Consider the following 121,896-nt stretch of genomic DNA (forward strand, 5'->3'; position numbering starts at 1 on the left):
TGATAGATGACATTGGGTTGCATTTCAAATGACAACCAATATTCTGTTGTGCAAAAAAAATGAAGGTTTGAGTTTCCTCAAAAATAGGAAAAAAATGCTTCTTGACTCTTAAGAATCTGGTGGATTTAAGAAAATTTTCCAGCAAATGATGCAAAAGCATGCAGATGAACTTGTGCTGACCTGCAAGCCTTTATGGTGAAATTACTCTTAAAGGATAGCTAACTGATACTCTGAGTAAGCAGAGCTATGTATTCCTTAATGAGTAGGGCTATTGGTTCCTGTAGTGATTGTAAAGGAAAGAGTGCTCCTAAAGGAAGTGTTGAAGTCCCGTCTGACATCTATTCATTTTTTTAAAAGAAAAGCGAGGGAGTTATTCAGTAGGGAAGTAAGGGAACCTCTTTCACCATAAAGGTACAGTGCCAATAAGTGTTATAAGATGGGAAGTGCAATCACCTCCCCAGTTCCCAAATCACTACATCTCAGTACTTGGAAAAATTTAATACTTTCCGGTTGTCTGCCTACCATGCAGCTGTTAAAAGCAGTTTGGGGGGGGGAGGTGGTTTCACTTTTCTCCCAGAGAAATTTAAGTATGGGGGGTGTCGTCCCCCCTCCAAAAGTTTACTGACCATAGTTAAAGTTGGTTATTTTCTCATCAGTTTAATCCTAAACAACATTGGTTTATACCACACCAGCTAAACTGAGGTCCTAGGTTGATAGCAAGGGCAGCAATCTCTATTTGCTCTTTATGCATTGAAGAACAAGGTACCGGTACCTATCTGAATCAACACTAACTCCCTGTATTGCATCCTGGTACTAAGTCAAGCTTCCATATTGTCATGCCTCTCTTAAGTCGTACAGGAAATGATTGAAGAACAGAAGTTCAGGTTTCTTCTGTACATTACTATTAAATCAAATACTCAGCTTTGCCTAGTTTGTGGACTGAAGTTTTTGCCAGGTTGCACTAAATAAAAACCAGTGCTCATATATTAAAAGTGTAAAAACTTGGGACCATTTTGCGCAGAACAGTAAACTATATTTTAGTGTTGTAAGGACAAGACTCAGTGATTCCAAACCAGCTGCAAGGAGGAGTTCAGAAGCAGTTGAAGGTTTTGATGCAACACTTTAACTATAGTTAATCTTTACTGGTTTGTGGAAACAAAGCATTGTTGAAAACTACTTTTTAGGAGGTAGCTTGTTTCTACTAATCATAATTAAGACTAACAACAATTTGTCTGGTTTCAGATGCCATGACAAGCTATGGTTAGGTCAAAATGGAAGCAAAAGCTTCTGAACCCTTCAAGGTAACACCAGAGGAAGAAACAAGGAGGAGTACAAGAAGCGCAGAGCTGCTGGAGTTCATCACTATGATAATCTATAGCAATGGTTCCCAGTGGGTGGTCTGCTGACCACAAAGGGTCTATGTAACCCACCCAGGGGTTCTGTGGCACCATTCACATAACAAAAACTACCATAGAGATAAACAGGTTTTCTAAAGTAGGGGGTCCATGGCTTGGCTTTTTAAAAACTGGAGGGCCACAGTACTTAGCTAATTGGGAACCGCTGATCTATAGTGTTGCATGCAAATGCAGCCACTGTATTTATGTGCAAGGTAACAGGTTAAGGTAGCTAGTTGAATATAGTTCTTATGGGGGTTATTTACAAAGTTTCAACAAAGCTAATTTTAGTTTCCGACCTACACACGAGCGAAGAAAACAGTGCTTTAGAGGGCAAGGCATTGACTTCTAATTTTACTAGAGTAAAACGAGTATGTAGCTGGGTGGTGAACATCAAAACTAGTTCTAGTGTGTTTACACACCATTTCCTATAAAGCACCTATATGTCTTGTTCTTAAGTCTGCAGTTCTAAGCATGCATCTCTAGAAGTCCCATTGAACATGATAGGATTTAATTCTATGCAGAGATTGTCCTACACACATGGATTTCAAAATTTCCAGTTATTGCCACTGTTGCTAATTAAGTGCGTAACAGTATTTTAGACAATGTAGAATTTATAGGTCCCCTATCATAATGGCTGACAGTTTAATCCAAAATGGGTAGAGTGAAGGAAGAGGGGGACATGAGCAAATCCAGGTGCTAATTGCAGGAAACAGTTGCAGTAATGGAGCAAGTCTCAACTCTCCTTCGAATGCAATCAAGTGCAGTGGGATGGTAGAACCCTAAAATATGAATGCTTCAATATTATGCAGCCTTTGAAGAGCAGTTTCCCTGTTACAGTTAATCAGTGAATCTGAATCTCTCTTTGCTTATTTTGAAATCCAGTGGAAGTGAGTACTGAGAACTAGAACAAGCAGAGAAGCAGGATCTCTGAGGTACTGGTTAATTTAGCTATCTTATCCTATGAGGAAATGGAGAAAATGCTATCGTGCGCACTGCTCCATCCTTTATCGGTGCCAACAGTACAACACCTCATTTCTTGGTGAAAAGCACTGGTTGGCTTACACTGTAAACGGTAGCAGCTCCTCCAAAATTAGCAAAGAACATATGCTGTTTTCTGCTTCAGGCTTCTGAATTGCAGTAACAATGGGAGGGATCTGCTTTACAGAGACAAGCAACAATCAACATTCACAGCTTGTTTATGAAAATATGAGGTGGTTGGTTTTTTTAAAAAAGTTCCTTGGATGCATGTAATGGATTCTCCCAGCAGTGAAGAAATCATCCAAGGGACATCCCAGTGGTGGTTTGACTACATTTGTATCATATAATGGATCCTGCTAGATTTCTTTTTGGAATTGTCAGCTCCAGTTATCCAGACCCTGAAGTGGTTTGCAGTGACAGTAGAGACGTCAGCCATGTCCATAATCTTGTTCTGAGCTTTTGATCCCTTTTGTGGCCTATTTCACCCTCTGAACCATTCTCTACTGCCCTTCGGGACGGGTTGCAATGTGTATCTAATCAACACATCCACTGTACTTGGAGCAAGAGGAGAATTCTCTAACCATCAGGGTTAGCCCGACTCCACCTTTGCACACACACAAAGAAACCTTGCCGTCTCCAACACTCTGTTCCTTACACTTCTGAGGTTGCTTAATGGATTAAACTGGAGTGGAGAATAATCATTATCCCACTCATGCACACCCACTTGCCTTTACTTTTATAATAACTTGACTCACCCTTCCCCCAACTTTGTGCCCTCCAGACACTTAATCCATGCTGCCTGGGAGCAAAATATCTGAAGGGCACCAGGCTGAGAATAGTTGCTCTGAGGTTCTAGCAGAGGGCCAGAGGCTTACAGAAACAGCTAGCCAGTACAGATGCCAAAATACCATTAAGAAGCCATGAGGCTGAAGGAAGGATTGGGAAACCTCTGTTCCCCCCCCTCCCCCGATGCTGAACTTGGTTGGCCATGCTAAAGGGAGGTGTGCAGGTTCTCTATCCTTGTGTTCAAGCACCAGCCATTAAAACAAATTTCTAGCAACGTTAAGTTAAAATGCATAGTACTCACATCGCCGTAGGCTTTGCAGGTGACTTTCCACCAAGGTATCATTTTAACTCGCCGCTGTAAAGAGTCTTATCACCCCACGAGGAATTATGTTGCTACTGTCCAAACAGTTGGGGGTGGATGGCTTGCCTTTCCTTCTAACAGTTTGTCCCAACTGCCATGGAACAATTTAAGTCCAAAATTCCATTCTCCTTTCCCCCTCCCTTAAAAGGCTGTTTGCTATTATGGATGTAGTCGAGCTTAATTCCTTTATGTACGGTATTTCATGCAAATTCATCATGAACTACAAAATGCTGATTTTGACCACTGAAAGGAGGGTAAAGATGGTTGGTTTATCTACCGTCGCTATGAGGAATGAAGTTAACCTCCAGAGAGCCAAACAGTACTTCAGAAAAGACACACTGGGCAACCTGTCTAGATCTCTTATCGTAGAGGAAGACATAAAATAGTTAATATGGGGCATGAGTTGTCTGAAGGAATATGGTTAACAGATTAATCTCTTCGTGCAAAAGGAATTAAAGTGTACCTTGTCCTTTTGGGATAGAATAGTTGGCTGAAAGTCTCTTTGGAAATAAGCTTCTTTTGAACTAATGACATTTCAAGGAAGTTGTGGTTTTTATATGCCCCTTTTTATGTAACATGTTTCATCAATCCTGTGATCCTGGAAGAGGTGAAGATGAGAAATGCTTGCTTTACTTGCCAGTACTTTCATAAAGACCTGTGTATTAGGGAAACTTGTCTTCATCCTTTTTAAAAATTTCATTTACAAGTAGATTTAAGTCTTTGTAAGGGTTTCGAGTCTTTGAATCTAAGGGTAGTTTATTCAGGATTCAAAGGCAGTTCTTCTAACAAAGTTCCATTTAATTTCATGGGATAATATGTTTAGAGTTGGTTTTTCAGTTTGTGACCTTTAGATATGCACATCTTGTACAAGTCTTCAGAATAAAATTCTATTTTATTATTGGATCTTGCTCCTAAAAGAAATCTCAAATGACAGTACAGTGGTACCTCGGTTTAAGAACAGTCCTGTTTATGAACGATTCAGTTTATGAACTCCGCAAAACCGGAAGTAGTGTACCGGTTTGTGAACTTTACCTCTGTCTAAACGGAATCCGAAGGGCACCAACGGCAGCAGGCCTCATTAGGGAAAGCATGCCTCGGTTTAAGAACAGACTTCCAGAATGGATTAAGTTCGTAAACCAAGGTACCACTGTACCATACAACAACTGTTGTTGTTGTTTTCCGTATTTATAGTCCATTCTTCATCAATTTTTTTCAGTTCCAGAATGGGGAACAAAGTAATAAAAATAAAGAGAGAAAAACTATACAAAAACTACAAAATCATATAAACAGGACCAACAAACAGCTAAACAATTATAACATAAACAAGCAAAACTACAGCAATCTAAATTAATATTTCCAGTTTAATGAAATACGGACCTCAAGAGTCAGCAAAGCGGCAGGTAGGGATGTTCAGATGGATTTGTTTGCCTCTGCCATCTTTCTTTTCCTGACCAGTCTTTTCCTGACCATTTAGAGATGAGGGAACCCTGGACTTAATGTTAAGTGGTTTCCAGGACCTGGTGTGAGATGAAGAGTTATTAAATTCAACATAAATGTAAGTGAACATTTGACAAGGAAGTCTAACACAGTTGTACTGTATTTAACTTCAAGGTGGAAACTTCTATAAAAAAAATGGGGGTGAGGAATTGGTAAAAAGAAAAGTAACGGCCAGATCTCTCAAGAATTCTTGGAGGTTTCTCAGGTACAACAGTAGAAGCTTAGCTTAGCTAGAATATATTTTGCAAATTGGGAAAAGTACTGCTAAGGCCGCGAGGATGCAAAAAAAGAGAGACGAATATCACAGAGAACATTAAGACCAACAACAGTCTTTACAAAGAAGTCAGTGGTATGCTAAATGAGATTGCAGACAAGCTCAGTTATTTCATCTTTTGATGAAGGCGCAGCGAGTTCCATTTTTTAGAACTTTATTTCTCAGGCAAGCAGGGCATTAGAAATGGAAGCAAGTTGTGTTGGCAAGCGACAAAGTTCTATGCCTTGCTGACAAGTTTAAAACTCCCAAATCACGGGGTTGGGATGGTATCCACCTGAGAGTTCTTGAACTTCAATGTGACTGCAGATTTTCTGACAAATCTGTATGTTGTCTCCATGGTTGAGAACTGGAAAGTGGCCAATGTAGCACACTAGGAGGGTTCTACTTGTGCTCTATAGCAGGGGTGGGATACCTGTGACTCTCCAGATGTTGATGAAGAACAGGTTCCTGCCTGGGCCATTCTGGCTAGGATTGATGGGAGTTGGGAATCCCCAAAACACCCAGAGGTCTACAGGTTCTAGTTGAAACCTCTGTATCTTTAAATGCTAGGGAGTGACGACAAAAGGACAGAAATCTGCCTGACCAGCTGGTTACTTTCAAAGGAACTAAAGCATGCTAAACAATAAGATAGCATTTTTAGTGTTGTCATCTCTAGGAACTGAGCTGCAGCTTGTGCAGCAGTTCACAACACCATATTTCAAGTCGGATCAAAGGCAGTTCTGAATAATTGGACGTGAGCTGACAGAAGAATGTAGGTTCTTTGTCAACTGTCAGGATTGCCTCAAGTTACGTGGCTGGTTGTATACTTAATCTACAGAAAATCCAGGGACTCATCTTCCTATCCCCTAATTAGTATTAATAATTTGGTCTGCAGTTTATTAATATACAGCAGATTACGTATCCTCGTGATATATTTTCTTCCCTTTCAATGCTGTTAAGCAGATTTATGTGAGGTTAGTGCAAAGTGGCAATGAAGAGCATTTCTGTTTGAAGTAACTTAATTATTTAAAGGTTATGTGAGAATTGAAGTCACATCCTTGAAGTACGGAACATGTACTGCATTTATCGTCTAAAATAATATTGGTTTGGTATTCTAAAAGTTGGTGCTTTTGTCATCACTGGCACGAGCAATAGGTGAGTTTGGATGTGTCTCACTCAAGTGGTCTCTCTTATGTTTGGATGATAGGACATGTTGACCTGCCTCTGATGAGAAAGTGGGAGAGGAGGTTTGAAGAACTAGCTCTTAATCTAGAGTTAACTGTAAGCTGAATAACTTAGCTGATTTTCAGCAAACAGATTCTACTGGTTTGTGACAATGAAACATTTCCCAGTGAGGCAGTGTGGTGTAGTGGTTAGAGTGTTGGGATTCAAATAATTAACTGTTGTAGCTTGTCTTCACTTACCCTACTCCACTGCCCTGCTCACAGTTGTGAAGGATATGAATGGGCCATGTTACCTTTAAGAAAATGGGGTAAAGGGGTAGGATAGGCCAATATATATGTGGACTGTCCCTGGATTAAGTGACATTTCTTCCTTAAGTTCTCAAACCTAGCTCAAGGTAGTCATCTAAGCTAGCCAGATGTTGAACTGATAATCACAGTCGGTCCATCATTAGAAAAACAAGACTGTAAAGCTGTCTTACCCCAAAATGGCAACTAGACATTCCATTTTGGAGACTGTAATCTTCATTTAAGGGACACGGGTGGCACTGTGGGTTAAACCACAGAGCCTAGGATTTGCCGATCAGAAGGTCGGCGGTTCGAATCCCCGCGACGGGGTGAGCTCCTGTTGCTCGGTCCCTGCTCCTGCCAACCTAGCAGTTCGAAAGCACGCCAGTGCAAGTAGATAAATAGGTACCACTACGGCGGGAAGGTAAACGGTGTTTCTGTGCGCTGCTCAGGTTCGCCAGAAGCGGCTTAGTCATGCTGGTCATATGACTCGGAAGCTGTATGCTGGCTCCCTCGGCCAATAAAGCGAGATGAGCGCCGCAACCCCAGAGTCGGCCACGACTGGACTTAATGGTCAGGGGTCCCTTTACCTTTAACCTTCATCTAAGAAGCCGTTTAGCACCTAGCTTATACATCTTGAGTTTCTAACACTGCCTACCTCACAAGGTTGTTGTAAGAAGAAAAGAGGGAGATGGATGTAAGCCACCTTGGGCTCCTTGGACGAAAGGTGGAATTAGAAATGTAATATAAGCATGCAGTCCTACATATGTTTACTCAGAAATAAGCCCCATAAACTTCAGCAGGACTAACTCCCAGGCAAATGTGTGTGTAGAACTGCAGCATCAATGAATTTGCGGAATAGGAATAGCCTAGTGGATACAGTATTAGGTGTGGTCTGTCCACCTTGGTCTCATTCAGGCCTCTGTGAGTTTCACAGCAGTGCTGTTTATGGGCACCTATCAGCCTTGGTCCCAAATGTCATACATCGTGCTTTAAAACATCGTGTCAAGTTTTTCTAATATCGCTTGCAACAAATCAGAATATTCATGTCCAAGACAGCTATGACCCCCTCTTTGTATCTCCAGGAAAAAGTATTTCAGGCAGACATGGTAGAGTGATGCTAAATCAGATGATGTCTGGCCAGAGCAGAGAGAACTGTGCTTGTGGTCAGAGGATTCCATCTAGTAAGCAACTCTGATTTATATTGACTCTAGCTCTCTAAAGAGAGGTGAGGGGACTCCAGTGGACAAGGATAGTCTGTGGGAGGAAATGGGCTAGTCCTCATACTTGGAAGTGCTGAATTAATGATGAAATGGGGAGGGGGGAGCAACTTTCTTCACTTTGCAGTATTTGGTGATAAAAATGTTTTAAGTAGATGTAAATGCTTATTTATTTATGACAGGCCATGAGGTTTATTAAACATGGTAAAGTTAAGTTGGATCTGTAAAGCCCATGTAGAAACACCATGACGGGGTGAGCTCCTGTTGCTCGGTCCCTGATCCTGCCCACCTAGCAGTTTGAAAGCACATCAAAGTGGAAGTAGATAAATAGGTACCACTCCAGCAGGAAGGTAAACGGCATTTCCGTGCACTGCTCTGGTTCGCCAGAAGTGGCTTAGTCATGCTGGCCACATGATCCAGAAGCTGTCTGTGGACAAACGCCAGCTCCCTCGGCCTATAGAGTGAGATGAGTCGTCCGCGACTGGACCTAGCGGTCAGGGTACCTTTACCTTTACCTTTAGAAACAAATGCAGTGGTCTCTTGCATACGAAGGTTCATGCCACAATAACTAGCCAACCATTGGCACAACACTTTTGATTTGGTGAACATTTTGTCACATTTAATATTGAAACATCCATAATTTATATTCAGGGCATATTCTGTAGAAAGGAGCCCCCCCCCTTAATTCAAGGGTTTAAAACAGAACTTTAATAACTACTACTACAGTCATACCTTGGGTTGCAGATGCTTCAGGTTGTGTTTTTTTGGGTTACGTACCGCCGAAACCCAGAATTACTGGAACGGGTTACTTCTGGGTTTCGGCGGTCGTGCATGCATAGAAGCACTAAATCACGCTTTGCGCAGCAGCGCAGAAGTGCTGAATTGCAACCCACACACCGCTGCGGGTTGCGAACGTGCATCCCGCACGGATCATGTTCACAACCTGAGTGTCCACTGTACTATTACTGCATTAGGAAGTTGCTAATATTCTAGGATGATAACAACGTGACCTTTAGGTATGTGCTATGATCTGTGCCACAAAGTCTCATTCAGGTATTTCCTAGAGTTTAATCAGATGATTCCAAGGAAGCTCATGTACAGATCTTGAGAGGTAGCTGCTGCTTTTTAATCCACCAGTGAAAATCTTTTGGGGAAAGTAAAAAAAAAGACATTAATGGGATTGGCTTTTATGGAAAGGTTCTGAAGGGAGAAATCTTGGAATGAAAAACAGCCATTAAATAAGTGATCTTTTAAGTCAGGAATTCCCCTTGTTTGCAGGAGGAAGGACTGCATTGTGAAGTTGGCATTGCTGATCATTGTCAATGCAGGCCAGAGATTCAAGCAATACAGTCATTGTGGTTTGAGAAATGGTACAATATCCTAAATCAGGCATAGGCAAACTCGGCCCTCCTAGCTAACAGGACCAGTGGTCAGGGATGATGGGAATTGTAGTTCCAAAACAACTGGAGGGCTGAGTTTGCCTATGCCTGTCCTAAATAGTCAAGGTTTCACATTGGCTGAAATGCTGCAGCTGTGCAAATAAGGAAGGGGTTGCTATTTTAGGTTGAGCCTATATATGAACTCCCCCCCCAAAAAAAACCCCAAAAAATACTTGGGGGCGAGCCACAAATATGAATTTACAACATATTATAAACCTATAATACTGTTTTTAAACCAACTAGCGTAGTTTTGTTAATGCAGTGAGCTAATTTAAATGTGTGACATCAGTGCATTCTTATAATAATATTGTCCTTACTTCAATCTTTCTTGGAAATTCCCCTTTTATATTCTCTGTCCAATGTTTCTAACCACATGAATAATTTTTGTAGAGCTTTATTATTTTTTACACAGTTACAACTGCTGCTCTTGTTATTGAGGACAGATTGTTCTGTATTGCCTTTCATGTTTTGTGGAAGGTTTTTTAATGTTACTTTTAGATTTCTTCCATTATTTCTAATATGACATTATTAATGTGGAATAACCTGTTGGGGGTGAATATTGGAGCCTCCATTAGGTTAACACTGAACATTGTGTTTTAACTGTATTGTGTTTTAATTTGTTGGAAGCTGCCTAAGGTGGCTGGGGTAACCCAGTCAGATGGGCAGCATATAAACAATAAAGTGTTGTTGTTATAAATACCTACAATTCTACGACTCTTCTGCAGTTTTCTTGTATTATGACAGAATAATTATTTCATTAATATTTTTTCCATTAAAATATAGAATTACGGACATTCCTCAAGGATAATATGGTGTACTGTAAAGATCCGATCCTCAATGAAATATAGAAACTCATGTGCTTTGGTTTGCATTTCAAGATATAGATGTATGTATAAGTTGGCTAATACTGTCTTTTAATGGTATATCTAGGCACATTCTGAATACAGTGGTACCTCGGTTTAAGAACAGTCCGGTGTAAGAATGATTTGGTTTACAAAATCCACAAAACCGGAAATAGTGTCCCGGTTTGTGAACTTTACCTCGGTCTAAGAACGGAAGCCGAACAGTGGAAGGGCACCAGCGGCAGGAGGCCTCATTAGGGAAAGCGCGCCTCGGTTTAAGAACTGTTTCAGTTTAAGAATGGACTTACGGAACGGATTAAGTTCGTAAACCGAGGTACCACTGTAGTATGGATAGGACGTATATTTCTTTGTAGTGATGGCTAAAATGACCAGGATGGTTGCAACAACAAATAAACTTTGACAGCCAGCTATATAGAATGACACATTTTCATTTTACATAATTTGTGCTTGTTGAAGACCACTCTGTGAATTTTCTAGAGATACTGAAGTGGACAAATATGAAAAACAAGGGATCTTGTAATGTATTGGGATGTGTGCATAATACAACCCAGTTCCTTGTTTGTCATCTTTCACCAATAGCATCTAGTACACGAGGAAACAACAGGTCCAGAAAGGAATGGCTAGCATCCAAAGAAAGCATCTTTTGTAAACACCCAAGTGTTGAATACCTGAAAAATACTGATCTCTAAGAGGCACAGCTGGCACAAAATCACAGCAACAATATGTCTCATGATTGCCATGAGCCTAGTTAAGTATCGGTTTGCTTTTTTGCTGCTTTCATAATGTATTCACAAATTGGCTTTCCAGATGATATTTTGCAAACCAGTTCTATATACAGTTAGCAAACAGGTTTCATTTTTAATCTAGGCAGATCAATCTTAACTTTGCAGCAGAGCCAGTTATTTAAAACCACAATCTCTTTATATCCCTCTCAGCACTGAGGGTTCTTTGAATATTTAAATGTAGTGTACCCACCTGGCATAACTCTGCTATTTCAGAATGCTTGTTAACAGAATCTGAAAATCTGTTTAATATATGCAGGTACTGTTAACAAGCTCATTGTGTAATAGTCAGTAACATTTAGATCTAAATCTGTGGCCAGATTCAGACACCTACTGAGGTGGAGCAAATGTACCGTATTTTTCGCTCTATAGGACGCACCGGACCACAAGACGCACCTAGTTCTTAGAGGGGGAAATCAAGAAAAAAAATATTATTTCCCCCCCCCCCCAGCCCCAAAGAGCAAAGAAGCCAAGACAGTGAGCAGGATCCATCCCGCTTGCTGCCTTGGCTTCTTTAGCCTTGCGCAGCCTCCCCGGCTGGAGAGGCTGCGCGCGGCTATGGCAATTCCCCCACCTCCGGCAAAAGCCCATAGGAGCCGCACACCCTTTAAGGCTTTTCTACGCGTCAGTCCCTTCTCCCTCCTGGGGAAAAGCCCGCAAGAGCCGCACAAACTTGTGTGCGGCTCTTGGGGGCTTTTCCTGCCTGTCTCCCCCCTGCATTCGCTCCATAGGACGTGCAGACTTTTCCCCTTAGTTTTTAAGAGGGAAAAAGTGCGTCCTATGGAGCGAAAAATATGGTACGTCAGTTCCCTTCACCACATAGTCTGTATGGACTCATTGACACACATCTTTATCCTTAAAAAAGAAAAAGTAAGATGATGACCCATACAGTGTGTTTGGGCCAATGTGCATGGAGTCTGCATCTAATACTACTTTGTGTTTGGACTGCACACTTTCATCACCACTGTGAGAGTTGCAGAAGCAGTTTGGTTAGTTTCTGAACCAGGCTATTGAATATCACTACCTGATAAGACTGCACCTCTTTTTCTATTATAACCACCACAAAATCCCCTATCAATCAATGCTTGGGGTTATGGGTAGTTTTTATTTTTAAGCTTGTTATCTCAGGATTTTGTTTCTCTCCTCCATTCAGTAAATATTTCAGTTGAGTGACCTTTTTAGCATGGGGTATGATTTCTAAAGATTCCCCCCCCCCCATTAAGGAAAGCTGGGGGCGAGGAGTATACCATTCAGTGCAGTCTGGTGAAATTATTTTTGAAATTCACAGTATGCAAATAATACACAAGTAGTCAAGGAGACTGCTTCTGTTTCCATAAATTCTTCAGCCTCATTGCATTTTTATGTATATCTAATCTTGGGCCACACATATTTGAAGTGTAATAGCTGTGTTGCACACAACTTAATTTTGACAGTGCTTAGTCCAATATCAGTTTGTCAACAATGGTTAAAAGCAGGGCTTTTTTTCATCTGGAACTCAGTTCCAGTTCCTCTCAGGTGGACACCATTGCTATTATAAGAGAACAAGGGAGGTGTTCATTGTGAGTTCCAGCACTCTTTCTAGAAAAATTGCACTGGAAAGGAAGAGTCTTATGGCTATTTAGAGCAAGAGTGGGGATGGTGTTGGATTGCAGCGGCTATCATCCCTGACCATTGGTCATTCCGGGTGAAGCTGATAGGAATTGGACTCTATCTTTATCTTGCAAGCCACATGTTTGTGCCTTAAAGACAACTTTATTTTGGCATTAAGCTTGCATAGATGAGAGTTCATCAGATGATAGAATACCACCCCTCAACTGCATACTTTTGGTGAAGTGGCATATGCCATAATTATTTTTCTTAGTCTATAAGGTGCTACAAGACTCTTCGTTGTCTTTGTTGCAGCAGATTAGCATGGTTACCCCTTGGTGGGGTTGCCATATCTTGAGCAAAAAAGAGGACAATCCTGAAACCCAGACATTTCCTTTAAAGCGAAGCGTGAACCTCCCCCCCCCCCCAAAAAAAAAAGAGAACATGTCCGGGATTACCTGGATGTATGGCAACCCTACCCCTTTGGAAATGGTCACAATTGAAGCAGGCTACAATGGTTTCTTTCTTTTCAGATGTTTTATGTTGCCCAAAATTGCACCAATTGCTGCCCTTATTAAGGCCTAGCTTAAATTAGTGGTGACATCTAGCAACTCTGGTGGGGTTTGTTTTTTTTTATTTCCCCCCCCCCCCACTGCAAAAATAGAGTCCCTGAAGCTGCTATTACCATTTAAAGGCAAGCTGATATTGGTACTAATATTAACTTACCATGGGAGTGCATGTTGGGAGTGTAGTGCAAAGCCCCAACACTGGTTAATACTCTGGTCCTGATTCTATTAGACTCATCAGTCACAGTTGTTGTAAAAGTGTATGAGAGAAAGAGATTTAAAATGCATGATTGCCCTGAGCTTTGGTGTGGTGCATGTAGGGTAGAATCCTTGTGAAACAGCAAAATCAAAGCCAACATAATTTAGGATTCGTTGACTGAATTTAATAAAATGGATCCAGTAATTACATAATTTTAATAATGCTTGTTTTTTAAATTTTTGTTTAGACTCCCACAGAGTTAAAAATATGAACATCTCAAGGGGGAAGAGGGAGTTAAAATACTGATAATGGTACGTTAGACCTTATTCTGGCAGCAAGCAAAAGGCTCTTGTTCTGTCCCTTGCAACTGCCAAATAATGAATTTGAACAGAACTTCTAAGGAATTAAAAAATCCTGCATGATTTCTCCACTCCCCTTCCTGCAAGTACTCACTGGAAACAGGAGCAACAAAAGTCTAAACCAGAAAAACCAGCACCAAAATTAGGGCAGAATCCAAAAGGTGAATGGGCTTCTGTATACACCATTGCTTTTTAGGAAAATCACATAGGAGCATGGTGAAGCACAAGGCAAAGGAGTCTGGAAAGTTCTTTCAATGGGAAATGCTACCAGGCTAACCCTTGGCTAAAGGCTTTATGGACTGGATAAGGCAGAAGTCAAATAAGTATTCTTATGTGATCAACTAACTAAAAACACTTAACTTTTGTGGGCGATGACACAGGAAATGGTCCAAGGTCACATGAGACAGTTCTTGCTGAAGCTAATCCATTCTTCGGACCTTGTAAGTGGCCTAAATTTAGTGAGACCACTTTGAGTTAATTTAAGTTATACTGACATTTACGGAAGAACAGCATTACAATAGTGAATACTGTAGAAACATATCCCCTCACTAATTCGGAACTGGAAAGCCTGGTGGAGATGTGCTCATCTGGCCATTGGTTTTGCACACTCGGCCATTATAGGTGCTTTGTCTGTACAGTGACTAAGCAACTCTCAGCCAGTGCTGCCTTGTGCCCACTGATACCGCTAGGCTGGAAGATGGGAAGACCAACAGTAGATGGAACCAGAGCCAATGACGGGCAGAGTCAACAATTCTAGTTTGAGCCTCATCAACACTAAGCTTGGAACAACAACAAAATCAGGTCTGAATCCAGTCTAAAACCAGTTTATATGCTGGGTTGTAAGTGATGTTGCAATGTTTTTTTAAATTATTATTACCACCAGGGCTTTTTTCGAGCTGGAACTCAGTTTGTGCAACTCACACATTTTCAAGTGAACTGAAATACCCTAAAAAGCAAGCAGGCAATACCAAACCCAAATCAGACCTAGGAAGATTTTAATGCTCATTAGCAACAGAATGTTGACTTGGGACATGGAAATGGGGGGAGGGATGATATTGCCACTTGAAGGTGAACATCGCTAGAAGTTGGCAGGAACTCTGTGTGGTGTGTTACTGTCAAGAGGTGTGAATACGTTCTAGCATTTTTTTGGTGTGTCTCAGTGACATGTGTAATGCATAACATTTGCCGTAGAATTAACATCTGCTAGTTCTGTTCTTTTTGAGTTATACATGTAGCCGGTTCTTAACTATGTTAAAAACTCTGGTTTTATTTTTTGTTGTTTTAGACAAGCAGGGTAGGGTATGGAAGAAAAACACTTGTCTCTCATTACACCTGCAATAATAGAAGTAGAGGGTGTATGTATTTGTGCAATCATGCCCAATCAAAGGGACATTATCAGAATGGTGGTTTAATTATCCAGATGAAAAAATGCTGTTATCTCTTGTGCACCAAACAGTTTAATAAAGTTCCAGAGACGTATTGCGTAACTATGTTGCATTGACATCCTGTAATTAAGGGGCAGATGGAAAGCAGTAAGACTGAAGGGTGAGATGCTGCTTCAATCAGAATGTGTGGAGTGAATCTGCTGAAATAGGCTAGTGGGCAGGGAGGATTAGCCGCTGTGCTCCCTGCTCCTATAATTTGGAGCTGGTGTTTTTCTAAAGTGGAATGAGTTCCACTAGCCTAGAAAAGTCACAGGAAAACAAGTACCTAGCAATGTTGTAATTGTAGCAAATAGAGTACTACATATGGTTGCATCAGAGGTCAGGTTTAGCATTTGTTCCACATAGATTTGGTACCAGCTAGATACCTTATATGGATAATACATTCAACTGGCAACCATCCCAAAAGTGCAGGTGCTTTTCTCTCATATCAAACTTAGTACTTAAGCTGCAGCCTGCCTCATGCAGCTGCCTCTTCCTCCTTCCTTCTAGCTGGAAGTTCCCTTGTTCTAATAGTGTGGTTTAATTGGTTTGTACCATTACAAAAAGCTGCACAGGCCAGAATGTACATGCTTTGTTTTCTTACATTTGTCCATCATGGAATTCAAGGTGGTACATATGTGGCTATCTAGATGTTGACTAGACCCAGACTTGCTTAGCTTCAGCAAAGCAGTGGCCTCTTGTGCCTTCAAACCGCACCCAGTTGGTTACCTCAGGTTACATACACTTCAGGTTACATACGCTTCAGGTTACAGACTCCTCTAACCCAGAAATAGTACCTCGGGTTAAGGACTTTGCTTCAGGATGAGAACAGAAATCGTGCTCTGGCGGCGCGGTGGCAGCAGGAGGCCCCATTAGCTAAAGTGGTGCTTCAGGTTAAGAACAGTTTCAGGTTCAGAACGGACCTCCGGAACGAATTAAGTACTTGATCTGAGGTACCACTGTATATTCTTTCCTGCATTAAGAACATTTGCAAGTGGTACAAAGGGCATAAGCAGTTGTTTTTTTAATATTGTGTTTGAAAATCTCCATTGTTAGAATAGCTTATAGGGTTAAGAGTGCTACAAAGCTGTCATAAATGTAAAAACATCAGCTTAAAGAAACTCTGAAGCTTCCACTCACTTTAACAGTCTTCCACCCTGTGCAATCTTGCCCTTTCCTTCTGTCACTAGACAAGGTTGGTAAAGGTTACCTTGAAAATAAAAAGGAAGCCTGCTGGTGCTCTTCAGATGTGAAGAGGCAGGAGCAACATTCTACCTGAGAAGCAGCACTTGAAAAATTCGTATGTGAAAAGGTAGAGAAGGCTATGAACTAAAGTCATCAGCGAGGGTTTTGCCAGCAAGAGCTAAGAATATTCTATTCCTTTTTAATAGTAAATGTAGAATCCAGAGAACAATGTTAGAATCCACATGTTTTACCTTCATTATGGACCTAGATTATTTTCACTGATCATGTTAGTTAATAAAGACATAATCGCTCAATGTTAATTCTAACTAACAGCTTGCAAACGAACCTGAAATGGGCAAGAGATCTATAATAACCATATATGATCATGACTACGCATCCTTGAGGGAACAATGCTCCGCATTTTTGGTGGGGGAGGACATTTTCTTTTACAATAGAGCTTCGCTTTCTTCTAAGCTAGTATTACTTCTGACTTTTTTATTGGAAGAATTAGACATGTATTTGGCAGCTCCTCAGGGCAGGTGTCATCTTTCACAGTGCAGCACTCCACAAAGAACAACTGTAATGCAAATCACTGTGGTAAAAGTGTGCCTGAATGGAATCTAAAATAATGTGGGGAGCAGTTTGAAAGTTGATGACGAAGTGGGCCCTGGTAGCAGGTTCGCTCTCCAGTACGATTTGTAGCAGAAGTAGAGGACACGGGGGCCATTCATATTTTTATCCTATACCAGGGATCTCTGAAAAGACTGCTCAAATTTTACTTGAACAACAGAGAAATGGCCAAATGTACTGGGTTCTAACCAATTTGCCAAGGTAGAAGCTTCACAGAACTCAGTAGAAGTTGTGTCTTCTGAGAAGACCTATGTGGTACTGTACATGCAGAACGTGGTTGTGGTTTTGGGTTTTTCTTAGCATCAGAACTTCTCTCTGATGAGAACGTCAAGCCCGGGAGAGTTAGGAGGCACTTCTGCAGCTAAGAAGCACTTCCACCTTTGTTTTTATTTCTTAAACCCAGCCTCCAGGTGGGTAACTTCAAACCAGCCTCCATACAGTCCAGTTTTTCATTTAATTCTTTGGTGATGCTCTCATGAACTTGAGGCCTCGTAATGGTGATGGCTTAGGTTGATGGCCAAGGAAATGGTGTGCTTTGACAAACAGCAGAGAGTTTATCCTTTTCAGAAGGAGCAAGTGTTGTTTAATGGAATGTGCCTCTTTCCAGAGGCTTTCCACTTTCCTCACTGTGTTGTGTCCCAAGAATATCACCACACTTTGTCAATACCGCTGTTTGACAGCAGTGACTTCCAACCATGCCACCCTGATAGATACAACAATCACACTTAGGGAACAGAAGTGAAGGTGGGACAATCTTACCCCTGTGACACCTTGGCCCATAGCAGGTGACCTTGTTCCTCCTCTAGGTGAATGATTGTGGTCCCTAAGTGACATATACAGAAATGGGGGTCTGTAATTGCCTGGCACTTTCAGTTTTGCTGCTTTTGCAAGCTGAAATTCCCAAAATCTGCAACACAGTAAAGTTTAATTCCACTCCCTGTTTGCTGAGGTCCTAAGCAGACTACCCTCTGCCTGTTTTTTTGTTGGTTTTTTTTTTTTTTTTTTTTTTTGAAGAAGAAGAAGACAGGAAAAATTCACATTATGTTGTATGTAGTTGGGTCATCAGTGACTAGCTGATGAATATGAATTGGTGAATATGATATCTTACAAGACACTTAACTGTAAATAAATAAGTAAATTAAATTAACAAATATCTATCTGATCTGCGTTACTGTTCTTCACTCCGTCCACTTTCAAATTATTTCTGTTTAAAATTCTATAGCCGCCTGCTAATAACTTTACTGGCACCAATTTATGTAGGCAATATATGGTGACAAGATAATTGCTGGTGCCAAGCATCCTCTTCTGTCACCTCTGAGGGTCATTCCACCTATTACTCAGGTTTGCTCTAAAAAAAGAAGCTACCGGTACTTGCCAACCAGAATTTCCTAATAAGTATGCTTGCATGATGCATATATTTGCCAACACATTTGTCACAGAGTCACACTACAATAGTGAAATGTTATGCCAGCAAAAGCTTGGCATAATCAAATTTGGACTACAGTCCTAAATTCAGTTAGCTGGGAGTAAACCCCATTGAGTTCAGTGGGAATTCTATGTAGGCATGCATAGAATTGCTCTTTTAATTTAAAGCTTCCATTTGTTTAAAAACTGTATATTGAAGTTTCCCAATGACTGTGATGCATTGGCTGCTGTTGAAGATGTTTGGAAGTTTCAGCTAAGTACAGATGACAGTAGCCAGGCTTTTGATGGTGCACCTCATTTGGATCACATCTCAGGTTCTAGAAGGAATAGTGTTGGCTGCCTGTTTATTGCCAAGCCCAATTTGAAGCACCTGTACTTAACTTCAAACCACATGGGATCCAGGCATCTGAAAAAGTTTCTCCTCACATATCAGTTTCTTCCACACTTTGAAGATATTCTGCTGGTCCTCTTTTATGGATGCCTTAACCTTCAGAGATGAAGTAGATGTGATCTACAGGAAGATCTTGGTGGGGGTTGTATTACTCCATTGATGGAATGCTTTTCCCTGGAAGACTCACTCACCTAGTCCCATGCTAGTATTATTATCTTCCAGGTAGCAGGTGGAAATCTCTTGTATTCTTTGAAGAATGTTTTAAGTATGGTGCAGCTGTAAACTTTTATCTCTTTGTTTCACAGGGTTATGGGGCTGTTATATGTGAAACATCTAGAAATAGTTTTTGATGAAGGGTAGTGTATAAATGCTTTAAATAAATACATACCCATATGTCTGCACGGCTATCTGCCCCTGTATAGATCAATATGATCACCTGGGGAAATTCTACTTGTGACCTCACCCTACAAAAGACCACATGGCGGTAACCCCAAAACAGGCATTTTCTGCTATTGCTTCTGTGTTGTGGAATGCCTTTCTATCTGTCATACCTGAATCAGCAGTCCCCAGTTGATTCAGATGCCTTGTAAATATTTATTTTGCCAAAGATTTCCCTGATTCTTCAGATAGGACCCCAATGTACAAGTTCCTTGAATTTCTGTCTTTCCTTGTTTTTATAATGTTTTATTGGTTTCAGGTTGCCTTTTTAATGGGTAATGTTTTTATATTGTACATAGTGCACACCACTTAGAGATTTTTAAAATATGAAGCACTGCTTTTAAATAGAAAATACACGATATGAGTAAAGCAGAATTGGCTATCCCTGAGTCTTGAAAGCAGTGGGTGAGAAGCAATTAATACTGAGAATGTTCATTGCTTGTTCTACAAGCCAAAAGGGCCATCCATTCTAATAGTTTTGACCATATTACTGCCACTGTGGTCTCCCTGCACTATACAAAAGTTATACTGCAGTTATACTTGGAATTGAACATATCTATTTACAAAAGGGATTTCTATACGGCTTTTCATGTGGCATACCAAAGTGTTGTGCAACATGATTAAAACATTAAGCAAAGTATACAGAGAGAGTCACAGAATAAGCATGATAAAAAGGAATTAATGAACCAGTGATCAACAATGAAGACACATATTTAACTGCTGACAAAAGCACATTATGGAGGTTGCTCACCCGATCTGTGAGGGGAGACTGTCACTGCAGAGGAAGTCATTTTCCTGTTAATGCAAGGTGGAACAGAGCAGCCATGGTGCCACCTAGAGCAGCTCCTCTACAGACCTCGGTGCACAGGTAGGTTCACGTGGGAGGAAGCATTTTCTCAGGTAATTGAGTTCTAGTTGTTCAAGGCTTTATTGGATGATAACAGAACCTTAAACTTAGCTCTGCAGCAAATTGGAAAGCAGAGCAATACCTTCAGGAGTGGTTAACATGAATGGTCTAGAATGCACTAGTAGGTAGACCTAGATCAGCATTCTGTACCAACTGCAACTTCCAAACCACGCTTAAGGGCTGATGCAACTCTCTGGGACACAAGTGACAATGATGGCTCCAAGGGCAACTACTTAACGTTTCTTAGGGGAAAGTTCAGCCCTGTCCAGAACAGACAATATCCCTGATTCCCTGATCTGGGATGCACTCACCCAAAGGGCCTCTGTCTTTATTGCCACCATATTTAATTATCCACCATCACACACACCCCAAACTTCCCAACACAAACATTTAAAAAATATTTTCAGAATTCATTCTTCAATCTGAAAGTGTTCTAGTTCTGCTTGCATTACAAAACTTTTGTGTGTGCATGTATGTGTGTGATACTAGGAGTGCAGATTTTTGTCCGCAAGACAACAAATGATTTTATTTTCATTTAAAAGACAACAAATGATTTTATTTTCATTTCAAATCTCATTGTGCTGTCTTTATTTTTAAAATGAGTACATTGTACTTAGCCAAGTCCATCTATACCTGTGAGATCATTTGACCTGTGCCATGTTTGTGTAGTATTCCGCTCCTGAAGCAACTAATGGAGTGACTCATGGGCTAAATCATGCCTGTTGCCGCAGGCATGTGGAAGAGGGAGGTAGAAGTTGAGCTCTGCATTTATTATAATATAACTTTGCCTGTCAGAGTGTCTGCACCAGGAAACTCCCTTGCTGTTTGTGAAGATGTCACAACTGAACCAAGCTAGAGAACACCATACAAATTCATTGTGCAAGTACATGAAGCAATTGTTCAGTGGAGCCTAGCAAACAATCAGAAAGCAAAAGATGTGCCAGGCAGCAATAATTTTCTTGAAGTGGCCAGCAAACACAGGTAGAAACAGGTTTTGTCTTGACACAAATACCATAATTGGAACTGTCAAAATTGTTGCTTGCTAAATTAATGGTGTGTGCGCAGTGCTTCTGTTCTATAGCAAACAAAAGGGATGACCTGTACCATAATGTACCAGTCCACTAATGCGTTCCAGAGCAACATTCTGGAGAAGCAAGTATGCAGAGTATGGTGTGTCCCCCAGTATCTCCTACTTTCTCTTCCTGCCCAGTACCTATTTGTACTGGTTTAACCTTGCCTACACTGAACAGCTTAAGCATGCCCATATTTCAGTGGAAACCAGGGCCAGACACACACACACACCCTTCTGATCTGAACAGAGGAGAGGTGCAAAGAGCAAGTATGCTTTGTGAGTGAGTATAGCAGCGGCTGGTGCAGGTGCCTTTGTTTTCCATTTGTGGGGGAGGGCTTACGGGGTGCACCATTTTACACTCCTCCCTTTCTCGGCTCTTAGATATGGTGGTCATTTGGTGTTAAGCCACACCCCCATGGCAGCCATTTTGTGGTAGGCAACGATGACCCTTTCTCAAAATGCCATGTAAGCCCAGTGGCCTGAAAAGTTTGGTAGCCACCGGTGTGAGAGTTAAAACTTACTTTGTAGCGGGAGTAAAAGCTAATGTTTTTGAACAGCCACAATCGGCAGGTACTATACAAAGAGCAATGAATGTAACATCCCTGTGATCTAAGAGACATACAGTGGTACCTTGAGTTACATACGCTTCAGGTTACATATGCTTCAGGTTACAGATTCCGCAAACCCAGAAATATTACCTTGGGTTAAGAACTTTGCTTCAGGATAAGAACAGAAATCGTGCTCTGGCGGTGCGGCAGCAGTGGGAGGCCCCATTAGCTAAAGTGGTACCTCAGGTTGAGAACAGTTTCAGGTTAAGAACGGACCTCTGAAACGAATTAAGTATGTAACTAGAGGTACCACTGTACCACAAAAATGGAAAGCGAAAGGATTGAAAATGGGAGGTGAGTCATAAAGCTGAAGGGGGGGCGGGGGAGAAGAACACACAAAGGCTGAAGCAGCCCTAAATGCATTGTTCATTAGGGCGCTGCCTCACCAACCTCGCTCTTGCCATCAACGGGCACCCCCTACATGTTTTCCTGTTTGCGTCCAGGCCAGGGAATCGGCTTCCACTTTATTCCTTACTAGAAGTCCAGTTCAGTGGGTCTATTCTGCATATGATTTAGTTGGGTGTCACCCAGAGTCTTTAAAGGGTACTGCATTTAATTTAGATAGCTGGTCCTCACTGGCCATTCCTGCTGTATATTCAGCTTTGGGAACGTTATGCACGAGATACCTTCCTGTCTGAATTTCTGTAGCATCTACAAAATGTTCACATTCCCATCCACTCACCTCTTTTGAATTGGATATGCCATACAGACAATGCATCTAGGACTTCTTTTTAATTCCCTCCCCCCCCCCCGAAGCATAAAGAATAAGTAATTTGCCACCACAGCAGCAAATTACAGACACAATGTTTGCAGAGACATCCTCATTTTCCTTTGCGAGTAAAGGAATATTTTCAAAGGCACAAGGAGCAGTGTCTGGGAGAATTATGCAGGCACTATTTCACTACCAATAAGAATTAACTTCTCTTTTTCTTCCTTTCACACTACATTGTATATAATGGTTCGCCTACAAATAAGTTGGCCAAAGAAACTCTGGCTGCTTTTCAAGAACTGCCGAGGCATCTACCAAGTATTGAGAAAATATACAGTGGTGCCCCGCAAGACAAATGCCTTGCAAGACGAAAAACCCGCTAGACGAAAGGGTTTTTCGAGGCGCTTCGCAAGACGAATTTCCCTATGGGCTTGCTTCGCAAGACGAAAACGTCTTGCGAGTCTTGCGAGTTTTTCCCCTTCCCCCCCTTTTCTAAGCCGCTAATAGCGCTAATCCGCTAATCCGCTAATAGGGATGCTTCGCAAGACGAAAAAACCGCTAGACGAAGAGACTCGCGGAACGGATTATTTTCGTCTTGCGAGGCACCACTGTAATCACTTCCACTGGTAGCAGCTCATCTACTATTAATATCTCACATTAGTTTCCTGGGTGTATGTGTGTGCCTGCATAGAAAAGGATAAACACTGGCCATAAAGTCTTAACATCAGGAGGGGGGATTCACTAGATTAAAAATATCAGTTTTTATCAGTTTTTATTTGTGTTGCTCACATGACAAAAATGGCAATTGATTCCTACTCATCCCTATCTATATCTCATACAGAGAGAGAGAATTCAGTGGGGTTTATGTGCTAGAAAGCATGGTTTAGGTTAGGCATACTCTCCAGTTAACATGAATTCTAAGATTTAAAAACGCAACAGTTCTGTTTAAGTGAGGAGTGTATTTATTATTTATAACACTTTTCACTGATGGTTTCAAAGGGCTTAAGAACAGCATGGCACAAAACAGAGTTAAAGTACTGTGAGACAATATTAGCGTGTGAACTGCTTTGGTATTACTTTTTGTGCTGAAAAGCACGGTAATCCTAATCATCTCTGCTAAGTCTCATTGAATTCACTGGGGCTTGCTCCCAGGTAAGTAGGGATAGCATTGCAAGCCTAAGCAATGAAGGCCAGAAGTGCTTTTCCTGTTTGCAGAGTATCAGAAGGGAACCCCACAGAACAACCCCCCCTACCGCCTTCAGAAATTTCCCTGGAAGGAGGAATGGAACCAGGTAAAAAAAAAGGTAAAGGACACCTGGACGGTTAAGTCTAGTCAAAGGCGACTATGGGGTTGTGGTGCTCATCTCACTTTCAAGCTGAGGGAGCCAGTGTTTGTCCACAGACAGTTTTCCAGGTCATGTGGCCAGCATGACTAAGCCACTTCTGGCACAACGGGACACCATGACAGATACTAGAGTGCATGGGAACGCCGTTTACCTTCCTGCTGCAGTGGCAACTATTTATCTACTTGCACTTGCATGCTTTAGAACTGCTAGGTTGGCAGGAGCTGGGACAGCAATGGGAGCTCACTCTGTCACGGGGATTCAAACCACTTACCTTCCGATCGGCAAGCCGAAGAGGCTCAGTGGTTTAGACCACAGCACCACCCGCATCCCTTTATAGAACCAGGACAAGGTGGTATCCCATATTTGTGTGCCACAAAGGCAGTCTGGAAGGACATGCATGACTGATGGCACTGAATCACAGATGTAGCGGAGAATCAAAAAGACAGGAAGAATTGAGGCTTTTATGAATGCACCATCGTTTCAAAAAGCATGGAAGTTGCAAGTTAAAAGCTTTTGCTATCCTTCAGAAATGGATGATGAAAGTCGGTGCAGCTACTTTGGCTCTTTACAAATTCAGATGTGATGAGAGGGATAGTATGGCATGAAGCTCTGCTCACTATTTGCAACACAGAAGGGCAGAGAGGTCCTGACTTCCTTGTACAAAGACCTTCAAAAGCATAAGTCAAAGATGGGCTTGGCTTACGGGTATGTCAAAGATTTTTCAAAGGAGAGAAATCGAGTTCACTCTGACAACACAGACAACTGAAAAACAAGAGAGATGTCGGGAACAATGACTGGTGGCTGAGAATGAAGTATTTGAGTGCATGCTGTCTCTGTCAGCCTGGCACAATTTTTATGTTGGTCTGAAATGTGTTAGAATCTTGTATCTTGGAGGAAAACCAGTATCTGCTAAAGCAGACCTTTGAGAGCAATCTCTAAGGCAATAGGTCTGTTTGGTCCCCTGGGGCATTCTGGCTTATCTATGCTATTTTTGTAGTGTAGGCAAGCAACGCTCTCAGCAGGAAAGGGATTCAAAAAGGTAAGACCAATAAAAGAGGGACTATCTCTGAGCTGCAGAATACCAAGCACACATGCATTCCTTTCCACTGATACTGGCAGTAGTTGGTGAAGATAAATAATAAGAATTATATATTATTATTATTTCCCTTTGGTGGCGATAGGTGTCCTCAGGACTAGGTACTGTACAGATGGCAAATTTCCTCCTGTGCCTCTTAATAAACTCTCATGTAAATAAAACAAATATTCTTAAGTTTCCTTATTTAATGATTATTTCCTGCAAGAGGTATTAAGAGTGACTGCTTTTTCTGGCATCCTTGTTTGTCACAGAACATTTGTGTTCTACATTCCCCTTTTCTTTTAAATATAATAACTGATAATTACCCCCCTTGGGTACACCTTGGCCGCTGCTGCCTAACACACATGGCAAGTTGTTTTCTAGAAGAATAGGCTTGAAATGGGGATACAGTCACACATGTGGAATTAAATATGAATATACCCCAATTAACGCACAAGCCCAAGCAACTGTAGGAGAAAGAACACTCAGTGTCATTTTCAGTGTCTCCTCTTTCCACATTAGCTAAAGAGACACCCATCCTAAGGATTTTCTGGCCCAGTACACTGTGAAATGGGCCCTCAAACCCACTAGGAAAAGAGGACACAACTTGCATAAAATTTGTGTATTTTTTGTTTCTCTTGTGAATTTGTGTCCTCTTTTCCTAGTGGAGTAAAGGTAAAGGTAAAGGTACCCCTGCCCGTACGGGCCAGTCTTGACAGACTCTGGGGTTGTGCGCCCATCTCACTTAAGAGGCCAGGGGCCAGCGCTGTCCGGAGACACTTCCGGGTCACATGGCCAGCGTGACATCGCTGCTCTGGCCAGAGCCAGAGCCAGAGCCGCACACGGAAACGCCGTTTACCTTCCCGCTGGTAAGCGGTCCCTATTTATCTTCTTGCACCCGGAGGTGCTTTCGAACTGCTAGGTTGGCAGGCGCTGGGACCGAGCAGCGGGAGCGTACCCCGCGGGAGGACCCCAAAATAAATCCATGGACTCATGTTAAAATGTCTGCGCAGGCAGAATGTGAAGAGATGAAGTTTGTCCCATAACTGGTGTTTCCAAACAAGAAAAGGCTTAAACTGTTGTACAGCTGTCTGTTAAAGGTCCCAAGGACCCTGCTTTTCCCCACTGCCAGCTCTAGTGCAACACTTAGACTTCAATCCTGTAATGGGAGTAAGATCCATTAAAAACAGACTTATTTCTGAGTAATATAATTAATAATAATACAGTGGTACCTCGGGTTACATATGCTTCGGGTTACAGACTCCTTTAACCCGGAAAGATTACCTTGGGTTAAGAACTTTGCTTCAGGATGAGAACAGAAATCATGCTCTGGCAGCAGCTGGAGGCCCCATTAGCTAAAGTGGTGCTTCAGGTTAAGAACAGTTTCAGGTTAAGAACAGACCTCCAGAACAAATTAAGTTCTTAACCTGAGGTACCACTGTAATTTATTATTTATACCCCGCCCATCTGGCTGGGTTTCCCTAGCCACTCTGGGCGGCTCCCAATAGAATATTAAAAACAGAATAAAACATCAAACCTTAAAAACTTCCCTAAACAGGGCTGCCTTCAGATGTCTTCTAAAAGTCAGATAGTTGTTCATTTCCTTGACATCTGATGGAAGGGCATTCTGCAATGAAGGGACCGCCAGAAGGCCCTCGGACCTGGACCTCAGTGTCCAGGCTGAACAATTGGGGTGGAGATGCTCCTTCAGGTAGTAGACTTGTATGCCATAGTGCTGTCAGTTAACTATGCACCAAATGCTTAAGTCTTTAGGTTTAACTAAGCATCCTGGCAAAGTTATCCCAGTCTCCATCTGTTCAAGAACTGTTTATAATTGTTTTTGTATATGGAATTACTTTTAGTTGTTTTATATATGGAACTGGTTCAGTTTTTGCATTTTTCTTGCTTTATGGTGTTGTAACTGTTTGATTTGCTTTTATAATTGTGTATTTTATTATTGAAAAACACCCTGATAAACGTATGGTAAAGAGCAGGTATGGAATCTAATTGAACAGACTTGTTTTCCCCACTGGGCTTTTTGCAGTATGGAAAGTGACAGGGAAAGTATGGGAGAACAAATAATAATGAATGCTCAATAAATAGCCAACACCCTGCCAGCAGATCAGAATTAATAATAAATTCTTATTATTTGTACCCCAGCCACTCCGGGATAACTGCTTCCAGCACATATAAAAACATAATAAAACCATAAACCTTAAAAAGCTTCCCTATACAGGGCTGCCTTCAGATGTTTCCTAAATGTTAGGAATGTCTTCACATCTGATGGGAGGGCATTCTACAGGGTGGGCACCAATACCAAGAAGGCCCTCTGCCCCATTCCCTGTAGCTTCACTTCTCGTAATGAGTAAACTGCCAGAAGACCCTAAATGCTGGGTCTCAATGTCTGGGCTGAACGATGGGGGCTCCTTCAGGGCTGTATACCCAATAAATGGAAGCAGCCTGAGGCCAGCGACACTTACTCCTAGGTAAATGTATATATGATTGCAATCTTCGCTTTGATCTCAAGCATCAGTGATTATTCTGCCCAGAGAATGTGTTCTGTGGTCATTTGTGCTATGTATGTATATCTCTATATATATTCCAAGAGATAATTGATTGCTCAACTGTCAGCATCAAACAAGTTCTGCCAACTGATGGGCCATTGACTGGAATGAGAGTGAATCAGCAAACATGCTCATTAACCCATGGCCTGTTTATTCTCACATTTTTGAATGCCAAAACATTTTCCGTTTTAAATAATTTTCTCCATGTGAAAAATTCCTGTGAAGATGCTCCCTGTTACCATGAGTCTATTTTAATTATTCTACAGTTGGAAAAATGATCCACATTCACAATTGTTTTTCTAAAAAAAACTTGTGTGGATTTTTCAATTTTTCGTCTATACATTGATGACCCTGGTGACTTGTATATGCTCATGTATTCTTTTCCCTTTCTTTTCTTTCACTTTGGATATTTGTGTCCTTTTCAGCTCCTTTTGTTCTATTCATTCATGGCTTTCAGAATACTCCATTATCCCGAGACTCTTCCCTTTCCCCTTAAAGCCTCCTTAAATACACTTTTTAAAGGTTGTTTCATGCAATGCTCTTCTTGTATCAGTGCTTGCCTTCTCAGCGATATCCATATAAATTACCTTAAGTAATGAGCGGGTTTTCTCCATACATGAAATTCACCTGAAAGCGCATCGTATTTCATTTCTAGAATGCTTTCCCCTCATTCTATGTTTGAACATTAACCTTAACTCCAAACAAATGTGGAAGTATGTTTTCCTTCAGTTGGCTCTTCACACAATGGTTGCAGATCTTATTAGCTGATTGGTGACACATAAGAAGTGAGGGCAGAAGACTGGCAAGGATGGATGGTCACCAGATGTATTGACCATTGCCAGAGAAACAGAAATGAAGAATAACCTCTATGCAAACGAGTAAAGGTCACTTTCATCACTCTCATAACTATGTAGGGGTGAATCTGGCAATTTCATTTCCCCCGTGTTTCTCATTTTTCCAATCAAATTCTGTCTGCAGTCTGCATTTTTTTTAATCATTATAAAATTATACCAGAATTTTAGGGCATATTTCTCATTAATATGCACATTTTTGCAAACCAATTTCTCTCAAACAATGTATGCAACATGTTTTTATGCACACACTACCCCATGTATATGTATTTTTGTACACATTACCTGGCTGGAGAATGGCATAGCAAAATTCAAAAAATATGCAAATTTCAATGGGTGGCTTGTATTTTGGTTTGCACATCACTTCAGAAAGAGCATATCAGGTAGAGTTGCCTTGAAATGCAAACAAAGTTCACCATCTTTACTCATAACAAAATTCTTGAGATGTTACTATATATCTGCACCAATCTGAAATATTACTGTTGCTCTGTTTAGCTGCCCCATGCATAATTTGCTTCAGTTAATAAATGCATGGACAGACAATGCTTGCTAAGTCTTCTCAGCTCTCTGGAAACTCATGAGATACGAGACTCCAGATAACTGAAGGAATTTTTGGTGTGTGTGTGTGTGTGTGTGTATTTTCTCATCCCTTTTACTTTACAAGTGCTTTAGGCTCTTTCCGACTCCTATGCTTTGCTGTTTTGTCTTACTTTTGGTTCTTGTTACAGAGATGATCACCATCACCAGATTATTTCTTAAAATAAAAGCTGAAAACAAAGTTGGAAGTTTCCTGTGACCTCATTCCCTGCCTCACTAACCCCAGAACTATTTTGATATCGAACTTCTGTGATGCAGTTTAATCTTTCTGACATGCACGAGTTAAAATGTGGTTTTCAGAAACCATACATAAAGTCGTTTGCCAACCTCTCCTCTTGTCCAACTGTGTTCAGCTTCAACATAGCTGCACCTGTTGCTGACACCTGCTTGTCAGCAACAGGTAATTTTAATGGTGTCAACAATGCAAGAGAAACTTTATTCCGGCTGAAGAGCTTAGTTGGAGAAGAGCCAAGTTATCCATAGCCAAAAGAGTGAGCTTCATTTACTGTATCGTTCTGAAAGCCATACTTTATGTATTTGGATAATTATGCCTACCTTTTTAATGCATGTTTCTATTGCCAATTTTTAAACATTTCATTGTATTTAACCTAAACTACTTATGATTTATATACCACCCAATTTTAAAAATATCTGTTACATAAAATAAAAATAAATTTATGATCAGATGCTAGATTAATCTAAGGCTCCATCTTGACCTGGATCAAATCCATTATGTGAAGATAGTAAGTCTGCAAAGATGTATATCCACTTTGCAAAATTTATTCTGGCTCAGCGAGTAAGAGGGAGGATTTAGATGAGAGTACAGGCCCTTTGACCAATAGGCAGACAGCCTTCTCGCATGCCACAAAGGACTGGAGACTTATATTTCACACACACAGGGATAATAAAAATAAATTAACAATCCATTAGTATTATTTCTTTAGTAAAATCCAGCTGATATAGGACTGCCTGCCACCTCAGATCATGTCTCAGGGTGAAACTACACATTACATTAATAGCATAAATTCATGTTTATTGTCTGGTTTGGGGCAGGGTGTGTGTGTGTGTGTGTGTGTGTGTGTGTGTGTGTGTTACTTTAAAAATGGTTGCTGTGTCAGTCTTGCAGAAAAGACACCCTCACCCTGAATACATTCCTCTTACATTACAAGTACTTTATGCTACTAATACTAATACAAGAAAGGAAGACTATTGAGGAGTACTAGAATTTAATTTTCAGTGGCAGTGGAATGGAGCCAAGTAAATTTATATTGCTTGTATTGTGCACGCGAAAGGTTTTATGTGGACAGAAGCCTGAGGACATGGAAAGAATTTCAACTAAAGGAGCAAACAGCACTTTGGGAGTGGGGGGGGGGATAGCACATAGGGGGCAATTTTCAGGGAAAAAACAAAATGGAGAAGAATGAACAAGACCCTCCACTGAGAAGCCCACAGTCCAAAGGCAGACGATGGACCCTAAGTAGTTACTCCCCACCCCCCTTAAAAGAGGGGCTAGCACATCTTAAAAAAAGTGCTTTACCACATAGAGTTTGGTGATCATATACTTTCTCTATTACTATTAGTACTAAGCCCCTCTAGTTTCCAAAAATTGTTTTTCTCGTCTCATCTTTATTTTCTCATTAGAACTTGCTGACTTCTTACAACTAAAAAAGCACAGCATCTCAAGATTCCAGGACACAGACCAACAACAGGACTTGAAAATTTAAACCAAGGATGGCAAACCTGTAGTCCTCTCCCAGCTACAGTTCCCACAACCCCTGACCATTAGTATGGATGTGCATTGGAATCCAACATCTGGAGGACCACAGCCTCCCCCCAACTCCTGATGTGCAGAACAGCATGCACACAAATTTCTTAATCTACAGCTCCTTGGCTGATCAGTGAACCAAAGTTGTCCAGTACTTTTAGCAAGTTCCTAGAAGTGCAGATCTTTCTTTCTTTTTAAGCCAAAACATGTCCATTTCTTGCTATTAGTAGTATCCATTCCTTTCAGATCCTGCACTACTCCTTTGCTTGTCCTACAAAATATAGCTTCACAGAAGAAGGAGGCTTTGGATCTGAGTCAGGAGATCAGCATGTCTGCTTCAGCTGCATTTAATGGGCGTGTATCACTCGCCTGAGGACTTCCTTAATCACAGGTACAGGTTGAGTAACATCAGGGTTCAATTGCACTGTATGTAACACAACCTACATTTTAAAAATAGAAACTACACATCCTGCAATTGGCCTACTTATCTCACTGATTTTCCCACCCTGCTCTTATAAATTTGTTGCTTCTGAAATTTCCCATCTTGATTCCTACTAAAAGTTTCTCAAGATAATTCCAAGGATTCAGTCTGTGAAATTATCCTTCTGACAATTTTGATCTTCGTATTGTTCATGTCTAAGCAAGGCAATCCTGGCATCCCTGGGACTTCAAGCTTACTGACATCATCATCATATTTATTTACAATCCGCCTCTTTCCCTAACAGGGACTCAAGGTGGTTTACAAGTAAGAATCACTAATAACATCGATAAAAAGCAATTAAAAAACAATTGAACATTGATAGAATTAAAATGTGTGTGTATGTTTGTTTGTGTGTGTGTGTGTGTGAGAGAGAGAGAGATTCTCTCTCTGTGTGTGTGTGTGTGTGTGTGTGAGAGAGAGAGAGAGAGAGAGAGAGAAATATACAGATAATTGCAATAAAAACAGCACTGTACCAGCCCTTTCATTAAAAGCAGTCACTTCCCAAAAGCCTGTTGGAACAAGAATTTCTTCACCTGCCAGTGGAAGGACAGCAAGCAGGGAGCAAGTCTAGTTTCTCAAGAGAGGGAGTTTCAAAGTCTGGGAGGAGCCACTGAGAAGGGCCTCTCCTATGTCCCTACCAAGGGTGCTGGTAAGGGTGGCAGGAGAAATAAAAGTTTCCCCAAATATCTCAAAACACAGACAGGTTAATATGAGATAATACAGCCATCAGATAGCTAGGACATACCGGTAAGCCACATAGATGACAAGGACACAGAAGAGAACAGCCCCGCCCAATCCATCACTTTGTCCTGAATTGTGTTGGAAGATACATCCTGGTGGCAACTGAGGGTGTCAAATGGGTTTTTTTCGCTGCCCATAATGTTTAAACTATAAAATCAATTCACCAGCTGTATGCTAGTATCTGCTCACACAGTGTTGGCTTTCCTACCACTGATACAATATCTGTGAACACTGTTATCCTTCAATTTTAGGCTGTGCTCCTATATTCACTTACCTGAGAGCAGGTCTCATTGAACTTATCTCTGAGTGGACATTGGTTGCACTGTTCTTTGAACACATAGCTTTATTCTTGTCTGCAATTTAATCTCGTTGTGTTCCGAACTTGACTTTTTCCATCTTCACACATTTCTGAAATCTGTTATTTTGGATGCTTTATTCTCTCGGTGCACAAGGTATCGGCAGAGAGAACTCCCGTTACCAGCTGCTAATGGGAATTTTGTGCTTAAGTCTCCTGGGCGTTAGAAGTGAGAACGTTCTCTTCCTCTTTGAAAGCAGCTCTCTTTTTTGAGCATTCACAGAAAGCACAAAACAAATTGATGCCCTGCCAGGCTAGAGACTTCTTTGACTAACTGAAGTGTCCGATTTTGGTCCCAAACTCTCAGATACGGAATGTCCTTTAACAGTTCAGATTAGAATGCTAATAAACTGCAACATGATGGCCTTCCAGAGCTCAATATACAGAAACCCAAATAGGGAAAAGTTGAATATTTAGAGAAATAAGCCATGGGAGTGGGGCTTTTCTGCTTCTCTATCTCAGGAAGGAACAGCTGGTTGTGAACTCTTCACTCTTCACATGCCATAGAACAGGCATCCCCAACCTGCCGCCCTCCAGATGTTTTGGCCTACAACTCCCATGATCCCTAGCTAACAGGACCAGTGGTCAGGGTTGGTGGGCATTGTAGTCCAGAACATCTGGAGGGCTGATGGTTGGGGATGCCTGCCATAGAGTGAGGTGACTGAATGCTGAGGAAGTACAGCTGGCTGTATCACCTCAGACGCCGGCTCTGGAGTTGAGTCATGTTTTTGAAAGCTCACCTGTGGAGGATGTAGAAAAACAAACTCAGGATGGAGAAACTTTTCTCTTTGATGGGCTAGTTTGCTGGTAGCTACCAGCCCATCTGGATCCTGAAAAGGTAAAATCGGGGCCACTTTGTGGCTTGAGGGGCTTCAGTTGCTTTTAGGTGGCTGAAAACCACCATTTAAATTTCCCACAATGCTCCTGGCAACAGTACAACAGGGTTGCCCTTGGAAATAAAAATGGCATCTGTTAAGTTGTGGGTTGACATAGCAGACAGCGATTTCTCCAAGTAGCTCTTTATTATGTAAGCTGGAATAGAACTGACTGCAAACAGCTCAGCCGGCCTGCTTTTATAGGCAGCCGGCTGTCAACATTGTAGCAACAACAGCCCAGCGTTTCCCGCCTAAAATAACTGACGTGGACCTGAGTGAAAACTATCTACAGACCTGAGTGAAAACTATATACAGTATCCCCCTGCTGGCCCAGGGTGAAACTTCACTACATAACACCCCTCCCCACCGAGATAAGGCGTTAGTTACAATCGTAATGGTTTCCTTATATACAGCACTACGCGTAATGGTTCAATTAGGCACAAAAGCATATCGGTTACATTTCCCATACTTAGACCAACAGTGATACATGTCCAACAACATAGTCCTTTAAATAAGTTGGGCGCTTGGAAACTCTGCCAGACCGCCGGGGACTGGTAGCCAAGTCCAGAGGGCCACACAGTTCTTGCTGAGGCTGTGGTGCGACCCTAGGTGGCGTTGGAACCAACTCCCCTGGATCCACTGCTGTGGGTGGAGCCTCCGCAAGTGGAGTGGTCTGAGTCTGTGGTAAGTCTGGCAGACCCTCTGAAGCGGCTTGGTTCGGCTCCACGCTGGCAGTTTGCGAGGGAGGTGTAGGTGGGGCCTCGCCATCTGTACGTGTCTCTTCTTGAGCCGCAAGCGCAGTTGGGGGCACCACGGTAGTGTCCAAGTCCCCAACCCTGCGCCTAAGCTGGTCTATGTGCCATCGCCACAAGCGTCCGTCTTCGAGTGCCACCTGGTACGAGCGAGGTCCAGTGACTCCCACTACTGTGGCTGGCACCCAAGGAATGTCCCCCACATAGTTCCGGGCAAAGACCTGGTTTCCTGGGACAAATGACCGTGGCGCGTTGGCACAGCCTGGGGTTTCAGCCACGGCAAAGTCCGGATGTAGCCGGTCGAGCGGTGACCTGAGGCGGCGGCCCATAAGCAGTTCAGCAGGACTCCGCCCTGTGGCCGCATGAGGGGTGATGTGTTGCACGAACAAGTATTCGGCGACCAGCTCATGCCAGTCTCCCCGGTCCAGGCGCGCCAGTGCCTCTTTTGCCGAGTGCACCATTCTTTCCGCTTGCCCGTTGCTGGATGGATGAAAGGGTGCCGTTAGGGCATGGCGGATGCCCAGTCCCAAAAGATACCGCTCAAACGTGCCTGACGTGAACTGCGGTCCGTTGTCAGAGACAAGGACATCAGGACACCCATGCATTGCAAACAGGCCTCGCAGCACCCGGATGACGGCTTCGGTAGTGGTGGAGGGCATCAGGGCGACCTCCAGCCATTTGGAATAGGCGTCCACCACTACCATAAAGGTCCGGCCGTGAAAGGGGCCAGCCAGATCGATGTGCACCCTCGACGAGGGTGTCTTTGGCGTCTCCCAGGTGTGTCCCTTAGCTGCCGGTGGTGCAGGCCTCGACTCTTGGCACACTTGACAGGCGGACACCCAGGCAGTGATGGCATCGTCCATATTAGGCCACCAGACGTAACACCAAGCCAACGCCTTCATTTTGACAATTCCCGGGTGGCCAACGTGCAGAGCCTCCAGGACGCGCTGACGGAGTCCCTGGGGAATCACGACGCGGTCTCCCCACAGCAGACAGCCGCGATGAGCTGAGAGTTCATGTTGTCTGGTTGCGAAGGGCTGGAACTCCGATGCAAAAGGCCCTTGTGGCCACCTCCTCCACACCCAGTTGAGCACCCGGCTGATGGTGCGATCCTGGGCAGACACGGAGGCCACAGTGGCAGCCGATACAGGCGCTGCCAGAAGATCCTCAATCAGAAGGAGTGATGAAGCTGGAGCCGGGTCTTCCACAAATGCTGGAAGAGGGCAACGGCTGAGGGCATCAGCATGGCCCATTGATTTCCCGGGGCGATGGATGAGCCGGTAGTGGTAGGCAGCCAGGAAAACAGTCCATCGCAGCATGCGTGGCGAGAGGACCGGTGGAGTTGGACGATCACCGGCGAGGAGGCCCAGGAGTGGCTTGTGGTCAGTGATGAGGTCAAAAGTCCTGCCATAGAGGTATTCATGGAACCTCTTCACTCCAGCCACAAGTGCCAGTGCCTCCTTGTCGAGCTGGCTGTAATTCCGTTCCGTCGGAGATAGCGTCCTGGAAAAGTAGGCGAGCGGTGCTTCTCTTCCGTCTGGAAAACGGTGACTAAGGACAGCACCGATGCCAAAAGGTGAGGCGTCGCAGGCAAGGACCAGCGGCCTGGATTCACTGTACTGTACCAGCACACTGTCTGATGAAAGGAGAGCCTTGCGAGCGTTGAAGGCCGCCGTCTCCCGATGACCCCAGGCCCAAGGCGTCTTTGTGCTAAGGAGTCGGTGAAGAGACTCAGTCACTGTGGCTTTGTGGGGCAGGAACATGTTATAAAAGTTCAGCAGCCCCAGGAACGCCTGCAACTCCGTCTTGTTCTTTGGGGTGGGGGCCTGCTGGATAGCGCGGATCTTGGATGTGGTCGGGTGAAGGCCGGAGGCATCGATAAGATAGCCCAGGAACTCTACCTGTGGAATGGCGATCTGGCACTTTTCCCTCTTTACCTTGAGCCCAGCCTCTTGGAACCTGGTCAGCACGGCACGGAGGCGCTCGAACAGCTGCTGGTGTGAGTCTGCAGACACCAAGACGTCATCAAAATATGGTACCACGCCCGGAAGCCCTTGCAGGAGACGCTTCATAAGGCTTTGGAAGATGCCAGGAGCCACACTCACCTCGAACTGCAACCGGCGGCAACGGAATGCCCCCCGGTGGGTGACGATCGTCTGGGCTTCAGCAGTGGCATCATCGACGGGCAGTTGTTGATAGGCTTGGGCAAGGTCCAGCTTAGCGAAGACCTTACCCTCACCCAGGGAATGCAGCAGGTGTTGGACAACAGGAACCGGATAAGCGTGCTGCTGAAGTGCCTTGTTGATCGTGCACTTGTAGTCAGCGCAGATTCTCACTGACCCATCTGGCTTGACAGGCGTGACGATGGGGGTTTCCCACTTGGCGTGGTCAACCAGCTCCAAAACTCCTTGGGCGATCAGTTTGTCCAGTTGTTCGTCCACCTTAGCCTTGAGAGCAAAGGGAACCCGGCGTGGCTTTAGCTTGATGGGGGCGACTTGTGGATCAAGGCTAAAGCAGATGGGCGTACCTGTATATTGCCCCAAGGTGCCGTCGAAAACCTCGGCAAAGTCTTTGACCAGACCCTCAGTCTCTGCGTTAGAGATGCAGTTGATGCCAGTGACTTCCAGGCCGAGGGCATCAAACCAGTCTAGCCCTAGGAGGCTTGGCCGCTGACCTTCGACCACCACCAACCGGAGCAGGCCCGAAAAATCCTTGAAGGCAATCCGGAACCGGCCAACCACGGGAATGTCGTTTCCCTGGTAGTCTCTCAGGTGTACGCGGTGAGAGTCGAGTTGCCTTTTGGACACTCTGGGTACTAGTCTTTTGATGGTGCTCCATGACACGATGGACAGGGCAGACCCAGTGTCGATCTCCATGTCACATGGAGCTCCTTCAATGAGCACCGTGACGTTCAGCTTGCGTCGCGTAGGCGAGTCGGTTTGGCCAATCGTGGTTCCAGACGGGCAGGGGCAGTTGGTGAGAGCGAAACAACTTTCCTTGGCAGACTGGAGTGAAGACTTGGACTTGCGAGTCGATGAAGGGGGGGTGTCAGACGGAGCCGATCGGCAGACCTTAGCGATGTGGCCCCTTCTGGAACACTTCCTACAGATGGCGTCTCTGAATCGACACTTGGCACGGGAATGGTTGCCTCCGCAGCCGGCACATTCCGGTTGGCCCTTGGACTTCTGTTGGAACTTCCTGCGCTCCCGCTTTGTCTGGTGCACGTCATCGTCTTCACTGGAGGATGCCTCATCACTGCTGGCCTCTTCATGATGCACCGGAACTGGCTCCCTAGCAAGACGCGGGCTGCTGGACTTGCGGATCTCCTGGGCGGAGCGTTCAGCAGCTTCTGAGGCCACAGCCTCCTCAATGGCTTTCTGTAGCGTGAGGTCTGGCTTGGCGAGGAGACGCCGTTGCAGATGGATGTCCCGGACCCCGCAGACGATTCGATCCATCAGGACATCGTCTAAGTCTCGGAACTCACAGTGCATTGCAGCCTGTCGCAGGGCGGTGGTGTAGTTGTTGATTGACTCCCCCTCTGCCTGGTTCCGGTGGTAGAACGCATGGCGGGCAGCAATCTTGGACGGCTTTGGTGCGTAGTGGTTGCGGAGCTTCTCTTGGATCGTGTCCCATGGTGTTGCCTGGACTGCTTCAGGCGCAACCAATGCTCGGGCCGTCTCAAGCACCTCAGGCCCACAGAGGCTGAGGAATAGGCCCCGCTTCCGATCCTTTGATACTGCTGTCAGCTCGTTGGCTTGGAGGTAGCAGTCGAACCGAGCAAGGTAGGAGTCCCATGATTCAGAGGCTGGCGCAAACGGTGGTAGAGGCACAAGTGAAGCCATGATTCCGATGCCGGCGTGAAGGGCGATGGATGGAACACAGTGCTCTTAGCCAGAACAGTCAGCTCTGAATTGGTTCTGTCCAGTGATTTCGCTCAGTGATTTCGCTCTGTGATTCAGCTCAGTGATTCAGCTCAGTTCAGAGGCTGGCCGCATCTGGCTGTGCTCTGATGTCCATCGATCCCATCCTCATCACCAGTGTTAAGTTGTGGGTTGACATAGCAGACGACACAGCGATTTCTCCAAGTAGCTCTTTATTTTGTAAGCTGGAATAGAACTGACTGCAAACAGCTCAGCCGGCCTGCTTTTATAGGCAGCTGGCTGTCAACATTGTAGCAACAACAGCCCAGCGTTTCCCGCCTAAAATAACTGACGTGGACCTGAGTGAAAACTATCTACAGACCTGAGTGAAAACTATATACAGTATCCCCCTGCTGGCCCAGGGTGAAACTTCACTACATAACAGCAGCGGTCCCTCTTGCTGTTTTAAAGCAGGGCCCAGGGCAGCTGCCTGAAAGTGCTGTGTATTGACACCCATGGTGGCCACAGAGAACAGTCCTGTGGTTGAAGGCATCTTTTGCCTTAAGTGTTGTCTGGTTCAAATCTGGGTTAAATGTAATGAGCCAAAGGAAAGTTTTCCAGTCCCAGGTTCAAATCCACACTCAATCTATGACACTCACTGGGTTAATATGGGCCAGTCACTGCCTCTCAACTTAGCCTATCACACAGGGTTGCTGTGAGGATAAAATACGTTTGTGTTTGTGGGGTGTGTGTGTGTAACCATTTACACCATGCTGAGCCCCTTGAGTTAAAGATGGGATATAAATGTAGTAATAAGTACATTCACACATATAAATTATTCTTATTCTTATTAATTAATAAAAATTTGTACACCACCCTATAACCTGCAAATCTCAGTGTGGTTCACGACATAAAAATCACAAAATAAAAACATGAAATACTTAATAAAAATGAAAGCAAGTACAACCCAACAATCCCCCCCAAAACACATTTTAAAAAGACATTTATTTTGCATAAAAGTGGTATATGTTTATATCTGAAATGATATGGACACGGACAGACACACACACACACACACACACACACACACACACACATCACTTTTCTCAAGGTAATGGTTTCCTCTTCTGATTTTTCTGCTTGCCTTTGGCTGCTAAATGAAAGAGTTGCTCCCTCTACAGGACACTGCTGAGAGTAATAATCAACTTATTTTAGGGATGAAGTGGGTATATGATTTCTATTCCACTGGAATAGAAATAGGAAATAAGTGTTGTAGCAATTTACTTTTATTTATTTATATTTTTATTTCCTTATTTCATAAAATTTCTACCCCACTTGATGAAAGTTCAATAAAGATGACTATTTACCACTACCTGTGATGTACTTCCAAATGAGTGAGGCTAATTTTCTTACCCCTTCTTCTGATCATATGCAAAAAGGTGGTAAAGATTCCCGCCCCCCTCTATTTGGCAGAATGCTTCAGATAACTGGCTTACCATTTGGCTTACCATCTTCAACTATGTAGTGAGAAATGGGCAAAGTCATCTTAATCTTTCAATCCTTAGAAGATAGGATGGGTTGGAAGCCAGTCTGCAAACCAGACTGAACAACTCTGGATTCAGAGTACATTAAAGCCTGTACAAATCATATTGAAGTAATCAGTTCTATCCCGTTTCCTCCAGAACCAGGTAGAAAATATCTTGTCTAATGTGTAAATAAACTATCACATTCACTTCACATTTAAAGGCGTACCTACCTAAATCACAATTTCTGAAGCAACATAACTGAAATCCCTCCATCCTTCGAAATTCACATTTCCCTAAATTTTGCAGTACTCAAGCTGTGTAATGCATACAGAAATGTATATCATAGGGTAAATTGTGTATAGAAACACACATATTAGGCAAAATTGCATATAAACATGGGTATAATAGGAGAAATATGCATTAACATGCTTATGAATTTTTATGAGAATTTTCAGAAAAATCACAAAATGATGTGGAAATGTAGAGAGCTGTTTTTATTTTTTTATTTTTTTTTTTGGGGGGGGGAGAAAAACTGAACAACTGACAGACTTGCCCATCCCACCGATTTCAATGGGAAGGAGTAAGTATATGTGTAACTCAACAAGGATCAATGGGACTAGGCCTCAGTTATCTACAGTACAAATGTTTATCTTTGGCTGAATCATGCCTCTAATCACCTTAAACCCCAATTTTTCATTCCTCATTTTACTGTTCACATGGGGGAACCAAATGTATTGACCTTAGGCAGCTGTATGTAAACAAACACGTATAAAGACTTGGCAGAGTAAAAACCAACTCCTGACAGAGCCTTTGTTCAGTTCCACAGGCATTGTATTCTAGCAGTAAAAAAAGGAAAGGAAAAAGCTAGCATAACCGATTAAAGTGTAAACAGAAAGTCTGCTGAACCTAAAGGACAGGAGAGAGCTATAGCTCTTTATTAACCTGGAGAGATTCATCTATCAAGATTTCACATCTGTCTCTTGCTTCTTCTTCCTCTTCAGACAAAGATTTAATGTTTGCTCTGCCCCTCCCCAAGTTTGGATTTAGAGCTTTGACCTTGGATCCCTTCCCATATGCTTTTGGTGCTGTGCTTTTTAGCTTAAAAGTACATGCTGTATGGGACGTAGGTGGCGCTGTGGGTTAAAGCCTCAGTGCCTAGGGCTTGCCGATCGAAAGGTCGGCGGTTCGAATCCCTGCGGCGGGGTGCGCTCCCGCTGCTCGGTCCCAGCGCCTGCCAACCTAGCAGTTCAAAAGCACCTCCGGGTGCAAGTAGATAAATAGGGACCGCTTACCAGCGGGAAGGTAAACGGCGTTTCCGTGTGCGGCTCTGGCTCGCCAGAGCAGCGATGTCACGCTGGCCACGTGACCCGGAAGTGTCTCCGGACAGCGCTGGCCCCTGGCCTCTTAAGTGAGATGGGCGCACAACCCCAGAGTCTGTCAAGACTGGCCCGTACGGGCAGGGGTACCTTTACCTTTACCTTTTTACATGCTGTATTTGTGTGCTTCAGAGGGTACAGTTGGACTGAAAGGCTGGAGACTTTAGGTGCAACTAGGAGCAAATATTAGAGCAACCGTCCCCCACCAAATGAAGTTGGTCTAGGACAGAGGTGGGAATGTGTACCTCTTTGAGCTATATCTGCTGGACTGCAGCTCCCTGAGCACTGGTCATGCTGACTGGGTCTAATGGGAGTTGGAGTCTTAACAACTGGAAGACCATCTTTGGTCTCAGGGGAAAAAAGACTCGTGATACATTGTTTAGATTAGGCATACATTGTGGATATTTTCCTCCCACATATGCCAACATTTGTGATCTCTCTTATGTCTCTAACTTAGATCAAGCTCTAGGAACTCGACACTGTTCTCTTTTCTTGAGTGAACGCTTTTCTCCCCCCCCCCTTTTCTCTCCTTTAATTTGTTAGATCCATTTCATTATTTTTTTTCAGGCAGACATCAAGATTTTCATTTTCTTAAGGGTGCCAGCATGTAATATCAAAATGCAGTTTCCAATACGTATGATACAAGTAAAAGCAACTGTAAAAATAAGTAAAAGCAATTGTTTAAAATATGACAGTTGTACCTTGGGTTACAAACACCTCGGGTTACAGACTCCACTAACCCGGAAGTAGTACCCTGGGTTAAGAACTTTACCTCAGGATGAGAACAGAAATCGTGCAGCGGCAGCGGGAGGCCCCATAAGCTAAAGTGGTACTGAGGCATCTAATCATAAGCCTGCATTTTTATCAAAGCTTATATTTTTGATTAAGGCCTGTATCTTAAAAAGAGCTTAAAGATTTTCAAATGTTTATGCCAGGCAGAAGACCAGCTGCCTAAGAACCTTGGCAAAATGTTTATTCTCTTGGACAAGGGGCCCCCCTCATTTATAGCAGAAAACAATTCTCAAAGTCGTAAAAAGGGAATTACAGGCTGACAGCCAAGGTTACACTGACCCTACATATTACAGAAGATAAAAAAAGAGATAAACATAATTAAGAGTGGGTAAATAGTAAAATAAAACCATGTGCCTCCCATTAAACTTGAGCCATATTTTCCTAAGGTTAAAAGGCCAAGAGCATCTGGCTGGCAGAAAGGAAGAGAGTATTTTGGGAAGTCTTTTTCTAAAGTTGTTTCTTTCTTAAACTGAGATCCTTTTAAGATTTCTTTTCCTTTTAAAAGGTTATTTATGTTATGTATTAAATATATTGGCTTAAATGTAATTATGCAAAGGATTTAGAAGCTAAGAAATGTTAAATCCTTATGCTAGATTCTTATTTCATATAGTTGGAAGAGATCACAGGGGCCATCAGCCACCAGCCCAGCCCCCCTGCCAAGCAGGAAACATCATTAGAGCACACATATGGTTGTCAGGCCTTTGTTTAAAGACCTCCAAGAGAAGGAGATCTTTCAATGATGATGTGAACTCAAGATCCTTGACATCTGTTTAAGATAAAAATTTAAGATTAACCATTTGTTTTGGAGGGCAAGGAGGGCAAGAGGTGAGCTGGTAATTAAGGTTCCTTGTTGAGACACATGTAAGATATATTACTACTTATTTGTCATTTATAGATAGAAGAATATATAGCTTTTTGTTTCCCATAAAAGGGCAAAAGGAAATGGGTGTATCTTTTGTGATTGGTTCTAGCAAACAGCCAATAGGAATTTCAACCAGGCTGATTGGACAGAGGCAGCCACAGGAGGAGCAAGGGGGCTGGATTAACCATATACCACTGTGCCTCTCATTTATTTGTCTGACAAATAAATTATTATTTTAATTTCTCTATTGCTGCGTTGAATATTTCATTCCAGCTAAGCGTTAACCACAAGCAGGGTGCTACAGTACTTCAGGTTAAGAATGGTTTCAGGTTAAGAACAGACCTCCAGAGATATGTTTGTTTTCAACCCGCTTGTGAAGATTATCAGAGATCACAAAGAAAGGAATATATGATAACAACAAGAAGATGAGGAAAATAATAAAGAGACTATCTGGACAGAACTGGACAGAACTGTGAAATTAAAGCAGCAGCAAGAGTGATGTTTGGATCCCTTTCGGAGCTCGAAGTATGGGTACCCCCAACAAAATTTTAAAAATTTGGCTGTATAATTTGGAATTAATGTGATTTGGAATTAATGTGATTTGATTGGCCTGTTAATAAAAAATATTTATTTTTTATTTTTTTAAAGAACAGACCTCCAGAACAAATTAAGTTCATAACCAGAGGTACCACTGTAACAGGAGATAAAGCTCAGTTTGTTTGTTTGTTTGTTTGTTTTAAAAAGTAAAATAATTTCTACAGCAGCCTTTCCTTTCCCTTCCCTTTCTTTTCTTAAATTACGGTTTCAGTGGGAGCCAAGATTGGGAGCACAATGAAGGGGTCATGCTACAGACCTGACAAAATAAAATAAAATAAAATAAATCACCCTCCAACCTATTCACAATCAACAGGTCTGGATGGAGACTTGATATTCCACACACACATCCTGAAACAGAAAAATCACAACTGGTGCATTGCTGCTAAATCACTCATATCTGGAGGCATCCTGGACTTTATATATGAATCATGTAGTCTACCGCTGAGTTATGAACCCAGTCCAAATAGATCCTAAAGCAATCATGTACAAGGCAAAGCGGCAAAGTATCAGACTCTTCAGGGAACTACTCAGCAAACACTGTCAAGTCAAAAGTCTGGATCTTTGAATTAGCCTTCATTTGGAATTCAAAACTCGAGACGCTTTTGCAGTTCCATCCCTTCCTCAATTTGTGCACCACTGTCAATAATAAAATAATTCACCAGACTGGCCTTAATTTTTTCATTAAAAAAACCACATACCCAGTGGACACACATAAAGCCCAATTAAAATAAAACTAAATCTGCAAAACAAGGTGGCTTAAGTGTTCTTACACGTATTTCAGACACACGTTATGGTTTGGTTTGTCTCATGAATACCTCAGCACTAATATCCCCAGAGTCTGTTTAAATGAACTGGCTGTACCCAATATGAAAGGGCATGAGTTTCAATCTAGTTCAATTCCAGACAAACTATGTGAAATCAAACAAAGGAAAGCTGGAAGAATTGCTTGCCTCAAATTACACTGTAGATATAAAAGACTTATCCTGAAATAATAGCTTATGGCAGGAATAATGGGCTTTATTAATATATTCAATTACTCATGGCAGTGCTTATACATTGAATTGTATGAATAGTTCACCATTCACACATAATCTTAGAGGGGGGGGTATTCTGCTTGAGGCTAAGATGGAAATTAATTTGTTTGTTGAAGCTTGCCCTGTTTAAAGTTTTAGCAATTGTTTCTGCAGTTGAAAGGGTTGCACTTAGTACTGCCAACAGATTTAATAAAGTCTATTCCCGATATTGAAAACCAGGAATACAACTGATTTGCAATATTTGGAGAAGGGGCAAATGAGGAGAGTGATGTTTTGACCTGCACATTAGTCTGGGAGTTGTGGATCAGCTCAGCTCATATTGGAATCCACAAGAATCACATTCCCTTTGCATCTCTAGTCCAGGGCATCTGATGGAGCGCTCTCCTCTGAGTTTTACTTGTCTCTGAGGTCAGATTTCTAAGTCTATGGGACACAGTCTCCTCCAGAATGACACTCAGATCCTTGAATTCCCTTCCTTAGGAGGTGTGTTTCTGTCACACACTTTTTCTGTTAAGTGACCGTTTTTATTCCCTGATTCTAATGTTTTGTTGCTTTTATTTTGCAACTGGGAGATTTGAATCATTTCTTTCTTGGTTGTAGTTGATTAGGTTGTTTACTTCCTTGCAAACACACCCCTTCAGGCTGGGAAGTGGCATGTAAAAATATACAACAACAATTAAGACTTATAGAATACCGTGTGGTCATGGTGCCTAGAAAATGCTGAGATCTTCTTCCATGGCCATCAGCTGACCAAGTTGCTACTATAATCCATTATCTGGCCACAGTAGGTGGGGGGAAGAGTGAACAAAATGGACCCTGGAAACTCATGGGGCTGTTGCATTTGTGATGGGCTTCTGAAGACCCGGCATGAAATAAACCTTTCACCAGACACAATGCTAATAGAGTCATCAGTCTGGCACATCAGTAATGCTGAAAAGAAAGTCTGCTAATCCCCTCTGCAGTCTCCCGCTTTATGCCCTTAGGCTGCAAAGAGACTTGCCAAGTAAAGGGAAATAACTGGCTGCAAATATCTTCTCTCAGCTGTTATCTACTCCATTAAGGATCTAGGTGAGACCAACCTCTGCTGAGGACAATGCTGTACAAAATATCTGCGATTATCCTGCTGACTTTGCTATGAGATTTATAGTCATCCTCATCCCTCTCTCTGCTCAGGTTGAGGGACTGCCCAGGGCTTTCAGATCATGCCATTTACATCTGGAGGAGAGCAGATCACCATAGAATTACTGTATTTTTTGCTCTATAAGACTCACTTTTTCCCTCCTAAAAAGTAAGGGAAAATGTGTGTGTGTCTTATGGAGCGAATGCAGGCTGCACAGCTATCCCAGAAGCCACAACAGCAAGAGGGATTGCTGCTTTCACTGAGTAGCGATTCCTCTTGCTTTTCTGGCTTCTGAGATTCAGAATATTTTTTTTCTTGTTTTTCTCCTCCAAAAACTAGGTGCGTCTTGTGGTCTGGTGCATCTTATAGAGCAAAAAATACGGTAATTCTCTTCAGTTGCAATCCTTAACTCACTTATGTGGGAGTTAGCCCCATTGAACTCCATCAGACATAATAATAATAATAATAATAATAATAATAATAATAATAATAATAATTTATTTATACCTCACCCATCTGGCTGGACTGCCCCAGCCACTCTGGGTGGCTTCCAACACATAAAATAATAATAAAACATCAAACATTAATAGTAACACTCAAACATCAAACATTAATAGTAACAATTTGATCCTATATAAAAAGTCTGGGCAGACATGGTAAGGATCATACTGTTAGTATGGTGCCAGCATCAGTATGCATGCATTATATACCAAGAAATGAATTTCTGCCTGCGAACTGGAAAAAAAAGGTTTGTAGTTTGTTTACAACTGGTTAAATGAACTGACAAATAACATGATTGGAAAAAAGAGTGCTGAGAATTCTATAGGGCAAAAAATAAAAATTGCAGCTCTTCCAGGAAACGATTGTGCAATTTCTCCCAGTAAAAGACTTCTGTGTAAAAAAGAAAAAAGTACAACATTTGTGCAAAGCAATCATTGCACATGGCAAATGCCTAGGCAAGTGTTTTGCCGTGTGTACAGTTTGGTAAACTGCTATGAATGGCAGCTTACACTATGGGCTTTGCAATACTCAGTTTTAGATACACACATGCATGATAGCCACATGCAACACATAGGTTCCATGCTTTCGCCAGTATGTAAATAATCCCAAGTGTGTAAAAAAAGTGTGAAGTGCAAAGTGGCATAAGATAGTCTCCAAAGCAGTTGCTGTTCTACCCCAATTTCTTTACAGTCACTGCAAATACAGTTAAAAGCAAGTAATAACCACAATGGATTATATCTTAGTCTATTCACTGCCACAAGATGTGGTGAATGCTGGGACAACACCTTTGTGGCATGTGGGTACCACTACTAGGTCTATGCTCATGAGTTAACCAAGGCCCACATCCCAAAATGAATTGGGCTTTGGTTAGATCAGGTAGAGACAGGCAGGTTTTAGAACCCCGATTAAGCATGTGGTTGCGAGGGTGTGTGTGTCTCATTTTGCCCCCTTCCAACCACATTTAATTAGGATTTAAAATCCTAATAAAACATTAGGGCTGGCTCCCAAATCAATTCAGGGCTTCTGTCTGGGTCAAGCCGGCCCTGGATTGTCCCATATCATATTTGTGCCAATCCAAAGTTCTGGTCCCAGATCAGTACTTGTGTGTGCACAGCCATAACTACTACACTGTACAATTGTAGCATCACATGTGTTCCAAACCCCTGGCCTACCTGGCAGCAAGTCAGTAGGCCAAGTCCGAAGTCTGAGGGTCGATTCACACAAGCGAAGTCCAAAGGTCAGGAAACGAGGCGCAGGGTCAATGCAAGTAGCCAAGTCTGAAGTTCAACAGTCAGGATTCAACCCAGAGTCAAACCCAAAGCACAGTCCCATGGCGGTCCAGGAACATCCAAGTCAAGGTCCCTCAACTAGTGAGCTAGTGAGACCCACCTGGCCAGCTAGGGAGCTGGGCTGTGGGCCTTTGCCTGCCTTGGCCTCCTAGAGCACCTCACCTGTGCTCCCTGTGCCTCAGAGGCCGCCATATTTGTGGAGACTGGGGCCCCTCTGGCTCTGGTGATAGGTCCTGCTGCTGACCCTCCTGTGCCCTGACCCTCATCCCCTCACCATCCTCCATCACCCCATGAGTATTTCCTACACCAACCTCCCCTTTCCCACCCTCACTTGTTCCAGTGTTTCCCAGTCCTGGCTATACCCCTTGCCGGGATCCTCTTCCTCCTCCCCGTTGTCCTGCCAGTTCATGACAACATGAATGGAGATGCACACACGCACATTTGGCATTGCTACTTTTGAGGTCCTGAGCATCTCTGGTAATTGCTTGCATGCTTGCTTGTTTATATGATTTCTAATCCACCCATCACCAAGAAGATGTGAGACCCAAGCCGCTAAAGGTGGCATCTTTTAATGTCTGCTATGCCTGTTCAGTTTTGAATCACAGGGTTATTATGAAGATATGCTTAGATAGAGCTATATTCTGGCATAGCCTGTGCACTTGGGACAGGGTGGGAAAGATAAATTTATCAAACACGTTCTAGTCAAGTGAAGCCATGTGTTTAGGTCATGGCAGGAGAGCATAGTACAGATTCTTTATTTTCCTCATTAAGTGTTTCTTTCTCCACCTTGCTCAGTGTCTATTCATAATGTGGATAGTCTAGAAGACTCATTCGCATAAAACAATTACTATGATAGGAGTCCTTAAATATATTTACAAAATGTTCAGGCAGACTGAGAAATACTTTCACTAGCCTCAGCTAAAATGAATCCCATTACTGCAAATAAAATGTGTTAAGTGTGTTTTAAGTGCAGTATACAATGTGACACTAGATAGTGATGGTGAGCCTTATGGAAAATTTCAGAATGGTTTTTATATGTGTGTAAAGGTAAAGGGAACCCTGACCATTAGGTCCAGTCGTGACCGACTCTGGGGTTGCGGCGCTCATCTTGCTTTACTGCTGAGGGAGCCGGCGTACAGCTTCCGGGTCATGTGGCCAGCATGACTAAGCCGCTTCTGGTGAACCAGAGCAGTGCACGGAAACGGCATTTACCTTCCCGCCGGAGCGGTACCTATTTATCTACTTGCACTTTGACGTGCTTTCAAACTGCTAGGTGGGCAGGAGCTGGGACCGAACAACAGGAGCTCACCCCGTCGCAGGGATTCGAACCACCGACCTTCTGATTGGCAAGTCCTAGGCTCTGTGGTTTAACCCACAGTGCCACCCACGTCCCTTTATATGTGTGTAGATCCCACCTTATTTAGCTTATGAACAAGTCATTGGCCAAGACCACACCCACATTCAGAGGCAGAGCTTCCTGCTCTGGCACCCAGAGCGGTGCAGGGGTGGGGCTAGCTGGCCTGGGGGTGAGCATCGGGGTGAGCGTTGGGGGGGGGCACCACTAGCCTCCCGCCATCCGCACAGCGAGCGTTGTGAGCACCGCCACTAGCATCTTGCTGCCCACGCGGCGAGTGGGGGGTGTGAAACTAGCCGCACGGTGAGTGTCAGGGTGGGGTGCCACCATCCGCCCATGCGGCAAGCGTCTCGGCGCAGCGAATGGGGGGGCACGCAGCGATGTCACCCCCCAGGGTGACCCGGGGTGGACCACCCCCACCCCCTTCCTCTGCCAGTGCCCACATCTTAAAGTTACATTTGAAGAGGGGAATACTAAAAAAAAAAGAGAGAGACTTATTTTTAACATTTAACATGGCTGAATTTTCCCAAAAAAGCTCTGCTGTTAAAGGAACATTTATTTTCCTTTACGCTGCGTTTTTCTACTGTAATAACTAGTTGCTACTAATCCATAATTCTTCCAACAGGTGTTTGGCACAATATGGCTTCAGGCACCACTGAGCTAAAAACTCCCTTGCCTGTTTTCCAGCTTTCCCAGTACAAGAAATAAAAAAGAAGATGACGGTTCTTGTGTGATTTGTCAATTCCCATGTGAGATTAGTACGGATGCGGGTGATTAAGTGCCAGCCTCTAAATCCTAGTTGTCCCCCAAGTTTTCAGGCAGGCAGGAAGTGTAAAATGTGGAAGAGAAAGAGGGGGTGGGGAGGATATTGCATGTTTGCAGCTGATGAAATATGAGTCATTCAAGCTAGGGCGGTGTTAAGCAGGCAGAATATTTTAGAAAATAACTGGTTGATTAAAGAATTCCTGGAGTGAAGTTTGTCAAAAGAAGCTCTGCTGCTAAACTGCAAGTTAAGTTGCATTCATTTACATGAAATATTTCTGGTGTAACAACCCCTTATTAATTCAGAATCCTTGCACCAGATGTTTGTAGCGGGTCGCAGTAACAGGAGCCGGTGACCACTCGGGTATAAAAACTGGATTGTGTAAAGTGGGGGCAGAGCAACCACCACTTGTACATTTGGGGAAATAAGCACACCTGCTTATTCACTCAGCCACTCTATGCGTCAAGGGAGAAGAGGAAGAAGTTGGTTCTTAATGGGCTCAGCTTGTTTAAAAACAGCTTAAAGCCACTTCCTGTGCTGTTAAGTCCCTATGCCAGTGGGGGGGGACAGTGCTGTCCCAACCCCTCCCTCCTCAGTCTCTCAATACATCTCAACAGGGTCTATTTTAAATTTTGTTCAAGTTAAACAATAAAAAAGGGAATGCACCACCCGATCACCTCAGCCCTGGAAGAACAGTTGCTGCTTGGATGAATTTAAGGTGGTAGATTCATTGCTACAATTAAATGACAATTTACTAATAGCAGTGAATCATGGCTTAGGCACAACTTCCTCTGCATCCAGCCGGTCTATGACACCTGGGCAGGGCAGAGGAGTGGTCAGGGCTTTGTGGACATTGGCCGGGGTGCTGCGTTGCCTCTTCCAGTGTGTCAAAATAGGCTCACCCTCACCACCACCTTGCCATAGCTGTCAACTTACAGATTTGAAAATAAGGGACCAGCAGCCTCAAAAATAAGGGATCAGCAGCCAAAATAAGGGATTTTAGTCAACCAGCTGAAATACGAAGTTAAAAGGGACCAGATAATTTTGGAGAGCAGCGCCGGTTTTTAGCCCTTCGTTTCCAGAGGTTGCTGCTCAAGACACTAGCCGATGAAACACTGCAATTAAATAACTACAAGCAGCAACCACTTTTCATGCAAAACGAAGTCCAAGCTATGAAAATGCTGCTGCAGTTCTGTATCTTTTCTCTCGTGCTCCATCTGCAGCTCTCAGTTCCATCAGGCGGGGCGGGAGGAAGAGGGGGGAAATAGCACCCGAAGTAAACCCGCAGATCAGACCATCTATGCTAGTCTACCACTACAAATCTATGGGAGAAGCGCTTGCGGTCCTTCCCTTGTAGCCCTTGGAACACCTGCCCACACCTTGGCCTCCTCCTCCTCCTCCTCTCTCTGAACTGCTTTCTCTATGGTTGGCCTCACTCTCCTCTCAAGGCTCCTCAGCAATTCATAGGCCACACCAGGCTGCCCATCTCATCCGGGTCCTTCGGCAGCACAGCCACAGTACGGCCTAGCGGGAGCAGCGGTGGGACTGGCAGAGGGGAAGCCCCAGGCAGAGACGCTCAGTTCGGCGGCCGTGAGGAGGATGGCGGTGGAAGGGCCCGAGGCTCCTGCCAGTCCCAGCGGTGAGGGGCTCCCGGGGGCCAAGGATGGTGAGAGGAGGCCGGAGGGGGGCAGGTCGGGCAGCCAAGCAACACAGTTGGAGCCTCCCTCCTCCCTGGCTGGCAGGGAGGGAGGGAGAGGAGCTGCTTCCTTTGAAACCCAGGAAATTTAAAGGACATCATCAATAAGGGACAGCAGCGGGACACGGCGCTGGGATAAGGGAGTTTCCCGCCAAATAAGGGACGGTTGACAGCTATGCCACCTTGCTCCCTTCTAGCACTTCTCACGTAAGTCCTACGGCTTACAGTGCCAGGAAGACGCCTCCATGGCCTTTTCCCACCACCATGACTTCAACTGGCTTTAGATCATTTATAGACTTTATGTTTCTTTCAAGAAAATTGCATTCATTTGTATGTAGAACTATGTGTTCAATGTTTCAGATAATTGAAAACTTACAGTCTGGCAAAAGTCATAAATAAACACCCTCTCAATAACACTTATCGGTAGATTATTAAGTGTTGCAGTCAGGTTTTTTTTTTTTTTTTTTTAAAAAGGCCAGTATTAAGAATGTTACATTATAAAATCAACTTTATTACAATGATAATAAATAAAAAGAAGAGGGGAAATATCAGTTCAGAACATAATAGTCAATATTACATGAAAAAGTTCGGAGAACATGTTCTTAGTAAATACTATTAAGCCAGGGGAATCCTCTGAAATATTCATTCACAGCTTGATTCCCCAAATGCTGGTCCAGCACTTCTTGCTGTGAGACGTCTGGGCTTATCGTTATCACAGTTACTGTCTGTTGTTGACAAAACAGCTTGTGTTACGGTTATAGCCAAAGTCAATATATAACTAATGAAAGTAATAATTTGCAAAACAATCTTCCAAACTTTATTCCTGTGTAAACTCTTTCTAATTTCTTTAGGTCATGTACCAAAAGTCTTGTTGGCTTTGTAATCTGATGCATAGAAGCTCTGTAAAGTGTATTAATACCACTTACTGGTCGCTCTTCTTTTTAACCTCCAATTTAAAAATTATTGTGCAGCGGTGATGTAATTAGAAAAACATTTTTTCCCATTTACATCATTATTGGGCCTACCTAAGTTTTTTGTTTTTTGTTTAAATTGTCCGACAGAGCAATCTTATATGGGTTTAAGTAAGGATCCATTGAGTTAAATGGAATTCACTCCCAGGTAAGTGTGCAGGGGATTGCAGAAAAAGTTCAAGATATAGAGCAGGATGGTTCAGATCAATAAATCTAGATTCAAAAAGCAGGACTGTAGATTGCTGGTAAAAGCTCACACCCCTTTTGTTCATGCATCTTTTGGGAATCCTGCCCCACAGTTCATGCACTAGATATAATATTGTAGATAAAGACTAATTGAGTTAATCCTAGGAAGGGGAGAAGAACCCATATGTATTATGGGAAAATATTGGATAAAATATTACTGGATGGGAAAAATGCTGCTCAGGGAAGGGTGATTTCCATGTCAGGCAATATGCCCAAAGAAAGGGTGAATCTTCATATGTGTGCTCATCACCTGATGACGATAATATTATCACGTGATGCCTTGCATGCAGTAAATACCTATCATAGAGCCAACAGCACAGGAAGTGTTTCATATCAATTCAAACAAACACCAATTTGAGCAACCCAGTCTTGAGACACAAACCTCTAGTTATTTGATGCTGAATGTAAAATTTTAGCCTGAAATCCATGAACTCAAATGATGACTTCAGTTTTCAGAATAGATGAAACAGAAAGTTTAAAATCTATGTAAAGGGGGTATACATATAAAGGGTGGGATCCAAGACATACCCAGAGTAGACCCATTGAAATTAATGGACAAGAGTAACATGAGTATAATTAGCACTGGACATCAACCAAAATATATGCATTATAGTGTAGAAATTTTAATTATCATGCCTCATGGTAAGTCTCTGCATAACACTTGGTATGATCCAGAATTTTGGGGAGGTAAAGTAGTCTGCAAATAGGAAAAAATAAGAGACAGATAAGAGACATGAAATGGGATACTAGAAACTGTCATTTCAGTTCAGGATTTGAACCTGGGATGGCTATCTAATTTTTCTTTGTTGATACCCTATCTGAAAAAAGCTATATATTCTCATCACCGTTCTACCCATGCATACTAGAAATAGGTTGTGTTGTATTCAGTGAATCTTATTCCCAGTAAATGTGCATGTGATTGCAGCCCCAGTTGCTCTCTGAGGAAAAAGACCCACTGAACACAGTGCAATGTACTTTTGAGCATAAGAGTGCATCAGGCCTCATTGGAGGTATCTGTAGAACATATTCATTATGGTGTGCGCGCATATTATACAACATAACAAATATGTCAAGTTGCATTGATGGGAGGTAAAACGAAGCAGCAGTACAGAAGATTATCTATATGCAAGCATTACATCAGTATTCTTTTCTGTTACCATGATTAAAACAAAATCAATTACTTAAAACTGCAACTCTGTATTCATAATATATAATCATATATAGGTAACACTTATGGCTCCCCTAATACATATTAAATGTAAAGTTAGCCACATTGCCTCATAGCTGATACACAATTAACACAGTGAAACAATAGATCTTTTGAGTAAGTCTCTTAATTCGAATATCAGAACAAGTTGTCAGTGGTCAGAGTTTCACAGCACACTTCATCATTATCAACACATCCATCTATTCTTGGAAAAACCACTTAATAAAGCAGTCATTACTGTCAAATATTCTAAACTGATGGTACCTCTATTTGTAATCTTTATTAGATCAATCAAAAGCTTTGCAAAATCAATTAGTACAAAGACTTTCAATGCTCTGTGAGCCAATGTACTCCCTACAATACCAGCCAGTTGTTCCTGAAACAGTGATAAACATAGGAGCCAACCCCTAGGGGCTGAGGTCCCTTTGTCCTTTTTTTTTTAATAAATTTTTTATTAGTTTTCCAATTTTTAAAAAACACAACAAGAACAACATACAAACAAACACATAAATTCATAATTTCTTAACCTTATTTTCATAAGCCTCTTTTCTCGGACTTCCCCATACCTTCCCCTTTTTGCATCCTTTTTTGTTTTTAACAATTATTCAACAACCCTTTTAACCAATTAAATTTAAATTCATTCTCCTTTTCAATTTCACCCTAAATCAAACAAAATTTACCGCTGTAATTCTACGTCTTCCTCTCCCTTAGCATTTTAGCACTCCTCATGAGGTCCCTTTGTCCCGTCCCCCCATAAAATATTTGAGCTCCTCCCCAGTTGATGGGCATTGCCATTCAAATGGAGTGCGTGCACCACATCTTGTGATCAATTTTGTGGGGCAGGGATTATCTCCACACACCCCCAAACATTTTATTCAAGTTGGCATCTCTGGTGATAAAGCACTATAAGCTGCACCCCATTCTAAACATTCCTTTGCTGGTGAAACAAGTTACACATCAGACTATTGTCTTCATTGACCTCTTTAGAATCAGGGCTAGCTCTACCATTAGGCCCAAGGAGGCAGCTGCCTCAGGTGGCAGATTATGAGGGTGAGGCTCAATGGTGAGATGTTGGAGGATAGAGTTGTGTGTGTCATGTACTTTTACTGCCAGTCTGGTCACTTTCAGCGCACAGAATACATGGGTGTACCATTTCGTCCTTCACCTCAAGCAGCAAAATGTATTAGGCCAACTCAGAATTCACACATGCTTTTGTAGATACACACACTCAGCCCACACCTACCTGAATCAAATTATTATATACACAGCCACATGGAGATATCTCTTATTCTATGTGGTTGCATATCCATATTTATGTTCACTTAAGTGAAGTGAGGGGTTAGTGTTTGTGTATTGGATCAACAGGCACAATGCTCCCATGGTCTGGAACATGGGTAGGCAAACTAAGGGCCGGGGGCTGAATCCGGCCCAATCACCTTCTAAATTCGGCCCGCGGATGGTCCAGGAATCAGTGCATTTTTACACGAGTAGAATGTACCCTTTTATTTAAAATGCATCTCTGGGTTATTTGTGGGGCCTGCCTGGTGTTTTTACATTAGTAGAATGTGTGCTTTTATTGTGGGGCATAGGAATTCGTTCATTATTTTTTCTCCAAAATATAGTCCGGCACCCCACAAGGTCTGAGGGACAGTGGACCAGCCCCCTGCTGAAAAGTTTGCTGACCCCTGGTCTGGAAGTTGGGACTTGAATATTTGTTCAGCATTCTGAATGACTGAAAAGGCTTTCTCCATCCCATTTCTTGGTGGTGCCTTTACATTGATCAGGCCTGACATGTCCATAGTCTGAACTACAAACCAGTGCAAGATTTTCCACTCTGCATATTGAAGCTCAATAGTTTAAGATGGCAGCTGAACACTCAAACATTCTCCAGAAATCAACATGAGCTTGGGATTCCAGTGAAACAGAAGAATCTATAGATCCATGAAGCAAAACAGTAATGTCTGCTAGCACTGTGAACTACTTGCCAGAGACATTCAGGTGGAAATGAGAGGTGGAAAATTAGAGAGCACAGAGCAAAAACAGAGGCAGGTCTGAAGTGTCCACTCTTCTGTGGCTCTTCTAATCAGCAGAGATGCCAGTGGCAGTACGGCTCTGACTGGGATGCAAATCCCTTCATAATATGCTGAACGCAGGAGCAGCCAGGGCAGGGCAGCAAAGCCAGGCGGCTGATTGTACAGCAGAGGTTCAGCTGCTCCTTAATGGGATGGGGCAGCATGGCAGTCAGGTTGGGCCTATGCAGGAAGGATTTGCTCTACTGCTGCCTTCACGTCACTGCCACCCAGCCCCAGCCCTGCCCCATTGAGCAGCAGCAACACTGCTGTCAGGGGAGCTGGGGCATGTCACTGCCCCACTGCACTGGCCATTCCTGGTTGAACATTACTGCGTTCCCTTCGGTATACATATCTCTTAAGGCTTTATGGAACACAAGAGTGGTTTCCCCCCTTACCTTTGGATTGTCATTTTGCTTAAATGCATTTTGTGCAGACTGTACATTTGAGCGGAGGGGGCTCGAGGCTGAGGCCAGCGTAGGCAGCCCTGTTTCCCCTCCTTGCCACAGTGTCCATTTCTACCCAGTTTGATAAACACAATCAAAGTATTCAAAACTGGTCCGAATAAGCCGTGTCACTCTTAAGACAAGTGGTTTGGTTTCTGAGGTTTGGTTTCAAATGACATACATCTGGAAGGCACACCACAAAAGTCTAGATTAGGACAGCCCCTTTATAACAGCCAACAAAAACCATGGTGAAATGCTTGCCCATTCTGTTTACGAGCATTCACTTCTTCCTTTGCAATTACGTTCTTTGGTCTAAGTCTTTGGTCCGATCCCTTTGTTTGTTTTGGAAGAAAGATTCACACACCACTGGTTAGGCACTGTCAGGCTGTCATGTCTCTATTCAGTTTTAGGCCGGAAAGTGCCGTCTGCGCCTTTTAATATTTTGTCGGCGATGCTCCCCATATTTTTCTTCATAGCTTTCACAGGATTCTCATGCAGGAGTGTCTGTATTAGATACTTCTCCCGTTTAATTTTGCTTTTGGTTTTCTTTGACACATCGGGAATTATGTGTGAAATAGCAAATGTCACCAAGTAGATGATATGCTGGATGGGGGAAGGAACACAAACAGAGTCAGCTACTCAGAATATACAACCATTATAAAAAAGAGTAATATTGCCCAGTTATTGACTTTTGCCGCAATTTGGAATTCTGTAGGCCACATCTGCAAAACACATTTAAAGTGCTGCTACACCACCTTAACTGTCATGGCTTCCCCCAAAGAATTCTGGGTATTACAGTTTCTTAAGGGTGCTGAGAATTGTCAGGTTAGAGAATTGTCCTATTCCCTTCACAGAACCGCAATTCCCAGAATTCCCCGGGAAAGGAGACTGATTGTTATACCACTCTGGCAACTGTGGCAGGGCAATAGAGGTCTCCCAACATTTCACAGCACCCTTAACAAACTGCAGTTCCCAGGATTCTTTGGGGGGGGGGAGAGGAAGCCATTACTGTTTAAAATGATACAATAGCACTTTAAATTCATAGTGCAGATATGACCTACGTGCACTCAGATAACAGACGCATGAGGATCTGCACATTCACGTTCATTTCAAAGGATCGATCTAATCTGGAGATGCAAAGAAACAACCTCTAATGCACGGCAAAGGGAAATGTTTCTTTAAGGTTTCCTGCTGGTTGCTAAGAGAGTATCTGAGAGCATGCCCAGGTGGCAATTTATTTCTCTCTCTGCTCCCTGCTAGGAAAGCGCCAGCCATGCAGCTGTTTATCTGTGCCATCCCAATGTGCTACCTACCACGGAGACCACAGAGCTATGCACTGTTTGTGCAATATGGACAGAGAAGGACCCTCATTGGAGTCCTACCTGGGGACAGACTCTGGGAGGACAGCAGCTTCCTAGCTGCCTATTTACCCCCTTTGTGAAGAAACAGTGTTTCCCCGAGCTGAAAGTTCGAATGTATTTTATGTTTTGCACCATCGCTGCCATCCTGTGCATTCAGTGTTGTGGGGCCAAGGCTGTGGGATTCCATCCCAACCGAGATTAGACAGGCCCCTTCCTTGCAGACAGATGGGCGAGGTATAAATAATAAAACCATTACTATTATAAAATTCTTAGGGATGCAGGTGGCGCTGTGGGTTAAAGCCTCAGCGCCTAGGACTTGCCGATCGAAAGGTCGGCGGTTCGAATCCCTGCGGCGGGGTGCGCTCCTGCTGCTCGGTCTCAGCGCCTGCCAACCTAGCAGTTCGAAAGCACCTCCGGGTGCAAGTAGATAAATAGGGACCGCTTACCAGCGGGAAGGTAAACGGCGTTTCCGTGTGCGGCTCTGGCTCGCCAGAGCAGCGATGTCACGCTGGCCACGTGACCCGGAAGTGTCTCCGGACAGCGCTGGCCCCTGGCCTCTTGAGTGAGATGGGCGCACAACCCCAGAGTCTGTCAAGACTGGCCCGTACGGGCAGGGGTACCTTTACCTTTACCTTTACCTTTACCTTTACCTTTACCTTTACCTTTACCTTTACCTTTACCTTTATTATAAAATTATTATTGCGGAACTTCAGGTGCCTGAATCAGACTTTCTTGTTCCAGCCGGCACTTTGAGGTAGTCCAGTTATGTGATAAACGTTTATTGCTTCATTGTCCTATTTTTTGTAGATTGTTTTGATGTAAAAGGACACTGCTTAGAAGTGTGAATAATTAAGCAAGACACAAACGTCTTTAAAAAAATAAATAGTTAACCAAGTGAAGGCGAAAATCGGGGTTTTTGTGCAATGGCTCTTTTTTTCTTTTTTTGCAGGCTTTACTTTTAACTCCCAACTAGGGTGGCAGGCAGAGATCTTAGTGGAGTTTAATATTCTTACAGACAGAGTTAAAAAACAGCTACTAATAACATAATTTTTAAAATGCATTCACAAACTTTTTGCCTTTTTGTTTTTCCCCCATCTCAGTCTCCAGAAAGGCAGTTCGTATGTTTTTCTTCCGAAATGTATGCCATTGAGGCAGGCTGCACCAAAACTGCATGACAAGTTTTGTTTCCATTGAGATCAGAAAAATCTGTTTGCTGATTCCCCACCCCCCTCAACTCCCCCACCCAAATTTATTGATTTTCATGAGGATTGTACCAGGAAATTTCTGAAAAACATGCCTGAGAAATTTTCACCCCATTGCATGGCTGGGATGGGCTTACTCAAGGTATACAAAGGGCACTACTGCAACTTTAGGGTGAAGGAATGGAAGACACATGCTGACATGGTTTTTAATACAAAATGATGAAGAATCTCCTTTTAGGAGGAAATATACTAACCTCCATGACAATGATGAATGAGAGCTTGGCTGCAATAACATGCCAGTAATAGATATTGTGTTCATATTGATGTTCGTGCCCAGGGGGGTATCGGAAATCCCGGTACCTAACAGTCAAAGACAATGAAGCAATCATTTCAGGAGACTCTGCAATATGGCACTCAGGCCAGAAGGGGGAGCAAAATCCATCCCATTCTCCTGATAAGGCAACACACAAGTTAAGCAGAATGTAATTGTAGAATTATAGACCCGGAAGGGACCCTGAGGATCATCTAGTCTAACCCCCAGCAATGCAGGAATATGCAGCTGTCCCATAATGAGAACTAAATGCAGATAAATTACATCTACTGAAATGCATTATTTTGTTGATACTAAACAATCTTATTTTTTTTATCTTCTCTTTTGGCCATTGTTTACTATTACTTTGCAATGCTGAGAGGTAAAGAAACGTGTGTATGTGTGTGTGTGTGTGTGTGTGTGTGTGTGTGAGAGAGAGAGAGAGAGAGAGAGAGAGAGTGAGTGTATACAGTCAGACGTTGGAAGTCGAACGGAATCCGTTCCAGAAGTCTGTTCGACTTCCAAGGTGCCACTTCCGATTGTCAAAGAACGTTTGCAAACTGGAACACTCACTTCCGGGTTTGCGGCGTTTGGGAGCCAAAACGTTCAACTTGCAAGGCATTACAGAACCAAGGTACAACTGTATATATCCATATATATATATGCTATTTTAAATGGTGAAATAGACTTGCCTGCATGTTGTCTGGTTAGCAAACATGGGAAGAGCGGCTGGCTTGCTTTCGTTTCTGAAGTCTGACACAGCAAAGACGGAAAGTGTGTTGTTTATGTACCCCTTCATGGAGTAAGTGCTCTGACTTCCATAGGGAGGAACGGAAAATGACCAGTAATACACCAGGCGTGGAATCATATCGGACGTAAAAGCAATTATCATTGCCTGCAGTTGAAAAGAGAGGGAAATAGGCAAGATTTAACTGCATCTAGGTAGAATATTATACAAAGAGAGAGAGAGAGAGTGTGTGCCTGTATCTGTCTGGAAATGGGAAATATATTATTGTACAAAACAGAAGCGCAACACATCCAGATCTCTCCAGTTTCTGGCTGGCAAAAAATCTCAACTCCCTTCCTGTTTCCATTATGATTGTACCCACAACAGGCTATGTGCAATGGTCTGTGTCCCTGGTGAGAGGGTGGGATAAAACATAAGCAGCTTTTCCCTGACAGACGACCACACAATGCATGCAATAAACTGTTGATGTAATACCCTGGTGGCTTCGCAGAAATGATTATAAGAATCAGGTTTATGCATGCTAGTAGGGAACACCCTCTGAGTGATCACAATATTATACCTTTCTAATACTGCCCTCGCTTCCCACTTTTCCTATGTATAAGAACACTGAGTTATTGCGAAATGCTATTTGCAATTCAGTGTAACTTATTTGCTCTTTACGCTGCCTTTCTCTCTCCCCCTCTCCAGTATTCTTTCCACATAAACTTTCACCTCTTTCAAATGATTTCCAGATGTGCAATAGCCATGATGACATACACAGGAGAATATATTATTCTGGATACTCTGTAAAAATAAACTCCCCCCACCATTTGTAGGCTGTTTTTTTTTTAAAAGAGGATCACACTAAAAAAATATCTGATTTCAATGTTCCAAGACGTGATCACTTTTCCTATTACCCCAGAACAAATGAAAACTGGGCTTATGCTTGGCAACTGAATATAGCAATGTCAGCTCTGCTGCATGATCTCTTAAGTGCCAAGGTAGCTTTGTACAATATCCACTTAAAGTTCTGCCAGTTTTGCAGAGTAATCCATAAAGTGGAAAGAAATGGAACTTGCTGTAAAAGAAGCATGGCATCAACTATTTTGGGGATTTTTATTTTTTTATTTTAGAAAGCCTCTGCTGCGGTTATGACAGTCAGGCTTCCTGGGCCACTGTGCATTTTCAGTGGCTATTGTTACTAAGGGTTGCAATCCGTGCTAGTTCTACTCAAGAGTAGACCCACTTGAAATTAATAGCCATGGCAAACTTTGATCCATTAATTTCAATAAGTCAGCTCTCAGTAAAACTTAGGAGGCAATAATTATTTGGCTGTTCTATGATCAAACCACCTGAGTCCATTCGAAAACAATTGAACTTTTTAGATGAAGAAAACATCGACTCAGGAGAAAAACCACACAAGATTTCTTTTTAAGTGACTTACTAGTTAGTGTTGCCAGAGGCATCTCAGAAGATGCATTCCCTCTTCCTGTGTGAACGAGAAAGGGGAATGCCTCTAGCATGGTGCCAGCTAGCAGTAAATTTTGGACACTAAACCTGGCACCAGCCAGTTTAATTGAGTGGAAACTCCTACCGCAGAGCCTTAGCAAAATTCATTGCAGTAGGGTTTGTTGACCCTGTCCTCAAAGGGAGAAAGAGAAAGCAAAGGGAATATGCTTATTTAATTTATAATATTTATATACCAACTGTCATCACACATTGTCTTGCAATGGGTCATAACAATTTAAAGCGCAATACAAAATAAGAACAAAATAGAATGTGCAATAAAGTACAACCCAAGATGGTCAGCTTGTATACAAACAGATATCACAAAGGCACCATGAGTCTTAATTGGTATCTCATAAAAAACCAACCAACCAACCAACCAACTAACCATTGGTACCACTGTCACTGGACTTCTCATTCCTCAAGGAAATGGAGAACATCTAACATGTCAACAATTTCACACTGTTCAAAGGTGCGAATGTGGAGAATGGACATTACAACTGATTGAAGAACACTTCCCCATGGGAAAAAACTGTTTGGCATTTCAGATCCCAAATTGTCACTACTTAAAGACTGTACTTACATTGGTCACCACAGCAAGAAGAGCTATTCCTTGCATGATGGGCTGCCATGCTCCTATGTCCTGAGCTTTCTGAGGAACTATGCGCCTGAACTGTGTGGTAATCTTCCAGGCATCTATACGTATTTCCAGTAAATTGTTCATAAGTGCCAGAAGGGGAGCCAGTGGGAACGAGGCCACAAACAAAGTGACAAATCCAAACTGTATAACTGCCAATGAGAAATGTGACAAACACTGGTGAAATATTAATTAGCATTGTGTGCGCTTTCAAAAGTCAGGCATGCCAAACCCAGTGGCTAAACAGAGCTACTCTAGATCACTTGAAAGAGCTGGGTTCTTGGATCAGAAAAGTATGGGAAAGTTACCCAAAGTCTATGGGTGATATTCAGCTAAGATTTACTCAGACTAGATCCGTTGAAACTAATGGACCCATCTTAGTCACCTTCATTAATTCACTCTGAGTAAATTACTTTGAGTAATACTTAGTTCATTTCATTCATTATCTGCACTCTGTAGCCAGCAAGAAACCAATGGCATTGTAAAAAGGAATTTATAATGCCAATCAGGACACAGGGTGTGTAGAAATCTTATATATATATATATATATATATATATATATATATATATATGCATATGCAAGAGAGCAACATTAAATAGTACAGTTAGAGAACAATCATGTGGTTGTTCACTCTGTAGTAAAGCCCCACTGTATTCAGAGGTATTTACTCTCAGGTAAGTGCAACTCTAATGTATTGTGTACAACCACAGTTAAAAACTCTGTGTTCAGATTTTTTTTAAAAGAAAGGAATAGTCCAGCCATCCAATCTAGCAGAATCCACCCATTCTGCTTTTATTAATAGAAGGTTAATTATTAAAGAGAATTATAGCAGCCAGCTTACCCATTTCAAGATACTCATAAAACAACCCAAGTTTGCCAATGGGTTGCAGGTGGTAGTCCTGTTCCCAGCGAGGGACAACTTTCTCAGACCGTGAAGCTGAACAAAATCTTCCAATCAGGTTCTTAAGCCACCTATGAATGGAGATCACCAGCTAGATTTATTCTTTATGGTAGAAATCATGCAATTTTTGTCCAGTATGGAATAGCTAAGTCTGCCTCTTTGCTTTGATAATAATGGGCTCAGTTTTGCCTTTTCTGGCAGATACAGGCAAGGTCAAGCTACATGTTACACTGGGAGATCCATTCATTATTTCATCTGTATAGGTTCTGATGGATTTGGCCTGTTTGGATCCTCATTTTTCTACCTTTTTTAAAAAAATGGAGACAAAACAATAGAGAATAGGGATTCCATTCATGACCTCTTCATGGTCAAAAGCATATGTTGCTGTGTTTTCCATTGATGGAGACTAATGTTTCTGGACCTTGCTTTAATCCACTGCCAATTGTTTCTTAAAATTTCCAAGATTCTGAGAAGTAACTCAGTGTCATAGTTTGAACCAGTCCTATGTTTCAGAAAGTAAAATAAGGCACAACTATCTCATTGTTCATTATTATTTCCCAAATCTGTAGGACTGGATGAGGCTGTTTCTCACTTCCTATGGAGTCCTCATGAATTTCTGATCATTAAACTGCTTTTGTAAAAAAAATCAGTTGCAGCTTTTTATGTATTAGGGGCTGCCTTCTGCTGTGAGCTCAAAGCAACCAAGAGGTTTAAATTCAGGTTCACTAAAAACAACCACCCTGTATTCAAATCCAGGTTTGGCTTTGACTCCTAGCTATCAACACTATTTACTATTTACTTACGGAAGAAGCACTTCTTGTATATTATTCCAGATTGCTTTGCCTCCCATTATTATTGTCAGTTGTGTTGTAAGTTCAAGGAGACATCCACCTGGATCACACTAGGATTGGAAGAAGAAGGGGGAGGGTGGACATGAATTTTTCCAGCTCATTAGCTGCAGGGAACGAACTTTCAATTAATGAAAACATTTTAAAATATATTCTGTTGCTTCAAAAAGACTAGCATAATGTTTTGTTTAGCATCATTCTATTCAGATAACTATTCAGAAAAATGCACAAACTATCTAACATTGGTGATTATTACTAAAAAATGTAACACCTTCATTTTTAATAAATTTGCTTCATTTATACCAGACTTTTTCTCCGAAAAGCAAAGAATAGCTTACAAATGGCTCCTGTAGTCTCACGCCCACAAAGTTTAGAGGTTAAACTTGTGTAATGTCTGCAGCAGAACTACATTTACCTTTAACCATAATCTGTGCCCTCCAAAATAATTGATTACCAGTATGGGAATAGCATATAGTTAATCTTGCAGTCAAGGACACTCACTCAGAAGCCTACTTCCAGAACTCTCCCTGCTTTTAGGCAGTGAAGCAAGAAGTTGGAGGGTTCTGAATGCCTTGCAGTTGCCTGCCTTGGGTCTAAAAGTTAGCTTGCTGTCCTCGGATATGGTGCAGGTTTGTGTCCTATTGTCAGTGTTGAAAGAAGAATCACAGAGTGAAAGGCACCATATTGCCTTTGTCCTGGGCAGCAAGATGTCTTGGGCTGGCCCTATCTGCTTCTGTCAGTGCCCTGATCTGATTCAGGGCACTTACATTTCTCACAATTTAGTTATGTGGGGTTGCGGTGAGGAGAGTGGAGGGGCTGAAGCAGCCCCAAAGATTCTTTTTACAGGTGTGGAATAGTAACAGCGCCATGTTCGCTACAGTGGTATTGCCATTTGCAGTGTTCACAACCATTAAGGGAAGTAAGCAAATCATCTGCTATTTCAAACAACGTTGACCATTTTGTGAGGCCTCTCCATCACCATATCATCACCACCATCAGTTATTATTTCTACCCCGCTCATCTGGCTGGGTTTCTCCAGCCACTCTGGGCAGCTTTCAACAGAACATTAAAAACAGAATAAAACTTCAAACATTAAAAGCTTCCCTAAATCATTGCAGTTAAGTTATTTTTTGGGGGGAGGGGGATCAGCTGTGGCTGCAAGAAGTCATGGCACCTGAGGTTTGATGGAATATGAGCTTGGAGGCTTTGGAGTCAGCGCTAAATGGCGGTAGCTGTGAAGCTGAGTTCTTCAGTTTACCATTGCGAGATCCCAATCCCACCAAACTTTAACACTATCACTTCTTCCCATGTGTCTCTTGAAACTGATGAAGTGGCCAAGATTCAGGGCCAAAGTAGATGTTACACGCATACATGTATAATATTACCATGATGGGCTTTTCAAAAATCAAATTAAGCTTTTGAAGGGGGAACCGAGAAAAGCACAGCAGCAGCAGCAGCAGCGTTCATTTTCTGTCTGTTTTCCTACTTTGAAGTTCATGAAAAACAGTTAGTCGGGAAAGGGTTAAGCATCTGCTTTCCCTTCTGCACAAAAATTCTTTAAAAATGATATTTGGCTAATGTTACTTCCATCTATGTGTAACGTCTGGTTTGACCCTAACACTTCTAGCTAAAAAAAAAAAATTAAAAATGAAGAGAGGAAAACCCACTGCAGGTAGTTCATTCATACCTCTTCATTTCTGTATTTCCCCAGCCAATAAACAGGGTCGCCAGGGTAACCTACAAATTTACCCTTAAAGAATGCAATGTAGAAACAGGAAGAATAATAGTTGACAAATTGGAATAAGAACATCTTCATGGTGAGGCTGTTTTCATAATCGGTCTGCGTCCTTGGTAGTTCTGTAGTTTAAGGGGTGAGGGAGAGAGAAATGGTTAACTCGAGAAGAGCTTTAGAGATATGTATGTTGTAGACTTGAATACAATTTACATCTTTATAATTTAGATTATTTGGAGTTCTCTAATATACTGTAGCCATTATGTTAATTTCATGACAACGTGTTATAAAAAGGGGGGAAATATGTGCTCTTCCACAGAAGAACAAGCAGCAATTCTCAATGCAAAAAGCCTCCAGCAGATTCAATCCATAATGAACATAACATTTTGATGTGATGCAAATGAAAGAATATTAAAATGAAGCTACTTTAGATGCACCAAAATAGGACAGCTCCTTTAATGTAAATGACCTGGATGGGAAGGAAACCAGCAGTGTTTGCTCTGTTTTCGCTATTTACTAAGGCATGAAGGGTTTCAAACAGTGATTCTTTCCCTTTTTATTTACAAGAAAATGACTACGCTATCTATAAACAATACCAAATGTAATTGAATGCATTATGCAGTGCTGATCCATTTTCATAAGGCTGGAATTATTACAGTAATCTTCCGTGCTTTGTCAGTTTCATAAATATACAGCTGTAAACAATTGATCTTTCATGCTGGCTATAGAAGGATTCCTTAGGCAAGGAGCTGAATGTCATTTCTTTGTTAACTGAGAAAGCCTGAACTTTAAAATCTTTAGAAGTCATTGCAAGCAATGGTGGGAAAAGTTCTTCAAATACATGGCAGAGGCATCCTGTTTTGCTAAGTTACCCCTTAAGAACACAACGTTTTTCTCCATTTACTCTGAAAGGCTTTGTAGCTGGGGCAAGAGATCATCTTACCAAAGTCAGTAATCATGATTGCTACTTTCTCATAGATCATGTTCAGAATCATAATGATGATGAAGCTTATGATGGATGCAGAAACTGAAGTTGCTGCTTGTGGAGTCAAGTACTTCTGGATAGCTTCGGTGCCATTGATATGCCTTGGGAGCGTTGCGGAAAACACCAGGAAAACAGACAGCCTGTAAACAATTATGCCAATAACCGAGGCGACAATGAGCAGGATCTGAAATCAAATAACAAAATAACTGCTATGTAATAAGCATGATATATTTTATGTGTCACATATATACACACATATATAGCGTGCACACACACACACACACACACATTTAATTGACGAATTTATTATATAAACACAGTAACATATATAATTATAGAAAAAGTAAATGAAACTATGAATACAAATATATTAGATTTATACATTATTCAAAAGTGTGATTAAATGTATCAGTAAGTGTTTATGCAATCGTTAACATGCACTTTCCTTTATGCCACTGATTGATTGCATATAGCAATCAATATACTATTATTCTGATGCATATACCTACAATGCATTTCATTCCTCTCATAATTAAACTTCCTGAACATAATTAAACTCCCAAATCGTAACTCATTTTTTTAGACATTAAATTTTCCCCAACAGTAAATATGGGTTCGCTGAATCTAAGGGCTGCCATATGGTCAGATTTTCCTGGACAGTACCGGGATTTCCAAGCCGGAATTGATGTCTGGGGGGAATTTCTCGGGGGAAATTGTCCTGGATCTTAGGCAAGTCAATTGAAAATTTGTATTTTGGGGGCTTATCTCAGAAAAAAAAAGCTTGGGTCTTCCTAAAAAAAGCTCAACAACTTGTTGTTGTCCTGGATTTTACTCCTTGAAAGCTGGCAACATATGACCTATGAATCTTCTACTTCATTTCTGGTACAGAAAACATTTCCACAACAGCATCCACAATATCTATTTGCTATGGGAGAAACATAAAGGTGAGCACTGGGAACTGGAAATGGAGGGTGAAAGGAAAAGTGGAGAAAGGGAGATAGACAGGAACACAAGAATCGCATGCAGTGCAGCACACTGTAATAAATTTCACCCCTCCAGCCCTGAATATAATTTTAGCTTCCTTCTTTTGCCAATTGCCTCTGCTCATTGTAATGTCCTTCCTTCTCGTAGCCCTGTGGTATGTTCCTTAAGAGGTAGATTACAGTAGCACTTCCATGGCAGTATCTACAGCCGTGCTAATGACAATCCTACCACTGGCGTTGGCTAGTGCACATTGGAACTATTTTTGAAACTCTTTCACGATGCCACACATTTTCCCCCATGACTGTATAAACTTCTTTTAGTTTCTCCTTTGAATTAAGGCTGGAATTGGGGTGGGGGGGAGCAATGGACACCCAGTTTTGCTCTCTTAATCAGATGAAACGGGTAGAAAAAGACCCATTACAGTGGTACCTCTGGTTACGTACTTAATTCGTTCCGGAGATCCATTCTTTACCTGAAACTGTTCTTAATCTGAAGCACCACTTTAGCTAATGGGGCCTCCTGCTGCCGCTGCACCGCAGCCATGCGATTTCTGTTCTCATCCTGAAGCAAAGTTCTTAACCCGAGGTAATATTTCTGGGTTAGCGGAGTCTGTAACCTGAAGCGTCTGTAACCTGAAGCTTATGTTACCCGAGGTACCACTGTAATCTGTAACACACTTTTGAACCAGATGCCTGGAACAACACGTCTGAAAAAAGTGGCAAGAAAGTTAACAAGGTTTGGACTGACCATCACTTCACGGCAAAAAAGTTACTGTATTTTTCGCCCTATAGGACGCACTTTTCCCCCTCCAAAAATGAAGGGGAAATGTGTGTGCATCCTATGGGGTGAATGCAGGTTTCAGGAAGCTATCCACAAGCCGTGGGAGAGCTGCGTGACTTCGCGCAGCTCTCCCACGGCTTGTGGGGAGCTGCCTGCACCACGAAGCCTGGGGGCGTGCTGAGCTCAGCGCCCCCAGGCTTCGGGCTTCGCGCAGCTCTCCCACGGCTTGTGGAGAGCTGCCTGTTCTGGGGGCTGGGGTTGGGCGCCTGGGGGGGAAAAATAATTTTCCCCCCTTTATTCCCCCCCCCAAAAAAAGTAGGTGCGCCCTATGGGCCGGTGTGCCCTATGGGCCGAAAAATACGGTATGTTTTCTACCAAGTGCCAGGCCAGCCGTTGTCTATCTCAGCTCCCTGGAACATGAGTCCTATTATAGAAGCTGCTGGTATCATGTTCTGCTGTGCACATACGTATCATTTTTAGATGTTTTAAAACGTACCTTTGAAATATAACCTGTGAAGGAAATGAGCCAAAGTATCCAAGAACTCAAGCTGATGCACAAGAGGTAAGAAGGGGGTTCAGAAGAGATGGGGGATCGAGATGGGAGTAAGGAGATAGAAATCCCGAAATGGAGCCATCAGGAGAGAAGTCCAGCTATGCAAAAACACCTGAAATTCAATGCAGGATAGCATAAAAAGAGGGGAAATGGGACAAGGTAAGGGATCAAGCCTGGCATAAGGAAGAAAGATGCTTTCTTGGAGGTGAGGGAGAACAAAGTGAGGAATCCTTGCCATTCTGAGATCCAGTTTAAAGGCACAGTTGCTCGCATGGCTCAATTCTCGCAGTGCCTTGCACTGTCTCCTTTGAAAGGAGGGCTGTTTTTCAAAGTGTTCTTAAGACAAAAATAACCCATGAAAAGCTTTAAAATGTCAGGCCGGAACTTTATCCGATATTAGAGTTACATGTGCAGAAAAGTATTAATGTAGCAAGTTGTTTCCCCCCCTGTTTTTAAGAAAAGTCCTGTGCAATTCTGAAGCAGAACAGCCATGAGAAATGAGTCCATCATAAGAACAGCCGTCCTTCAGGAAGGGGCCACAACCACTTAAGCTTTACAGAATCTATCATGCTGATGAAGCTAAATAAATGACAAGCAGCAGTTGTGGAAAATTTACCCAGAATAAGACAGCACTCGTGCAGAAGGTCATCCTCACGCACTTTCCACAAGCTGTGTAGGGGATATGCTCTTCTTGCTGTGAAGAAAGGGGATCGAGAAAGAATTCCCTTTGTTAATATGCATACCGGTATTTCTTTTTCACGTAGCCCAGTGTTTCAGGAAAACAGTTCGTTTGTGTTTTTTATGTTTCCAGATTAAAATGCTTTGCTTCACATATCGTCCTCAACCTGTCTGAGCATTGTTGAATCTAGTTTTGATAGGTTTAGCATGCTAAAATTACATACTCCCCCCAAAAAACATGGGCTCCCCCCAAAAAACTATGCAACTAGTTCCATGCATCTAAAGGAGCTTTGGGTTTCTCAGAACAACAGCTCTCCCAATATATTATTTAGGAAAAGGCTTTTGGAATTGTAAGGAATTTCAAAAGCAGTGCATGATATCCCCCAACACTGGCCTTGCTGTTAGATAGAGAGAGAGGTTGTTACCTCAGGTGACAGGTTTTGGGTGTCATGGAAGGGCAGCAGATGGTTAACTTATCTAATTTATGATCACTCTATCTTCTCTCTGAAGGTGAAAATAAGCCAACCAGCAGTGGGTACTTGGCACCATGACATTTGTGTCAGTGCGTGGGTGATGGCAGTGGTGGGACCATTTGCTGTTTTGCCTCAGGTGGCAAAAATGTCTTGGGCTAGCCCTAGATATACGTTGGAGATATGCTCTTCAAAGGAGAAAAGGTTCCGAAGCCCTAGGCCATGCCTAAAGTAATTCTGTGGATCATTTCCAAATGTATGAAAAACATATTGTGAAAAATATATTGACTTCTTTGAATTGCTGTCATGTGACACTGCCCTCTCAGAGTCTGGTTCTACCTCTCCTGCACTTGAATGATCACAAATATTTTCTGATTTATCCATGGACAATGATTTGTTCCAAGGCAGACATGCCTCTTTTCCTTCCCTGGCATCAGTTTAAAAGTTGCTCTGCCACCTTTTTGATTTTAAGTAAAAGTAAAAAGCAAAATGTGCTTTTAAGTTTCTGTCAAAGGAAAAGCTTACAATTTGAAAGGATTATAGAAAATTCCCTTTGCTGAAAGCAGAGACAGCACTGAGATTTGCTTGAAATAATGCTCAAAATAATGCAGCTTCAAAAATCTATCTATTATCTATTACTAACATTAGCTATTGTTTAACACAGGATGCAAGCAGTTTAGACCCATTCAGGTCAATAATCAACTGACTTAAAAGTAAAAGTAAATTATATTCGCTGTGCAATAACAAATAGGTATCTGATCACCATAACATAACTTGAAAGCAGTTTTCCCCTAGGTGAGAGTGGTAGATGATATGCTTTATGATGCTGTTACAAAAACATTAAAGAATTGGCAACAAAGCACAAAACAGTGAGGAAAACAATTTCATTGTTTTTCAGCACCAAAAATGGAGAACAAAAGATTTTTCTTCAAAGGGCTGAAGCTAGATTTCAATACTGGAGGATAATAATGTTACAATAAAAATATTGTAGGAAAAATGCCACATATTCATAAATGCTAATCTGGAATTCTCCATGTTTGGGAAGATGATATTAGGTGCAAATTAGCTGGCATGCCTTCATGAGTATTAATATTCTTGCTATATTGGACTACAGAATGAAAGAGATAAAGCTCATGTGAGATATTTATTTAGGTCAATTTAGCAAATTGAATTTAATGCATAGGTGTATAAACATCAGTACCAGCCATGTGTCACAAAAACTCTTAATACCTAAACTATATTTGGTCCTCATAAAATTAAAATAGTTTCTTGCCATTCTTCAGCCAAATATATATCGTTAAGCTTGAAATTTTAGCCACCTTCCAATTTTTTGCTGACCGTTCTTTCAGAGTAAGGGCAAAGTCATCACACTATTTTTGGGTGATAAAACTATTTGCGACTGTTTGCAACAAATTCCAGACTCTTTCAGACAACTCAAAGTACAGTAGCTATTGTTTTTGTTTAACCAGTAAAGCCCTGAGTATCTCAGGGAGCTTCTTTCTCCCATACAACTTGCATAGTGTTTCAAGTTCTGCCAATAAGTTCTGCTCTAGAGTTTGTCCTTGAGAAGATAAGGATTCCAGGCATCAGGAATTCTGTCACCTGGGAAGTTCCAGCAGTAGTCTCTGCTCAGAACCAGGCAGTGGGAGGTTGTTCCACTAGAGCTAATGGGGCACTGCCCTACCAAGGACAATGGCAAGTGATTACAAAAAAATAAATAAAATGAAATCAAAACCACATACTATTTCACACACATTTACAGTAATCCTTCCATTTGAATTCAAGAGAGGCTCTGAAGACATTTCTGTCAATCTACCATTCTCTAGCCCAGTGTTTCCCAACCTTGGGCCTCCAGCTGTTTTTGGACTACAACTCCCATCATCCCTAGCTAGCAAGACCAGTGGTCAGGGATGATGGGAATTGTAGTTCAAAAACAGCTGGAGGCCCAAGGTTGGGAAACACTGCCTAGCCAACCAGATCTCTGAACCACTCAGTCAGTCCTTTTCCAAAAGTATAGCTCAAAGCAAAGGGGTCCCTCTCAGGTATCTCTGAACAGAAAAGCCATGTGAAAGTTGAATATTGCTGGTGAAAGCATTGTTGTTCAAAATTAGTTGGAGGTTTCTTACTTTTAAATATATATATATATATAGAGAGAGAGAGAGAGCTAGCTTTAAATTGCTTTATACTGTAAAAATTGGATTTATTTTCATGTGCATGTTTGTTTTTTTTGGAAACCACCTGTGAACACTAAAAAAAATGAAAAATAAAAGCTGGTGCATCAATATTACAATAAATAAATAAACTTCTGTTCACATGGTACCCATTGCAGTCATAGAGCAATATTCTGTTTCATCATATAGCTTTAGATTTGTGTTGTAGTATATTATGCAAGCACCTGCCTCATACCCAACATCATATTAAATAGTTCCCCTGCTTTAGAAAGTATAAATCAACTCATTTCAGATGGAGGTTATGGGAAGGCATTGTAAACTATCCCCCTTTACTCCATAATCCTCCACGTAAATTACAATCTGCTATGATATATATCCTTTGAGTCCTAGTTATGGCTGATGACATGAGCCTTATTTATTGACGGCGAGACTTGCTCTCAGAACAGCCTCCTTTCCAGGATGAAATAAAGTTCTAATATGAGAACTTTACTAGGTCATTAGAATAAGTTTGGGTCTTTCCCCCCAGAGCCGAACTATGAATTTAAAATGTGCAGTACTCAGGCAGTGACAAACTTATTATATAATTGAATACGTAATTGAAATATAACAGAACGAGGGCCAGAGGTCAGTAGTGGAGCATATCCTTTAAATGTGTGAGGCTCTTGGGATGAATTCCCAGGCTAGGAAAACTCCTGCCTGAAACCCAGGAGAGCAGCTGCCAGTCTGTGTGAACAGATGGGTTAGCGGTCTGCTTTAAAGCTCATCCACCCTTCCACACTAGAATGCATGGGTCCGAATGGTTTTCTGCTTGATCCATGCTTTCTTAGGCACGGGTCTGAACAGCTTTCCATTTGCCCCAAACGCAGCTTTCCCTCTCTGCGCAGTGCCTCTCCAGCAAAGGGCGGCTATCCCCGAAGCCAGGAGAGCAAGAGGAATCGGTGCGCACCAATCCCTCTTGCTCTCTTGGTTTCAGCGAAAGCTGCGCAGCCTGCATATGCTCCATAAGATGCACACACGTTTCCCCTTACTTTTTTAGGAGGGGAAAGGTGCGTCTTATAGAGCGAAAAATACAGTAAGTTATACTCAGAGAAGAACCACTGAAATCAACCAGCCTATGTTAGTCATGTTTGTTCATTTATGCTAAGAATTACTAACAGTGAATACAACCCCAGGTTTCCTGAAGACGCTTTTCCAAGCCTTTCTACCCAAAATTCCTGAGGTTGGAGTTTTATCTATGTAATATTTTATTTTATACATTATTTGCTTAAGGTATCAATACCAAGGCAGGGTACAACATAAAAAATGCAAGTTAAAACTACCAGTAATCAACAACAACATTCTTAAAAATAGGAGCAAACAAGGGCATAGTAATGAAAAGTGATTCTTTGTCCGTATTACATTATATTCAGCTTAGCTGATATACATTTCTACAAACAGATCTGGCTCCTGACAAAAATACTGGACTTGATAGAGTCCAAAGAACTTTTCTTATAATCTTTCCAAGCACATTTTTTAAAAAACAAACCTATGCAGACCTGTGTTATTTCGTTCACTACGACGCGATGGCATCTCGCTTCATATTCGGGACGTACTTGTTCTTCTTGCTCCAAGAACTCAACAGTGTCCCATTCATATTCCAGCTCAGCCTGCCGTCTTTTCCAAAACTCCAGAAACAAAGTAACTGATGAAAGAAGGATTAAGCAAGGATAATTTTAGCTGCTGAGGATTACGAATCCAAGGTTTATTAGTTTTCTTTGCCAGTCTGTGAAGAAATGGAGTCAAATCTTGCTGGTTGATGGAATGGCAACCAGGTGTTTATAAGGAAAACAGTGGAAACTATTTTTGTTTTTTGTTTTTACTTAAATCGTCTTCTTTTTGTGATGCATCATTAATTCTATATGTGCAGAAAGAACTCACAGCAGCCAGTGTGGCCAATGGTCAGAAATTATGTGAGCTGTACAGTCATACCTAATGTAACATTTGCTTCATGTTACTTTTGTTCAGGTAGCGTCCCACAGCGACCTGGAAGTGCCGGAAAGGGTTACTTCCGGGTGTCACCACTTACACATGTGCACAAGCGCCAAATCGCGCCACACACCTGCACAGACGCGGCACTTCAGGTTGCAGGCTTTTCAGGTTGCAAATGGGCCTCCGGAATGGATCCCGTACGGAACCAGAGCTACCACTGTACTTCAATAACATCTGGAAGGCCACAGGTTCCCCACTCCTGACCTAAAACATACTCAAGTCTCCTTTAGAGATACACATTGCAGGGGAAGGTTACCACTGTTTTTCAGGGACCCTTCTCTGCTGTTACTGTTCTTTTCATTGAGAAAAGGTAAATGTAAAGGGACCCCTGACCATTAGGTCCAGTCGTGGCCGACTCTGGGGTTGTGGTGCTCATCATGCTTTATTGGCCGAGGGAGCCAGTGTACAGCTTCCGGGTCATGTGGCCGGTATGACTAAGCCGCTTCTGGCAAACCAGAGCAGCGTACAGAAACACCGTTCACCTTCCCGCCAGAGCGGTACCTATTTATCTACTTGCACTTTGACGTGCTTTTGAACTGCTAGGTTGGCAGGAGCTGGGACAGAACAACGGGAGGTCACCTCATCTTGGGGATTCGAACCACCGACCTTCTGATCAGCAAGCCCTAGGCTCTGTGGTTTAACCCACAGCACCTCCCGCGTCCCCTGGTAAATTTCAAGGTGCTGGCTTTGGTGTATAAAGCCCTATACAGTTTGGGACCAGGATATCCTAAAGATTGTCTCACACCTTATATACCCAAATGATCAAAGTACTGTGCAGATGAGGACCTTTTCCAGAAGCCATATTACCAGGAGGTCCTTTCTGCACAATGCAGGAATTGGGCCTACATTGATTACAATGGAGAAAAGAGGAATGCTTCACTAATGTTGCAAAAACTATGCCTTCTGAGCACATACAGAAGCTGAAGGACATAAGGAGAGCTGAGCTCCTCTGGACTGGACCAAAGGCCCAGCCAGTCTAGCCCTCCATCCTCACAGTGGCCAATTGGATGCCTATAGACAGCCTCAAAGCAGTACATGACTGCAACAGCAGCATATGTCACATACAACAAACAACTCAATAACTGTGCTGGATAATGTGCTTTCTTCTAGCTACGTGTTGCCTCAATATACTTTTTTGTAATCCACAGCTCTTGTTAGAAACTTGAGGATCTCTGTTTTATTTAGGAAAGCTGTGGGTAACGTGCTCTCTCTCTCCCTCCCTCCCCCCTTCTCCTGATGCAATGCCAACTCAACCATGGTGTTTTTTATTGAAGATTTCTTGGTTTACAAAAATATGTGCATTGTCTCTTTTTCTAAGTTGTGTTTTCTACAGATCAGTTTCAGTTGTGGTGAGACATTAGTGTTGCATGCAGTGTTGCATGGGAAGAAAACAGGTGGAGGGAGATGGTAATGCTCCTCTTCTTCTACTTAGTGTATGTGTGTTAACTCAGCCATGGTTAAGACAAGAACAAGGGCCTGGGACTTACCCCCACCTGTCTTTGGTATACATTGCCCCTGCTCACCTTAACCATGATTGGTGCCTACCCGAAGTAGAGTTTTCAGTTAACAAGGATTTGAATCTTGCAGAAGCTATGCTGTTATGACAGTGCTGTGGGAAGTGTGCATGTTAATATAATGCATTAAAATAATGTCTTGCATCATTGGAAATCCCTGTATTAAATTATAATAGCACCAGAAAGCCATTTCGCAAGGTGAAGCAGTTGGCTGTTGGGTGACATGACCCATGGGTACTTCAGTAAGTTGTTCTTCCATTACTGTAATTATTATTGTTAATAAATATTTAAGAATTGTGCATTACTGGCAAGTCTTTTATATTCAATTTAAATATTGTAGAAAATAGGTAGTTTTGGTCCATTTTAATGTTCAGTGTCAGAGGACTAAGTTGCAACATACTTAACATTGAAAGCCTGTTGTTGTCAATTTGTAATATTTGCCTAAAATGTTACAACGGCACCTTTGTGTATATTCACCTTTACAGAGTGCTAATGGTGGCCTAAATGTTACTTGACATACTGTGCAATTAGATTTCAATATAGCACTAATTTTAATCACCAGCAAGCAAGCATGGTGATTAAACAGGGTGGGTTAATGCTAGTTATTGTGACCTTGTAAAGAGCATCTATTCAGTGAAACAAGATGCTTTCTGGGTAAAAAACAACAACCCAAAACTTTACTGTGACCATTTAATACGTTAGTTGCTAACAACTGTTGTGTGCATAGAGTCAGAATAGAATAGTTGTAAGGGACCACGAGGGTCATCTAGTCCAACCCCCTACACTGCGGGACTCTTTTACCCAACATGGGGCACAAACTCATGACCCTGAGATTAAGAGTCTCATGCTCTACCAACTGAGCTATCCAGGTGTGCAGTAGTAAATGAACTAATAAAATGAGGAAAGAAGCAAATGTTTTCTCACCCACACAAGTGCCTCTTTCCTGATGTAATAGTTTATCACATGCTGGGTTCTTTTTAAAGGGGGAGCACACACACAAAAAATGAAATCCTGCAGTCTGATATGGGCCCCTCTAAAAGTCTACCCACAGCAACAAAGCCATACAGTGGTACCTCGGGTTACAGACGCTTCAGTTTACAGACACTTCAGGTTACAGACTCCGTTAACCCAGAAATAGTACCTCGGGCTAAGAACTTTGCTTCAGGATGAAAACAGAAATTGCACAATGGTGGTAGCGGGAGGCCCCATTAGCTAAAGTGGTACCTCAGGCTAAGAACAGTTTCAGGTTAAGAACGGCCCTCTGGAACGAATTAAGTTCTTAACCCGAGGTACCACTGTATTAGGGCTTTGGTTTGGATTTAACCCCCCAGCCCCCACAACCTCCTGCCTCAAATAATATATTTGAAATTAGCTTACCCCATACTCCCATAAATACTGCAAACACAAGTGTTCCGAAGCTATCGAAGATACACAGCTTCTGGAAAGCATTCGGAAAAATAGGGGTTAGCATACAATTTTGCATTGTTTTTTGGAACAGCTAAAGAACATAGGGTGTTACACAACACCTAATTTCATAGGAGGGGCTACCTATGCATGGAAACAAATTTTCACATGGCAGACCATCTCTTCTGCCATGGAAATGGAAGCCCCACATAGACATTTGGCATTCCTGCAGAATGCATACAATGCCACAAGAAAAGCATTCCTTATCATTTATGGGGAAGGGCTGAACTCAGACACCTCCTTGCTGCTTTCTTGCCCCACAGCTAATCAGCTGAAGACATTGGCCATCTGCTTGCTAGAGGGGAGGAAGCGTTTGCCAACTGGAAGCAGTGGCCATGGCACACAGCTTGCTACTGTTTGAGAAGTTGCCTTGATAACAGCCTGCATTTTATAGTTAAATAAAGTTTCCTTTTTTTAGTGTTCTGCCAAGTTTTAGAAAACAGAACTGTAATGCCAATCTAATCTAGTCCCACATTATGGAAAATGGCAAAATATGTGATACATAAGGTTTTTTTTTGTTTTGTTTTTAAAGGCAAATCATTTTATAACACCTACTTATCCTGAAAAGAGAGGCAAAATATGTTTCAGTGTTGGGAATATTAAATGCATACATAAAAACCTGAGCAAATGGAAAACAAATGAAATGTCAAAAATTATATATTCCCAATGTGATGGCAGCAACCATCAGATGATAATATGGTTGTGTAAAACTAATATCACAGATTAGCAGCTCCAGCTGTTGCATTCTTATCATCATATAAACAAAAGATCTACCAGTGGAAGGCAAACTATAATGTGATAAGCTTATCACATGAAAAGCATGCTAAGTCTAGGTCTATTAAAACACACATAAAGGTAAAGGTAAAGGTACCCCTGCCCGTACGGGCCAGTCTTGACAGACTCTGGGGTTGTGCGCTCATCTCACTTAAGAGGCCAGGGGCCAGCGCTGTCCGGAGACACTTCCGGGTCACGTGGCCAGCGTGACAAAGCTGCATCTGGCGAGCCAGAGCTGCACACAGAAACGCTGTTTACCTTCCCGCTGGTAAGCGGTCCCTATTTATCTACTTGCACCCGGAGGTGCTTTCGAACTGCTAGGTTGGCAGGCGCTGGGACCGAGCAGCGGGAGCGCACCCCGCCGCAGGGATTCGAACCGCCGACCTTTCGATCGGCAAGCCCTAGGCGCTGAGGCTTTAACCCACAGCGCCACCTGCGTCCCGTAAAACACACATACACACACTTAAAATGATTTCATATCTTTGCTCTGTTTATTCAATTTATTTCACTTTCATCTCTATCATATCCCTTATATTACTCTTCTAAAGTGAGGTTTGGGTCACTCTATTTATGAAGGAGAAGAAAACAGTTTGTGGCCAGGGCAGCCTTGCCATAAGAAGCACCAGACTATCACTCTTCCTCCTTCAAACACAGATGCGCAGGACAAACCACATGTAGACAGGAGCAATTCAAGTTAATGGACTATCCATTTTCCTAAGGATACTTCATAAAGCCAAAACTCAGTTACCTGAGCAAACAGATGGGATACTGAAAGACAGTATAGGAACTTGCCTTCAAGTTTCACACCCCAGTCTAATAAAAATAGACACATTTATCTAATGAGCTTTTTCCTGAGGTTGTCTTTTAACTTAACCTTCGCACAAGTTCAATGATTGTAATCAGTAAGTTGCATTCTCCCCTTTTCATTAGTGGTCTCGTATTATTATGTAGTATCCATCCTCTTTTATTTTCTTTTTTTCTTTTGCATGTATTTCTAACTTGGCTTCAAAATAAAATTTCATGCCCCAGAAAACAATGTCTTTCCATATTCCACAAGAGTAAATGTTGTTGTTACCTTGGACGATTCACAGGTGATTGTGAGGTTCCAGTATGTACATTCTTGATCACACTGGGGGCACATGATGATTTTACCTCCTATGTTTGGGTCACAGACTTCTTGGCTAAAATTGAAAGGATCCATCTGAGAGGTTGAGTAATTCAATGAACAAATTGCTTAATTCACTGCTTTCAAAGCTCTCCCTGCATGCTATATTCCCTTAAATTTACACTTTGCAGGTACTTCAATAAGGCCAAAGTAGGCTTTACATACAATACTACTTTTTACCATAGTGACCCATTTGTACAGAAAAAACAAGTTATGGAGAAGCGATAACTTCTTCATAACTCCATTCTCCAGGAAAATGATTGAGTGGAGGAACTGCTTAATCTTCTCCCATCTTCTGTTTCTCTTTCCAAAATGCCACCCCTCCACGTGACTTCTTGCAATTGAGTTCCAAACACATCTTCTGTATGTACACTGCAGTAACTTATCTTTCATTGTTCTTCGGCTACAATCCTAAAACCCCTTGTGTAGCATAGCCCTGTTGATTTCCGCCTTTATTTTCCCCCATCACTATTTTGTGTTTTATTGTATTATCATTAGCATCACAATTTTTTTAATTCATAAATCAAACTAATATTTATACAGGTTTGTGAGTTTCAATAGCAGATCCCCCCCCCACTGATTTCAGCTGAGAGTTGTATAAAAGAACTGCTGAGATTTCCCTCTAAGCCTATTGTATGTCCAGAAGAGAGGATCGTTAAAGATCTACAAAATATATTACTATAGAGAACTATGAAACAAAGGAATAAGAGCAGAGGCAAAAAAGAAGTTTGGGAAATTGGTCATAGATGATACCATACACTGAAGATTAGCATACTTTAACCTTTTCACATTGAATGCATACCCTTCAACATTTCTCTGATGACAGATCTCCCATTCCATAATGATAATTTTAATATTTATACCCCACACAACTTACTGGATTGCCCCAGCCACACTGGGCAGCTTTCAATATATATATATAAATAATAAAACATTAAACATTTTTTTAAAAAACTTCCCTATACAGGATTGCCTTCAAACAGCTCAGGGGTTCAGATAACGCCATACCCTCCAACATTTATCCAATGAAAATAGGGACATCCTAAGGGAAAACGGGACATTCTGGGATCAAATCAGAAACTAGGACGGCTTCTCTAAATCAGGGATGTCCCTGGAAAATAGGGACAATTGGAAAGTCTGTGAATGTGGTTACTCAGTAGCAAAAGGGGTGGCAACTTTTTCTAATCTTTCAAAATATGTTTGAACACTTAAACAATAACTTGACCATTTGTATGTTATTATAAAACAACAAACAGTGCAATCCTATACATGCATGCTCATAATTTAGGCTGCGGTCTCAACCCCACTGACTTGAGAGTAATCCCCACTGAATTCTGAGTCGATATGTTTGAGATTGCACTGATAATCCACTGAGTTCTGCTGAACTCTGGAACAACAAATTATTTTTTGGGAATGGTCCACTTAATGACATTTGGATCTTTATGCTGGATCATATGCATGCTGGATCATATCCAACATGAACGACATGAACTGGTGCAGGTTACCTCCAAGTGCAGTTGTCCTTCATGAAATAGCCATACAAAAAGCACCCAAGTCCAACAAGTGCTGCCAGGAGTAACATCTGAGTATAGAATCCTAGCCAGGCAAAATAGATTCCAATTTTCTCCCCGTAATATTTCCTGCAGATAAAAACACATATTTAGAAGCTACATTTCCTCTCAATCCAATAATTAGGGGAAGCGAGAAACTTCTTATATTTAATGCTGACATGCATGGATCATTGTGTACTGCCATCAGTTTTGTGCTTCCAGATTCCTTAAAGCAGGCTTCCTCAACCTTGGCCCTCCAGATGTTTTGAGACTACAATTCCCAGCATCCCCAACCACTGGTCCTGCTAGCTAGGGATCATGGGAGTTGTAGGCCAAAAACATCTGGAGGGACGAGGCTGAGGAAGCCTGCCTTAAAGGAATTGAACCTTGAGGCCTCATTTTCTGTGTTTATGAATGATCTTCAAGAGCATTCAGAAGCAGAAATTCCATCTTCTTCTTCTTTTTGTCCTAGGAAGTTTAACAAGACACTTCCTGGCACAGAGGTACAGAAATAAAAAATACTTTTTGTCTTTTAAATTTCTGCTTGTCACAAAGATGTTAAGAAATCCTGGGAGCCTTGTCCCAAAGGAACTCTTTCAGAGCACCACAATAACAATTTCCCTTGTGTTAAAATTTGTAGAATATTCACAGTTGATTCTCCTTCGAAGACAGAGGTCCTCTGGCTGGGGCGGGACGATATGGGATTGAGGGGGCAACTCCCATCTCTTGCGGGGGTGCAATTAGTGCCAGCACCGTCCGTTAAGAGTTTGGGTGTAATCTTCGATACCTCCCTCTCTATGGAGGCGAAGATTACAGCTATAACAAAGGCGGCATTTTTTCATCTCCGCCAAGCTAAGCAGTTGGCCCCTTATCTCTCTCGCCCTGACCTAGCCACTGTGATCCATGCGACGGTCACCTCCAGACTGGATTATTGTAACTCGCTCTACGTGGGGCTGCCCTTGAGACTGACCCAGAAACTCTAGCGGGTGCAGAATGCCGCGGCGAGACTCCTTATGGGGTCTTCGCTGCGAGGTCACATTCATCCGGTACTATACCAGCTGCACTGGCTCCCGGTGGAGTACAGGATCAGGTTTAAGGTGCTGGTTTTAACCTTTAAAGCCCTATACGGCCTAGGACCCTCGTACCTACGGGACCGCCTCTCCTGGTATGCCCCACAGAGAAACCTACGGTCTGCAAATAATAACATCCTCAAGGTCCCAGGCCTCAGAGAGGTTAGGCTGGCCTCAACTAGAGCCAGGGCCTTCTCGGCTGCGGCTCCAATCTGGTGGAACGCTCTGTCACAAGAGACTAGGGCCCTGCGGGACCTGACATCCTTCCGCAGGGCCTGCAAGACAGAGTTGTTCCACCAGGCCCTTGGTCAGGGCGCAGCCTGACTCCCTCCTCTGGCAACCTGCACAGAATCTTGCTTAATCAGTTGCCATTAATTTGATTTTAATTGATTTTTATAATGAAATATTTTTAGAATCTGCGATTATCTGATTGTTTGATTGTTTGATTGTTGTTAGCCGCCCTGAGCCTGGCTTTGGCTGGGGAGGGTGGGATATAAATAAAATTTATTATTATTATTATTATTATTATTATTACTAATGTGAAACCTCCTTTTTTTGAATTTTGCTAAAGCTCAAGCCTGGTAATTTTTGGTTTAGGGCTAAGTTTTTATAGCTTTTGCTTAACATTTTTTTGGGGGGGGTTAACATATTTATTTCATTTTTTAGAAACCTAGTTTCAAAGATTTCCATTTATGCTACAGTGTTAGGGATAAGGCCAATTATAAATATCAAGAAACAAATAATTCAGTTGCATGAAAACTGCAATCGTATGCAGACTTAGACAATGACTCGGGAGTAAGTCCCACCGAATGAGAAGGGGTATACGTTGGATAGACATGCATAGAATTGTGCTGCAAATTACATGGCTTTGAGATAACTTCCAAGTGGGACCTTGGTTTTCTTATTCATTACACAAATATATTTAGCCGTCTTGAACATTCTCACAAATATGTAACCTGTAGCTTATTATACAAAATCAAACTGTCTCCAAGGAACATCAAGAGAAACAAATTAAGGTGACTTGACTAAGCTACCTGCACTCTGCATGTTTTCTCTATAAATAATACATGGAGCAGGGAGGGATCACATTAGAAGAGGACTTTCAGCCTCTCTCATGCTTGTCCATACCTACCTGACAAGATCTAAGGGCTGTAACTTGAAAATATTTCGAGGGTGAGCCCATTCTCTGTACAGCAGATACCGTTCATTTGGACAGTTGGGATCCTCTGACTGGTAGTTGAATCTTGACTGTGAAAGAGAGTATTGAGTGGATAATTAAAGAATTCCCACCTCCTTGAAGGCACAGTTCATGTCATGCCTTTTTAACGTCAACAGTTGCTCAGACCCCTGCTCAAAAAAGGAATCGCTTCTCTTGTAGCATTTGCAGTGCCTACCAGGAAATGCCTGAGGGTCAAATTACACCATTTTTCATTTAGAGGAAACTACAATCTGATGTTTTATCATCATCATTATTTTTGTAATGCTGCTGCTGCTGTAATATGCCGCAGCAGTCATAAATGATTTCCTGGTAGCTGCTGCAATTGACACAGAAGCTTCCCACACTATGCAGAAAAAAACCACAGAGACGGTTAATGCTGCCCGTTTTGACATGTGAATGTCTGAGGCTATTTCTAGCTTCCTTTGAATGATAAGAGATATTAAGTAGAACAGTCTTCTTCAACCTGGTGCCCTCCAGGAGCTGTTTGACCCTTGAGCTCCCATCAGTCCCACTCAGCATGGCAAACGGTCAGGGATGATGGTTGGAGGATGGATGGCGGCTAACAGATTGAGGTTGAATCCTGACAAGACAGAAGTACTGGTTTTGGGGGACAGGAGGCAGGCAGGTGTGGAGGATTCCCTGGTTCTGAAAGGGGTAACTGTGCCCCTGAAGGACCAGGTGCACAGCCTGGGAGTCATTTTGGACTCACAGCTGTCCATGGAGGCACAGGTCAAATCTGTGTCCAGGGCAGCTGTTTACCAGCTCCAACTGGTATGCAGGCTGAGACCCTATCTGCCTGTGGACTGCCTCGCCAGAGTGGTGCATGCTCTGGTTATCTCCCGCTTGGACTACTGCAATGAGCTCTACGTGGGCCTACCTTTGAAGGTGACCCAGAAACTACAACTAATCCAGAATGCAGCAGCTAGACTGGTGACTGGGAGGGGCCACCAAGACCATATAACACCGGTCTTGAAAGACCTACATTGGCTCCCAGTACGTTTCCGAGCACAATTCAAAGTGTTGGTGCTGACCTTTAAAGCCCTAAACGGCCTCGGTCCAGTATATCTGAAGAAGCGTCTCCACCCCCATCATTCTACCCGGACACTGAGGTCCAGCACCGAGGGCCTTCTGGCAGTTCCCTCACGGCAAGAAGCCAAGTTACAGGGAACCAGGCAGAGGGCCTTCTCGGTAGTGGCGCCCTCCCTGTGGAATGCCCTCCCACCAGATGTCAAAGAGAACAACTACTACCAGACTTTTAGAAGACATCTGAAGGCAGCCCTGTTTAGGGAAGCTTTTAATGTTTGATGTATTACAGTATTTTGATATTTTTTTGGAAGCTGCCCAGAGTGGCTGGGGAAGCCCAGCCAGATGGGCGGGGTATAAATAATAAATAAATAAATAAATAAATTATTATTATTATTATTATTATTATTATTATTATTATTATCCTCCAAGTGCCCTGATTTTCCATAGACAGCCCAGGAATTATGAAAGCCATCCTGGCTTTTGATTTGATGCTGGAATGTCCCTATTTCCCCCTCCAGTGCTATTGCTGCTGATCTCAGGAAGAAGATTGAGCCTGCGCTCAAGCAGTGGTGGCAAGGGAGCATCTCATTGCCTCTCCATAGTCTTTCCCTGGCTGCTACTGCCAGACTTGAGGAGAAGATGCTGTTGTACCTATGGGACCGCCTCTCCTGATATGCCCCACAGAGGAACTTAAGGTCCACAAATAACAACACTTTGGAGGTTCCAAGCCACAAGGTGGTTAGATTGGCTTCACCTAGGGCCAGGGCCTTTTCAGTACTGGCCCCGACTTGGTAGAATGCTCTGTCACAAGAGATTAGGGCCCTGCAGGACTTGACATCTTTCTGCAGGGCCTGCAAGACATAGCTATTCCACCTGGCCTTTGGTTTGGACTCAGTCTGACCCTTATGTTTCCCTCCCCTTATGGTTTTGATTTATGGGCTACTATTAAAATGAGGCTGCATTTTAAATTGTATTTTAACCCGTATTTTAACAAACTGTCCCTCCCCCCATTATGTTTTATTGTAATTTTATTGGTGTTAGCCACCCTGAACCCGACTCTGGCCGGGGAGGGCGGGGTATAATATATATATATGATGATGGTGATTATGATGATGTCACTGAGGCCCAGCACCAAGTGATGCATCAGTGTCACACTAGTTGCATTTTATTTTTTATATTATATTTATTTATTTTCAAAAAGTGCAAACGTAACCAAAAAAAGAAGGAAAGCGAAGAACAAAACTTGAATCACAAAATGCCACAGTCTAGAAGGGCAAAAGCACAAAGATGGATAACAAAGCATTACCTCACAAAAAGATTCTGTTTACAAATAAGAAAGATATACAAAATTAAGAGTTTTTTCACCTTTGAGAGAGCCATCGTTACTGAAAATAAAGGTTTCATAACACCAGTTTTATTTCAGCTCAAAGAATAGTTGACAGCCTTGGGAAACGTGATTGCACTAGTCAAGGGAGAAAGCTCTGCTGTGAGTCTAAAGGGCAAAAGCTACCTGCCACAAGCATGGGTCAAATTGGCATCTCTGAGTTAAAAGAAAGGAGGGAAAATGCACACGGCTAAAGAATAAAGCCAACTCAGAGCTCAGGAATTCTATTCCAAAACCAACATGGAAGATATATTTAAAAAATGCTGAAAATAAAGCCTGGGTTTTCATCTTTTGCTGCAGCTTGAAAATAAGAAAACGTATAAAGAAATAATCTTATTGTTTCTTTGTCTCATTCACTGAGGTTTAAAATAACCATTTTACTCCATCCAAGTACTTCTAAAAGGTTCAGAATCTTCCTTCATATGACGCTAAGCATAATTAGTTTTGTTATTTGGTCCATGGGCCAATATATTCCCCAACACTAGATGGTATTTTGCGCAGACCGCTCTAAATATACATAGTTCTTGTAAAGACACTGAGGGCAAAAGCCAGGTAGTGACTTTGTTAAAACTGTTTTTCCATGTATATGACTGTATTTCCCCCAAATTTTTAAAGTTTAAAATTGGGGGTCCTCTTATACACGGAATGTTGCAATTAAATATTCTTAATTTTGGGCTCAAAAATAGGGGTCGTCTTATACATGGAAAAATATGGTATATATCACTTAGTGTTTGTCCATTTTGCAACATTCCAGAAAATGTACTGTTTGTCCACTGAAGTAGCTGCAAAAGAGACAGGCCACAATTTGGCATACAGGGTGCTTCCAGATCGGTATGATTTTGGGGTATGATTTTGGGTGTCAGTCACATATTGACATATTCAGGTAGAGCAATTATAATTGTTTTGGTGATGTTGTGAAATGCACTGGAAAGTGTATGATGATAATTCCTTGATGAAACACCAATATTACCTTCCCACAAACAAATCAGAATGAATGCTCAATACGTAGTTAATGTTTTTTTTAGCCTCCGTGCAGTTTTTGCGCAAGCAAATCAGGATGAATGTTCAACAAACAGCTAAAAGGCCAGCTAGTATTTTCTTATTGGCTTCTATAGAACCTTTTGTATCATTGTTTCTAGGATTATTTATAGGATTGCAGAGTTGTTTCTTTGGTTTTTCAGAAAGGTACTTTTAAAAAATATTGGACTTACATCATGGAGTGGAAAAGCTGCTTTGTAGATCCCAGAGTCCAGTAGCTTATTGATTCCAAACTTTCTCACGTTGTCTCTTATAGCATATTCCCCACGGCAAAGAATAAAGTGAACCTGAAAACCCCCAAAGTTCTTTATTAATGAAGAATTAGACCAGAATAAGCTCAGGGGACATCTATCATGTGGTAGGAGTGTCTAAAATTATGCATTGTCTTGATCAGTGGTCTCCAACTGGTCCAGACCAAAGACCCACCACCGACTCCCAACCTGCAAAAGGGGACCGACATTTACAAATTCGCTTCTGATCTATACTTAATAGTGCTAATCAGGCACATTATTAATCCTAAAATGGCAGTTCATGGAGCAGTATACATAGTGTTCCTTAAGTATTACTACTAAATGAAAACCACTGAAGTGGGCAGGTAGCCTGAACAGATATTCTGAAATGGGAGGTAGGTTTACACTGTGAATCAGGGAGAAAGGAAATGGAAGCAGGATCAGTTGAGGCATTTGGAACTTGGCAAATGGACAGAGAGAGGCTTCTCTGCTCAGCAAGGAACTTTCCCCTTGACTCAGTCCTATTACAGGTTGCAGTTAGTGAACTAAGGGTGATGTGGCATCCCTGCTCTTTCTAACTCTCACATTCTGCAGCCAGACTCCTGTTGTCCCTTGCAGAACTGAGCTACCCACCACAAGGGTCCCGATTTTCCAGGGACAATCCTGGAATTACGAAAGCTATCCTGGATTCTGGTTTTATATTGGAATATCCCTATTTTCCCCACCAGTTCTACCACTGCCGAGCTTGGGGAGGAAGATGAGATGGTGCTTGTCCCACAAGACGGTGGTTGTGGCTGCAAAGGAGCATCCTCCAGATGTTTTGGGACTACAACTCCCATCATCCCTAGTTAACAGGACCAGTGGTCAGGAATTATGGGAGCGGTAGTCCCAAAATATCTGGAGGGCCGAGTTTGCCTATGCCCTTCTCCAAGTAATGAACATTTTCCAAGCTACAACCCATCCCCAGAGATTGATTGTATGGTGCAAAACATTGTTCATGCATTGTTTGGCTGGTCTGATGCTCAAAACAGCTAGAAAAAACCCATCAGTCTAGAATCTACACCAACAAATAATAAATTCATCCTTATGTAAATGTTGGGAACTTACTATCCGGCTCCTGGTTGCTGGATTGAAGAAAGTTTCCTTGTCCTGTATGTAAAAGTCTGACAAACGGTCGATTTCAAATGGCGCAGTGAAAAACTCCTGCTCTGGTTTGATGATATTTTCATCCACACTGAAGAATCTGCTAATCCACTTAAATGGTGAGTCACGGGTTTTCAGGTCATTGGGTTGCAGGGGCAATTTGATGTGCATAATTTCAGCGAAGCTGCACAGCAGTTCCCAAGGTGCGTGCACTTTTACAAATATAAGCTTTTCATCCACAACCTGCAGTGAATGGAGATTCATATATAAATTTCATCACTGTTTTAAGCCATTACCAGCAAAGGACTACCCAGGGACATTTTTGGACAAACTCAGCTGAGAAGTTCTCCTGCACTTGACATACCAATAACAGTAGGAGCATCATAAGATTACAACTGGAAAGGTGGTGCTTATTTTTTAAGAGTGCAAGGCCTGCTGGAAGTCATCATCCTCCTCTAACCTGGCACACTATTGGTTCTTCAGGAATTAAAGTGTGAATAGGAAAGATTGGTGTTCAATGAAGAAGTAGCTATTTCCTGAGGGAGAGCCAGGAAATTTCAATTTCAACATGGCTGCTGGTCTTTCTTACAATACTTCTATCCTTGAGCTTGGGTTGCTGTCTGCTAGGCATCCATGCACACACAGAGAGATGGATGGAGAGGGAAAGAGAAAGAGACCATGCAGCGTCCAATATTGCTTCTCCTTCTGCATCCCTCATCCCTCCAAGTAGGCCTGAGAGAAGGGAAAGGAAGAAGATGCAAAGAGGTCTAGGAGTTTGCAGGTATGCATGTGTTAAGTGTAAGGTAAGTCATGAGGACTTTACCCATCACTCCTTCTGATGATTCAAAGATGATCAGAAGGTATGGTAAAGATACCCAGAGGCACTTTTTGGCTTTACTGTTGTTTCATTGTTTTGAGGCTGAGACCTGGCATTGAAAGTAGATTTGTGAGTTTAAGCCCTGGCACAAACTAAGCTCCATGGAAAAGGAGATATAGGTTTTCACTGGAGAAAAGTGTCTATTAAAGGGACAAATAACTGTCTTGTTTTAAGTCAATAAAACCATCGAGCATGTTATAAACAAAGTTGTATTAAAAAATTCTATTACTAGTTGTGATTACAAAATTTACCTCTGAGAGCAAGGTTGCTGTTTCTAAATGTTTTGATTGATGAACAATGCCAGTTGATGACACTAGCATAAAAATGACATATGGTCATAAATATGACCAAGTTGGCTCTAAAGCTTGATTTGCTCTTGATTTTTATCACTTGCCACATGTGATATATGCAGCTGACCTTCATTGTCCACAATATAAAATATCTGGGAATTGGTAGAGGCACTGTAAATTGTGCCGGTTTGAAGAGGGATAATTTTTCTCTCTTCAGTTTACTATATTTCAGCAATATGGGTGGATGGAAATCTGAAAGAAGGCATGATTGTTGTGCATAAGTGAGAAACTGTGCATTTTTTATCTGATTTTTTTTTAAAAAAAGGTGGAATAATATAGGGCATTAGAGAAGCTGAACCATATCCCTTCATTTCTAGCAATCGTAGAGTCATCCCATAATAGCCCAGCAAGTGCAGAAACAGAATGAACTTCTAATAGTTATGCAGGAACACTAGAAGGAGCAGTTGACGAGACAGAAATACTCTGCAAGCATTACAAATCTACACTATTTCAGATAAAAGTAGCTTAACTTGCAGTGGAGATGGTACACTATGAACCAGAGCACTGACTGTGTTGCAGTGTGCAGATAGAGCTCTTGTGTAAGCTGCCTTTCCTTTTCATTTCGGTGGAAGGGACAGTACCATTAAAACATAACAGAAAAGGCATGGTTCTCTCATGGTGAAAGTGTAAGCACCTCTCTTTGCCGTAACATTTGAGGCATTCTTTTGTGCAACTAAACCCACTTCAAACCAAGTGTTCTGAATGTATTGATTTGTCACACACACCTGAGAAATAGAATATATATAACAAAGAGGGAGCTGAGAATGGTGTGAAAAAATGCAAGCACCTGGATAGATTTCGATGCCACTTCCATACAAATTCATCCCCCCCCCTTTTGATGTACAAATTCACACTTTGCCAAAAGTACAAAGGAAGCTGCACTCACCGAACTTGTTGCTTCAAGCTGCAAACCACAGTTTATCAAGTTAGATTCATATGCTAGCCTCTTTCTCTGTTGAAATCGATTGAAAAATAGTTCAAGATTTTATTTTTTCCCCACGAAGAGCAAAACAATTCATATTCCCAACAGAAATGCAACAAGGTCTTTGTGTAATAAGAACAAATCACTGTACTTAACTTATCACCAAGGAGCTTTTGAATCTGGCTTTCTTTGCATCTGTTTCGCACATCAAAATATTAAGTTGCACACACGATGTAATGAATCCATACAGCAAACACATGTATATGTTTGAACATGTGTGTGTTCTACAAGCACACAAGTCAGGGAGCTGGCATTGGCCATGTTTCTGTGAATGTGCAAGGTGGTATGTATGGGTTTGCCACTGAGTGCGAAGCAGGCGTTTTTCTTACAAACAGACGTCGTTCATAAAACAGAACAAAAGTAAATATATAACAATACTGAATTTTAAGAGATAATTCCATAAATAACACATTTTCAATTCATAGAGTCTGTTCTACAGGTCAGTTACATTCAGTGTGCTATCATAGGAATTTTGAGTTTGGGGGAGAAAGAGGTGGGGAAAGAGAGGTGGGAGAAAGAAAGAGGATCATGATATTTCATTCTTTTGCATGGTCTATGTGTGGAGTTTTTGCATCAGTGTCACATGGATAGGTTCTTTATTTATTTGTTTGTTTTTGTTGGCAGTGTGAGACACTGGAGTGCCCAGAGCATGGCTGGTTGCATTTGGTTGACTGCAGTGAGTTTTTTTCGTGTGTGCAAGGGGGTGGGGGTTGTTGGGTCAAATTAGTCATACCGATTCATGCTATTGTTTTATAGGACCGGAAAAGAAAGTTTTCTCTTTGCGTTAAAGTAAACTGTTCAAACAACTTCTCAATTTGTCAAGCAGCCAAACTAAATTTGAATTACTGTATTTGAATGGTACAAGTGAGTCAGTAAAAGACTATTTACTTATGAAATCAGGCTCTTCAGATCCTGGTAAACTGGATGTTCTCTGGTCTGTATCTCATGATAAATCTACAATATACTGAGCCATTTTGTAGAGTGGTTTGGCTCATGCAGTTTTTCTGTGCTTCATGCAGTCTGTTTCATTAGCTGCATTTTGGTTTGAGGCAATCCATGGTTTGCAGTGTCATCCAAATCTGGCAAGTGATTTGCAATTATATCCAACCAACAGCATTATATGTGTTCTTACTTCCCTGTTGGCAATTGCTATTAAGTCTAATTTAGCTACCAGAATTAGAATTAGAATCAGAATTATAGCATCTTAAGAGAATCCAGTGTTAACGGGGCAATGACTACAGTTGTTGCAGTCTAGGGGCAGAGACTGAAACAATAGCCAATAGAAAATTTTAAGGTTTAGCAGCAATGTTTACACAGAGCAGTGAGGAGGAGATTATTTTATGCTGATCATTGTAGCCTTTCTGCTGCTTTTAGTGCTGAGACAAATTCCCTACAGCCATCAGAGGCGGACCTCTCCAGGCAGAAGATGGACGTGTAAATCTCCCTGCAGTCATCAGCAGAACAAAAGAAAGTTTTCTCTGTCCAGTACATATACATGCTCCAGATAAGGGGTTCCTTAGCTCCCTATCCCAGACTATCAAAAGTGAGTAACGGTAGGAATTAAAGGATTTGTACAAGAACTGGGGTTGCATATTTTGGAGGACAAATGCAGATCATAGTTTGCTGGTTTAAATGCAAGAGAAACCTATGGTTTGTGTCAGGGAACTGCCATCAGTGCCGGAGGGAGAGAGCAAAAGCCAGATGGATTATAGAGAGCTCCAGGGATCGGTAGTAGTAGCTCATCTTCTGGGGAAGAGAATAAACGCAGCTCCAGCGGAGAGGAGGTGCAGGAGCCAGAAGTGGTGAGGCGGTCCCAGGACTCCTTGCCTGGGAGAAGTGAGGAGGGAAGGGGTCCTCCGCTGCCCACGCCCTCTTTGCGCAGAAGGCATTCACGCAGAGAGGGGCGGCGCAGACTGGGCGTAAAGGAGCTTCTTTGCTGGGGGAAGTTTAAGAAACGCCCACTCACGGATTCTGCCAGCGATTGAGTCAGCCACAGGTGAGTGGCGCTCCGGACAGATAAAGTTTACTTTGGCAGCCAAGCCAGGTATTCGCAGCCAGCCAGGGACATATTTGCCTGCTTGCTCACGAGCAACCCCTTGGAAACATAACAGTTTGTCTAAAGAGAAAGCACTTAATCAAAACCAGGTATTTAAGGGAAGGAGAGAGAGAGGAAGAGGAGATGCACATGAGTACAGGACTTGTTCCTCTAGTCCCAAACTGTGTTTCAGTGTTACCTTTGAATGGAGCCTTTGAAGTTATGAAGGGTTACTCGTTCATTAATCTAAAACTCTTATTAACATAGCTACAAATATGATGTAGCTAAGCCCTGCGCTACAAACTGGAAATGTGAAAATGGCTCGATTGAGGTTAGAAAGGTCAGGTCAGGATCATGTTTAGTCCATCTAAAGAAAATTGGTGTCATTGACATTTTTTATTTTCATTGCACTTTGGGGCTGCTAACACCATAGCTGGCCTGGCTTAGGAGGGCAGTGTGAGATTGCGTAGTCATGTGGGTTATACATCACCCTACTTGCTTGCATATGGGTGGCCAATGACTTCATTTCCATGTGGCTGCATATATTTTGCAACTTCAAAACCCAGAACTAGTCATGGAATACAAAGCATGTGACAGGATATAATGGTTTTGTAATGCAGGCAAAAAGTGAACCAACTTCTGTTTTTTTAAAACTTACTGGGAACTTTTAGATAGAAAACTCAGGCATAAATAATAATATTCTTTTAATTGTTCTATTTGGTTATTTATTTTTTGATTTTTAAAAATTGTTTAGGACTACTGTTGTTATAATTGTACTTATGTAGTATTTTTATATGTTGAAAACAGCCTTGAGCATGGTTTTAACTTTGGAAAGGTGGGATACAAATAAAATGATTGACTGATGGACTGACTGAACACACACAAAAAAACCACAATATGCTAAGACTAAGACATGTCAGCAGATTATGCTGGGAACAAAACCCATAAGTACTAAAACATAACAAAACCACCAGCTGGCATGCATGGAAAGCTAGCAAGAACATGGGAACTGCACAGTGTAATCTTAGTTTATTTGAGGAAGGAGATCAGGCGAAATATTCAACAGTTAAACATGGTTGTTAAGAGTCAGTGCAATTCAAAAAGAAGGAAAGAAAGAATTTGAATTCCTGTCACCTAGGAGGAAAATATAAATTATAGGTCACTCAAAGGTAAATAGCATAGTTACACATTTTAGGTAGTATTTTGAGGTCAGTAGGTCCTTAACTGCTCTTGTGCCTTTAACAGCTATGTGACATATTCACATCTGGCAGGGGAAATTCCTTCCAGTGTAGACCTGGAGTGATAGTAAAGGTAAAGGTAAAGGTACCCCTGCCCGTACGGGCCAGTCTTGACAGACTCTGGGGTTGTGCGCCCATCTCACTTAAGAGGCCAGGGGCCAGCGCTGTCCGGAGACACTTCCGGGTCACGTGGCCAGCGTGACATCGCTGCTCTGGCCAGAGCCAGAGCCAGAGCCAGAGCCAGAGCCAGAGCCGCACACGGAAACGCCGTTTACCTTCCCACCAGTAAGTGGTCCCTATTTATCTACTTGCACCCGGAGGTGCTTTCGAACTGCTAGGTTGGCAGGCGCTGGGACCGAGCAGCGGGAGCGCACCCCGCCGCAGGGATTCGAACCGCCGACCTTTCGATTGGCAAGTCCTAGGCGCTGAGGCTTTAACCCACAGCGCCACCTGCGTCCCGGAGTGATAGTAAACTGCCACTATTGAATTCCTGCTTATCATGCAGTGGCAACTATTAGGAAACAATGAGGCAACCAGGGTTCACTAGATTGACCACAAGAGACCTATGAAAAATAGGATGTTGATGCAGCTGGCGCCATTTGTTGGTCCCCAAGGCACATTTATGCTATTTATGTCTCCGTTTGTTCATTATTTCCTCTTTTTTGGTTTAATAAGGATTATACCTTATTATATTATATAATATAGCCTTCCTGCTATTACCTAAATTTGGATAAGGAAATTGGATGGTTGAATAACCCTTCCACCCATTCTAAAGATGCCTTCCTATAGAAAACTAGCAAGTACAGAAGATAGCTTTCCTGTCTCTCTGATGAGCTGGTATTCTAAGTGCAGAGAAGGATGTTTTTGTTTTAGTCTGGGTTGCATTCAAAGATTCATTCTGAAGGGGTACTGTCCCAAAAGCGCAATACCAAGCTAAAAATTGAACTGTAAAGGACCATTAGGTTCACTCGTGACTGATTCTGGGGTTGCAGCGCTCATCTCGCTTTATTGGCTGAGGGAGTCAGTGTACAGCTTCTGGGTCATGTGGCCAACATGACTAAGCTGCTTCTGGCGAACCAGAGCAGCGCACGGAAACACCGTTTACCTTCCCGCCGGAGCGGTACCTATTTATCTACTTGCACTTTGATGTGCTTTCGAATTGCTAGGTTGGCAGGAGCAGGGACCGAGCAACGGGAGCTCACCCTGTCGCGGGGATTTGAACTGCCGACCTTCTGATCGACAAGTCCTAGGCTTTGTGGTTTAACCCACAGCACCACCCGCGTCCCTGTACGGAACTGTACGGAATGCATAACTTTTAAAAGCTTCCTTTTCTCATTCTTGGCCTCAGTCCTCGCTTTGTGGCAAGTGCTCAGAAAAGTAACCAAGCATGCCAGCACTAAGTACATTTGAATTCAAGGGATAATATAGCTTTCAACTACGAGAAATAAAACCCAACTGGAAAGATCAAGACAAAAAAAAGGCCAAGGGGAAGAACAGCAAATCCTCTCTTTGTTTGAGATTCTATGAATCAGCTTTGTGGGAAAAGACAAAAGCAAAGAAGGGAAGGTACACCTTTGGAAGCTGCAATCACTAAAAACAGATGCTTCAAATTGCCCATAAAAGTGGAGCCCCAAAAAACAGCAGCATAAAGCAAGAAGGCAAGCCATACCATTTGCTTCTTCTGAAAGCTCCTCTTATGTTGCTTTTTGCTCTCATCTTCATATGCTAAAACAAAGTCGATTCTTCTTTGGCCATCATTAAAGTAGAGGGAGTCAGGTTTCAGATTAAACTCTGCCTGTAAGGAACATATCATACCTTTAACATTACAGTGAATACTCCAGCCATCTTTACATACTAGAGTGAAAATTCCAACATACTATCATACAGAACATACCCAGCACAGCTTTGATAAGAGACTGTGGACTCTCCTTCTTTGGAGGTTTTTAAGCAGAGGTTGGATGGCCATCTGCCATGGATGCTTTAGCTGAGATTCCTGCATTGTAGGGGGTTGGACTAGATGACCCTGGGGCGGGGGTCCCTTTCAACTCTACAATTCTATGATTCTAAGTTCAAGAAAGTGCACATGTATGGTCAATTGGCTCAGCAGAGCTCTGTAGGAAAACGTTTGGATAACATTGCAACATACACAAAACCTATGTGCCACCCCACAAGGTGTAAAGATTGACTTTTAATCCAATACATGCTGAAGAAATTGTTTTTTTTAATAATGGAATGAATAGTCTACCGAAGCAGAAACCAATGGAATGCATAAGCTTGTCACTGCAGATCCTGGAAGCAAACATTGATCTGAATATTTATCTCAAACGTGCACTAAAGCTTCGCCTAGCTGTCTTGAATATGCATACCTGCTTGTGTGTCTCTGTTTGCTAATGTGCCATTGGATGGCTTGAGCAAAAGGGTCATGCTATTTCGCTGGAAAGAATTGCTACACATCCTAGACAAGTGGGCAAGCAACTCTTTACAGAGAGGTGTGCACTAGTGGTTCTCACCTGCACAATGGTTTTGCCACTTAATGTTAAGTAGCACATCTTTTACAGCGTGTACTTCTAAAAGCACGTCATAATTCGGTTTTGAAATAACAATAGTTGTCTTATCCTTCTGTCCTCGTACAAATGTGGATCCAATGTTCAAAACAACACTGCTTTGAATAGTGGCTTCTTGATGTCATCACTGCTATTTTATCCCAGAAACCCACCAACTGAAGAGGCTACTTCAGTTAGGGTAGGGCTGGCTCCGATTTATTACGTGCTGTTGTTTTACCCTTACAGGTGGGGGAATGAGACTGGAAGTCATGGCTTTAAAAAGTGAATAAATCTGCAGCTGGAGCCAAGGGATCCATCCATGGCTTAAATGAGCAACCTGGAAAAGAGGAGGCTGAGGAGAGATATGATAGCCATCTTCAAATATCTGAAGGGCTGTCACATGGAGGATGGATCAAGCTTGTTTTCTCCTGCTCTGGAAGGTTGGACTTCAAGTTGCCTAGACATATGGAAAAACACTCTGACAGTAAGAGCTGTTTGACAGTGGAACAGTCTCCCTCCTGAGGTTGTGGACTCTCCTTTTAAGCAGAGGTTGGATGGCCATCTGTCATGGATGCTTTAGTTGAGATTCCTGCATTGCAAGGGGTTGGACCAGATGAGCCTTGGGTACCTGCAAAGTCTAAGGTTCTGTGATTCTCTGATTCTAACCTCATGGTCTGAAGCTGGGAATTGGTCTAGTGAGTTGTTCAGTACTGTGGGTCCTTAGCTCCCACAGAAGAGGTATTATGGGTGTGCAGTGACTAACAAGCAATATGAACCCTCTGAATGGGATAGGCCTTTGGTAGGATCCAACAGGGCTCTTCTTAGAATCTTACAGGATTTACCCTTCCTCTTATTGCCCTATAAAGAGAAATGGTTGCACATCGCATGCTTTCTAAGCAGTTTCAAAACCTGATACCAATAAACACTTGAGTCAGTACAATATTATTTGCTAGACAGAGTAAATGTTCAATGTTCAAAGTATCTATGTAGCACTAAAAATAAAACAATTCAATCTGTGTAATTGCATTAAGTGGGACTTCTTTGTAGGCAGAGATCCATACTTCTTGATTATGGTTAAAAAGATACTAAGAAGATACCAAGAACTGAAATCATTTTGTACTGTTAGATATCCAATGAGATGTGCGAAAGGATGGACTAAATCCATAAAATGCATTTAGTGAAGGATGCTGTATAGTGATTTAAAATGTCCGAACTCTCTTACATACTCAGGACTGCGATACCTAAAGGATCATCTCTCTCTTATGTAATGATCTCAGGCAGGCAGGCAAGCAAGCCCCAATAAGTAGTAATGACTCTCCAGCAGTTTTGTGTTATATTCATTTACAAAAACACATCCAGAGCATGGCTTCTCGCCTGCTCGCATTGACGATAGTTGGTCAATCTGATTCTCCACTCCTTTCACAGCAGGAAGGACATCAAATTCCCGCCCTTCCCCTCTTGCCCTTCTGTTGTGCTCTGACCTTATCCAGTCTCCTAGAATGGGGATTGAGAAGCTGGCCTTCCCCCTCTGCACTTCCACTCAACACACTCTCAGTCATCTGCTTATCTGCTGATTGCCTAGCAATGCTCTGGCTGACTCCTAACTCTCCCACTTTTTAAGAGCTGACAGTGTTTTCTTCAGGAAGGGGGGTCGAACTACGCCTTCTCGGCTCTGTCAGCCAGTTTTTACCTGCAGAGTCTCTCTCTCTCACTCACTTAGCTCAGTTTCTGAGTCTGCCTCTTTCCCTGCACTTGGGTGATCCATGTTACTGACACCTTATAGGAATTGACCTTGACCCTGCGATCATCATCTGAGGCCCTTGTTTATGTGCTTCCTCCATGAAAGGTCTGGAGGGTGGCAACACGAGAGCGGGCCTTTTCGGTGGTGGCTCTCCATTTGTGGAAGGCTCTCTCTAGGGAGGCTCACCTGTGTCTTTGTGGCATATCCTTAGGTGACAGGCAAAAACATTCCTCTTTGCTCAGGCCTTTGGCTAATGAAACTCTCTATGGCCTTTTAAACAATTAGGGTGGGTCTTATTGTTTTCGCTTGTTACTATGGTATACATTTTTGTGGTTTTATATTGTAAAATGCCCTGTGGTCCTTGGGTGGTATAGGAATAATGATAATGATAATGATAATGATAATATGAAGTTACTTTAAACTCAGCCAAAACCCTAAGGCCTCCTTCCATCTTTCACTTCCATTTCCAATTTGGGCTTATAATGTGCAGCACTTGCTAATTACTCATGTATTATATGAATACAGCCTTACAACAGTTAATTGGCAATGTTACTGAATGAAAAGAGACCACATAATCTGTTCTAAAACTAAAGCACTGCATGTTATTGACATAGTTATTCCTGAATAATTAACCAGCTATTAATTATCCTAAGAACGTAGAATTAGCATGAATGTTGTTGTGTACTTTCCTATGTAGCCCATGGGGGCCTTATAAGGGGGTTGATATTGTGTGGCATAAGCAAAACAAGATAAAACAACAAATCCTGTTGTGGCACTTTAAAGACTAAGTGGTTTATTGTGGTATAAGCTTTATTGGTCAATGAGGCAGTTGGTTTTATTGCGATACATCAACATAGCTAAACCCTGTGAAAGCAAAGCAGTAATTGATCATACAGTACCATTAATTTATTTTTCTTTATGTAATTCTTGCATGTGAGTGTCTCTATTCTCATTTATATTCCTCTTATTACCATGGTTATCAGTATTTCTGGGATGGTCAAAGGTCAAATACAATTGGGTTCATCTTCAGTCCATTGCTGCCACATCTAATTCCCTAAGCCTGCTAGCACATCCTTCAGAAATGAAGATTCTGAAGTCTCAATATATTCTTCAGTAAAGGGAGATCATAGAACAAATCAAAGTGTCATGTGAGAATGGCCCTGCAAATTCTCCTTCTCTTCAGGCTCCAGACTTCTGAGGGCTCTTGGCACAGTGTCTCCAGTATCCTTGAAAACCCCAGTGTGACTATGTTTTCCTTTCTTCTGCCACCACTGCCAGAATTGCTGCCACAATAATACTACTTATTGTTCTCCTTGCCAGAACACATGCACATACACTCCAATATTTCTCTGATGAATATAGAGGTGTCCTATTATTATTATTACCCCACCCATCTGATTGGGTTGCCCCAGTCACCCTGGACGGCTTCCAACATATATAAAAATGTAATAAAACATTAAACATTTTTTTAAAAAAAAACCTTCCCTACACAGGGAAGTACTTCAGATGTATTCTGAAGGTTGCATAGTTACTTATCTTCTTGGCTTGGCAGTTGCATAACTCCATACCCTCCATTCCTCCCATGAAAGGGGACAATATTCCACAAATAGTGGTGGTGATGGGGCCCCCACAGAAAAGGCTTTGGAGAAGAAAGCAAAGATAACAACACTTGTTGAAGTTGCACCTACCCATTCTGGCTTATGCAGTGGTTGCTGGCTGGGCATTGTTCCATAGCTCTGAAAGACATCTTGTTCCACTTCTTCCAAGACTAAAACAATACAGAAGAGATGGTTTAGTTACAGCCTTCAATTTTGTGACATCTTCTTCATTTTGGGGTGAAATTCTCAGCTTTGCCCTTTCATTCCTACCACTGAGAGTTAAGAACATAATATGCTACATTAGGTTCATGAACCCAGATTATGTTCCTACATCAGTCTCAGTTCCCTATAAATATATAAAGCCCAATTTTGCTTTAAGCCAGCATGGCCAATAATAAGGGATTATGGGAGCTGTAGTTCAAAACATATGGACAGGACTATGTTGGTTATCCAGTAAATGTAGTTTTAAGAATACAGATGGGCAGTCATCCCCAGGAGACTTTTTTGAACATAGGTGTGCCTTCTGGAAACATTATTGTACCATAAAAAGTGATGTAAAGGTAGATAAAGCACATTTATCTTACAATAAGATTGATGTGAAACCAGTGATATAGTTGTTTGTAACAGGATGAATTATTAGTTTGGCTGCAGAGTTCAGTGAGCACGCTACTGCTTCATGGTGAAAATTTGTGGTAAAACAAAGGCTATATTTTAAGCAGTGCTTTTTTTTTCTGGGGGTATGCATACCCCTAAACATTTTTTGAATCGAAGTTTGGCCTCATTGAGGGGCAGTATTTCAATATGAGTAAGAAAATGAGAGTGTCCATATATATATATATATATATATATATATATATATATATGGGAAAGCACTGATTTTAAGCATGTGCTCAGTTTAATTCTCACTTGGTATCTTGCTTGAGAAACAGATTCTCATAACTCTGGGCAAGAGTAAAAGTAATGCTGCTGTTTTTTCTGAACCGTAATTATTTCTAGACGGCTAGTCTTTTGCAGCAAAAACAACTGAGAGTCCAGCAGTACTTTAAATACTTATTGTGGCATAAGCTTTCATGGATCACAGTTCACTTCCTTCTTCCCCTTTCCTACTCTCTCTTTTGTGAATTCCTTCTTCCTTTCAGAGTAAATCACAGGGCAATATGACTCATCAGAGTTTTGGTTAATTACTATTGGCTCTGCATTGCACTGAGAAAATTTCAGTTTACTCTTAAATTTCCACTTATTTATTTATATCATCATATCCCATGGAGACAAACGAAGGATAAACAAGAAAATATGCAGATCATTATGTAACAAAACACCCACAGAAGATGGCAAGGTAAGGGTTTAAACAGGCAATTATTAGGCATCAATATTTGGTTTGGGTCCATATTTGGTAAGGGGAGGGGTGCCTCCTAGTCCACCACAAAACTATTCTATGTGTCCTACTCAAGAGAGACAAAACTGAGAAAAGAGCAACAAGCATGTGAGTCCAATGTGTTTATTCCCATCAACATCCTTTCCACAAACCACTGTGATTAGACAGCCACAGTGAAATAATTCCCTCTGATTAAATGCTAGACCTGTGTCCGTCACATTGGGCTATCCTCCTCACTCCTCTCCCCCAGCCCCAGCTTGACCAAGGACATTTCCTTATTAGAATGGTTTTGCTTTTTTGCAAAAGAAAGAAAGAAAGAAAGAAAGAAAGAAAGAAAGAAAGAAAGAAAGAAAGAAAAGGTCTGTGGTGTTTTGGTTTTTTTGCAAGCAAGGAGACAAAGTGCCACAAGCCTTAGGGGATTTTGTGGGATAGGGAACTTGCAAAGATCCTATCTCATCTTGTGTAAACCCCCCAAACACTACAAGGCACTCTGATTCAACTCAAGGTTCATATAAAGCATGAGCAATTGAACTTGCTTTCAAAATACATGCCCTTTGCAACAGGTCAGTGTGTTAGTCTTAGGCTGCAGTTATAAACACCATTATGATGGAGTAAGCCCCACTGCACATAAGATGGCATCTGAGAAAACACGTGTAGCAAGGATAAGCAGCAATTTTGCATTCCCTCTTGGCCAACCCTCCATAGGTCACATCTCTGTGGTATGTGTGATCAGAACAAGAGGCACACCCCACACTTTCTCTCACACATACACAAAGTGCGCACATGCACAACACATACCCCCCCCCCCGCAAATGCACACATATATCAGGCATGTAAAAGTCTCACTTTTCCCCACTCCAGCAATTAGGTAAAGGTAAAGGGACCCCTGACCATTAGGTTCAGTCATGGCCGACTCTGGGGTTGCGGCGCTCATCTTGCTTTACTGGCTGAGGGAGCCAGCGTACAGCTTCCGGGTCATGTGGCCACATGACTAAGCCGCTTCTGGCGAACCAGAGCAGCGCACGGAAACACCGTTTACCTTCCCACCGGAGCGGTACCTATTTATCTACTTGCACTTGACGTGCTTTCGAACAAAAGCATTTCAGCGTTTTTCAACTCTATTTGCCAGAGGGAAGTGTGTGTGTGTGTGTGATCTTCACAGAGACTGCAAGTAGGGAAGGAAGATCAGATCAGGCTTCAAAAAACCAGCCTACCACTGGCACCCGTAGACATCTGTTTTCAAATCCATTTGCAGCACCATTTTTGGTAGGAGAAGATGCTCAAACTGTGGCAGGGAATGAAAGTGTTAACCTTTCCATACACAGCTGTGATCTTCTCCTGAAAATATACCACCACCATTAAACTTGAAAACAGTCTTCTGTTTCCAGTTTCCTACTGCTGGTGCACAGGTGTGCACTGTTAAACACTTGTGTTTGTGTATATTTACCTGCAGCACTGGTGTAACATTATGTAACTTTTCACAGTCATAGTTCTTGATAACACTATGCAATTGCTGTCATAGCATTTGAAAGACTGAGCCACAAGTCACACGTAGTTTTAAAGGAAAGTAATGTAATTGTCCATGAAAAATTCAGACGGAGGGATTTTGCATGCAATCCATGGGAATTGTTATGCACAGAGGAATACCTCTGTTGTGGAGATATGAGTAGTTCAGTTGGTTAGACAAGGTGCTGATAACACCAAGGTTTCAGGTTTGATCCCTGTATGCGACAAGCTGCATATTCCTGCATTTCAGTGGGTTGAACTAGGTAATCCTCATGGTCCCTTCCAACTCTATGATTCTATGAAATAGTGCAGCTGGTTTGATATCACTTTTAGTATCCCACATAGGGGCGCCAGGTACTTAAAAGGTTCAAAGCATTGACTTAAGACTTAATTTTGCTAATAAATTTGTGTAAATTTAGATTTTTGAAGAAATTATGGTTGTGATTGCCTTGCACTTTGCAGTCTGCCTAGCCTCCCTGTAAGTATTTTTTTTTTTGTAATTAAAAAGAAGAAGGAAAGGGCAGAAGATTCAGGGTTCAGGTCCTCTAGATAACAACCTAAAAACATCCCAGTGGACACTCTGTGTACCAAAATGAGCTACAGAGAGGGGAAGATTCTGCAAAAGTTTGCAGACATTTCAAATCATGTTTTAATTGATATGGCTTTTTGCTGGCCTAGATAAAATTGCTTGAAATTGTGTAGAAACTGCTTTGCACAAAGGGATTTGTATAATAAAAACTTGCCATGCGAACTGGGCAGAAACTATAGCCTAGTATAACTTATAAAACATATCTAGGATTAGGGATGCAGGTTGTGGCAACCTACTCTTCATATTGTTTAAGCTTCTTAACGTTTCTTCCAGATGTGGATAATTCCATTTCCTGCTTGTTGTTGTGGGGGTGGTGTCATATTTGCTCCAGGGAGGGAAACAAGAAAATATTTCAAGCAATTTTCCGCCAACATTAAATTTCAAAAATATGAGTCATAACTTAAAATGTTGGTCGTGTTCAATGATCTCAATTGGTTGGCTCTCAAACTAAGAGTAGAGTTTGGTGCAGATGTGGGAATTATAGTGAGAGCTTTGAAAGCGTAACATTTTAAAAGCCTCCCCCCCCACCTTAAAAAGGAATTTAAGGAGAAACCTTTTAGTAAGTTTATAATATAAACCATGAATCTTAAAAAGGATCCTTTCAGCACTGCAGAATACCCACAGTATATTTTCTACTAGCACTGTTAAACAATTGCTATCAAGTACTGATTTCTCGAAGCTACAAACATGAGTCTGACCAAACTGTGGGAGGCAGTGGAAGACAGGAGTGCCTGGTGTGCTCTGGTCCATGGGGTCATGAAGAGTCGGACACGACTAAATGACTAAACAACACTGATTTATTTTTTTTAAGGAAGGTAAACTGCTTCTGTGAAATGTGAAAACTTTTAGACACCTAAAGCAACTTAGGCCACTTTGAAAAAGACATCATTTTACTCCACCCGCCTTCCCAGAAGCAACAGTTGGTAGCTCGTGTTATATATTCAGTGGTCTGTGTTTACCTGAGCTGGAATCTGGACTAAGGATTCTGAGCTCCTGTGTTCTGATTTGCTACATGTTGTCCAATCACAGAACATTTCAGGATTTGGGCCTCTGCCATTGGCCCTTGAACTCTGAGTCGGATTCGCAGTTTGGAAGGTTAGACAGCCAATCACATTGGGAGTGAAACCTGTAGCTAGATGATCTTGCACCCGTGGCAGAACCGTCCAGATTGCACCCCCTAACCATGGACAAATTAGCTCTTCCTTCTGCCTCTTCCTCCAACCCCCCTCCATTTATTCAATTCACCCTCTATTTAAAACCTTTTCTTATGAGGCAATAATGAATATTTTTATTTACAGACATATTTGTGGACATATTTTAAAGCCGATTTTGAGGGGGCCCTCACCTGTGCCCCCAGCAGGGGCCCACCTCACCACCCCCTAGCTATGGCCCTGCTGGGAGTGGGAGTGGCCCAGGCTTTCAGAAGTGTATATAAGCAGTTGCTTTGCCTCTGTTTCCCAGTTACAGTATGTAGTTCAATAAAGGTTCTTGCTGTTATTACTGTGTCTTGCCTTGTGGGAGCCCACCTACTGGATTTCATGCATTTAATCATACCATGTGCCAAATAGCAGGAGGGAAAGCTTAAGTAGTGCAGAGATATGTATCCTAAAGTAACACCAAGGTACCCTGGGAAAAAGGTGGGAGAAGATGGGGGCGGCGGCGGATTAAAATAGCAGACTACTGAAGGTGAGTCAGGGCAAAACAGAAATACGTCATCTCCACCATCCCCACCACATTAAAGTGGCCCTTGGAATTTTGTTATTTATGTTATGGCATAACATTTGGTTCGGCTGTAAGTTTGCACTTGACAAGAATGTTAAACATACATGCCTGAGCCTGCCTCATACCAGAAGCTACTCTCTGAACATGACTCTGAGAGTTCCTACCGCTATTAGATCACAGAAACTGCTACTTTAATTATATCAAACGTGCCAAGAACATGCTTGGAAAGGATGTATGTACTATTAAGCTCCACCCTTGAAGTTCAACAAAGATTGAAAACAATGAAAAGCTACGTGGACACCTCCCTAGATTAGCATTAAGGCATACTTCAAGCAAAAATATACATGTAGAAAAGACAAAAATTGCTTCTTTTTCAGGCTTCCCTTCTTTTTCATGAAACATTGAACATGTCATTGAGGAAGAAGGTCTGCTCTAAACCATGTTGGAAGGGAAATATCTCTTCTTGCGTTTCAGAAAAATCTTCCAAAAGCAATCTGATATTTAATTGAATGTTTCTATTTATTTATTATTCAGATGCTATGTGATATGAATTAAGAACTCTGCATTTCTCTACATGACTAGTCCTTCCCTTCTGCATCTTTCTTTCCCAGGCTGTTTTCCTCAGTTCGGCCCCAGTGGTAAGCAGTATAAATATTGCATGCTTAAATGTGTGATTAACAAACACACATGAGCAATTTGTCAATTACAGCTCACATTATGACCTTTCTGCTGCTTAACTTACTACTGTTAATTCTGCAGCTGTGCAGCAAGTTTTGTGGATTCTGGATTGAGTCCCTTCAAAAACCGCTTCCTTCCATATTGTTCTCTGGAAAAATCCCACCACTCCATTCCCTTTGAAACTCCTGCATATAACATAAAAAGGTTTGCTGCCTCTCAATCAAGCATGCACTTTCTTCTTGAGCCTTCCGTTCCTTACAGTTCCATTAGCTGTTTTTCTTACCTGGCTGCTGTTCTTCCATGTGGCTCCAGAATTAAGCTCTTTTGGCAGCACTGGGTGGCTGGTGATGTGATTCACTTTTGCCTATTAAGAAGCAGAGTCCTACACAAGCTACGGCTGCTCTTTCCTACTCTTGTTCAAGGACAACAATTTCACCTTGAAAACAACTGGTGTTTGTTTGCCCTATCAACGGTGGGAATGCAGGAGGGGAGAATGAAGCAAATTTCCTAAATGGAAATAGCAAGGTGTTTATTCTATCTCAAGAAGCTTTGTACAAATTCTTTCTTAGCAAGCAAAGTGTCCCAACATCTTGAAAAACCCGACTGACCGGATTAACATGGGAATATACCGCTCTACAAGAAACTGGGGGCGGGGAGAAGTTGTTCCCAAATTCTTCCTTTTCAGTTACAGAGCTCAGAAGAATGATGATGACAAGACATAAGATGGGAAAGTATACAATGTAAACTCTAAATGACAGTGCTCTAATTTGCACCATCTAATCCACATGAAATAAATTAACAGTGGACACAGCATACTCAAAAGACCAGTGGTTTTTTTGTGTGGTTTTTTGCTAGCATGTGTAAAAGAACACTTATTCTCTTTTGATTTAAGGATTTATGCATTTTGGGATTATCCCCCCCCCCCGCCCGCCAATTTGGACATAAAACAATCAACAGATTATATTTGCAGCATGAAGAAGAGGCCCTCTCTCCAAACAATTTAGACTTGCAAGCTTTTTCTGCACAAAAAAACTGTAACAAACATGGCTGGGTTGGTACCACTTTACAAACATGACTTGCAAATATTAGTAACACAGTTATACCATATAGCCAAACAAGTAAGCTACTTTCTTCTTCTGACAATGTAACATTGAAGATGTCTTTTGGAGGCTTACATTGTGGTTATGTCCTGTAGTGTTTTGATTTCCGGGCAGAAATATTTTGATAGGCTGTTATTTCCCCTACAAGAGACCAGGATTCAAATCCCACTTTATCCACTGACCTATTATGTATAAGCCATTGTGTCTCAACCACAATTTCTTACCTGTAACATGGGAATCTTAACTAAATTTCTCATATTTGTGAAAAACTATAAGATGAAGAATTAGAGAATAAGTTGTTGTTTTTTAGTATATGGATTACAGACTCAGTCCCCCCACCCCCACTCAAAAAACTCTGCTAGGTTTGTGGGGGCTCCATTCTCTTTCCCTTCTTCTCTCTTCCAAACCAACTATGGAGATTGTAAAATTGCATATGGTGGCAAGAATTATTTAATGGTGACAACTCCATATTGTTCTTGTTAGTGCACTTTCAATGCTGTTAATTTTTAACCATGGTCCTTGTTCTAATATACATTTGACTATATAGTCGAGCACAGGTCATACAGTTGCATGGCTAATATATAAACACATCCTGAGTTCTAGAAATAGTGATGTGCTTCTTCCTCACTTGCAACCAGAAATAATGAAACACTCTGAGATAAGCTACATAACAGGCTCTGCACTCTGAATGCGGGCATTTGGGGCTATTTGAAGCTGACTGTGAGTTTGTACAGTTGACCTGGGGGGGAATTGCCATGATTTGAGGAGAATATTTTGATGAATGACACCTCTGTGTCCCACTAGACAGGCTGCTTAGATGGAACAATTCATCATATTTCTCATATGCTACATGCATCATTTTTTATAGGTAGCATTGTATTTGGAAAAGTAAACCTGCCAAAAATAATGATTACAGCTGCAAGCAAACTCAGGGGCATTGCTATGGGAACTATCTCACATTTTAGATCCATTTAAATGGTTATGGGTCAGGAAACTGTTGAATAATGTATCTGTAAAACAGATCTACACTTAGATGCTAACCTGCCAACAGATATATACACAGAGGAAACCACTGCAGCACAAATAAGATGAAACAGCTTTTCTTTCTGCTGTGCTACAGAGCTTGGGATTAGCAGCTAATCTTGACGGACAGCTTCCCTCTGCTCAAGTCCTGTGTATGCCTGATATAAGATACAACAGAATCAATAATCAAAACCCCCAATACAAACCCTTTACACATTCTGCTTGGGATTCACATGTTACTAAATCTATTCTGCAAACCCATGGCAACCTTACAGCATCCAAGTACATTGTTTATACTTAATGACATTTTCTCACAATAAAATGGGATATACCCTGTTGCGCTGTGTTGTTTATTTGAAAACAACAACACTTCAGGCCACTTTTGGAGGCATTTTCCAGCCAGAATGGTTTACAAACACAAAACAGCATGAAAAGCAAACAATAGTACAAAAAGTTTAAGCTTTAAAAAGCTTAAGGTTCTTATGGAAAACTCTTCTTAAAAAATACACCCAAAGTCATCACCCAGCCAGTAAAACATCACTCCTAGAACAACAAATGAAAAAGAGATGCTTCAATGTCTTCCGAAATCCTTCCAGCATAGTAACCTTGCACAGATCTGATGGAATGGAATTCCAAAGTCATGCAGGCACCATAGAGAAGAACCTCTCTTTCCTGTCGACTTCCACCTAAGCAACCTAAAAGGTGAATATGTCAGGGAGCCTCTGAATCAGATCCTAAAGTGTGGGCAGGATAGTGCAGGTAGTCCAAAAAGGAACTCAGTGTCAAACTGAGGGCTTTCAAAGTAAAAAAGCAGCACTTTAAATTGAGCCCAGAAACACACCAGTACATAGCACACTAATATGACAATGGTGCTTCAGGCGTTGACTGCCTAGCTTCCAAGGATTCTGGGAAATTCTGAGTTTCTGAAATGTTTTTAAAGACAGGCCCTTGTGTTGTGCATCACACTGTAGCAAGGTCAGTTCTCTCCAGATAGGGCTGCAGTTTGTGTACCAGCTAAAGATGGTGGAAAGCACTTCTGGCCACTGAAACACCACTTGGTTTGAATCCAGCAGCACTGGCAAACGGCACGCTTGGCCTTTATGGGAGAGTGTCTCAGACATTCACCTGAAGGTCCTGATTTTGATTTTTGTTTTAAAAAGTGGTGAGGGAAGCTAGTAAAATTATGAACGGTGGATTGATCGTGTTCAATTTTTGTATGAGACAAGTTTAATGCCGGTGGCTACAAACAGCTGAGCTTCCACTTTCTGTGTTCTAAACATGCTCATGATGTGCATAGCCCAGTTGGTTAAAGTGTGGTGCCAATAACACCAAAGTTGCAGGTTTGATCCCCATATGAGACAGCAAATATTCTTGCATTGCAGGGGGTTGAAGTAGATGATCATCAGGGTCCCTTCCAGCTTTACATACAATCTATGATTCTATGGCAGTGGAAACTTCATTTCATCTTATTCCTTTCCCGTGTTTTTTCTTGCAAAATCTCTGTTCGCAAGGCAGGTTGGCTAAATGATCCCATACCATCAGTTCTCATGAAAGGGCAAGTTCCCAGACCAAACATAATAATGTTAGAATTAAGGTTTCTAAAAATTATCTCATAGTTATTGTATGTCAAGGGAAAGGCTATGTGTACAGATGTCCTTCTCTTGCCCTTCCCTGGTATATGTTATCACTCTGTTGAAAGAGTTTCGCTAGTATGCTATAGAAACCTGATGAGCATTTGCTATGCTAAGAAGTAACTCAGGTTTCCTTACAGCACTCCTAAGTACTCCTTACTGTCGATGTTGGACCCCACAAATCCTGAAGCCAGCACTGCATGAAGATGCCCTTCTGTGGGAGTGCTGTGGAATGACATCCAGATGGCCCCTTAAAAATTATTACCTGAAGGTGGCGATTTTAGCCACACTGGAAATAAGGATTACTGTGTTACTGCAACATCTGAAATGGGACTCAGGTGGATTTAAAGGGATTAAGACAAATTCATGGATGACTAGGTAAAGGACCCCTGGAAGGTTAAGTCCAGTCAAAAGTGACTATGGGGTTGCGGTGCTTATCTTGCTTTCAGGCTGGGGGAGCTGGCGTTTGTCCACAGACAGATTTCCGGGTCATGCGGCCAGCATGACTAACCGCTTCTGGCACAACAGAACACCGTGATGGAAACCAGAGCACACGGAAACACCATTTACCTTCCCACCGCAGCGGTACCTATTTATCTACTTGCACTGATGTGCTTTCAAATTGCTAGGTTGGCAGGAGCTGGGACAGAGCAATGGGAGCTCACTCCATCACGAGGATTCAAATCGCTGACCTTCTGATCAGCAAGCCCAAGAGGCCCAGTGGTTTAGACCACAGTGCCACCCATGTCCCTTATGGAGGAATAGGTTTCAATTGCAATAACTGAAGTAGCGTAAGATGCTGAGAACAAACAACAAAGGAAGGCTACCATCATGGAGGCTTGCTATGGGCAAGGAGACTGAATGAATGGAACTTTAGTCTGACCATGCCAATGCAATTGTTACACTCTTAAAAGCTGAATTATAAACGCTGGGTATTAAGAGCTAGATCACAAGGAGCAGTGCATAGCTATTTTTATGATCTAAACCAGACAGAAATGGCACCGCCAGAAGTTATTCTGTGCTCTTGCTGATTCACACAAGCACTCCTTCCTATGGTCTTTCATATCACATGCAGAATATTAGCGGCATTTGCGGGTGTGAAATGGCCCAGATAATGTTCAATATAAATCAGAGCTGCACTGAATAATAAAAAAGGAACAAGTGTAGTACAGAAGGATTTCCTTTTGTTTGCTTTTTTGGCTCTTGCCTTTGCTTTTTGTGCCAGCAAGTCACTTCAATTAGTATTCTAGCATGAGCCCGGTACTTTAATAGTGTGGCAGAGGAAGTTGCATATTAACCCTTCTCCTGTGCATATGCTGTAGCTTAATATGTTTTGCTTGAACTGCAATTGAATCGCCCTCTTGCCCATCTGCAATTACTCTTCAACAGACATTCATTTTGCATTCGCTGCTGAAGACAAGGGTTGACTGAAATGTTCCTTAATTAATACGTAGCTGGTTACTAAACATACACACAGAAATGAAGAAAAACAGTGACATTCCTGAGATAAAACTGGCAGTTTCGGGGAACTTGAGTCCTGCACGTGTCCATAAAAGACAGATGGAAAATATCTCAGCATGGAAATAAAACAGAAAAAGATGCCAACATAGTTTAAAGGCCAGATGCAGTATTAACTCATCATGTCCAAGACTTAGCACAGATAAGACTACAGTATGTTTCCTCAGTTATGTCTTTGGGAGGGGGGCGATATATTTCCCAAAGGCAAGAAACTGCATTTAAGATATCTTTCTTGAGCTGCATACTGTATAGCTTACTTTTCTATTAACCCTTTCTGATAGAAGTACGGATTAATAGAAGTTCTGATATGATAAGGTGAATGCCATGCTTCAATTTGTTGCTGCTTCTTTAAGGGTTACTTATATATGCTGTAATAAAGTTGCTGTATCTAAAAACTGACTGGGTTACAGAGGTTTCCATGAACCTGGCTGATGCACTTTAGTTCCTAACACTTTTTAACGTAATGGCGATTACCCTTAGCCCCTCTTCCCCAGTCAGCCTTGCCACTAGCTACTGTGGACCACCTTTGAGCCAGGCTTACAAGCAGTTCTAGTCAGCTCCTTGCTGAATTCTTCTTACTGTCTTATATGACCTCACTGCCCATCTTCAGCTTAAGGTTAATGATTTTGCTCTTTTAAGGCAGACTATGATTTTCAGCTTCCTCCAGCCTGGATAGTCTCTTTCCCATCTGCTTCACCTTTGGCCTCCAGCTGCTTCTTCTCAGCCAGTCTCACCCTCTGTCTTCTTCATATCTGGTCAGCAGACTCTCTCAATATGAGTAGATTAGGCCTATTTATGTCTGTCCACCAACCAATCAGATTTGAGAGACATAGAGTCCTCCCCGCCAATCAGGCCACTTTTCCTGTCCAATGCATAATTAATAATTTCTGCCCAATGAGCCAATCAGAAGCGCAATTTACAATACAGTGGTACCTCGAGTTACAAACGCCTCAGGTTACAAATGCTTCAGGTTACAAACTCCGCTAACCTGGAAGAGTTACCACGAGTTGAGAACTTTGCCCCAGGATGAGAACAGAAATTGTGTGCCGGTGGTGCAGCGGCAGCAAGAGGCCCCATTAGTGAAAGCACGCCTCTAGTTAAGAACAGTTTCAGGTTAAGAATGTACCTCCGTTAAGAATTAACAAATTAAGTTCGCAACTAGAGGTACCACTGTACTCTCAATATTGCAAAACCAACCAACCAACCAACCACTTTCCAACAGACGAGTCCCAGGTACTTACATAGCAGCCCTCCTCCTCCTCCTCCTTCTTCTTCTTCTTCTTCTTCTTCTTCTTCTTCTTCTTCTTCTTCTTCTATCATTTGTAGCCGAGTAAGATGGTTTTCCATGAACACAGTCTTAACAATTCTGCATCCACACGTCCTTCCACAGTAGGGACATAGGTTTCCGAGTGGGAGTTGTTCATAGTGACGGTTTGCCAAACTCTTAGAACGTTTCTCCTTTTTGTCCTGAGCTTGTGCATCTTCAAAGCCCATGGCACCTTTGGTAAAGGCTGTTCTCCAATTGGAGCGCTTGCAGGCCAGTGTTTCCCAATTGCCGGTGTTTACACTACATTTTTTTAGATTTGTCTTGAGACAATCTTTAAACCTCTTTTGTTGACCACCGGCATTAAACTTTCCATTTTTAAGTTCGGAATAGAGTAGTTACTTTGGAAGACGATAATCAGGCATCTGAGCAACATAACCAGTCCAACAAAGTTGATGTTGAAGAATCATTGCTTTTACATTAGTTCGCCTTTCTTCCCAAGTGATGTGTAAAAATTTTTGGAGACACCATTGATGGAATCTTTCAAGGACTTGGAGATGGCGTTTATAAGTGGTTCATGTTACACAAACATACAATAAGTTTGGTAGTACAATATCTTTGTATACAAGCATTTTGGTTTCCCTGCAAATGTCTCAGTCCTCAAACACTCTGCACTTCAATCAGGAGAAAGCTGCACTCGCAGAGCTCAGGCGATGCTTGATTTCGGCATCAATGTCAGCTCTTGTGGAAAGATAACAGCCCAGGTAGAAGTGAGCGACACTTTCCAACATTACACCATTGAATTGGATTTATGGCACTGCAGAGGGGTTGTTTTGTCCTTGTTGGTGCAGCCCTTTGGTTTTTTGGATGTTGAGCAATAGGCCAATCTTTTCATAAGCTTCTGCAAAGATTTTTAGGATGACTTGGAAGTCATCCACTGAGTGTGCACACACTACATTATCATCAGCATACCGAAGCTCAGTGATGGAAGTTAAGGTAACCTTACTCTTTGCTTTCAGACCAGTCTCAGGTACTGACATAACAGCCAATGACCAGCCATTAGCACATACTAAGTATTTTCAAATTGCAGTATTATTATTTTTAGTATTATTTATTGAATTTGTATAACGCCCTTCATACACAGATCTCATAATATAAAACCACAAAATACACAGTAAAAACAAACAACAAACAAATAATTCCTGCCTCCCACAACACTTTTAACAGGACATCAGATGACCCCACATTAAATGACCATACATACACATACACTGTAACTAAATCAAATCCTGCTTGGGTAAGTACATTTTTTTTACAAAATGACTTATCCAAACACCCTTTGGAAACTACAGTGGTACCTCGGGTTAAGTACTTAATTCATTCCGGAGGTCTGTTCTTAACCTGAAACTGTTCTTAACCTGAAGCACCACTTTAGCTAATGGGGCCTCCTGCTGCCGCCGGAGCAGATTTCTGTTCTCATCCTAAAGCAATGTTCTTAACCCAAGGTACTATTTCTGGGTTAGTGGAGTCTGTAACCTGAAGCGTATGTAACCTGAAGCATATGTAACCTGAGGTACCACTGTAGTGCAGAATGTAGCAGGACTGCTGTTAACCCGTGTTGGCCCCTTAGAACACATTACACCAGTGCTGAAGGAGTTCCACTGATTAACGGTGAGTTTAGATACAATCTTCAAAGTGCTGCCATACACCTTCCCATCCAGCCTGGCTAGGATATACCAGAGACTGCCATGATTTTTTTCTGAACGTTAAGTTATTTGGTTAGAGCCTACTCCCAATGCCATCTTTATCAGAAATTAGTTTGTCAGCAATTAGGTGTGAAATATTCTTTCTAGTGGCACTTTCACTTCAGAGTTTCTTTTATCAGAAAGGCCGCAGGACTCTTTATCTGTCTTTGGAAAACAAATTAAAACTTTCCTGTTCCACTATGCCTTGGGTGAGAACAGGAAGTTTAATATTAGTTATGGTTCTGTTTTTCTTTCCCATTTTGCTTTCTCTATACTGCTTCCCTGTTTTATTGTGACACTAATATTTTATTTTATTGTATTATTAATTATTTTATTAGTATTTAGCATTACCGTAAGCTATCATGCAGGCCTATGTGCAGGATATAAATATATTATCATAAAACTATAGGCTAGATGAAAAAGATGAATCTTCTATTCAGAATCTTAATTAGTATGAGATAAGTTGCTCGAGAACTAAAGCAGACAAGGCTGCTTGCCAAAATACATATTAGATTTTGCCAGTGGGGCATATAAGGAAGGTCTGGTCTTATGGAGGGAGATGGGTAATAAAGACAATTTGGATCATTAGTACAATTTGTTTCTTCTTGCCCCCCACAATTGCTATAGTAACCAGAGCCTTTAACGTATTTATCTTCGAAATATCCCTGTGCTGCTTCTGGAGAAATGTTGAATTTGATTAAACAAAAGAATTAAGGCAGAGAGCAAATGCAGATGAAGAATGGAGAATTGGCCACAGAAACTGACTAGCCCTAGATAACTTCTCTCTTGATTTAGATTACATCAACTCAAATATAGCCTGGACCTCAGTTATCTGAACACTAGTACGAATAGGGAGTTTAGGTGTAGACCAGAAAAGGCTAACCTGTGGCCCTCCAGGTGTTGTTGGGGTACAGCCCGTGTGCCAAATATTTCTTCCAATATTTTTTGTGACTATTCTCCATCAATTACTGAGAAAAGAAATTACATTTGAAAATTATCAAAGGGGAGGGAAAACTTGTGGATTTGTCATCCACATTTACTTTACTTTCGACACAGATTTCGAGGTTGTGAGTATCCTCTCTCTCATTCTATAAATCATCTCTTTGATGGTCTTAAATCTGCAGCCTTCCCAAATCCTTGGCTTCCTGTCTGGAATGTACCCTGACAGCCTACCAAGTTTTCTGCACTTTAGTTAAAGCCCATCACTAGATAAAGACTACCATGAGGCTTTTTTATACCAGGGAGTTTGGAGAGGCAGGGAAGTTGCAGAGTGCTGGAGAAATATTTAATGGGATGGTGGGAGACACACGCAACACCCTTGGCCACCTTGCAGTGATATAGTAAGCTCAATTTTGCACTCACCTATATACTAAAGAAGAAGAAGAGTTTGGATTTGATATCCCACCTTTCACTCCCTTTAAGGAGTCTCAAAGCGGCTAACATTCTCCTTTCCCTTCCTCCCCCACAACAAACACTCTGTGAGGTGAGTGGGGCTGAGAGACTTCAGAGAAGTGTGACTAGCCCAAGGTCACCCAGCAGCTGCATGTGGAGGAGCGGAGACGCGAACCCGGTTCCCCAGATTACGAGACTACCGCTCTTAACCACTACACCACACTGGCTCTCAATTCTAAAGCAATTCTAAAGCATGCTGGGGATGGCATAGGTTTTGGCATAGCACTACTTCTTGGATTCAAGTATTAGAATGAACCAAACCATGCAGAAAAGCAGTTCCAGACATGAATTGGTCCTGAGACTGCTGCTTGCTGGGAGAACTTGGGCCAGTCACTGTGTCTCACTCCAAAGGTAGCCAGTATTGTTCCTCCAGATGTTATCAAGCTCCAGCCAGGATAACCAAAGGTTGGGGCTGATGGGAGTTTAATCTGACAATATCTGGAGGGCATATGTTGGCTATTTCTGTCTCATCCTAACTTACCTCACAGGGTTGGAAAGGATAAGAACCATGTACATTACCCTGAACTCTTTGGAAGAAAGGTAGGAAGTGCAATCCTATAGGATAACATGTGCAATTCTTCAGAATGTGGTACTTTTCGCCTTTTTGTGCGTGGAAAGTTTGATGTCCCACTTTCTGCTTGTAAGGAAGGCAACAATTCTAGAAATACTCTCTCTAGCTGACTAGTTGCGTATCTACCTCCTTGACAGTTAGATAGTAGAAGAAATAACTTTCTTTAGTGTGAACATGAAGAAAACAAATAACTGGAAGAGAATACAACTTGGACTGGTTTAGTTTTAGCATGTAAAACAACACACTGAGTAGTTTCAGAAAAGGAATTCTAAATGGGTGTTTTCTTGAAGAAGGCCACATACATAAAAATATCCAAGAGATAAAGCAAAAACAGGAAAACAACATGACTTAAACTATCCTAGGTAACTGAAGAAGATGCTCTGCTGCATCCTAATGTTATGGGTGTCATATTTCACACACAAAAACTCCTAGGAGTATACTAAAGAAGTTAGCAATTGCTTGTAAAATAAATTTATGTTACGGATAATGGATCATTTTTTTTATTGCACCTGTACAGTTGCTGAATAAATAATTTAGGAGGGTGGCAAATTATTAGATTTCTATCCCAGAGAAGCTAGAATGTATTTTGCCAAGTAACCCAGAATTCTAGGGCCTAGAAGCTTGGGAAATTAAAATAAGTGTTCAGACATAAATCTTTTCCTACTTGTTAAAAATGTGGCATTCCTCATTCAACCAGAACCTCAACTCAGGTCAGCAAGTGAAGATTTTTATTTCACTAGAACTATCTAGGAACTATCTATTTCACTGGAACTTGTCTAGGAAAAAAATACTGTACAACCAGGTACTTGTAAAACTATAGTAAGAATTTTAAAAATATGATCAGCAAGATAAATTTTGAGCCTTGGGGTAGGGAGAGAGAAAGCCACTTGTACTCGCTTTAGTCCTGCTCAAATGCTCATAACATCCACTATTAGAGGTATCTCTATCTCCTGCTCCTGCCCTGCAGAACTAACAACAACTTCAACTACCAGACTTTTAGAAGACATCTGAAGGCAGCCCTTTTTAGGGAAGCTTTTAATGTTTGATGTGTCACAGTATTTTAATATTCTTTTGGAAGCCGCCCAGAGTGGCTGGGGAAACCCAGCCAGATGGGTGGGGTATAAATAATAAATTATTATTATTATTATTATTATTATTATTATTATTATTATTATTAAAGTAACTAGCACCACAGGCCTAATTCAATCGCTTCCCCAACCAATGGCTGCTTTGAAGCTTTGAAGAAAGCATCAGTACCACTGATCTCCATCATCTCATCTGGTTGGGCCCTAAGATGGTAAGGGGTAAGTCTTATATACATTTTTTACACAAATTTCAGAACGATAGATACCACAACAGAATTCACTATTGATTTTTTTGCTGTTGTTCCATAACTTTTCCATTTTCCTTTCCACATGAGCCACAATTATTTGACATTCTTCCTTGGGAATAAAGGAATAATTCTACCATTCCTTGGTAGCTCTGAGTTTTTAATGCTAGGCAGCCTTGTGCAAAGAGCAGTACTGGGGGTTCCCCTTACAGTAAACCACATGAAAGCTAGAGATCCAGCTTAATCTAGGCCCTACTTGCTTTGCGTGCTATTCCACTGTTAATCTAGTACAGGTGGATAGTGTCATTATAGGTTTTAGCCACCAGGTGGCAACTGGACACACACACACACACACACACACACAGTGCCAGAAGTTTTCTGTTGCCGTTCTTTTTGGAGGGAGACAAAACTTGCCTAGTTTTTCTTCTTTCTGGTATGTGCATTAACCTTCCATGCCAAGGCACAAAACTTTTCTTGAGCAACAACTGCTACAGTTATGTCACAGGGTGTGGTGGTCAGTAATCACACGGTCCAAAGTTGGAGTTAACACTCGATGAGCAAAAACACAATCTCCACAGACTTTTCTGAGTGCCAGGCCTAATGAGCAGCAACTTATTCCGGGTGGGTCTTCTTCCAGGAAATCAGTTGCCAAGACTAAAGGTCCCCACCTTCCCACAACTGTCTATGTCTCCTCCTCTCCAGAGCTTTCCCCAAGCAATTGGAGACTGTATGTCTGTGTACAGCCAAACTCTCCTTGACCTTTTCATGCCTCTCCTGGTTCTGGGAGGGAGCTGGTCACAGCAGCAGGAGGAAACAACCATGACTTTTCACCAGCCTGACTTATCTCTGGCTCTAATTTCAATTTGACCTCGCTAACTTCAGCTTCCAATTCTTGACCTCTCTGCCACAGACTCTCCCTGCTCACTAAGCCCTGCTTCTGCTTCTGCTTCTGCCATATCCTCTTTCCAGTCTTCTCCCTCTGACCTCTCATCACTGTCCCACCATCACTCCCTGGGCTCTGAGCTTTCTTGCCTTGGTGGTTCCACAGCTGGTTCCTCCCACCATTCCTTTGTGTCCAACCAACCCATGACAATTTGAGGGAAAGAAAGTATCAGTTTGCCTGGTTGCAAATCATGCATTCAAAGACACTGATTTTAATGGGACACTTTCTTTCTGGATTACATCCTGGAGTACACAGCACAGGTTGATGTTATAGATTCAACAACAACAGCAATTGAGAAAGCAATGCAGCAATGCAGAAGGGTAGCATAGACATTTTAGAAATAAACAAGTAACAAAATGTCCATGAGTTCACTTTCTCTCTATGGACAGTTTTTAAGAAGACAGCTTGATTCGATTATAAAACCAGAAGACTGACTCAACCCACAAAGAAGGAAGTGATGCCATGCCAACTTAGTTCCTGAAACATACTGTAGCTCTGTTTCATTTTTACATTTCTCTCTATAGCAGGGGTCAGCAAACTTTTGCAGCAGGGGGCCTCAGACCTTGTGGGGGGCTGGACTAAAAAATAGTGAACGAATTCCTATGCCCCACAAATAACCCAGAGATGCATTTTAAATAAAAGCACACATTCTACTCATGTAAAAACACCAGGCAGGCCCCACAAATAACCCAGAGATGCATTTTAAATAAAAGGACACATTCTACTCATGTAAAAACACGCTGATTCCCGAACCGTCCGCAGGCCGGATTTAGAAGGCGATTGGGCCAGATTCGGCCCCCGGGCCTTAGTTTGCCTACTCATGCTCTATAGAGCCTGAACTGAACACACACTAAAACCTAACTCCCACCCTATTAATCAACTTCAATTTGATTAGGGTCAATGATCAGAATGAGCAGAAATGTAATGAACATACAAAGGCAATAAATTTATTTCAGAGGCTATGGAAAATGAACTTGCTCATGTGAACTTCCAAGTACCTTAAGTCTTTTTAAAACCAGGTTGATTGCTTGCACATTCAACCTCACTTAAAAAAATTGTGTTGACATTTACCAAGACTTAGGTTTGACACAGATAAACTACAAGACTTCCTGAACACCAATGATAGTTGCCTATATAATTTTGCTACATTTCAACAAAAAACGGTACTTGACCTAAGCATAATACAAATGGCAATAGATACAATCACATGTCTATTGACTTTTGCCTTATTAGAATTTGAAACAAAGATGATAAATAATTCACACACTATCCCTTTGATAAATCTGAACAGCTCCTAATACCCAGTCTCTTCTGATTCCATGCATCACCGGCAAATATCACACACATCAGTTGTTTGTTGTCTTTGCTTCGTTTTATTTCCGTTGACAACTTAGGCAGAAGTAAACGGTTTCATGATGGCAAGGAAGACTCGTGTCAATTACGTAGACAGACCTGCACTATAATTTAGAAGAGTTAAATGCCAGGTTCGTTTTACAAAGTAGAAGGAGAAGATTGGAGTAACATTTTTTTGTGTACTAAATTACAAAAAGCAATTTTTGTGACAATTTTATGGGGAAAGAAACATTTGTAACTAAGGCTGGAAAGTTATAAACCACAGTTAAGGGAAAGCAAAAACTTCCAAATTCCTTTTCTTAGGCATGTGGGAAGCCACAAAGAGGAGAAGGAATAGCTTAGAAGCACAGGAAGAGGCTAGGCTCATTTATGTAATGTTAAACAAGGATTTAGCCGTACATCTGAATGCGGCCTCTGCCTATTTATGAGGGTATGCTGAATGTGCCTCAGAGGTTGTTTTGGAGTGGTACTCTGCTAGTTTCTCTTTTGTGGCAGCTGGATGAGTCCCTCTTTACATCACTTTTGATGGCAGCAAATGGCATTTTAACATGGAGTATAATTGGTTATGGTTGATCGATGCGACCTTCAGTTGGTACTGTTTTGTCTCTTTGGTGAGTCATAGTTTTTACGCAGCTTTAATAGACTGTTTTTTCATTGTTCTGTTCATTTGCTCTTCATTAATCACATGTCACCTGCAGCAGCAAGGGTTGAATCCACACAGGCAGAGCAATCGTAGCTCCAGCAGTCTTGTCCCTCATGGTTGACAGCAAAGGAAAGTGGGAAGGGAATGCAGGTTGTGGGGAGGGTAGGCAGTGCCAGGCTGGTGCAGTGACCGGGCCCAGATCAGACCCAATGCCAAATGGCATTAGCTTGGCATATAAGGGTTTGGACTGTAGCCTAAGTCATGCTTAGAACAAGCCCATTGAAATGGACTTCACACTTGGTAATCCTTAAACCAGTCCCTTTGAAATCAGTGGGGCCTAAGTTAGTCTCTTTGGTTTCAATGGGTTCACAATTAAGCATGACTTAGGCTGCAGTCCAACTCCCAGGTTGTTTGAAAAGACAGTTGATTAAAAAAATGTAACTTAATAAATAAGCAAACAGCCCTCTTATGTTTTATCTGTGAGAGACAGTTAACTACTTTCCCCCTTACAGACAGAGAATACATTTTTTCCTTACTCATCATGCCTTTTCTCTCATGCTTTGGCCGTCAAATTAAGGCATGGCAAAACTGGGAAAGCAGAACTGCTTCTTCTTGATGCTGATGCCAGCAGTGAGGTCCAAGTGAGACACAGGGGGTGGCTTTTAACGCAGCAACCCAAGAGATTGTGTTCCCCGCTGGACCTACGGTGGAATGCTGGCTCCATCACTACAGCAAACTGCATCTTTCTCCTACTGTCAGTTCCTGTATGTTACTTCTTTGTTAAACTTACTTCCATGTCCTTTTCCAGAACAGGACAGTTTAGATTTAATAAAGAACACATTTTATTGCTTTATTTACTGATATAGTTATTTAAAACAGCAGCAGCGGGTTTGTGACTAACCTAAATCTTTTTTATTTCAATGGGACTTGCAGCCTGTATGTACACCATACATTTAGAGAACGTTTTCCTCCAAAAATCCTGGAAATTGTGGCTAAGGGTGCTGGGAATTATAGCTCCGTGAGGGGTAAACTACAGTTTCCTTGATTCTAGGGGGTGGGAGGTGTGCTTTAAATGAAGCCATAGTCAGGTCTGCAGCCCATCTACTCAGAAGTAAGTCCCGTTGGATTCAGTAGGGCTTACTCCCAGGGAGGTGGGGTTAGGAGAACTACAGCCTTGGTCGAGACTTTTGCTGGATTGTTACCCTCAATTTATATATCCTAGCAGTATTTTAAAGAATTGCCTTTCGCACGGGGAGAAAGGTGGCGCTATTGAGTATTTCCAGATCATCTGTTGCAAAAAACAAACAACCACAACCATGCCTTTAGGTCTCATTTATCCTCCCAGCTTATTCTTCCGTCTTTTCTGACTCACATTTATCTGGAAAAGTGACAAATGATCACTGAACTTTCAACTCCCAGACAAAAATAATAAAAGCAACAACCAAAGATTCCGGAACAACACTGCATTCTTTCCCAAGCCCATCAAAACGCCCATGGCCGTCAGTTTTCTTTGCGGATGTTCCGTTCAAATCTCAGATCAGCATTTTGGAAGCAGGGAGGGGAGCGAGGCGAGCACTGGGGAGAGAATAACGGCGAGGTCTTTCAACTCAGGATTAGAAAGAAGACTTTTTCCTCCAGGCACAGGACACTATCAGACCCAGCTGAATGGTGCAAGCCAAATAACTCCGCGGAACGGCCTGCAAAGGAGCTGGAAAGAATAGCGGAGCCAAACTTTCCGAGTTAACTTTGTGCTGCCTGCGCCACTGTCCAAGCTGTTGACACGCCGCTTTAAAAACGAAAAAAGGGTGAATCAAAGAGCAGCCAATGAAACGGGAACCCGCCCTTTCCTCTCTCTCACTTTGGGGAGAGACTTTTAAGACGTGATCCAACTCTCCCTGTTGCAAAGCAAGCTCGGTCGCCTTAGCTCGAAAGTGCTGCAGTTGAGACGCGCTTCCTCCACCGTCTTATTTCAAGCCTATTTCAAGCACGCTTCTCCCCTGGGATCTGTAGCTTGCTGGAAATTGTAGCTCGGCGTGGGGGGAAACTACAGTTCCCAACATTCTTCTTCCCCGAGGGGGGCGCTTTAAATGCACGGAATGTACACGTGTACACACACACACACACACACACAAAATCCTCCTTACTCACCCATCTCCCCATCTTCTTCTTCCTCCCCCTCTTCTTCCTCGTCATCTTCCTCCAGCTCCAGCAACACACCCTCCTTCTCCGCATTCATCTCCCCAGAAGTCCGTCGCTGCTGCTGCTGCTGCATTCCTCCTTTCCTGCAGATAATACGGAATAATCTCCAGGAGGAGGCTGGCAGAGGGAAAGCAGCCCCGGGGCTCCCGCGACCAGAGAGCCCGCCTTCCCCTCTCCGAGAGCCGCGGGGAAAGGAGAAAGGCGGGGCGGCCTGAGCCAGAGCAGCGGGCTGGGCTGAAGGCGCCGCCCTCTTGGCAGCCCGCCCGGACTGAGAGAAAGAGACGGGAAAGCGAGAGGGGAGTTTCCTCCCGTTGCCACAGAGACGAGGCTGGGGTGACGGGGCTTCGTGGGTCCCAGCAAGTTACGGTAGCTCAGCCAGGGGGCTCGTCGAGCCCGAAGCAGCAGCCAGCAACCTGCTCGAAAGGAGTGGCTCTCGCTCTCTTACCAATAGAACCTTTATATATATATATAAAACTTTATTGAATAATACAATCAAATTTCCAGACATATCTGCAAAAACACAATTGTTTACATATTTGCCACACATAAACTGTGAAAGAAGATAAAGAGTAAGAAGAAACGGGGGGAAAAGCAAAGGAAAAGAAGAAAGGAAAGAAAGAAAGAAAATGCTGTTTTCCATAAACAGTAATTCCAAAATTACACTTGCACACATTGTAAAATACAAATCTTAATTAAAATATCTTAAAAGACTTCCACCGCCTAAACCACACTTCTTTTGTTATTTAATTCTCTATCTCTGTTCTTCACTTCCATCCCTTTGGA

The 121,896-nt window shown here is 42.1% G+C and overlaps 2 protein-coding genes and 2 long non-coding RNA genes across 7 annotated transcripts in view; 2 read left to right on the forward strand and 2 right to left on the reverse strand.

Moving 5' to 3' along the window:
- The window catches only part of LOC307225992, a 4,025-nt gene extending 2,529 nt beyond the window's left edge, over positions 1-1,496 (forward strand). For both annotated transcript variants that reach the window (XR_013843213.1, XR_013843214.1), the window contains exon 2: positions 1,243-1,496. This is a non-coding gene — a long non-coding RNA (uncharacterized lncRNA). The remainder of the gene's footprint in view (positions 1-1,242) is intronic.
- ARID2 (AT-rich interaction domain 2) overlaps positions 1-4,529 on the reverse strand; it is a 113,709-nt gene extending 109,180 nt beyond the window's left edge. For both annotated transcript variants that reach the window (XM_079994029.1, XM_079994026.1), the window contains exon 1: positions 3,463-4,529. The gene's annotated coding sequence lies outside the window, so the exon portion shown is untranslated. The remainder of the gene's footprint in view (positions 1-3,462) is intronic.
- Positions 4,530-50,891: 46,362 nt separating this feature from the next.
- Positions 50,892-56,124, forward strand: LOC307225993. Its single transcript, XR_013843215.1, has 2 exons — positions 50,892-53,560; positions 53,874-56,124. It is a non-coding gene; the product is annotated as an uncharacterized lncRNA (long non-coding RNA).
- Positions 56,053-121,313, reverse strand: ANO6 (anoctamin 6; the record flags this gene model as incomplete). 2 transcript variants are annotated; one of them, XM_079994137.1, is made up of 20 exons in its annotated part: positions 121,063-121,313; positions 98,562-98,641; positions 94,259-94,384; positions 89,221-89,286; positions 87,072-87,350; positions 85,908-86,021; positions 82,200-82,315; positions 79,953-80,087; positions 78,358-78,463; positions 76,422-76,482; positions 73,038-73,183; positions 68,800-68,877; positions 65,825-66,050; positions 64,837-65,006; positions 63,105-63,202; positions 62,242-62,372; positions 61,346-61,551; positions 59,222-59,424; positions 58,474-58,579; positions 56,053-56,259 (listed from the first exon to the last, which is right to left on the reverse strand). In XM_079994137.1, exons 1-20 carry the CDS (start codon positions 121,184-121,186, stop codon positions 56,053-56,055), a joined length of 2,778 nt encoding a protein of 925 aa, XP_079850263.1. In that variant the 5' UTR covers positions 121,187-121,313. The 2 variants fall into 2 exon arrangements, with proteins under 2 accessions (XP_079850263.1, XP_079850264.1); XM_079994138.1 differs by lacking the exon at positions 121,063-121,313 and adding an exon at positions 104,625-104,940.
- Positions 121,314-121,896: the final 583 nt, after the last annotated feature.

Source organism: Podarcis cretensis, assembly GCF_951804945.1.
Source record: "Podarcis cretensis genome assembly, chromosome: 10".
NCBI lineage: Eukaryota > Metazoa > Chordata > Lepidosauria > Squamata > Lacertidae > Podarcis > Podarcis cretensis.